This window comes from Coregonus clupeaformis, chromosome 1 (genome assembly GCF_020615455.1).
Source record: "Coregonus clupeaformis isolate EN_2021a chromosome 1, ASM2061545v1, whole genome shotgun sequence".
Taxonomy (NCBI): Eukaryota; Metazoa; Chordata; class Actinopteri; order Salmoniformes; family Salmonidae; genus Coregonus; species Coregonus clupeaformis.
The window spans coordinates 21,534,796-21,647,140 of NC_059192.1; the positions used below are offsets into that span (position 1 = coordinate 21,534,796).

The 112,345-nt window shown below is 44.2% G+C and overlaps 5 protein-coding genes across 7 annotated transcripts in view; 4 read left to right on the plus strand and 1 right to left on the minus strand.

The window, feature by feature from the left end:
• The first annotated feature begins 808 nt into the window (after positions 1-808).
• Positions 809-4,824, plus strand: LOC121581543. Its single transcript, XM_041897042.2, has 4 exons — positions 809-3,124; positions 4,036-4,153; positions 4,464-4,717; positions 4,771-4,824. Exons 1-4 carry the CDS (start codon positions 809-811, stop codon positions 4,822-4,824), a joined length of 2,742 nt encoding a protein of 913 aa, XP_041752976.2.
• An 85-nt stretch (positions 4,825-4,909) lies between these two features.
• On the plus strand, positions 4,910-16,316 carry LOC121542515 (PH and SEC7 domain-containing protein 1-like). Its single transcript, XM_041851942.1, has 2 exons — positions 4,910-4,980; positions 14,956-16,316. The coding sequence occupies exons 1-2, from the start codon at positions 4,922-4,924 to the stop codon at positions 15,512-15,514; spliced, it is 618 nt and encodes a 205-aa protein (XP_041707876.1). The 5' UTR covers positions 4,910-4,921; the 3' UTR covers positions 15,515-16,316.
• A 3,689-nt stretch (positions 16,317-20,005) lies between these two features.
• LOC121581552 (PH and SEC7 domain-containing protein 1-like) lies at positions 20,006-75,046 on the plus strand (the record flags this gene model as incomplete). The annotated part of the gene is made up of 13 exons (XM_045223776.1): positions 20,006-20,187; positions 27,098-27,286; positions 32,849-32,929; positions 33,309-33,421; positions 33,521-33,579; positions 35,259-35,348; positions 56,659-56,702; positions 65,532-65,725; positions 69,438-69,508; positions 71,210-71,367; positions 72,847-72,991; positions 73,277-73,420; positions 73,659-75,046. Coding segments are annotated over 13 exons (1,737 nt in total), but the record flags the coding sequence as incomplete, so codon positions are not given.
• Positions 75,047-82,724: 7,678 nt separating this feature from the next.
• On the plus strand, positions 82,725-99,708 carry LOC121542592 (inhibitor of nuclear factor kappa-B kinase subunit alpha-like). Of its 2 annotated transcripts, none has more exons than XM_041852053.2 (22): positions 82,725-82,811; positions 84,123-84,229; positions 84,612-84,706; positions 84,859-84,976; positions 85,253-85,322; positions 85,401-85,489; positions 85,675-85,764; positions 85,886-86,010; positions 86,167-86,274; positions 88,347-88,482; positions 88,683-88,877; positions 89,440-89,542; positions 89,780-89,903; positions 90,611-90,762; positions 90,963-91,024; positions 94,694-94,803; positions 95,474-95,523; positions 95,682-95,787; positions 96,039-96,186; positions 96,380-96,516; positions 96,627-96,726; positions 98,264-99,708. In XM_041852053.2, exons 1-22 carry the CDS (start codon positions 82,799-82,801, stop codon positions 98,318-98,320), a joined length of 2,295 nt encoding a protein of 764 aa, XP_041707987.2. In that variant the 5' UTR covers positions 82,725-82,798; the 3' UTR covers positions 98,321-99,708. The 2 variants fall into 2 exon arrangements, with proteins under 2 accessions (XP_041707987.2, XP_041708070.2); XM_041852136.2 differs by lacking the exon at positions 82,725-82,811 and adding an exon at positions 83,497-83,930.
• A 6,049-nt stretch (positions 99,709-105,757) lies between these two features.
• LOC121542713 (disintegrin and metalloproteinase domain-containing protein 8) overlaps positions 105,758-112,345 on the minus strand; it is an 8,147-nt gene continuing 1,559 nt past the window's right edge. The window contains exons 6-23 of one of the 2 annotated variants that reach the window (XM_041852258.2): positions 111,793-111,991; positions 111,568-111,633; positions 111,410-111,472; positions 111,051-111,220; positions 110,594-110,818; positions 110,297-110,474; positions 109,944-110,033; positions 109,071-109,266; positions 108,691-108,793; positions 108,319-108,490; positions 108,116-108,196; positions 107,938-108,022; positions 107,684-107,804; positions 107,394-107,568; positions 107,062-107,109; positions 106,900-106,950; positions 106,662-106,763; positions 105,758-106,450 (exon numbers count right to left, since the gene is read on the minus strand). In XM_041852258.2, the coding sequence (XP_041708192.1) occupies positions 106,391-106,450; positions 106,662-106,763; positions 106,900-106,950; positions 107,062-107,109; positions 107,394-107,568; positions 107,684-107,804; positions 107,938-108,022; positions 108,116-108,196; positions 108,319-108,490; positions 108,691-108,793; positions 109,071-109,266; positions 109,944-110,033; positions 110,297-110,474; positions 110,594-110,818; positions 111,051-111,220; positions 111,410-111,472; positions 111,568-111,633; positions 111,793-111,991 (2,185 nt within the window). In that variant the 3' untranslated portion in view covers positions 105,758-106,390. The remainder of the gene's footprint in view (positions 106,451-106,661; positions 106,764-106,899; positions 106,951-107,061; positions 107,110-107,393; positions 107,569-107,683; positions 107,805-107,937; positions 108,023-108,115; positions 108,197-108,318; positions 108,491-108,690; positions 108,794-109,070; positions 109,267-109,943; positions 110,034-110,296; positions 110,475-110,593; positions 110,819-111,050; positions 111,221-111,409; positions 111,473-111,567; positions 111,634-111,792; positions 111,992-112,345) is intronic. The other variant, XM_041852335.2, reaches the window with a different exon arrangement.

The following is a 112,345-nucleotide window of genomic DNA, read 5'->3' on the forward strand; positions in this document are numbered from 1 at the left end:
GAAATGGATTCCTCTAAAGAAAACCAAGCCTTCCTTTCCTACAGCTTAAAGCTTCCTAAACTGAGTCTCCTTGAAGTGTCTTTTCAGAATAGATGGTAATTCTAACAGCCAATCAGGATAAAATGTCATTCTCAATCACTAGGGCACCTAACACACTGTGTTAAACCGATAGAGAGCCAGAAGGGTGGCATTTAGTCATCAGGGAAAGCAGCTTTCCTTTGTTGTTGATTAAGACAATTATCTCAAAGCTGTAAAGTCTAGATTGGATGATTGGAAGTGATTGTGTGTAGTACACCTCTATGTCTGCAGAAGTGTACAGTATTCTATAGGGATTATAGATTACCTATGTTATCTGAGGCAAAGCTGTTCACCCTTTATTGTACTACTGCTACTGCCACTCATTCACCTCCTTACTACCTCATTCAGCCATTCACTACCTCACTGCTGCACTCTTATACTTAATCCAGTCATTGCTTCATTCATTCAACAACAGCTGTTCTCCATGTGTAACACACATGATCAGAAAAGTATGACTTATCTCTCTCTCTCTCTCTCTCTCTCTCTCTCTCTCCCTCTCTCACAGGTATGGTGACTAGAGATCTGCTGGAGGCGTCCTACGGGTCTGTTTGTCCATAATGTCCTTAGTCTTACTGAGTAGGAAGGAAAATGTCCTCAAAATACACTGACACCCCCATCAACAGATAAACAAACAAAACCCTAGTAAAAGGAGAGGAGGCCAGTCTCTGTCTTCTTTATCACTCTCTCTCTCTCTCTCTTCCTTGCCTCGTGATGTGCAGAGTGTGAGGTCATGTCCCAGTCTGGAAAAGTCCTTCATCTGTACGTGGAGGTAAGGTCAGCCCCGGAGCAGGATGGGAGGGGGGGCTCGGGCGGAGGAGTGGAGGGGCCTGAGACTGGGAGTAACTCAGCCTCAGCACAGGATGGGCCGGCTGGGCTTTTGTCCCAGCTAGCCGGCCAGACAAAATGCCAGACTCCTACCAAAGCTCCAACGCACCGCCTAGCCCATAACTTCACCCACACCCAGTCTCCCTCCAGACATACAGTGAGCTTCCAGCTCCACCAAGGCAATGGCAACCAGTCACCTAGCATCTCCAAGCGGCAGAGTTTACCAGCAGCACTGACCCACTCCCCAGCCTTTTCCGGAAATGGGAGGACCACCACCCCCCACACACCCCCCTCCAAAGGGCAGGGGGTGGGGGGAAATGCCAAACGCTCGGTGGTCACCTTCAGCTACATTGAGAAGGCTAACGTCAAGACAGTGGAGAGCCCACAGAACTCTGCCTGTCAGAGGAGGTCTAGGGAGGAGAGGTCATCCCCACCTTCCCACCCCCGGAAGAGACTCAGCGATCCCATCTGGTTGGGTAGTCCTGGCTCCTCCTGCAGCTCCAGTCCCAAACTAGCGTTTCGTCCCCCAGGGTGTATCCAGCAGCAGCAACAGCAGCAACTGTCAGTCTCCCCCAGCCACCGCCACCCCGTCTTGGATCCCGTCGGCAGGGCAGCCACCCAGCGTGCCCTGGAAGAGTTTGGGTTTGGTTCCCCCCTGCTCAGGAGTAAGATCATCCATGGGCTCGAGCAGAGTCCCAGGGGCTCCCGCCACAACCAGCAGGCCCGTTGTCTGTCCTGGGCAGGTGGCTCTCCTGTCCAACGCCACAGCGCCTGCAATAATCTCCCCAATAATCACGCCATGGACGCAGATAGAAACCGGGCCGTTTGCGGGCCATTACCCAGGAGCCCAGCCTCCGACCAGCTTTCGTCCCATGCTAGGCAGGCCGCTCTGTGTATGTCTCCTAACTCGAGACCCAGGTTGTGCATGGGGCCCCAGGCCCAGAGCCCACACCACTGGGCAGGTCAGGACAAAGTTATCACAGGAAGTCCAGCCACCCAGAGACAAGTACACAAGCCCTGTAACAGCAGTTCCTCCCCTCAAGGGACCATTCTCCAACTTAGCAATAAACTAGGGGTGGGAACTGTACTGAACCAGCTAAGTGGTAGCAAACCCTCCTCCTCAGCCAACAGCCCTGAAGTGGCCCGGAAGCTAGCCGAGGAGGCTACTAAAGTATCCTCTATTTTAACAGAGGTAAGAAGGAACTCATTGACATTGCACAGCACTTTAGACGAAGTAGAGAGCCCCAACTCTGGATGTATGTCCGGAGAAGCCAACAGTTCTGTCCCAAAAGCACAACGGCAACATTTGCAGCATCAGAAAGTTAAGATGAACATCCCTTTACACGGCCTACACACACCAGCATTGAACGACACTGACTCTCACCAGGCTGGAAACTCTTTACCATCGTCACGCACACAGGACACAAACTCTCCAACACTAACCAATCATGGGACACAGCACGGAGGAGGGCGGGCTCTGGTTCAGAGCTCCATCCTATCAGACGCAGTAGTGGGTGGAGGAGTGTCCCCAGCCCTGCCTTCACGCTTCCTCCATCCCTTTCTTCCCCCAGCCGAGACCAGCTCCCCTCTGAGGGACCCCAGGCTGCTGAGAGCCCAGGTCAGAGTCACCGAGAGCCCCACGCTGCACCGCTGTCAGCCCCCGCAATACACTGGAGATTTCTGGTCCTTGGAGCCGGACAGGAGAGCCGACTTGTCCTGCTTCGACAGGGGGGACAGTGCCGAGCTGGCCCGTAGGCTCTACATACGCCAGAGTGTGGAAGAAGCGCCTGTCAGCTGGACTTCCAGGCAGCCCTGGAGCCACCTGGCAGGGGAGGAGAGCAGCAGCTCCAGTTCCAGCCCCAGACATGGACCTGGACCCGGTCAGCAGCCCTTGAGCACGGCCCAGCAGAAGAGGGCCGAGCAGAGGAGGAGGGAAGTTCTGCTGCTGGGCCCTGTGGTGCTGGACTCCCCAGAGGAGGACGAGGGCCTGGATGGGGATGGGGAGGAGGATGAGGAGGAGGTTTACGGACCAGGGCAGCAGCCAGGCCTGCTGAGGGTGGAGGAGCCTCGAGAAGGGGAGCAAATTGGGGTAGCGGGGTCCTCGTCACGCAGCTCCAGCGGGGTGACGGGCAGCCTAGGTGAAAGGGAATATGTGTCCCCAGAGTCCAGTCAGTCCAGCCACCAGAGCAACGAGACAGGAGCTGCCACCTCAGGGATACAGGTGAGACATTCCTCTTCTTACACTCCCCTACATATTTATTTGGACAGTGAAGCTAAAACTTTTAATTTGGCTCTATACTCCAGCATTTTGGATTTGAGATCAAATGTGTAATATGAAGGGACAGTACAGATTGTTACCTTTTATTTGAGGGTATTTTCATACATATCTGTTTTACCATGTAGAATGTCATTTTCATGTATCAACTCCCTCCATTTAAAGGAGTCATAAGAATTTGGACAAATTCACTTACACTCCCCTACATATTTATTTGGACAGTGTAGCTAAAACTTCAAATTTGGTTCTATTCTCAAGCATTTTGGATTTGTCATTTTGGATGACTACTTTAAAACACATATACAGTGGGGAGAACAAGTATTTGATACACTGCAGATTTTGCAGGTTTTCCTACTTACAAAGCATGTAGAGGTCTGTAATTTGTATCATAGGTACACTTCAACTGTGAGAGACGGAATCTAAAACAAAAATCCAGAAAATCACATTGTATGATTTTTAAGTAATTAATTGTTGAAGTGTACCTATGATATAAATTACAGACCTCTACATGCTTTGTAAGTAGGAAAACCTGCAAAATCGGCAGTGTATCAAATACTTGTTCTCCCCACTGTAAGTGAATTTGTCCAAATACTTCTAAATGGTAAAACAGATATGTATGAAAATAACCTCAAATAAAAGGTGACATTCTGTGCTGTCGCCTCATATGAAACATTTGATCTCAAATCCAAAATGCTGGAGTATAGAGCCAAATTAAAAGTTGTAGCTTCACTATCCAAATAAATACGTAGGGGAGTGTATATGCATTAAAATATTAATTAAAATATATAAATGTTAACTAAATGTATCTTGTTATTTATTAATTTTGCCATGTGTACATGTCTGGATGTGTGTTCCAGACGGACAGTGGCGCTGCAGTCCCAGGCCCCTCCCTCCACTCCCAGAGGATAGCTCGTGCCAAGTGGGAGTTCCTATTTGGGACACCCGCTGAGGAGGCTGCCAGCAGGGGGGAGAAAAGTGAGAGCTCTGCATATTTACCACCCATAATCATTACCCATAGAGATAGATACAGTATTAGCTATATATAGTATTTATCTCTATGACTATGTCGATGTCGATGACCCTTTAACTGTTCCAACAGGATAGACACTATACTGTACATGTGATTCAAGTGATACATGAAACGTATCATAGCACGTGTTCAAAACACGCACATAGGTCAGTGTTCAGCAACCTATAACAACAACATTAACATTAGAATGGTAGAGCAGAATTTTTCTGTACTTTTTCAGTGATATCAACTGCTTCCTCTGTTCCATCATGTCAGATACCATCGAGGCCTCCACAGCTCCTCCTAGTGGCCAGTCCAGTGAATCCCCCACCCCCACGCCCCCCACCTCCATCCCCATCATTTCAGCCAATCACGAGGTGCAGCACGTGGAGGTGGAGCTGGTGACTCCTCCCCCAGCGGCGGCGGGGGCGTCGCCCAAGACAGGCATCATCCGGAGGACCCTCAAGTACTCGGAGACGGACCTGGACGCCGTGCCCCTGCGCTGCTACCGCGAGACCGACATCGATGAGGTGCTATTGGCTGAGCAGGAGGATGCCGACTCAGCATTTGGGAGTAACCGTAGCGTGAAAAGCACGTCGGGTACAGGCAGCAGCCCCCTCGGTGTCTGTCCCTATAAGAGAACAAGTGGGGAGGAGGAGGAGGAGGTGGAAGGAGAGGAGGAAGAGGAGGAGGAGGAGGAGGAGGAGGAGGTGGTGAGCTGGGTCTCAGTGAGGATGCAGGGGGACATTAAGAGGCAGCAACAGCAGCAGGTGATCAGTCAGCTGCTGAAGAGGTGAGATGGACACACACATAGACACGTAGAAACACACACGCACAAATGCATACACAAACTCCTTTTTTTTTCTTTTTTTTTTACAAATATGCTTACACACATATACATACACACATACACACACACTCATGCAGATACACAGAAACACACATTTCAAGTTTGACAGGATTTTGACCAATTTATGCATCATCACATACAGTGGGGGAAAAAAGTATTTAGTCAGCCACCAATTGTGGAAGTTCTCCCACTTAAAAAGATAAGAGAGGCCTGTAATTTTCATCATAGGTACACGTCAACTATGACAGACAAAATGAGAGAAAGAAAATCCAGAAAATCACATTGTAGGATTTTTTATGAATTTATTTGCAAATTATGGTGGAAAATAAGTATTTGGTCAATAACAAAAGTTTCTCAATACTTTGTTATATACCCTTTGTTGGCAATGACACAGGTCAAACGTTTTCTGTAAGTCTTCACAAGGTTTTCACACACTGTTGCTGGTATTTTGGCCCATTCCTCCATGCAGATCTCCTCTAGAGCAATGATGTTTTGGGGCTGTCGCTGGGCAACAATCAATCAATCAATCAATCAATTTTATTTTATATAGCCCTTCTTACATCAGCTAATATCTCGAAGTGCTGTACAGAAACCCAGCCTAAAACCCCAAACAGCTAGTAATGCAGGTGTAGAAGCACGGTGGCTAGGAAAAACTCCCTAGAAAGGCAAAACCTAGGAAGAAACCTAGAGAGGAACCAGGCTATGAGGGGTGGCCAGTCCTCTTCTGGCTGTGCCGGGTGGAGGTTATAACAGAACCATGCCAAGATGTTCAAAAATGTTCATAAGTGACAAGCATGGTCAAATAATAATCAGGAATAAATCTCAGTTGGCTTTTCATAGCCGATCATTAGAGTTTAAAACAGCAGGTCTGGGACAGGTAGGGGGTTCCATAACCGCAGGCAGAACAGTTTAAACTGGAATAGCAGCAAGGCCAGGCGGACTGGGGACAGCAAGGAGTCACCACGGCCGGTAGTCCCGACGTATGGTCCTAGGGCTCAGGTCTCTCAGTTGGCTTTTCATAGCCGATCATTTAGAGTTGAAAACAGCAGGTCTGGGACAGGTAGGGGTTTCGTAGCCGCAGGCAGAACAGTTGAAACTGGAATAGCAGCAAGGCCAGGCGGACTGGGGACAGCAAGGTGTCATCATGCCCGGTAGTCCTGACGTATGGTCCTAGGGCTCAGGTTCTCAGAGAGAAAGAGAGAACAAGAGAATTAGAGAGAGCATACTTAAATTCACACAGGACACTGGATAAGACAGGAGAAGTACTCCAGGTATAACCAACTAACCCCAGCCCCCCGACACATAAACTACTGCAGCATAAATACTGGAGGCTGAGACAGGAGCGGTCCGGAGACACTGTGGCCCCATCCGAAGAAACCCCGGACAGGGCCAAACAGGAAGGATATAACCCCACCCACTCCGCCAAAGCACAGCCCCCCGCACCACTAGAGGGATATCCCCAACCACCAACTTACAATCCTGAGACAAGGCCGAGTATAGCCCACAGAGGTCTCCACCACAGCACAAACCAAGGGGGGGCGCCAACCCAGACAGGAAGATCACGTCAGTAACTCAACCCCACTCAAGTGACGCACCCCTCCCAGGGACGGCATGAAAGAGCACCAGCAAGCCAGTGACTCAGCCCCTGCAACAGGGTTAGAGGCAGAGAACCCCAGTGGAGAGGGGAACCGGCCCGGCAGAGACAGCAAGGGCTGTTCGTTGCTCCAGCCTTTCCGTTCACCTTCACACTCCTGGGCCAGACTACACTCAATCATATGACCTACTGAAGAGATAAGTCTTCAGTAAAGACTTAAAGGTTGAGACCGAGTCTGCGTCTCTCACATGGGTAGGCAGACTGTTCCATAAAAATGGAGATCTATAGGAGAAAGCCCTGCCTCCCGCTGTTTGCTTAGAAATTCTAGGGACAATTAGGAGGCCTGCGTCTTGTGACCGTAGCGTACGTATTGGTATGTACGGCAGGACCAACTCGGAAAGATAGGTAGGAGCAAGCCCATGTAACGCTTTATAGGTTAACAGTAAAACCTTGAAATCAGCCCTTGCCTTAACAGGAAGCCAGTGTAGGGAAGCTAGCACTGGAGTAATATGATCAAATTTCTTGGTTCTAGTCAGGATTCTAGCAGCCGTATTTAGCACTAACTGAAGTTTATTTAGTGCTTTATCCGGGTAGCCGGAAAATAGAGCATTGCAGTAGTCTAATCTAGAAGTAACAAATGCATGGACTTTCAACTCCCTCCAAAGATTTTCTATGGGGTTGAGATCTGGAGACTGGCTAGGCCACTCCAGGACCTTGAAATGCTTCGTACGAAGCCACTCCTTCGTTGCCCGGGCGGTGTGTTTGGGATCATTGTCATGCTGAAAGACCCAGCCACGTTTCATCTTCAATGCCCTTGCTGATGGAAGGAGGTTTTCACTCAAAATCTCACGATACATGGCCCCATTCATTCTTTCCTTACACGGATCAGTCGTCCTGGTCCCTTTGCAGAAAAACAGCCCCAAAGCATGATGTTTCCACCCCCATGCTTCACAGTAGGTATGGTGTTCTTTGGATGCAACTCAGCATTCTTTGTCCTCCAAACACGACGAGTTGAGTTTTTACCAAAAAGTTATATTTTGGTTTCATCTGACCATATGACATTCTCCCAATCCTCTTCTGGATCATCCAAATGCACTCTAGCAAACTTCAGACGGGCCTGGACATGCACTGCAGGATTTGAATCCCTGGCGGCGTAGTGTGTTACTGATGGTAGGCTTTGTTACTTTGGTCCCAGCTCTCTGCAGGTCATTCACTAGGTCCCCCTGTGTGGTTCTGGGATTTATGCTCACCGTTCTTGTGATCATTTTGACCCCACGGGGTGAGATCTTGCGTGGAGCCCCAGATTGAGGGAGATTATCAGTGGTCTTGTATGTCTTCCATTTCCTAATAATTGCTCCCACAGTTGATTTCTTCAAACCAAGCTGCTTACCTATTGCAGATTCAGTCTTCCCAGCCTGGTGCAGGTCTACAATTTTGTTTCTAGTGTCCTTTGACAGCTCTTTGGTCTTGGCCATAGTGGAGTTTGGAGTGTGACTGTTTGAGGTTGTGGACAGGTGTCTTTTATACTGATAACAAGTTCAAACATGGCCATTAATACAGGTAACGAGTGGAGGACAGAGGAGCCTCTTAAAGAAGAAGTTACAGGTCTGTGAGAGCCAGAAATCTTGCTTGTTTGTAGGTGACCAAACACTTATTTTCCACCATAATTTGCAAATAAATTCATTAAATATCCTACAATGTGATTTTCTGTATTTCTTTTCTCAATTTGTCTGTCATAGTTGACGTGTACCTATGATGAAAATTACAGGCCTCTCTCATCTTTTTAAGTGGGAGAACTTGCACAATTGGTGGCTGACTAAATACTTTTTTCCCCCACTGTATTCATAAGTGCTATCTATTTCTAGCATCTTGTGAATAGAACAAAGGTGCTAATGTTTTTAGTTTGTGTCATATTTTTTTCTCCCACAAGAACACTGATTAAGCAGGATCTGGCAAGAACTACAGTACAATGGTATGAATGTGTGTCTCGTTCTGCTACCCCATGTTGAGATCTTCCTAGTAACCTACTTATCAATAGACCTCTCAAACCAGTTTGATTACATTGTTTTTCTTTAGCACTCACAGTTTTCTATTGTCAAACAGTTACAGTGTACAGTGTACCATAGTCAGTCACTAGACTACAGTTTATGTTATCGCTTTGGTGCAATTTTCACAAGTATGTGGTATATTTTCACAACTCTTAGTACAAAACACTAAACAGATCATCAAAAAGGCAGTTGTTTCAAAACTCTAAGCACATTTTCAATTGAATAAGTACTTCACACAAAATCATAGTCACCTTTTCAGCAAACTTAATCAGTTTCATCTAGAAATACATGTTTCATATTGCAATACATGCTCATATAAAGTAATTGCTTTTTACAATGCAATGCTCACATTACTTTTGATATGATTCTCTTGTCTTTTGTTAAAAGACATTTTACTATTTATTAATCTGACTGCTCTCAATTGACGATTAATTAAACGTTTGGTAAACCTATAGATTTGACATGTAAAGTGTTTTTTTTTTACAGATTTGAGAACTACATAATGAAAATGTATGCCTGTAAAGTAGAAACATAAAAAGTATGATATATACTCGAATGTACTACTATAATGATGACTATTGTGTAACAAATAAAATCTAAGTGTATTGGTTGCATACACAGATAAGCAGATGTTACAGCAGGTGTAGCCAAATGCTTGTGCTTCTTGCTCTTACAGTGCAGTAATTCAATATCAATACAATACCAATATCAAATAATCCAGAAAGTCCAAAACAATAAAGAAATGCATCCGCTACAGAGTAAACATGTATCCAAAATGAAGTTGCTGGGGTCTTTTATGGGAGGGGGATCACACTGCTTTACTAAAATTGCATTGGTCAATACAGTACTGTAATACCGTAATATATGCCATTTACGTAGCAGACACTTTTATCCAAAGTGACAACAGTCCACACATTTTTGGTATGTGACCCCAGTGGGAATCGAACCCACAACTCTGGTGTTGTTAGTGCCATGCTCTTATGAACTGAGCAACGTACAGGACCACTGCAATACATAAGTACAATACAATACTGAAAAATACAATACATGATTACAATACAGGTGGAAGTTGTATGATTGCCATCCCCATGAGCGTGCCACCCTCCTTCAGGCCATGGATGAGGCATGCAGTGACATCAATCCAGGTTTGGATTCGACATGCCAAAAGGTTTTTCCACAGGTGCATGAGCAATGAGGTTATTTACTGCGATTTCGATGAGAACGTATGGCCAAATGCTCAAGACAGGCTTGATGCAAACTAATGCCTGCTAAACTTGATGTTTCTTTCATTTATTTCGATTACATTATGAATGAAGTCTTCAATGATCACACCTTAGATCACACAGAGATAGAAATTATGGAAATGTAATGTTCAGTCAATTTTAATGGGTAGTGCAAGGGTATTGCCTAATGTGAAAACAGTGTAATGTACTATAATTTACAGTACTGTAGCATACTACATTCAAAGGGCAATTTTGAAACGTATCTTATGTTGCGTTTTGGTGATTAAACCAATGTACTCATTATGTTTCACAGTAAACACATTAGTTGTGTGGTGAAAGATGTCCACAAACAAAATTATTGCACAATAAAAAAACGATTTAATGAAAATTGGCTACGTTACAATAGTTACCAATTTGAAGTCTTGTACTAAGAGTTTAGAAAATTCACCACATACTTGTGAAAATAGTACCAAAGCGATTTAAAAAACTGTAATAGTGGGAATGACTTCTTTCAACTGAGATCATTTCCAGGGTGACTCACTGGTCTCACCTTCAAATAAATTCATTTGAGATTAATTCTTTCGGAATATTAGACAGTACTAAGAGACCAAGTAGAACAGGGGTGTCAAACATACGGCCGCAGGACGGAAGGGGTCCAATCCAGTCCGCGAGTGGTTTGAGTAAAATAATAATAATAATAATAAATATATATACAGTACCAGTCAAAGGGGTTTTCTTTGTTTTTACTATTTTCTACATTGTAGAATAATAGTGAAGACATTAAAACTATGAAATAACACATATGGAATCATGTAGTAACCAAAAAAGTGTTAAACAAATCAAAATATATTTTATATTTGAGATTCTTCAAATAGCCACCCTTTGCCTTGATGACAGCTTTGCACACTCTTGGCATTCTCTCAACCAGCTTCACCTGGAATGCTTTTCCAACAGTCTTATAGGAGTTCCCACATATGCTGAGCACTTGTTGGCTGCTTTTCCTTCACTCTGCGGTCCGACCCAAACCATCTCAATTGGGTTGATGTCGTGGGATTGTGGAGGCCAGGTCATCTGATGCAGCACTCCATCACTCTCTTTCTTGGTAAAATAGCCCTTACACAGCCTGGAGGTGTGTTGGGTCATTGTCCTGTTGACTCTGCGGTCAAAACATCTCAATTCGGTTGAGGTCAGGGGATTGTGGATTGTCCTGTTGAAAAACAAATGATAGTCCCACTAAGCCCAAACCAGATGGAATGGCGTATCGCTGCAGAATGCTGTGGTAGCCATGCTGGTTAAGTGTGCCTTGAATTCTAAATAAATCACAGACAGTGTCACCAGCAAAGCACCCCCACACCATCACACCTCCTCCTCCATGCTTCACGGTGGGAACTACACATGCGGAGATCATCCGTTCACCCACACCGCTTCTCACAAAGCCACGGCGGTTGGAACCAAAAATCTCAAATTTCGACTCCAGACCAATTGAAAAATGTCCACCAGTCTAATGTCCATTGCTCGGGTTTCTTGGCCCAAGCAGGTCTCTTCTTCTTATTGGTGTCCTTTAGTAGTGGTTTCTTTGCAGCAATTCGATCATGAAGGCCTGATTCACACAGTCCCCTCTGAACAGTTGATGCTGAGATGTGTCTGTGACTTGAACTCTGTGAAGCATTTATTTGGGCTGCAATTTCTGATGCTGGTAACTCTAACGAACGTATCCTCTGCAGCAGAGGTAACTCTGGGTGTTCCATTCCTGTGGCGGTCCTCATGAGAGCCAGTTTCATCATAGCGCTTGATGGTTTTTGCGACTGCACTTTAAGAAACTTTAAAAGTTATTGAAATGTTCCGTATTGACTGACCTTCATGTGTTAAAGTAATGATGGACTGTTGTTCTCTTTGCTTATTTGAGCTGTTCTTGCCATAATATGGACTTGGTCTTTTACCAAATAGGGCTATCTTCTGTATACCCCCCTACCTTGTCACAACACAACTGATTGGCTGAAACGCATTAAGAAGGAAAGAAATGTAAAACAATTGTAAAAATAAAGAAAAATCCTTGAATGAGTAGGTGTGTCCAAACATTTAACTGGTAGTGTATATAGGGTTGCAAAGGGACGGTACCAGAATTTTGGTGTCTTTCAAGGATTTATGTCATACATCACTGTGACGAGTACTGAGGATACGAAGAGGCAGGACGCAGACGCAGGAATTAACAAGGTCAAGGTTTACTCAAACAATGATGAAGAGAATAAACAAAGAGAGAGTACATGACATGAAGCAAAAACAATCACACACAACATATTACAGAACAGTCCAGGGCTAAATAGGGGTGGTGATGAGATGATGAGATGCAGGTGTGCTGGAGGTGATTAGGGTGCGTTGGGTTTCCATTCCAGTGTTGCCGAGGTGGTGCGCTCAGACCGGTGGCTCAGTAGACCGGCGAATCAGAGTGCCAGAGGGGAGCAACTGGAGGAGATGTGACAGTACCGGATCAGGTTGTAGGCACTCCTCAGGTCCAACTTGGTAAAGTACCGGGCCCCTTGTAGCTGTTCGATGGCCGACGGAACCAGAGGGAGGGGGTACCGGTACTTGGTGGTGACTGCGTTCAGCCCCCTGTAGTCAATGCATGGTCTCAGTCCTCTGTCTTTTTTGGACACAAGCGTCTAATGAACCCCTGTGTCAGGGTCTCCGCCACATACTTCTCCATGGCCTCAGTCTCCGCCATGGAAAGGGGGTAAATGCGACTCTTCGGGGGGTGTTGTCCCTCCAGCAGGTCAATGGTGCAGTCCCAGGACCTGTGAGGGGGGAGACACGTAGCCTTAGATGAAGAGAAGACATCGGAGAGATCTGCATACTCACGTGGAATGTTGGGCTGGAGGGCGGACTCCGGACTCTCCACTGACGTGGAACAACAAACCACCGGCAGGCAGGTCTTCCGGCATGAGGTAGACCAGTTGTGATCCTCTTGGTGATCCAATTGAGGGTGGGGTTGTGTAGTCTGAGCCAGGGCAATCCCAAGACGATCCGGTGTGACGTGACGACGTGGAATGACAGCTCCTCGTGGTGCTCCAGTAGTATGGGAATGGTGATGGTGATGGGGAGAGTGACGTGCGTAATGGTGCCTGACCCAAGGGGTTGATTGTCCAATGAGGTGACGTGTAGCGGAGATGGTAGTGGCACGGTGGGCAACCCCCATTCAGAAACCAGCTCCCTAGCTATAAGGTTCCCCGCTGATCCGGAATCTATCATTGCAGTAGAAATGGAAGATAAGGAATAACCAGTAACCGTTATGGGAACTAAAAACAATGTTTTTGTGATAGGAGATGATGTCACACTCATGGAGCGGCGACGGGAGTCATACCGCCTACATAGGGAGCCGCCAGGAGATCTGTGTGCCGCGGTGGTGTAGGGGGTGCTGCCCACCTCCATGGGTGAGGACTCGGAATCAGGGCGGCTTCCATAGCTTAGATGGGGTGAGCGTCGAAGCTCCGGGAGGTGTTGGGAACGCCGTCTCTCTCGCAACATTTCGTCAAGACGGATGGACGTGGTGATAAGGGTATCAAGGTCCATCTCATCGTCCCGACATGCGAGTTCCGTCTTGATGTCCTCCCGTAAGCCTCTCCTGAAGGCTGTGCGCAGAGCACGCTCATTCTAGCCGGAAGATGCCGCCATCGTGCGAAACCTCAGAGCATACTCGGACGCGGGCCCCTCTCCCTGTTGTAGATGGAGGAGACGCTCACCCCTGTCCTTTCCCTCCATGGGATGATCAAACACCGCCCTGAACCGAGCGAGGAAGATGGGGTAGGGTAGTGCCACTGCCTCCTCTCCTTCCCAGACTGCCGTGGCCCAATCCAGCGCCTTCCCCTTAAGAAGCGAAATCACCAGCGCTATCCTGGCTTGATCAGATGGATATGCCCCAGGCTGACGCGCCAGATAAAGTGACACTTGTAGCAGGAAGCTTCTACATTTAGTAGTTTTACCGTCAAAGCGTTCCGGTAGGGCGAGGGTTCCCGCAGAAATGGGTGATAGCCCGGGGACAGGTGGATTGGAGGCACTCGCCGCTCCCTGAGGTAAAACTGGAGCACTGGGCAGATTATGCAGAGTTTGGAGTACTTCCTGCATGGCGACGTTCAACTGGGCAAGCTGCTGCTGGTGCTGGTCGAGGCACTGGGAAACTCCTGCTGCATCCATTTTCGTTTGGTGTGTGATTCTGTGACGAGTACTGAGGATACGAAGAGGCATGACGCAGACGCAGGAATTAACAAGGTCAAGGTTTAATCAAACAATGACAAAGAGAATAAACAAAGTACATGACACGAAGCAAAAACAATCACACACAACATATTACAGAACAGTCCAGGGCTAAATAGGAGTGGTGATGAGATGATGAGATGCAGGTGCGCTGGAGGTGATTAGGGTGCGTTGGGTTTCCATTCCAGTGTTGCTGCGGTGGTGCGCTCAGACCGGTGGCTCAGCAGACTGGCGAATCAGAGCGCCGGAGGGGAGCAACGGGAGGAGACGTGACAATCACAGGATATCTAGTGGCCCTTTTGGGTACCCTCTGTGTGGCCTTGGTAAAATATATGAAATAATTAAATAAGATGATTTTAAAATAAAAAATAGAAGGACAAAGCTGTAAAACGTTATCCTAAATATAAACCATCAATTTAGTGAACACCATTGGTGTTTAATATGAGGGTTTCAGCATGAAATATCATTTTTATATATTTATTTTACCCACTTTATTTTAATATGTCAATATGTATTTGCTGTCAGTGTTTTGCCATCAAACTGGTGGCAGTTGTGAAAAAAGTTAATAGTTGGAAGAGTTGCAGAGTTAATTGAAAATATAGCCATTGTTGATTAGATGCTTTTTTCATTAATTAGTTTATTTTCTCTAGAAGCATGTGGTCTATCTACTAGAAACTCATGGACAATATGGACACAGATATACTAAATTAATATATATGAATACCCGGGGCAAAATGAGTTTGACACCCCTGAAGTAGAGCCTTCCTGTGTCTCACTCTTTCCCTATTTCTATCTTTCCATCTAGGCCGTTGGACAGTTTCTTCGACAACCTTCCGGCCCTCAAGTCGCCCATCCTGGTTTCGGGGCCTCGTCTGGCAGGCACCACTGAGGACACCTTCAGCCGCCATTTTGAGAGCATCATGGAGTCGCATCGCGCCAAGGGCACATCCTACTGCAGCCTGGACAGCGAGGAGCTGCTGACCTCCAGCACCCAGACCGTCCTGACCTTTGACCTTCCCACACTGACCCCAGAGATCCAGGGGGGTCAGATGATCTGTCAGAGCGCCCGGCACATTGTTAAGCTTAGCTTCGCCCCATTGGCCCACTGCGAGAGGGGAACAAGCTTATCAGATTCCATCGTCACGGTGACAGGTGACTCGGACGCCACGCGCGCCCCCTCCAGCGAAAGGCTGAGCAGTGGCTCGGAGGACACATCCCCGCGAGGGGGAGGGGGCGGGGCACGGATGCTGGGGAGCAGTTGGTACAGCAACCCCACATTCTCCTTCCCTAGGTCAGTGATGTCATACAGCAGCAACCCCTCCCTCTCCTTCCACAGGTCAGTGATGTCATCACTACTGCTCTGATGTAGTACTGTATGAAAGGCCAGACCCAATAGGCTGCTGACATAAAGTACCCACTGGGCACAGACGTCAGTTTAACATCTAGTTTTGAATTACATTTGGTTGACTTGTCAACTAACGTGAATTCAATGTGAAATAAACCAAAAATGTCACTCTGTAATTGAATTTAGGTTAAAAGTTGGGTGATAAAAGACTAAATTCCTTTACAATGATGACTTTTTGCAAATCCAATCAGTAATCCACGTTTATTCAACTTCATCACATTTAATTATTAGGTTGAAATGACTCATTGATTCAACCAGTACTTGCCCAGTGGGTAGGAGGTTATTCTCATTGACTAAGTAAAGCCAAGGTAGGCTTCTATTCAGAACATACAGTATGGTATAATCTAAGATTAAATAAAAAACAGTAGGAGGTTATTCTCATAGACTAAGTAAAGCCAAGGTAGGTTTCTATTCAGAACATACATTATGGTATAATCTAAGAGTAAATAAAAAACAGTAGGAGGTTATTCTCATAGACTAAGTAAAGCCAAGGTAGGCTTCTATTCAGAACATACATTATGGTATAATCTAAGATTAAATAAAAACAGTAGGAGGTTATTCTCATAGACTAAGTAAAGCCAAGGTAGGCTTCTATTCAGAACATACATTATGGTATGATCTAAGATTAAATAAAAAACAATAAATCACTATATTATACTATATTGTCCATGTACAGTATTAGAGGAGAACGTGATAACTGATGATCATAATGTGCATATGTTATGTACTGTATACAGTGCATTCAGAAAGTATTCAGAACCCTTGACTTTTTCCACATTTTGTTACATTACAGCCTTATTCTAAAATGGATGAAACTGTTTCCCCCCCGCCCCTCTACAATCTACACACAATTCCCATAATGACAAAGCAAAAAAACTGAAATATCACATTTACATAAGTATTCAGACCCTTTACTCAGTACTTTGTTGAAGCACCTCTGGCAGCGATTACGGCCTCGTGTCATCTTGGGTATGACGCTACAAGCTTGTCACACCTGTATTTGAAGAGTTTCTCCTATTATTTTCTGCAGATCCTCTCAAGCTCTGTCAGGTTGGATGGGGAGCGTCACTGCACAGCTATTTTCAGGACTCTCCAGAGATGTTTGATCGGGTTCAAGTGCGGGCTCTGGCTGGGCCACTCAAGGACATTCAGAGACTTGTCCCGAAGCCACTCCTGCGTTGTCTTGGCTGTGTGCTTAGGGTTGTTGTCCTGTTGGAAGGTGAACAGTCTGAGGTCCTGAGCGCTCTGGAGCAGTTTTCATCAAGGATCTCTCTGTACTTTGCTCCGTTCATCTTTCCCTTGATCCTGACTAGTCTCCCAGTCCCTGCCGCTGAAAAACATCCCCACAGCATGATGCTGCCACCACCATGCTTCACCGTAGGGATGGTGCCAGGTTTCCTCCAGACGTGACGCTTGGCATTCAGGCCAAAGAATTCAATCTTGGTTTCATCTGGACTCCAATCAAGTTGTAGAAACATCTCAAGGATGATCAATGGAAACAGGATGCACCTGAGCTCAATTTCGAGTCTCATAGCAAAGGGTCTGAAAACGTATGTAAATAAGTTATTTCTGTTTTTTTATGTTTAATACATTTGCAAACATTTCAAAAAAACTGTTTTCGCATTGTCATTATGGGGTATTGTGTGTAGATTGATGAGGGGAAAAAATAATTTAATCAATTTTAGAATACGTCTGTAATGTAACAAAATGTGGAAAAAGTCAAGGGGTCTCAATACTTTCCGAATGCACTGTATATACTTTTTTAGCGTCATCTCCAAACAATGTCAGTTTCCAAAAACACCAGTCCCAGGCTTGTCTGCTGGGACACAGCACCTGCTGCAGTGCGATTTTGGAGCAGAGCTGTTAGTGAAGGTCGCTAGGAGGCTGCCTGCCTCACCGTACCGCTGGTTTCCATGACGGCATGCGGTGTGTGTGTGTATGTGTGTCTTTGTCTGTGTGTGTGTTATGCTGGAGCAGGTGACTGGTACTGACAGGGGCAGATGGCTGTGGCAGTACAGCTCTCACCTTCAACCATCCGCTCCTTAAACATCTCAACTACTGATAATATTAAAGTGATTAAGCTAGCTTTGCTATTATGTCAATAACAGCATAGCTGGAACGCACTCTTTACCAATCAGATTGCATGGCCAGATCTATCCATTATATATTTATTAAGATGATGCAAATATTGTAATTTCAGGTAGAGAATATTCTTATTTCTCATGTGGTCAATATACACTTCTGCTTAATCAACATTTATCATTTTCATCAACACCAATAACACAGAATGATCTGCTAGGGGTTTGCAGCCCAGCACCATCTGGTGGGTTTTGTGGTTAGTGTAGAGAGGAACTGCGGTGCTGATGAGGGAGAGAGGAAGAGTGTCTCTGTAATTGTGTTTGGCAGCACTGCAGTGGCGCTGGGACACTGTCCCCTTGCAGTACAGACCACTAGATGTTGCTAAAGGACCATGTTGTAGGTTGTGGATTGATACTGTCTGAACATATGGATAATATGCCAACGGGTTTTTATAGCTAAATGTGTGGACCACTTGTTGTGTCTACTGTAAGTGATATTTGTTGGAGAAAACAGCATAACATTTGCAGTCTTCAGTGATCATACTGTTAACATGACAGACATATAGGCTTCAGTATGTATGTTTACCATTGATACTGGGCCACCACTGTTGGTCCTGGTCTGTAGGGCCGTAGGACTGGTGACAGCAAAATGTGGTGACATCCGTCCATTTCCAGTAGGCTGTTCAGCTGCAGCCTGCCACGACACCAGAAGAACAGAACAGAACAGGACAGAACAGTGGCTGGATTGTGTATGACCAGAAAAGCCCTGAAAGCCCATTGACACAGAAAGAGGGAAACCTAATCCACTCTAAAGTCCAAAGTGTTTCCCGGAAGACATCCAATGACCAGTACAAAACCAAACCAAAATAGGATATAGTGGCTTAAAAAGTTCAACTCTGTCGTATTTGACCAAGTTCCCTCTGGGAAGAACAAAGTTATTCTATTCTATTCTATTTGTCTGGTAAATAATGACATTGTGCTGGTATTGTTACCACAGTTACTGTACTGACTGACCCACCTATCTCAGTCCTGTAAGAAAGGAATCCAGGAAGAGGACACCAGGAAAAATATTTCAGAGGGCTTGTCCACTCCATACTTTGATAACAGTCCCCCTCGGCCCCCCCTTCCCTCACATCTCCCTTTTGAGATGGTTTGAGCCATTAGACAGAGGCCCATTGTGTAGAACTATCCATCTAGACAGACCGAGGGGGACCAATTATGTGGCGATGGACCGTTGAAGCGGAGGCTGACGATAGTGGGAATTCTCTTATGGCCTCTGAGCAGCATTGTGATAGCTGTTCAATTAGTTCTAACTGCTGTAACGTGTTATGGTGATTGTCGCCTGCGAGTTTCATACTGTAAACAGGCACCTCAACAAAGACTGGTGCTCACAATAGGCCTCTCTATTCCATGTATGTATTCCATGTATGTTTCTAAACCATTGTTCAAGCCCAGCTCTAACACACCTGATGGAAATACTGTAATCAAAGGCTTGATGATACAGTACGTTTACTAGTTGAGTCAAGTGTGTGTGTACAGGGCTGGAACAAAAAGTTTCCCCCCTTTGGGTCTGGAGTTGAGGAATAAAACCTAATTCCTTTCCCTGGATACTAAGTCATTGTTGTGGAGAGAGAGAACAATAATATTTGTTCAAATTTGTTAATAATATAATCATATTCATATTATAGCACACACTTATAGGGTTTATCAATGGGAGTTTTCCCTGGCACTATCCCACTTTGTGTTCCTTTGTGTGCTTATAGCTCCATTAAGAGTCAAGGTGGACAGCATGTATACCTCATCCACAGGATGTACCTACTGACTATGAGTAATTGGAGCTTGTGAGAGAGGAGGCAGGAGGGAGGGTGGGAGAGAGAGAAAGAGCGATAGAGGGAGGGAGAGATTTTGAGTGAAAGGCGGCCAAGTTCCGTGTCGTGCTTAGTGCCCAAGGTCGGCAGGGGACGTTGCAAAAGTTTACATAGCGAGAGAGGGGGGTGAGAGAGAGAGAGAGAGAGAGAGAGAGAGAGAGAGAGAGAGAGAGAGAGAGAGAGAGAGAGAGAGGGCGGAGTGAACAGAAACAAACAGAGAGAGAGAGAAGAGAAAGAGGCGCTGCTGGAAAAAACGTATCTAGCTTGGGAAACTTGCTGTTAGGAGAGAGGGAAAAGAAAGCGACTAGAAAAATAAAAGAACAACCCAGACTTACCAAGTGCCGTCATATAACTGTGTGTGTTAGCTTAAGCTGACTTGCTAGCTGAGTCTTAGGGCTTATGGAGTTAGAATCCAGGTGATGTACTGCACTCGGACTAGCTAGCAAACTGACCGGATAAGACACTGAGGAAAACAGAGAGGTAGACGGGTGAGGGGTGAGGGGGGATGAGATCAGGCCGGGGCGCCAGGACAGGGGAGGGGAGTACGGGGGGGTCAGTAGGGTGACCAGTTTGAGACACTCATACAGGGAGGGGACAGGTACGACAAGGAAGGCCCGCTCTGTGTTCTGTTGGAATGGCTCACTCGGCGAGGATAGGTACCTTCCTACTCGCCGCTCAAGGCGGAGGTAAGAGCTCTACTCCTTCTCTTCTCTTCTCTTCTCTTCTCTTCTCTTCTCTTCTCTTCTCTTCTCTCTATTAGGCTGGGGTGGGGGACTCAGGTGCAGAGACGGACACACGGACAAAGAGGGTGAATTATGATGTAGTTTATTCAGCGTGTTTTGGTAGAGAGAAGCAGTTCAGGGTGGAGTAGCTTCAGGCCGGGGTAGGAGCTGAGTAGGGTGGAGAGCCAGTAGTCCTGAGAGCTGGATGACGAGGATATCAGACAACAGAGCAGGTTGCGGCGTGGGAATGGCAGGCAGGCAGGCAGCAGGAACAGACGAGATCTAATCGAAGGAGAGACAGGTTACAAACGTGGCAGAAACAACTATAATACTGAGAGAGTACAACTAAACTGAGATTGCTGTACGGGGCCAAGTTACCACAGGTAGTGTAGGAACGAACTGGCGCTGGAGAGGTGTCCAGCCCGGGTAGATAACTGCTGGTTGATTGGTGACAATGAGCTGCAGCTGGATGTAACTGATCTTGTGAGAGAATGGCCACGCCCCCTGACCTAGATCCTCTGACTGGGCTGCACAGCAGGGGGAGACAGACACAAACAACACACACAGGGGAAAAAAGGGAAAGGAAAACCAGCAGGAACAGGACCAACAGTGCCGGACCGTAACAGTACCCCCCCCTCAACGGGCGCCACCCGGCGACCCACCCGGCTTGTCAGGGTGGTCCCTATGGAAGTCAGCCACCAGCTGCGGATCCAGTATAAATCGTCGGGGAATCCAGGACCTCTCCTCGGGACCGTATCCCTCCCAGTCCACCAGGTACTGAAGCCCTCTACCACGCCTCCGGACGTCCAGCAGTCTCCGCACCGTGTAGGCTGGATGGTGTCCCAATATCGCGGTGGCGGAGGGGGATCCACAGGCGGACACAAAGGGCTGGAGGAGACCAGCTTCAGCTGGGACACGTGAAATGTAGGATGGACTCTCATGGCCTGGGGAAGCTTCAACCGAACAGCCGAAGGGTTGATGATGGAGTCGATCTCGAAAGGACCCAAATACCGGGCGACAGCTTACGGGAGTCAGTGCGCAGGGGAATGTTGCTGGAGGAGAGCCAGACTCGCTGACCAGGCTGGAACTGGGGGAGCGACTACCCTGTGCCTGTCCGCCACCCTCTTGTTACGCTCTGCTGTCCGTAGAAGGGCCTCACGGGTGTCCACCCACACCTTGCGGCAGCGACGAAGGTTATCCTGAACTGACGGGACGGCTAACTCCCTTTCCTGAGACGGGAACAATGGCGGTTGGTACCCCAAAGCCGCCTCAAATGGTGAGAGGCCGGTGGCAGATGAGGTGAGGAATTGTGGGCATATTCGACCCACGGGAGATGTTTGGCCCAGGTGGACGGGTTCTGGGATGTCACACAGCGTAGAGCAGCCTCCAGGTCCTGATTGGTCCTCTCAGTCTGGCCATTGGACTGGGGATGGAAACCTGATGAGAGACTGACAGAGGCACCCAGAGCCGAACAAAACTCCTTCCATACCCGAGAAATGAACTGTGGGCCTCTATCGGACACTATGTCCACAGGTATTCCATGGGGACGGAATACATGTAGGACAAAGAGGTCGGCTGTCTCACTGGCAGATGGTAATTTTGGTAATGCAACAAAATTGGCAGATTTAGAGAATCTGTCCACGATGGTGAGTATGGTGTCATTACCCTCAGACATAGGAAGTCCAGTGACGAAGTCCAAGCCCACGTGAGACCAAGGACGACTCGGGACTGGGAGAGGCCGCAGCAGGCCCGAAGGAGCCCTGTGGGAAGCCTTATTTTGGGCACAGATGGAACAGGCCGCCACGTACTCCCGGACGTCAGCCTCGGCGGATGGCCACCAAAAGTGCCTCTTCAGTAGCGACAGTGTACGGTTCATACCAGGGTGGCAGGAGAAGCGTGAGGTGTGGATCCAGTTGAGCACTTGCGGCCGCACGGCTGCGGGAACATAGAGAAGGTCGGGGGCCATCGGCCGGTCCAGGTTCCAACTCTTGTGCCGATCGGACGAGGGACTCGATTTCCCAGTGAACAGCCGCCACCAAACAGGAAGCGGGCAGAACAGATTCAGGATTGCTGGAGTCTTCATTGTCTGTAAACTGGCGAGAGAGAGCATCAGGCTTGACATTACGTGTGCCAGGACGATATGTTAAAATAAACTTGAACCTGCTGAAGAACAGAGCCCATCTGGCCTGGACGGGAGTTCAGCCTCTTGGACGACTGGATGTAAGCCAGGTTCTTGTGGTCTGTCCAGACTATGAAGGGTTGCTCTGCTCCGTCTAGCCAGTGCCTCCACTCCTCCAACGCCAACTTGACAGCAAGCAACTCCCGGTTACCCACGTCGTAGTTCTTCTCAGCAGGGGTCAATCTCCTGGAGAAAAAGGCCACAGGATGGAGCTTCTGGTCCGTGGGGGAACGTTGTGACAGGACAGCCCCCACCCCCCGAATCAGAGGCGTCCACTTCCACAATAAACTGCAAACTAGTGTCTGGATGAATAAGAACAGGTGAGGTGGTGAACAGTTCCTTCAATGTACTCACGGCTGACTCGGCCTCAGGCGTCCACAGGAATGGCACCTTAGGGGAGGTGAGCTTGGTCAGGGGGCAACCACTCGGCTGAAACCCCTGATGAAGCGGCGGTAGAAGTTGGCGAAGCCCAGGAAGCGTTGCAGCTGCTTCCGAGACGTGGGTGTGGGCCACTCCACAACCGCTCTGATCTTGTCAGGGTCTGGTGACACTTGTCCCCGCTCGATAATAAAGCCCAAAAAGGGGACGGACTGCCGGTGGAACTCACATTTTTCTGCTTTCACATACAGTTTGTTTTCCATGAGGCGTTGGAGAACCAGACGGACGTGGGAGACGTGTTCATCCTGTGACTTAGAGAATATTAGAATGTCATCCAAATAGACAAACACAAAACGGTGTAGAAAATCCCTCAACACATCGTTAACCATGGCCTGAAACACTGCTGGGGCGTTAGTGAGACCGAATGGCATGACTAGGTATTCAAAGTGTCCGAGAGGGGTATTGAACCCAGTTTTCCATTCGTCTCCCTGCCTGATCCTAACGAGGTGGTAAGCGTTACGTAGGTCGAGTTTGGTAAACACAGTGGCACCATGAAGGGGTTCAAATGCTGAGTTGATGAGAGGCAGGGGGTATGTATTTCTGACTGTGATGTTATTTAGTCCTCTGTAGTCAATGCAGGGGCGTAATGTTTTGTCCTTCTTCTCTACAAAAAAAGAACCCAGCACCAACAGCGGAAGATGAGGGACGAATGATGCCAGAGGTTAGGGAGTCGCCTATGTAGGTTTCCATAGCTTCTCTCTCAGGACGGGACAGATTGAAAAGCCGACTGACGGCAAAGGGGCTCCAGGCAGTAACTCAATAGCGCAATCGTATGGCCTATGAGGTGGTAATGAAAGTGCCTTGGACTTACTGAATACCTCGGCCAGGTCCAGGTACTCCTCAGGGACTGAAGAGAGGTCTGGGGGTTTTGACAGGGGAAGCAGGGGGAGCCGACCGAGGGCGGAATAGCCGACCCAAGGCAAACAGAATGGCAGTGAGTGCTCCAACTGTGTATTTTGTGGTTTTGCCAGTCAATATGGGGGTTGTGAAGGCTAAGCCAAGGGAAACCCGAGGATAAGGGGGAGGCCGAGGAGGAGACTACTTTAAACTGGATGGTTTCTTTGTGATTGCCGGACAGCATGGAGAGAAACGGGGACAGTTTGGTGGGTGATGTTGGCAAACTGATGGCCGTCAATAGCGGTTACTGTTATAGGCTTAGGCAGGGGCTTAACAGGGATCTCAGCCTGAGTGACCAGGTTAACGTCAAGGAAACTATCCTCAGCACCAGAGTCGATGAGAGCAGCTAGTGGGAGAGATAGATTCCTGAACTGGACTGTAGCTGGGATAACTAGACGGGGTGCTGTGGGCATTGAGTCAGGTGTAGCACTCGCAAGTACGCCCACTTTTACCTGCGAGCTTGGTCTTTGGGCGAACCGGACAGTTAACCAGGAAATGAGTGCGGTCCCCACAGTACATGCACTCACCAGCCCGCATGCGCCGTTCCTTTTCGGCAGGGGACAGATGAGCACGGCCCAGCTGCATGGGCTCGTCTAGTTCCGTGGAGGGATCCGCTGAGGTGTGTGGGCGGTGTCCGAGTGGTGGTGTAGCTCGGGCTGCAGAAAGCGAGGGGGCCCGCCTGCGGTGTGGACCCGACCGCCCCTCTCCTGTCTCCTCTCCCGTAGCCTGTTGTCTATTCGGTAGCAAGGGAAACGAGAACATGAAGGTTAGCAGGCTCATCACGAACAGCTAGTTCATTCTTAATCGTGTCACTTAGACCGTTAACAAACGCTCCCTGAAGAGCCGTCATTCCACTTGGAATCGGCTGCCAAGGTCCAAAAATCAATGGCGTATTCAGCCACGCTACCCGTGCCCTGTCGTAGCTTCAATAGTCTCTTTGTGGCGGTCCCGGCATGGTCCGGGTGATCAAACACAACTTTCAATTGAGAGGAAAAATCGTCAAACGACAGGCTGGCAATCTGCTGAGTAGAACAAGCCGCTTCTGCCCAAATCAAAGCTTTGCCCCTCATTAACCCAGTGCGTAATGTACCTTTGAGGATTCCGTGGAGAAAGACAGGGGCTTCTGTTGGAACACCAAGCGGCACTGAAGCAGGAAACCACGGCATTTGTTCAGGTCCCCGGTGAAAGGTTCGGGTGAGGTTGTAGGGGGTTCCCGAAGGGCAGGAGCGGAAGCCGAGCCTGGAGCCACTGTAGGAGGAACAGGCGGGGGAGAAGCAGAGGGAGGAAGGGTAGTGAGTGTTACCAGGTTAGCTACCTGAGAGGTGAGATGAGATACTTGATCCAACAACTGCTGGTTGTTATCCAATAGAGTCCGGATGAGTTGGTCGTGTTGTCCCAATAGCATTCCCTGTGAATGGAGGGCGCGTTGTACGCCATCACCCGTTGTTTCATGTGGCATCTCTGCTGAGTCCATGTTTGGCCAGTTCGTTCTATTAGGCTGGGGTGGGGGACTCCAGGTGCAGAGACGGACACACGGACAAAGAGGGTGAATTATGATGTAGTTTATTCAGCGTGTTTTGGTAGAGAGAGAAGCAGTTCAGGGTGGAGTAGCTTCAGGCCGGGGTAGGAGCTGAGTAGGGTGGAGAGCCAGTAGTCCTGAGAGCTGGATGACGAGGATATCAGACAACAGAGCAGGTTGCGGCGTGGGAATGGCAGGCAGGCAGGCAGCAGGAACAGACGAGATCTAATCGAAGGAGAGACAGGTTACAAACGTGGCAGAAACAACTATAATACTGAGAGAGTACAACTAAACTGAGATTGCTGTACAGGGGCCAAGTTACCACAGGTAGTGTAGGAACGAACTGGCGCTGGAGAGGTGTCCAGCCCGGGTAGATAACTGCTGGTTGATTGGTGACAATGAGCTGCAGCTGGATGTAACTGATCTTGTGAGAGAATGGCCACGCCCCCTGACCTAGATCCTCTGACTGGGCTGCACAGCAGGGGGAGACAGACACAAACAACACACACAGGGAAAAAGGGAAAGGAAAACCAGCAGGAACAGGACCAACAGTGCCGGACCGTAACACTCTTCTCTTCTCTTCTCTTCTCTTCTCTTCTCTTCTCTTCTCTTCTCTTCTCTTCTCTTCTCTTCTCTTCTCTTCTCTTCTCTTCTCTTCTCTTCTCTTCTCTTCTCTTCTCTTCTCTTCTCTTCTCTTCTCCTCTCAGACTAGGTAGTGTGGAAGGTTGGGACTACAGCCCGCAGCTCCCACTGTTTGACTTACTGTGAATTTACTCTGATTGAAAACTTTTATTGCAATGCTTTGTGCTTTTCAGTTACAGTAGGTGCTGTCCAGAAAGTACACCATAGTACACCAAAACGTTTAATAACTGACCTGCTTCAAATAATACCACAAATATATCTGCCTTCTAATCCTCTCACTACCTCTGTAGGCTCCATATGAAACAAGGAAACGGGGGTGTCTGGTGATCAGTCATTGCTCAGTAATGAAGCCATTCATTCAGATAATAGAATGGCCTGTTTGCTCTGTGGAGGTGTGTATGACACAGTGATAATAAGGAAGTCTGAATGTGCTGTGCTGTAGTCCTGGTAGTCTGGGTAAAGTGTGTTTCTGCCATACTTTAAATACTGTTCCCAAGCCTGTATTCGTGGGTGGATATATTATGGCTGAAGCCTAGACTTGTAGTTCTATAGTAGTCCTCCTCTATCATTTGAAACCATGTATTATCAACAGATAGAACTCACATGTCTTAATCTTCTGCTTTTTCTAAGCGAAAAGTTCTGTGCTTGTTCCAAGGTGACATAACATGCTTAAACTATTATCACAGTATAATTGAGATATAGTATGGCCTGCACTCCTGAACCCTCTACTACATTAAAGGGGGCTTAATGAGTGGGTGATATAGAGAGAGTTACAGGAAAGGATAGATTTAAAGAAGGAGGTTGTAAAATGTGTCATCCTGTTATAGTGGCCTATTTATGCTTAACATGTTACACATTTGAACGTAAGGTAATGAATTATCATTGTGTCACACCAGAAGAAAGCATTGGCCTACAATAGTAAAGGATCCAGGACAATTATTTTCAGTAGACCTGACCAGAGACTTACAGTGTTGCTGTAAGCTTTACAGTGCTGCTGAGAAGAAATGACAGCAAAGTTGTGGGTTACATTCTCATTCACCCACCCCTCCCTTCACACTTTCTCTTTGTCCCCCGCTCCCTCTCTTTCTCCCTCAATCCCCCTCCCTCTCTCTCTCTCTTTCTCTCTCAACTAATTTCTCCCTCTCTTCCCCCCTACTTCTTCAACCTCTTACTTTTTCTCTCCCTCTCCCCCCCTCCAGGGAGAAGGCTCGTCTGGCGACAGACTTGGAGCTGGATCAGGACCTCAGTGAGCGGCTGGGACTGGGGAGCAGTGACACCCTCACCAACGGTAACCGTGCTGACGGGGAGGCCGCCAAGCGCCTGGCCAAGCGCCTCTTCACCCTGGACGGCTTCAGGAAGTCCGCCGTGGCCCGCCACCTCAGCAAGAAGTGAGCACCTGGCATCTAGCCTTTTCGTGTTATTAATCCCTCTCTTTACTATGTGCTGCTATACGTTGTCTATGCTATATATAGCGCATATACTGCTGATGACAACAAATCGTATGGATGTGGTGTCGTGACTTGACTTTTGACATTAATCTGAAGACTGTTTTATCTAATTAACTAACTATGTTTAATTGTTACCCGATTATATGAATCATGTAACAATTAACTCATTAGGATCTGGGGCACCACGAGATAAGTTCTTTAAAGAGTTACCACCTCCCGAATTAAACTCTAAAAGGTCTTTACATCTATAAACAGTCAACTTTTTGATCATAACCTCGTATCATATCATTATTCTGAACAGTCGTAACCTCCTTGCATTTGCAAAAACCAGAGCCTTACTTATGATTCAGTACTACACAAATTGGTTTAATTATTTATTTACTAGCTAATTAAATGGGAACACAGGATAAACATACACACTCTGCACCGGTTATTGACTGGAGAAATCAGGTCCCTAGCGGAATGACAACAACATGGCTGCTTGTTAAAGAGATGGAGTGGGAGAGAGAGAGGGACAGAGACACTTAACTTTGATACATTCAGAAACTACGCTCACCTACAGTACCCATATACTTTGCACACAAACCCCCGCCCGCTTTGAGTAAGAAATCATTAATGTATTTACGTGAAATGCCTTGGTTCGCCGGGAATCTCTCTGTGAACCGGACCGCCTCGGAAGGGGGGTGGGCCTTTTCACGGCACGCTTGTAAGTCTCTTATTGTCCGAAATGGTTCCAACAGTCTTCTATTGTTGTCTTTCTTCGTAGTTGTCCGGTCTCCGATCATTTGTCATGTAGTCCTGAACAGAACTACAGAATAGATTTTCCTTCCATTCGCTCTTGAAGTTACTTCTTTGAAGGTAGGCTAGCCAGCCGTATTGATGGTTTCCCAGTGGGGTGATGAGAGTAGCGTAATACGATGGTTTGAGCAGAGTAGCAGATGGTCCTACTTAAATTCACTTTCGAAGATACCTTACTTAGGACAGCTTATCAGCCGTACTAGTGATTGTCCGGGAGGTGAGTTTATTTTCTTCACCTCGTGTTGAGATTCAAAGTTCCAACCATTTTAAACGTGTAGCTGCCGCCTCACACTTTTCTGTTCTAATGTGTTAATTCGTAACCCATCATTTATACATTCTGTAAGAAAGGGGCGGTTCTGGCAGTCTGGCACGCTTTCTGACCTCACTTTGGGGCGCCAATTACTCACGGTTCAAAGTTATGAAAAACAATTATCTCTTATAACTTCTCAAATCACATCCCTCTCTTAACAAAAACCCTTTCATCACTGTTCATATTACATGCACAACGCATAGTATGGCAAGGTCAAATATGTAGTGGGTATACTGTCCAGGTTACTGTATTTCCTTTATAACATTTTTGATGGCATCACAAAATAACAAACAAAATAACATTAGTGTTCTATAGACCGCCTCTGACCATTCCCCAATTTCTAAGCTCGAAATATTGTTCCAGTATTCGTTTTGAACGTGTTGGAGTTTCAGCTGGAAAAGGCCTGTTGAAACAAAGACATTCCTTTGGTGAATCTTGGAGAGGGAGAGAGAGATCTTCTTCCCTTAATTTACAACAGGGTGTGAGTTGTTAACCCCCCCTAGTTCTTTCCTTTTTTTTTTTTTCACCTTTATTTAACCAGGTAAGCCAGTTGAGAACAAGTTCTCATTTACAACTGCGACCTGGCCAAGATAAAGCAAAGCAGTGCAATAAAAACAACACAGAGTTACATATGGGGTAAACAAAACATAAAGTCAAAAATACAAACAGAAAATATATATACAGTGTGTACGAATGTAGTAAGTTATGGAGGTAAGGCAATAAATAGGCCATAGTGCAAAATAGTTACAATTTCGTATTAACACTGGAATGATAGATGTGCAAAAGATGATGTGCAAATAGAGATACTGGGGTGCAAATTAGCAAAATAAATAACAATATGGGGATGAGGTAGTTGGGTGGGCTAATTTCAGAATGGCTGTGTACAGGTGCAGTGATCGGTAAGCTGCTCTGACAACTGATGCTTAAAGTTAGTGAGGGAGATAAGAGTCTCCAGCTTCAGAGAGTTTTGCAGTTTGTTCCAGTCATTGGCAGCAGAGAACTGGAAGGAATGGCGGCCAAAGGAGGTGTTGGCTTTGGGGATGACCAGTGAGATATACCTGCTGGAGCGCAGACTACGGGTGGATGTTGCTATGGTGACCAGTGAGCTAAGGTAAGATGGGGATTTGCCTAGCAGTGATTTATAAATGACCTGGACCAGTGGGTTTGGCGACGAATATGTAGTGAGGACCAGCCAACAAGAGCATACAGGTCACAGTGGTGGGTAGTATATGGAGCTTTGGTGACAAAACGGATGGCACTGTGATAGACTACATTCAATTTGCTGAGTAGAGTGTTGGAGGCTATTTTGTAAATGACATCGCCGAAGTCAAGGATCGGTAGGATAGTCAGTTTTACGAGAGTATGTTTGGCAGCATGAGTGAAGGAGGCTTTGTTGCGAAATAGGAAGCCGATTCTAGATCTAACTTTTGATTGGAGATGCTTAATGTGAGTCTGGAAGGAGAGTTTACAGTCTAACCAGACACCTAGGTATTTGTAGTTGTCCACATACTCTAGGTCAGACCCGCCGAGAGTAGTGATTCTAGTCGGGTGGGCGGGTGCAAGCAGCGTTCGGTTGAAGAGCATGCATTTAGTTTTACTAGTGTTTAAGAGCAGTTGGAGGCTACGGAAGGAGTGTTGTATGGCGTTGAAGCTTGTTTGGAGGTTTGTTAACACAGTGTCCAATAAAGGGCCAGATGTATACAAAATGGTGTCGTCCACATAGAGGTGGATCCGAGCTTCACCAGCAGCAAGAGCAACATCATTGATATACACAGAGAATAGAGTCGGCCCGAGAATTGAACCCTGTGGCACCCCCATAGAGATGGCCAGAGGTCCAGACAACAGGCCCTCCGATTTGACACATTGAACTCTATCTGAGAAGTAGTTGGTGAACCATGTGAGGCAGTCATTAGAGAAACCAAGGCTATTTAGTCTGCCAATAAGAATGTGGTGGTTGACAGAGTCGAAAGCCTTGGCCAGGTCGATGAAGACGGCTGCGCAGTACTGTCTTTTATCGATCGCGGTTATAATATCGTTTAGGACCTTGAGCGTTGCTGAGGTGCACCCATGACCAGCTCGGAAACCGGATTGCATAGCGGAGAAGGTACGGTGGGATTCGAAATGGTCGGTGATCTGTTTGTTAACTTGGCTTTCAAATACTTTCGAAAGGCAGGGCAGGATGGATATAGGTCTGTAACAGTTTGGATCTAGAGTGTCACCCCCTTTGAAGAGGGGGATGACCGCGGCAGCTTTCCAATCTCTGGGGATCTCAGACGTTACGAAAGAGAGGTTGAACAGGCTAGAAATAGGGGTTGCGACAATTTCGGCGGCTAAGTTTAGAAAGAAAGGGTCCAGATTGTGTAGCCCAGCAGATTTGTAGGGGTCCAGATTTTTCAGCTCTTTCAGAACATCAGCTGTCTGAATTTGTGTGAAGGAGAAGCGGGGGGCGGCATGGGCAAGTTGCAGCGGAGGGTGCAGAGCTGGTGGCCGGGGTAGTGGTAGCCAGGTGGAAAATGCTTGTTTGCATGGCCAGCCGTATATCGCGGGGGCTGTTCGATGCTAATGCAGTACGCCACAGGATGTTTTTGTGCTGGTCAAGGGCAGTCAAGTCTGAGGAGAACCAGGGGCTTTATCTGTTCTTAGTGCTGAATTTTTTGAATGGGGCATGCTTATTTAAGATTGAGAGGAAAGCACTTTTAAAGAACAACCAGGCATCCTCTACTGACGGAATGAGGTCAATATCCATCCAGGATACCCGGGCCAGGTCAATTAGAAAGGCCTGCTCGCTAAAGTGTTTTAGGGAGCGTTTGACAGTGATGAGGGGTGGTCGTTTGACCGCGGACCCTTACAGACGCAGGCAATAAGGCAGTGATCGCTGAGATCCTGGTTGAAGACAGCGGAGGTGTATTTAGAGGGTACATTTGTCAGGATGATATCTATGAGGGTGCCCATGTTTACAGATTTAGGGTTGTACCTGGTAGGTTCGTTGATAATTTGTATGAGATTGAGGGCATTTAGTTTAGATTGTAGGTTGGCCAGGGTGTTAAGCATATCCCAGTTTAGGTCACCAAGCAGTACGAACTCTGAGGATAGATGGGGGGCAATCAGTTCACATATGGTGTCCAGGGCACAGCTGGGGGCTGAGGGGGGTCTGTAGCAAGCGGCAACAGTGAGAGATTTATTTCTGGAAATGTGGATTTTTAGAAGTAGAAGCTCAAACTGTTTGGGCACAGACCTGGATAGTACGATAGAGCTCTCTGCAGTAGATTGCAACCCCACCCCCTTTGGCAGTTCTATCGAGACGGAAAATGTTGTAGTTGGGGATGGACATTTCTGAATTTTTGGTGGCCTTCCTAAGCCAGGATTCAGACACTGCTAGGACATCAGAGTTGGCGGAGTGTGCTAACGCAGTGAATAACTCCAACTTAGGGAGGAGGCTTCGGATGTTAACGTGCAAGAAACCAATGCTTTTACGGTTACAGAAGTTAACAAATGATAACGCCTGGGGAGTAGGAGTGATACTGGGGGCTACAGTGCCTGGGTTAACCTCTACATCACCAGAGGAACAGAGGAGGAGTATAATAAGGATACTGCTAAAGGCTTTAAGAACTGGTCTTCTAGTGCGTTGGGTACAGAGAAAAAAAGGGCCAGGTTTCGGGGCGTTGTACGGGTGATTGAAGTTATTCATTGCAAACCTGATCTGATCTATTTGGATTCTCGTGGACAGTCATGACAGTGGATAACATTTACAAAATCTCGCTGTCTCTCTCTCTCTGCTATACTAACTCTAGTCTGGACCTTGTCTGACCCCTCGGTCTTCCTACACGACTGTGCTCTTGGATTGTTTGACTGTCTGTCTCTCCGTCTGTCTGTACCTTCATCCGTCTGTCCATCTGGTGAAAAGGAATTTAGGATGAGAAGAGCTTCTTCCTGTCTGACAGATCCACCCTGGGAAAAACAGTTTCAAACTGAGTGTTATTATAGGGGAATTAGTCCAAAGATGTCACGTTCGGCGCATCTTAAACTCTCACAATTATCATTCCCAATGAAAAGCTGTCTGTCTGTCTGTTTATCTGTCTGTCCTTCTGTCTATCTGCACGTCCATATTCATGGACATCTGTCTGTCTGTCTGATGAAAAGGAATTTAGGATGAAAAGAGCTTCCTCCTCTCTGACAGATGCACCCTGGGAATCACAGTTTTTGGCCCTAAGTCTTTGTCTCAAGGTCTCAAACCAACTGGCAGTGACTGACAGGCTGAATGGCCTTGTGTGTTTGAGCTGGGAAAGCCAGCATCTGATTAACATGTTGCTCTCTCTCTCTCTCTTTCTCCTTCTCCCTCTCTCTCTCTCTCTTCCTCTCTCTCTCTTTTTCTCTCTTTCTCTCTCTATCCCCAGCAATGACTTTAGTCGTAAGGTTGCAGAGGAGTATCTACACTTCTTTAACTTCACAGGTCTTACTGTGGACCAGGCTCTGAGGTGAGGGGTTCAGACTGACTGACTTGTTCAACTAAAAAACAAACACACGTTTTAGTTTTTCCATAAATTGGTTCTTGACACCAATGACTGGATTTCTAGACATTACGAACATTGTTTTGGACGTTGCCTTAAATGGGAATACTGCCCTCTGGTGACAGGCTGAGGGAAGGTAGCCTAATATGCAACAGTAGTGTTTCTAACCCAGAAATAACACTCCTGATTCAATTAATCAAGGGCTTGGTGATTAATTAAGTCGTTGAATGACATGGGCAGGTGCGTAATGAGGTGCGTTACCGCTGGGCTGGAACCAACATTTGCCACCCTTTAGGATACTGGAAACACTGTGCTTCTGCTCAATGTGTGTATCTGTGTGTTCCAGAGCCTTCCTCAAACAGTTTGCCCTGATGGGGGAGACTCAGGAGAGGGAGCGGGTGCTGTCTCACTTCTCCAGGAGATACCTGCACTGTAACCCCAAACTCATACCCTCTGAGGGTAAGAGGACGGCACTGTCTAATGTCTACTATAGCTACTATAGGAGTATCACAGCTCAGTCGTCATGTTAATAGATTGATATGTTTCCTCCTTATCCAGATGGTGTCCATACCTTGACCTGTGCCCTGATGCTGCTAAACACAGACCTGCATGGCCATGTAAGTAGAGTTATCTGTGTGTGTGTGTCTGTGTGTCTGTGTGTGTGTGAGAGAGAGTATGTGTGTGTGTTAGGGGATACAAATTTAATTGAGTTCAGCGTAGAGTTCAGAGTAGAGAAATTTTTCAGAGATCCATTCTCCCCCAGGCTCCACTGACTCAGTATAGCGGTAGCTTTGGGAAATAAGCCCCAGACTTATCGAAAGCTGATCTGGGACCAGCCTCCTGATTACAATGTGCTCTACACTCTATCATAAAATCCAGTCCATATCAAACTGTAGACTGATTCCAGTATAACTCTAAAATCTAGGCCATCTATTGCTGCATGCATGGTGTGATGTGCAGCCTCTGCAGATGACTACAGGTAGTTTAGTCAAAACCATTTATATAATATATGGAAATATTCAGCTCTGGTTGAAGGGGCTAGAGCTGGCTGGATGAGAAACCCACTCTCTCAGGGGAAGGGGGGATTGATAGATGCCTGGCAGGTATAACTCTGTGCTTCATCATCATAATCACCATCATCATCATCATCATTCATCATCGTCACCAATGTCATCATCTTCTTCTTCAAAATCATCATCGTCATCAATGGCGTCATCCTGATCATCATCATCATCATCAAAAAAATAAATAAAAAAATTAATAGTCCCCGCATCTTCTTCATCTTTGTCTTCACTCACTATCGCTTTTCATCAATATTTTCAGCATGCAATAGTAGCAGATTGGGATCTGTGAAACTCACTCCTCAGTCTGAAGTGTTCCCCTTGCGCTGCCGAATAGCTAGCTTTTCGGTGGTGCGACTGAGTAAGACGCTTCAGGAGGGCGGTCATGTTTGTTTGTGAGGCAGAGGTCATGCGTTCGAGCCTCAGTGTGAGCCCAATCAGGAGAAAGCGGTACTCGCTAAGCAAGCAGTGTGACGTCCTTTAAATAATCTCCCTCTGAACACTCAGCTCATCAGCTAGATTAAATCAATTGGATGAGGTCCCTGAAAGTCATTTCTCCCCATAACATCCTTCAGAGATGAATTCTAATATAGCAGTTTGTCAGAGAGCTGCAGAAGGACAGATGAATTAGACAATCTGTGCCTCGAATATTTTAGATGACTGATGTTGGTGAGGCTTTTAAAGATTATATTTATTTATAGCATAGTAGTCTCGGAAATCCCAGAGATAGGGTAACAGCACTAGGTCTAACAAATCACAAGTTTGGCTAGGAGGGGCTTAAAAATAATCCCCTCGGAAACATGACAGAGGCGGACACACAATGCAGACGCAGATAGCTAGGCAGATTTTAGCCACAGCCATTCAGTATGTTTTAGGCTTGTAAAGCTAATGTCATGGCGCATGCAAACTACTCACTTGCGAAATACACTCATTGAAAATATCTAGCTAGCTAGCTACCGGAAATGTATATGGCAGGGCTCTGGACGGATTTTCTGGCACCCAACTCCGCCCTTTCCTCTCTGCCAAACTGACGTTGGTTTGAGGACAGACATGTATGCTGGAACTTTGGCACATTGTGGGAGGCAACCCGTCTGTCTAGAGCAGGGATGGACAACTGGTGGTATTCTACTATGAGAGTTAGAATAGTAGAATACACAAGGTGCAATTTCTAAATTTGGTTGTGCATCTAGAGAGACTAATAGCATAGAGTAAATTATGTGTGTCATATTTTTCAGAACATTGGCAAAAGGATGTCCTGCACACAGTTCATTGACAACCTGGAGGGTCTGAATGAGGGACAAGACTTTCCCAAAGACCTGCTGAAGGTGAGTCACTGTACTGTACATTGCTATAAAAACACACATACACACACTATTTGTTGTGTTGTCTAGCAGACCAGGAGAAGACGTACTGTACCTTCCCTCTGGGGCATCTGCGCTCGAGATCGGACAATATTAGATTATGCTATTAGCTTCTCCCTGTTGTGGGCAGCGTAATGGGGTTAGGCCCATCTGGGGCCATTCATTTAGAGCCCACAGGCACACCAGTGGATGCCAGATGAGATAAATCAGTGGGGTTGCCTGCCGTTGACGTGGCTAATGATGATGCGTTTGAGTCGTTTTGTCTGCAAAGCGTTCCCTCAACGCGTAAGTCAACAAGTTGTAATGGTGTATCTAAAATTCATGAGCGAGAGGGAGAGGGGGGAAGAGGGAACCAGGGAATATTTTTCACCCATAAATGAAGGGGTAGGAATTCTAAAATGACAGGCTTTGCTGTTATTAAGTCAGGATAGCATCAGCCCCCTGCCGTGGTACAGCTTTAAGCTGAGAGAGAAAGAGAGAGAGAATGAGAGAGAGAGCGAGAGAGAGAGAGAGAGAGAGGGTTGTGGGGTGGGGGGAGCACAGGAATAAGCCCATTGATTTAGGGTAGCTGTTTTATTAATGCACTGTATATATCCAGGAATAATCTTTTAAGTCATGCTCTCCTCCCACTCCCTTTTTCTCCCTCTCCTTCTCTACCTCTCCACTTTCTATCTCGTTTTCTCTCGTTCTCTCCCACTCCTTGTTCTCCTCTCTGCCCCATTCCCCTTCTAGCTTATCCCGCCATCATTTCCTTCAGACTAAATGACTGTCATGTCGTTCCCGATTATCTGCTTCATATCCTTCATTTCCTTCCCTCCTTTTCCTGCTTTCCCATTTCCCCTCCATCTCTGGTGTGTATTCCCTGGTCAGCAGCAGAGTATCCATTATCATAATAATGTTCCATTACATACAGACACACACACACACACACACACACACACACACACACACGTGGGCGCACACGCATATACACACACTGGTCTGTGTCTCATACTTGGGACAACCTGAGCCTGGCATCCGCACTAAAGGACTTAAAGTAGGGGCTATCTTTCCCTTTCTCCCTTTCTCCCATTCTCTCTCTCTCTCTCGCTCACACACACACACACACACACACACGCATGCATGCATGCATTTTCTGGACTTTTTGGGGAGTAAATATTTATTTCCTCAATTCAAAATCCTATTTTCCCTAACCCCTAACTCCTAACCCTAAACCTTAACCCTAACCTTAACCCCAAACCCTAACTCCTGTGTATCCAAGATGGCGTAGCAGTGCGGTCGTGTTCTCTGTTGTGTCCATGTAAATAGCTTGTTTTTTGTATGTTATTTTGTATTTTACGTATATATTTCCCTATCACACTTTTCATCCTTCTACTAAATATACTTTCCTGCAACCCGCCTCACTCAATGTGGAACGGATTCTATTATTTACTCACCTTTATCTAGAATCTCCAGTTGAAACTAGCTAGCCAACTAACTAGCTACTTACTATTAGCCACCGTTAGCGGTTTTCACCCAACAATCAGATTTTCTGCCGGAATAACTGAATCACTGGACCTTAACACCGGATCGCAACTAGCTAGCCGCAACCAAATGGATGTTGCTGTAGGCTAATTACCACTGCCCTCGAAGCTAGCACCAGTTAGCCTTGAGCTAGCCTCGAGCCAGGCCCATATCCCGGCTATCTACCTCTTTGTTTACCGGACGGGAGTAGCCAGCTAACTAGCTACTTGCTATTAGCCACCATTAGCGTTTTTTCACCATTGTCCGTGGCCTGCACTACCTACCAGCCAGCTCTAGCCTGGACTATTATCGGCCAGTCTGCACTGTCTGCACAGCGCGTTATCGACCCAGAACATATCGGATTTTCTGCCAGAATCACTAAATCACTGGACCTTTAACACCGGATCATCGCTACTAGCTAGCTGCAACCAAATGGATATTGTTGTTGGCTAATCAGCCTTGAGCTAGCCTTGAGCTAGCCTCGAGTCAGGCACATCTCCCGGCTATCTACCTCTCTGTCAACCGGACGGGACCTCCTAGAGTCGACACGGAGCCCCCGCCGATCCATCACGACTGGTCTGCCGACGTAATCGTCTGTGGTTTCAACAGGCTTCCCATTGCGACGACCACAAAGATCCATCTGCTAGCCCCAGCCCGCTAGCACACGCAAACAACAGCCGTGCTTCCTGCTCGCTGTGCTGTAGCACCAATTCGAACTGCTCTCGGACTCACATATTACTGTTCACTGGACCTTATGATCACTCAGCTGCACAGCTGATGCCTGCTGGACTGTTCCTTTACACGGTACCCTGTCCTGTTTATCTGTTTAGCCTCAGCCAAAACTTTCATCGCCATTACCAGTTGTTGTCTTAGCTCTCTCTAATTTTTTACATTTTAGTCACTTAGCAGACGCTCTTATCCAGAGCGACTTACAGTTAGTGAATACAATTTTTTTTTTTTATATATATATTTTTTATACTGGCCCCCCATGGGAATCGAACCCACAACCCTGGCGTTGCAAACGCCATGCTCTATCAACTGAGCTACATCCCTGCCGGCCATTCCCTCCCCTACCCTGGACGACGCTGGTCCAGTTGTGCGCCACCCATGAGTCTCCCGGTCGCGGCCGGCTGCGACAGAGCCTGGATTCGAACCAGGATCTCTAGTGGCACAGTTAGCACTGCGATGCAGTGCCTTAGACCACTGCGCCACTCAGGAGACATAACACCTAATAATAACACCTGTGATTGCTTTATGCCTCTCTCCCATGTCAATATGCCTTGCCTATTGCTGTTCCAGTTAGTTCTTATTATACAATTTCAATATAGAACCCCAAGTTATTCTCAAACTGCCTCAAATAGCTCCTTTGTTCCACCCCCCATACACGCCGAGACCGGATCAATCGGTGCCTCCAGTGATGCTATCTCTTTCATTGTTACCCAACGCTTAGGTTTACTTCCACTGTACTCATATCCTTCCATATCCTTGTCTGTACATAATGCCCTGAATCTATTCTACAACGCCCGGAAATCTGCCCCCTTTATTCTCTGTACCCAACGCACTAGAAGACCAGTTCTTAAAGCCTTTAGCCATATCCTTATTCTAGTCCTCCTCTGTTCCTCTGGTGATGTAGAGGCTAACCCAGGCCCTGTATTCCCCAGTATCACTCCTACTCCCCAGGAGCTATCATTTGTTGACTTCTGTAACCGTAAAAGCCTTGGTTTTCTGCACGTTAACATCAGAAGCCTCCTTCCTAAGTTTGAGTTATTCACTGCATTAGTGTCTGAATCCTGGCTTAGGAAGGCCACCAAAAATGTCCATCCCCAACTACAACATTTTCAGTCTAGATAGAACTGCCAAAGGGAGTGGTGTTGCAATCTACTGTAGAGATAGCCTGCAGAGCTCTATCATACTATCCAGGTCTGTGCCCAAACAGGTTGAGCTCCTACTTCTAAAAATCCACCTTTCCAGAAATAAGTCTCTCACTGTTGCCGCTTGCTACAGACCCCCCTCAGCCCCCAGCTGTGCCCTGGACACCATATGTGAATTGATTGCCCCCCATCTATCCTCAGAGTTCGTACTGCTTGGTGACCTAAACTGGGATATGCTTAACACCCCGGTCATCCTACAATCCAAACTAGATGCCCTCAATCTCACACAAATTATCAAGGAACCTACCAGGTACAACCCTAAATCCGTAAACATGGGCACCCTCATAGATATCATCCTGACTAACTTACCCTCTAAATACACCTCAGCTGTCTTCAACCAGGATCTCAGCGATCACTGCCTTATTGCCTGCGTCCGTAACGGGTCCGCGGTCAAACGACCACCCCTCATCACTGTCAAACGCTCCCTAAAACACTTTAGCGAGCAGGCCTTCCTAATTGACCTGGCACAGGTATCCTGGATGGATATCGATCTCATTCCGTCAGTAGAGGATGCCTGGTTGTTCTTTAAAAGTGCTTTCCTCTCAATCTTAAATAAGCATGCCCCATTCAAAAAATTCAGAACTAAGAACAGATATAGCCCCTGGTTCTCCTCAGACTTGACTACCCTTGACCAGCACAAAAACATCCTGTGGCGTACTGCATTAGCATCGAAAAGCCCCCGCGATATGCAACTTTTCAGGGAAGTCAGGAACCAATATACACAAGCAGTTAGGAAAGCAAAGGCTAGCTTTTTCAAACAGAAATTTGCATCCTGTAGCACTAACTCCAAAAGGTTTTGGAACACTGTAAAGTCCACGGAGAATAAGAGCACCTCCTCCCAGCTGCCCACTGCACTGAGGCTAGGAAACACTATCACCACCGATAAATCTACAATAATCGAGAATTTCAACAAGCATTTTGCTACGGCTGGCCATGCTTTCCACCTGGCTACCACTACCCTGGCCACCAGTTCTGCACCCTTCGCTGCAACTTGCCCATGCCCCCCCCGCTTCTCCTTCACACAAATTCAGACAGCTCTAAATCTGGACCCCTACAAATCATCTGGACCCTTTCTTTCTAAAAATAGCCGCCGAAATTGTCGCAACCCCTATTACTAGCCTGTTCAACCTCTCTTTCGTAACGTCTGAGATCCCCAGAGATTGGAAAGCTGCCACGGTCATCCCCCTCTTCAAAGGGGTGACACTCTAGATCCAAACTGTTACAGACCTATATCCATCCTGCCCTGCCTTTCGAAAGTTTTTGAAAGCCAAGTTAACAAACAGATCACCGACCATTTCGAATCCCACCATACCTTCTCCGCTATGCAATCCGGTTTCCGAGCTGGTCATGGGTGCACCTCAGCCACGCTCAAGGTCCTAAATGATATTATAACCGCGATCAATAATAGTCAGTACTGTGCAGCCGTCTTCATCGACCTGGCCAAGGCTTTCGACTCTGTCAACCACCGCATTCTTATTGGCAGACTAAATAGCCTTGGTTTCTCAAATTACTGCCTCGCCTGGTTCACCAACTACTTCTCAGATAGAGTTCAGTGTATCAAATCGGAGGGCCTGTTGTCTGGACCTATGGCAGTCTCTATGGGGGTGCCACAGGGTTCAATTCTTGGGCCGACTTTTTTCTCCATGTATATCAATGATGTCGCTCTTGCTGCTGGTGACTCTCAGATCCACCTCTACGCAGACGACACCATTTTGTATACATCTGGCCCTTCATTAGACACTGTGTTAACAAACCTCCAAACAAGCTTCAACGCCATACAACACTCCTTCCGTAGCCTCCAACTGCTCTTAAACACTAGTAAAACTAAATGCATGCTCTTCAATCGAACGCTGCTGGCACCCGCCCACCCGACTAGAATCACTACTCTCGACGGGTCTGACCTAGAGTATGTGGACAACTACAAATACCTAGGTGTCTGTTTAGACTGTAAACTCTCCTTCCAGACTCACATTAAGCATCTCCAATCCAAAGTTAAATCTAGAATCAGCTTCCTATTTCGCAACATAGCCTCCTTCACTCATATTGCCAAACATGCCCTCGTAAAACTGACTATCCTACCGATCCTTGACTTCGGCGATGTCATTTACAAAATAGCCTCCAACACTCTTCTAAGCACCATATACTACCCACCACTGTGACCTGTACGCTCTTGTTGGCTGGTCCTCACTACATATTCGTCGCCAAACCCACTGGCTCCAGGCCATCTATAAATCACTGCTAGGCAAATCTCCGTCTTATCTTAGCTCATTGGTCAACATAGCAACACCCACCCGTAGTATGCGCTCCAGCAGGTATATCTCACTGGTCATCCCCAAAGCCAACACCTCCTTTGGCCGCCATTCCTTCCAGTTCTCTGCTGCCAATGACTGGAATGAACTGAAAAAATCTCTGAAGCTGGAGACTCTTATCTCCCTCACTAACTTTAAGCATCAGTTGTCAGAGCACCTTACCGATCACTGCACCTGTACACAGCCCTTCTGAAATTAGCCCACTCAACTACCTCATCCCCATATTGTTATTTATTTTGCTCATTTGCACCCCAGTATCTCTATTTGCACATCATCTCTTGCACATCTATCATTCCAGTGTTAATACTAATTGTAATTATTTTGCACTATGGCCTATTTATTGCCTTACCTCCATAACTTGCTACATTTGCACACACTGTATAGATATTTTCTGTTGTATTTTTGACTTTACCCCATATGTAACTCTGTGTTGTTGTTTTTATCGCACTGCTTTGCTTTATCTTGGCCAGGTCGCAGTTGTAAATGAGAACTTGTTCTCAACTGGCTTACCTGGTTAAATAAAGGTGAAATAAAATTTTTTTTATAAAATAAAAAACTCTGAACCTTAACCCTAACCCTTAACCTTTAAAGTGGAACTGACAGCATTTTAGTTAATTAAATGTTATTAAAATCTGATCATATACACCCCCAGGAATAATTGTACACCTTTTTTTTCTTCTGTCAAGCGAGCACTTGTGACATATGGTCATTTTCATGTTTTCATAAATTCATGGAAGGTTTGGGAATTACATATAGTAAGGCATTTGTGAAAATTCTATAGCAATATAGAGTGGGAAAGCGGCTGTATGTTTGGACAATTAGTAGACACTGCAGTAAATAAAACCTAATAAAAACATGTCTTGTCCAGGAATGGAGTCTACGCAGACCGGTGCGCCATAGCCAATCAGAGCTGCAGTAGGCCTATATGCCTATGTGCCATTTGCCACATGGGCCTGCCATCATTGACTTTGAACTGGACTGTGTGTTTACAGGCAGTAGTAACAGCACGACTTTAGATCATTAAAACGCATTCGCCAAAAGCCACAAAATAGACCTGAATGCAAATACCATGGGAGTCCTCTTACATTTGGGAACTTCAGTCCTATTGATTAAACAACCATGAAAAGGTAGGCTATCTCTCCCTCAGTTGCCTATGCACATCAACAAGATCAACAACTAGCTAATGCTAGCCAGAACAAAATGAGCTAAAATCTAACAAGGGAACATTAGATTAACCCTGTCAAACCTTTTCAGCTAGTTGAAATTGCACTAATAAAATATGTGGAATAGTAGCCTGCCATCCTTCTGCAGCACGCCTGCCAATGCATGCTTGTCCCAACCCACGTTTTGACAACTGAATGGGAACTTGCCTGACCCATTTGATCGATGCCAAATACATTTGATTGACAACTAAGAGATATGCTAACTTTGGATAACAGTCGTTCAAGTTCAACAAAGCGTTTCATATTTCTTGCTAGCTAACCAAATGACACCTGCATCTTTAGCTGTAGCCACTAAAAAACGATACGAGGGGGAAAAGTCTGTAATTCACCCACTCCTCCAATGACATGACATCCTCCTAACAGCTAGCTAGCTAGCTAACGTTAGGCGCCGTGTTTTTAGCTTGCTAAATAAATAATAAATGCTGCATTGCTGTATGGTGCACTCAAAATGTCTTGTAGTAAAGTAGCTAGCCTAGGCTACTGCTCAAATGTTGATGTAATAGGCCTACATGTTTCTCCTTTGCATGGTGTTTTGTTGCAAGTTTAGTTTATTGATTATTCATTGTCAAGCTTTAAAAACCGAAGCCAGACTGCAACATTTTAGTAGCCTAGGTAGGACTGTGGCATGTCTGTACACTTTCCCTCCGCTGCGCACTCTAAACGGGACACACGAAAGAAGTTGAATTCACGATGCCAGCTCACTGTAGACTCATTTACCCTCGCTTGTGTGTGCTATTGTCCTTTAGTAATAATTTATACCCGCGTGTGAATCCTATATCTTATAACTTTTTGACAACCAAGATGAAATGTTCTGTAGGCTACTGCAATGACCTGTTGGAACCTAAACTTGGCATGGACATTTAGCCTACAACACGTTTAAACTTTCGGTCGGGTAGAAGATTCGTTCAGTGATGATGGGCTTGCTCCTGCGTTGGTCAGGGAGGAGGGTTGTGTGAGTGCAGTGTTGCCAACTCCTCAGTAAGGAAAGTAGCTATTGGCTGTCCTAAAAGTAGCTAGAAGTCGCTAAATGACGTCATCACCTAATTTGCATAATTTGCCATGTGCATGTAATTGTGATGGATGCTGTAGGAGAGAGGAATAACGTTGTGGGAGAGACAAAAAGTGAGTAAAAAACACCCTACATTTACATCCCGCCCTGAATGTAAGCCAGGGCGGGATCAGCCAGCGGCAGCTTCCCGCATGCGTGATTCATTTGCAGTCTGGACGCAGAGGGGTGAACATCTCCTGCTTTGACTGCAGCTGGGAGGGACTGCTGCGAGAGGACTGGGCCCCCTGTGAGTGCTTTGGGACGGGGGTGGGGCCCACGGCGGGTCGGGGGTGGGGCCCACCGCAGCACCTGCTGCTCGTTGAGAAGAGTAAGAACGATACGTGCTTTCACGTCAGAGTCTCCAAAAGTCTCCAATAATACCAGAAAAAGTTGCTAGATTTGTCGCTAGTCGCTTTTTAAAAAATGTGTAGCTAGAGGGGTCTGAAAACTCGCTAAATATAGCGACAAAGTCGCTAAGTTGGCAACACTGTGTGAGTGGTGATGCACTGCCGTTTGGTGTGCAGCACGTTCTTCTTCTTCTTCGATGAGGTTTAACGGCAGTTGGTATCCAATGTTAATGGTGCATTAATGCCACCAGCTGGACTGTGTATTGAATAAGAAACAAAAAAAACATTATGGGAAAGGGGGAAAACGACATCATACAAAATAAAACACGTCAACTAAGAAAACCCATCCCACTTCTTCAATCACAGTCCACTCCAAAATACATCCCTACGCAGGCTCAGGGGTCTGTGATGGCGGTACATTCACTGACAGGATTTCTTGCACGGCCTCAGCTGTGAAATCACAAAGACACAAAAAACGTTCAGCAGCATTCACAATGATTCCAATTTTCTTAGACTTCTTCTCCGCTTGTACTGTACAGTTTATGACCATTACAATAAATAATACAAAGTCCACCTTTTTAACATGTAGCATTTCACTATCCCTCGGTTGATGAGAACCCTTCACTGGTCGTGGTGGCTCTACTACCATTGTTTCTTCCCCGCCACTCGTTCCTTCCAATCTAATCACCGCCTCCAGATAGGAGACACGCTGGACACTCCTTACCCTTGCCACCTCATTCTCCTTCACCCTAACAGGGCACTCCAGTAATTCAGGCGCATGTTCACCTCCACAGTTGCAGCATTTCACTTCATCTGGCATACGATACTCTTCCCTTCTGCACACACTTGACACGATACTCTTCCCTTCTGCACACACTTGACACATGACCAAATCTTTTACATTTATGACACTGAAGAGGCTTGTGCACAAAAGCTCCTACAGGGTATCTCATGAATCCTAACTTTATATGAGAAGGGAGAAACTCTTCTTTAAAGAACAGTAGCATGGATGAAGTGAATTTATTTTCTCCATCCACCATACAGGTCAGTCGACCTGCACCAACCACTCCATCGATGTCTTCAGTAATATCCTCTGCCTTTATATCTTGCGCCACCCCAGAAATAACCCCCTTGGTAGGCGCCCTGCTACAAAAATTAATACAGGAAACATTCCACTCCAATATCTTTTTGAGTCTTAAAACACACTTATTCTGCTCCGCAGACACACCACAAATCGAAATAAGACCACTTCTTGTGACTCTCACCGACTCCACACTTTCCTCCAACACATTACAGATTTTTCTCGAGACGTTAAACGGATTTCCCAAGTAGCATTGATCCAAAACCCTCACTCCGACTAAAAACGAGTCTAGTGGTTTCCTATTTTCCACCACAGCTTTACTTCTCTTGTTTCCCTTTTTCTTCGCCATGGTAACCCACTCATTCTCACTTTCTGTACTATTAGCTTCACTTGACTCACTAGCAGTTTCAAACAAAACCTCAGTTTCTGACATTTTCTCCACGATCAACATCACCCAAATCGCACCTTTGCGGCCGGTATGGTAGCAGGTCAAAATGAATTGACAACCCAAATCATTACGTGGCCAGATAGAAATGTGTAACGCCTTGTGTTTGACACGTGACACATGTGCACTAGCCTATTACCCACGATATGACTGGCGTGTGATCATTGCCCTTGCTAGTTTGATTGTGTTAACATTCCCAGCCTTAATTACAGTCGTTTTTGTTCAAAATATTGAGTCATTGAAACTGAAACAGTGCATCCCGAATTGCTGGAGGCAGCAAACAATGTATCTGGACTGCTTTTATTTACAACCTGACAGAAAATATTTTTTGGACTATCAAGACATTGTATTGTTGAATTATATTAATCATGCATTGAACTGCATCCATCTATTCTGCCAACAATGCCAAAGTGTACATCATGGAATTTTGAGTAAAATATAACCTATTTTTAAAACCTCTTATAAAGTTGGTTTTGTAGCATAAACTGGGAGTTTGATATTTTTGACTGATCTTATGATTGTTTGTTTCATATCTACAAAGTAGGTACAACGCTGTCAGTTCCACTTGAAGCCTAAAATAGCATTTTAACAAATTCAGGACATTAAAAAAGTCCTGACTTATTTCTTGTTTTCCTACCCTGTCAGGACATTCTGGTGACTTGTCAGGACATTGTGTTCCTGATAAGGTAGGAAAACATGTACACATACACACACAGACTAACACACACCCACACCCACACAGTCTCACTCCATTCCTCCAAATTGTACATTTCTCTATTATGGTCTCTCTCTCTCTCTCTCTCTCTCTCTCTCTCTCTCTCTCTCTCTCTCTCTCTCTCTCTCTCGGTTTCTGTTTTCAGTGTAGCACCACAGCACCCCCACCATGCCACCCTCTCACTCTTTGTCTGCTCTCTTTCACCTCCTCCCTCTCCTCTCCTCCCTCCCTCCCTTTTTCTTGAGGTTCAAAGTGTTTTATTTTCAGCGGTATGAAATAGCAGTGCCCCCGGAGGAGGCAAACCTGTGTGCTGCTCTTCTCTTCAATCTCGATCTCTAACAACACACACACTCTCTCTCTCTCTCTCTCTCTCTCTCTCTCTCCAACACTTCCAATCCTCAACTTCCTTTCCCCCCCTTTCCTTATTATTTTTCTGCACCCCCCCTTATTTTATCAAGTGCCATATGTAGTACAGTATTTGAATGTACAATAGAGCATTGAGAATACCCTTTGCATCCAAAATACTGGAAAAACACAAAGGGAACATATTCAGTTATACAGATTATACATTTACATTTACGTCATTTAGCAAACGCTCTTATCCAGAGCGACTTACAAATTATAGACAAGTGTGAGGTGATATTTTGGGGGATTTCAACCTGTGCCATATGTTTAGGGATGGCTGGGAGGGACAGGGTAGACAGAGGGGTACTAAACTGAACCCTCCAGCTACAGCTGAAATCAGGAACCAGGCGGTCTGTAAAATAATGAGTAGGCTGAGCACCCCCACGGTACCCGTTTCACTGTCTCTCATTCTTTCCCTATGTACTTCTTCCTCTCTCTTTAACTCTTTAACTCTCTTCCTCCTTCTCTTTCTCTCTCCTCTCTTCCTCCCTCTCTTTCTCTCTCTCTCTCTCTCGCCGCTGCAGCTTTTTCAGATTAAACCCAGTGATATGTTTCCCATTAACACTACAATAGAGGGACAGAATGGAGCTATCTCCTGTACTGTGCAGATAGCTGGCTGTGGCGTCACACTTATCTCTCAGCCTTCTCAACACAATATTAGGCCTACATAGCAGGAGTTTAGCATATTTTCTTGGTTCCAGGCTATTCCTTCTTAATAATATAATAATTATTAAGCTAATTATTATAGGGGGTTAGAGGGCATTCTTTTTCAATTACTTTGTTCAACAATGCTGTTGTAGGTTTTGGAGTGATAGTTTTGTTAGGTTTCATCAGTAGATTAATACATTGGAAGAATTATATGATTATAATGCTTGTAATAAGTACATATCCACCCTTAAAATTCCACAAAGGGGAATAGATGGTCAACTCTGCTAGTAGATAACCAATGGTATAAAGGATTACTGCTTTAAGAGTTCCTTAATATATGTAACCCACATGTCTGATGTTTCATGTCCCCTTTTCTGCGTTTCCTCTCAAAGTGTAACCTAGTTCAGTGCATCATTAGCTGCTTCTAGGAGATCATATTACTGTAACATGTGCACGTGTGCTTTCGGGAGCTCACACACTCTATCAAGCTATTTATACATCTATAAGTCTGTGTCTGTGTGTACCCAATTGGCACCATGGACACTGTAAACTATCCAGATGTGCACTAGGGGCCACTGTCCTGTCCCAGAGTCCCACATGCTATCGTTCAGCAGAAATATGTCACACAGAGAGATGTCTGCACACTAGTCATAGTCAACCACCCTCAAGGATTCAGTGTTCAATCACATAACTAGACAGCCAGAACTTTCCCATCACCAATTATAGGAAAGGATTAGGATTTGGGGCCCTTGTGTAGCACATAGTTGAGATTTTCACTTTGAGCCCAAACCCCTTAAAACCCCTCTTTTTAATTTGTTGGCTGTTAGCCCAAGCCAGTGAGTCGCTGTGCAGAGGTCAAGGGCCAGCAGGGCCAGGTATCTACTGTAAGCTTGCTCTCTCATTCTCTAGTCTACAGTTGCTGTAGCTCAGGGGTTCTAGAAGCAGCTAACGATGCACTGAACTAGGTTACACTTAGAGAGGAAATGCAGAAAAGGGGACATGAAACATCAGACATGTGGGTTACATATGTTAAGGAGCTCTTAAAGCAGTAATAATTTATACCATTGGTTATCTACTGTGCCTTCGGAAAGTATTCAGACCCATTGAATTTTTCTACATTTTGTTACGTTACAGTCTTATATTAAAATGGATTAAATAAAACATTTCCTCAGCAATCTACACACAATACCCCATAATGACAAAGCGAAAACAGGCTTTTAGAAAATAAAAAACAGATATACCTTAATTACATAAGTATTCAGACCCATTGCTATGAGACTCGAAATTGAGCTCAGGTCCATCCTGTTTCCATTGATCATCCTTGAGATGTTTCTACAGCTTGGTTGGAGTCCACCTGTGGTAAATTCAATTGATTGGACATGATTAGGAAAGGCACACACCTGTCTATATAAGGCCCCACAGTTGACAGTGCATGTCAGAGCAAAAACCAAGCCATGAGGTAGAAGGAATTGTCCGTAGAGCTCCGAGACAGGATTGTGTCGAGCCACAGATCTGGGGAAGGGTACCAAAAAAATTCTGTATCATTGAAGGTCCCCAAGAACACAGTGGCCTCCATCATTCTTAAATGGAAGAAGGTTGGAACCACCAAGACTCTTACTAGAGCTGGCCGCCCGGCCAAACTGAGCAATCGGGGGAGAAGGGCCTTGGTCAGGGAGGTGACCAAGAACCCGATGGTCACTCTGACAGAGCTCCAGAGTTCCTCTGTGGAGATGGGAGAACCTTCCGGAAGGACAACCATCTATGCAGCACTCCACCAATCTGGCCTTTATGGTAGAGTGGCCAGACGGAAGCCACTCCTCAGTAAAAGGCACATGATAGCCCGCTTGGAGTTTGCCAAAAGGCACCTAAAGACTCTCAGACCATGAGAAACAAAATTCTCTGGTCTGATGAAACCAAGATTGAACTCTTTGATCTGAATGCCAAGCGTCACGACTGGAAGAAACCGCCACCCTCCCTACGGTGAAGCATGGTGGTGGCAGCATCATGCTGTGGGGATGTTTTTCAGTGGCAATGACTGGGATACTAGTCAGGATCAAGGCAAAGATGAACGGAGCAAAGTACAGAGAGATCCTTGATGAAAACCTGCTCCAGAGCGCTCAGGACCTCAGACTGGGGCGAAGGTTCACCTTCCAACAGGACAACAACCCTAAGCACACAGCCAAGACAATGCAGCAGTGGCTTAGGGACAAGTCTTTGAATGTCCTTGAGTGGCCCAGCCAGAGCCTGGACTTGAACCCGATTGAACATGTCTGGAGAGACCTGAAAATAGCTGTGCAGCAACGCTCCCCATCCAACCTGACAGAGCTTGATAGGATCTGCAGAGAGGAATGGAAAAAACTCCCCAAATACAGGTGTGCCAAGCTTGTAGCATCATACCCAAGAAGACTGGAGGCTGTAATCGCTGACAAATGATGCTGAGTAAAGGGTCTGAATACTTATGTAAATGTAATATATATTTTTTTTATACATGTGCAAATTTTTTATAAAAACCTGTTTTTGCTTGTCATTATGGGGTATTGTGTGCAGATTGATGAGGGGGGAAAAAACAATTTAATCAATTTTTGAATAAGGCTGTAACGTAACAAAATGTGGAAAAAGTCAAGGGGTCTGAATACTTTCCGAATGCACTGTACTAGCAGAGTTTACCATCTTTTCACCTCTGTGGAATTTTTAGGGTGGACTGTGCTTTTGCTTCTACATTTGGCTGTGTGTCTGTCCCCAAAAGCTCTGGGAGACATTCACTCAGGCCAGCATATCTTATGCCATGCTGCTGGGTACCAGCCTTGCCAGTCTGGGCTGAGGGAAAGAGGCCATGGCTGGTGCTGGCTGGCTGCTTAAATCAGCAGAGACGTGGGGTGTAGAGTGCACCCCACCCGCTCCCCAAGCTGTCTCACAAGTGAACATACGAGAGAGGGAGAGAGTGGGAGAGAGAGAGGGAGAGAATGTGCATGTGGCAGGTTAGCGTTTTTCGTCATGAATCTTGTTTTGGAGGCAGCTCTGCAGAGTGGTCAATAGCTGGCACAGCCACAGCGTCATAACATCTGATAACCTTAACTCTAACCTTAACCACACTGCTAACCCTAATGCCTATCCCTAACCCTAACCTTACATTTTCATGAATTTTTATATTGTAGCCAATTTTGACTTTGCAGTTGGCCTGTCTAGCGGAAATCGCTCAGTTCTGCCTCCAGGACAAGATTCATGACAATAAACGTCAACCTGCATTTGAGATGGACCTTTGATAAGGTCATACAAGGAACTGGCAGGTGTAGTGCATAAATGAATAGATAAGAAAATATGTGTGTTGAACAAAGCATTATCTCGTTGGATCTAAGTTGTTGCCCTGTTCTCTTTGTCCATTCTGCCCCTCCCACTTCCCTATCCCTGTAGTCTATCTTGTCTGTAGTATTTTTTTTACCACTGCTCAGTAGCATACAGAGAATAGCTCTAGCTCCAATGTCTAGTCTCTCGATTATATGTAGAAACTTGAGTTGTTTCAGTCTTGCGGTCCTATCGATGAATCACAAGCTGAATGAGTGACACCCTCATTAAATCTCTTGTCAGCCAGGTGGCTGTAGATAGTGTGATTAATCATGTTCCCTTGTCCCACTTATTGATTCTTAATGTGGCAATCAGCAGTTGAAACAATAACAAAGCTGGCCCCGCCCCTGTTTTGGTAAAAAGCTGAGGGATGAGGCTGAAGAACTGTAACCAATCTCAAATTCATAGACACAGCTATGGATACAAGGACTGACCATCCATGATATCAACATTATAGTTTTAACCATGTTTTGAGGCTATATAGTGTTTGTTTACATTCACTTTGTTTACAAACATTCCAGTAAAACAAGCTTATATTTAGGTTCTGATGGGGTATGACAGTTGAACTAAGCTCATGAGGCATTTCTAAGTGATATTCTACAAGAATCAATGTGTACATATCATTAATTTCTAAGTCCAAAAATTGATGTAGCAACTGCAGATTGCCCCTTTAAGTCAATGATTCTATCTGACAAGTTTTTCTGGAGGCTAGTCCTCCTCCTTCATTGCTCTTCTCATCCCAGGTTGTGCTCATCATTTTTCTCCTCTATCTCCTCTACCATGTTTCTTCTCTGATCATACCTTATATACAAATCATATTTTCTAGCATTGGTGAAAGTGTTTTAGATTTCAGGTGTGTGATTGTAGCTGAGTTGTTCCTGGGGAAGCTTTAGAACTCAAACGTAATCATTCATGCAGCAGGTGAATGCCTTGACTGAAAGAACAGGAGCAAAGCAAATATGCTTTTATAAATGGTGTTACTGCGTTTTGTTTTTGGATGTTTTATTCATCGTTCAATAGCGGTTGTCTTGAATGTTAAACACACGCTTGTTGGTCACGTATGGGCTGGTTTGAGCTTGTTCATTACTGCTTGAAATGAGGGATAACCTTTTCTTGCTCTCTGAATTGTTGGGAAGGGCCCGTAAGTAAGCATTTCACTGTTAGTCTACACCTGTTGTTTACAAAGCACGTGACAAAGGACATTTGATTTGAGAGAAAAAAAGCACACACAAGATATCACACACACGCACAAAATAACACACACACACGTGCATAAACACATTTTCCTGCTGATTCCGACCGCTCTCTCTCCCACCTCACTGAGGAGACAAGCACTGAATGCTAATCACCATTCAAAGAATATTGAGGAGTATGTGTGTGCTGCGCGAGTGAGTATGTGTGTGTGTGTGTGTGACTGGAGGAGGGAGTTGGAAGACTGTGATTCGCTGCCGACAGAGAGAGGGAGGGGAGGGAGGGAGGGATGGAGGGAGGTGCGCATAAAGAGAAGAGAGCACATACACAGTCGCTGTCAGTTCTCTTTCCTCAGTACGATTCCAGCAGCTCTCCGACGCAGACCCAAAAAGAGGAAGGCGGAAAGATAGACGACGGAAAGACAGAGAGAAACAAGAAGGGAAAGACAACAGCAGGAGGACAAGCTTTTCTCTAAACCCCCTCTCCAGAGGGCACAATGGGAAGAGATTTGGAACCGGTGAAAAGAAGGAGTGAGAGAAGGCATGTTGAAGAAGAAGGTGATAAAAGAAGTGAAGGATCAAAGAAGGAGTAGATGCTGACAGGGGACCCGGACAAATGGACGGACGCTGATCTCCTAAAATAGAGGTGTAGTCATCCCTCCATCATTCTGGGTGACAGACAGGGTGTCCATCTTACCTCTTACACTGGGAGCAACAGGATATAATGTAGCCCCCTTTACTTTAATGGGTAGACTGAACCAGGCAGTCTTACGGTACCTTGTTCCCCTCTTCTCTTTTACCTGGACGTTGGTCTAGTTAGACAGTCAGTCGTTCCTTCAATTCTTCTCCTGTTTCTTCATTACTTTTTGTTTGTGGAAGGAGGCCTGTCCTCTGTGGACTCTTTACATTGTGTGTGTGTGTACGTGTATGTGTGTGTTTACATGAGCACAAGGACTTATATGTGTGAGCCTGTCCTTTTTACCTACTCAGTTCTGCCCTTGGCACCCATCTGTTTCATGCTGGCTGTCCTTTCACACCTCTGCAAGTGTTGCGCACCATCTGTGTGTGTGTCAACGTGAGTGTGTGTGTGTGAGTGTGTGTAAGTATCTGTCACCCACAGTTACGCCACTGGTCAAAAGTTGGCCAATTACAATTTTTGGAGGCAAAGCCTGGCATACTGTTTAAGCTGGGCAGAAGGGGGACAGAAGGCCCGCTTAGCCAACACATGTTAAGGGAACAGTTTGAGAGATTCGACTGTCTTCTCCCAATAGGACCGATAGGACTATTATTAAACCTCCTGGAGGATCAATTCAATGAGGATCTAATCCAAGAACAGTGTTAACTGATCGCCTGATACGCCCACCTGTGGATGGTGTCGCTTGGGAATACATTCAATCCAAAACATGCCAGTGTGACATTGAGTGGCAGTGAAGGAATCGTCATATCATGTTTTATAGATGACCTGTCCGATCATCCATTATTTGATCAGATTCCAGATTACCTAATGAGTGTGTGTGTGTGTTAGAGAGTGTGTACTACAGTTTGATTCTCTCTGGCACGCTGTGAGAGTGACAGCAGCTACGCACGGTTTCCTGTGACAGCCGGTCCTCGATGAACTGTCACTCAACTGCTTGGCCCTCAGTCCCTTCACTGTACTTAAGAGCTGCCAACACAGACTTACAGACAGACACCTTTTTCCTCAATTTCTTGGCCATGCCCTACTGTACAACTATCTGAATGAAATAGGACATTTGTGAAGAAAGACAGGACGTTTCTGAACAGAAAGACGACATCTGGGTGTATCTGGAACCATAGCTTGGCTGTGTGCAGTGTGTACCTTTCTCTGTGTCCACACTAATTGACTGCCTACACTGAGGTGATTGGCCTATCTAGTCCTTGGCGCCTGCTGAGTACCATTACCTTCGGGGGCCATGATCGGCATGAACAGCCTGCACTCGGCGGGGCGCCTGCGCTCACGCTCCCTGTGCTCGGTCCGCTATGGCCGAGACTTCCGGATGATTGACCCTTTCCGCTACCCCCGTACCCCCCGCTCGCGCTCCCTGAAGCCCCTTATGTTCCCAGACCTGCTGGGCAAGGCCCAAGACGGACAGAACCACCCGCAGGCCCGCAAGAGGAAGAAGGTACAATGTGCCACCCGGGTAAGACACCAACTAACATAGCACAACCTGATGCGTTTCACTGTTCGACACTTAATTCGACACTTACTATGGTTGTGTTTGCATGTGTTAAAGTGGGGTTGGGTTTCAAGCACTTTCTTATTTCTGATTACATTGTTTATCGCTGTCATGTCAACATACTGTAAAATGCCATGCCTAGTACTGTAGGTGTTTGTAATTTAGGGAAATTCTTGTCTGTCAATCAAAGACAATGCAACCTTGTACATCCACAGATTTATACATTTATATATGAAGTTTATGGACCAAATGAAGTTGTGAATCATTTGTTAGTTGAGTAGATTGCAGATTAGGTGATCACCAGGCTGATAGGCCCTTCCGTAACCTAGGCTACCGTATGTTGTGTGTAGTAACCGGTGGTAACACCAGCCCTCAAGGCTAACTCTCATTCGCTGCCCTGGTGCTGTGTGACGCTGACGGAGCGCGTAGGTGAAGGTGACGAACATCCATCCTGATCTGAATGAGGCCAACTGCTCCGAGTGACACTGATTATGCCTCTACACCCTGTCCTCACCCTCTCTCTCCCCCTCCTCACCCCCACTTCTGGTTCTGACAGGGCCTCCCCATACGTCTCACTTATTCCCCCATTAACTCACCCCCCTCACCCCCACTCCCCCATTACATTAGACCCCCCTCCACTGTCTCCTTGGCAGTCAGGACCAGTGTAACGTGTATATTAACATCTGTCTCTCTCAGCTTGATCTCCTTCCAATGTACTACTACTGTAATTAATTATGTATACTTCCCTAATGAAGATATAGCATTTTAAGGAAAGAGGGCGCATTCTGGACCCTGGGTTTGAGATAATCTATCTAGCTAGCTAATTTAGTTTGGATGTACAGTACTGTATTCTAAAACATACAGAGATATACAGTGGGGTCCATAATTATTGGCACCCTTGATATAGATGAGGGAAAAAGACTGTATAAAATAAATTAATACAAATACTGAGCTATATTGTATGCTCAGAAAAATGGGAACAATATATTATTGTATACTAATCTAAAAAAAATAGGTGTTAAGGTTATTAGCAACCGTGTTTTCAGTATTCCAGTACCCTCCCATTGCGAGGATAACGACATTCAGCCTTTTTATAAAATGTTTGATGAGATTGGAGAACACATTGGGAGGGATCTTAAACCATTCCTCAATACAGAATCTTTCCAGATCCTTCATATCCTTCGTCTGCACTTATGGACCGCCCTCTTCAATTCAAACCACAGGTTTTCAATGGGGTTCAAGTCCGGAGACTGAGATGGCCATTGCAAAATGTTGATTTTGTGGTCAATAACCATTTCTTTGTGGATGTTGATGTGTGCTTGGGGTTATTGTCTTGATGGAAGATCCATCTGGCCGAGGCAACCAGGATTTTGGCAAATATTTCCTGTTTCTTTTTGCTCATATTTAACAAGGGTGCCAATAATTATGTCTGAGATATACAGCTTACTCTCATTTTAAATGTTGTGCTTTGGTTAAGTTTGCATGGTTTTCCAATCAGAGTCAAATATTAACAGGAATTGTAATTACATTTAAGCGTCTACGTGTAGAAACCAATAATTGACTCAAATCTGACCATGAATCTCAAGGTAATGAGATTTTCTCAATGAGCCACTATGGCTACAATTGCTGTTGCTACTAGCAACAGTAGATCAATCCATCTGTTTTTGGGTTCACAAATTCACCCCCAGATTGATGTTGAAGAGTTTTGTGCTACAAAAGAGACTGCATCGAAATTATACTTTGAAATGGGCCAACGCCGGCTTTCCACGAAGACGGCCCTTATCTGCGCTGAATATTAATATTCATGAAGCTTGTAACACAGTTTGAGTCTCGATTTTATACGTCTCCATAGCGAGGAGAAATTTGAGCCCAGAACCTAAAATCCAAATGGTCTAGCTGCTCATTAATATTCAGAAGCTCTGGCTCAAGTATTTCAATTAGTGCAAGTTTAATAGGAAACGTTGGAAATGAGTTTGAATGGATACACTGCATCAAACACATTGTTAATTTCAATGGGTTTGACAGAGAAACCACACCACAATATTATGTCTAGAATAGTCAGTGAAATCCAACACTAACTCGAATGACTTGATCGAATTGAAACTGATTTCAATGGCAGATAAGACCTACTACCCTGGACAGCCATTTGTCCTGTCTCCCTATTAACACACCATTGTACATTTTCCCAGACTTCAGAGGATTTGGGAGGGACATTAATGGTGATGATGTACTTCCTGCTAGAGTCCTCTCCATCACGTCAGCTATCACAGTTGTCCATCAGTCCCGTCCCTTCTAGGCCTTGATCTGAATTTACCATCAGGGGCTGATAGCTCTGCACTCCTCTTCCTCTAAACTCCTTTCACAGAACCTCAGTGCTAAACGGTATATCATATTCCGCTGGCATATCCCATTGTCACTAAAGTGGCTTGATTTGAATAGGAATGTCTAAATCGCTTGGCTGTCACAGGAGATTTATAGGAGAGCAAAGCGAAACGCGGTGACTCTCTAAAAGCCTGTTGTATTTATCAATGAGGGTGCACACAGAAACTGCAGCCTTTTTCTTCAAATCCCATTTTCCCTGCTGTGTTATTCCATAGACTCCCTTTAAAGGGGAAATCAGCTGTAGCTACATACATTTTTGGATTTATACATTAATGATATCTACCCATTGATTCTTGAAGAATAAAACTTAGAAATGGTGCATGAGCTTAGGTCAACTGTCGTGTTTGCCCCAAAGAGGATTGTTGAAAGGAAGGAGGAGGCAAATGATTGATTGGTTAACTGGCTTTCTGACTGAATCATTTATTGATTGATGGACTCAGCCATTAGTTTCTCCCAGGTGAATCTGTGTACTATTTCGTCATTATTATCTAATGGGTTTTTCTTCCACAGGCCCTGTACAACTCAATCAAGAATGAGAAGCTTCAATGGACAATGTGAGTTCCACTTTAATGCCTTGTTATCAACAGTATATACAGTATTTGTGCATTTAAGGGTATTTCCAAGTGTGTGTATGGGTGTGTGTTCTGACACACACACACACAAACAGAGTCCACACACACACAGTTCACCTACAGTCCACACACACGCATAGTATTTGGATAGTGAAGAGTATTGGTAGATTCGATAGCATCCTTATTAATGACGTGCATGCTGTCAGGTTGTGATGGAAACATTTATATGTCAAGGGTTGCTATTCTGGATCTCAGCTCACTGTGCTTCAGAGATGCCAATTAAGTCTCTGGCTTGCCAAGCTTTGTTGCCATAGTTACAGCACCATGGCTACAGCTACATAGCGACCATTCTGCTCTTGCCTCTGTGTTCCAGCGCAAGAACAAACACACACTTCTGACGACACACACTCATGCACACACACACAGACACACCTATCATTCCATTAAAAGGGTCCTCATTGCATCCTGTACAAAGGTGTGACCACAGCCTCCCACTACCTTCCCAAAAATAGCAGCACTCCCGGATCAGCTGACTGAAAAGTGGTCAGAGGAACAGGTCTGGGAACAGATCCACAGAGAGAGGCAATCCAGTTCCAACATCTCCACAGAAACAGACACCCAATTAAAATACATGGCCATGATGCTGGGGACAAGAGGCTGAGGATAGACTAGTCATTTTTAGACACATCCATACAGATACTGTATAGAAAAGGGGAGAGAGAGAGAGAGAGAGAGAGAGAGAGAGAGAGAGAGAGAGAGAGAGAGAGAGAGAGAGAGAGAGAGAGAGAGAGAGAGAGAGAGAGAGAGAGAGAGAGAGAGAGAGAGAGAGAGAGAGAGAGAGAGAGAGAGAGAGAGAGAGAGAGAGAGAGAGAGAGAGAGAGAGAGAGAGAGAGAGAGAGAGAGAGAGAGAGAGAGAGAGAGAGAGAGAGAGAGAGGCCCATCTGCTCTATTATTCCTTCTATTCTGCTAATCTTGCTCTCAACCATTATTGTCTCTAATCATCCTGTCTTCCATTGTCTCCTCTCCTGCTAGCTTCTATCACCTGTTAGAAAAAGGGATAAGAAGAACCCATTTCACTGGCATTACAATATAGACACCACCAGTCCTCTGAAAAACATTATTATAATAATACCAATATACCAGTCCCATTTCAATGATTTATTTATTCATTTATGTATAAGGGGACCATGCAAATAGCACGTAAAGCTACAGACCTCGTTTGCATGATGATTTTCATAGATTTTGGTTACGATAATGATTATTTGGATGACAGTGCATTCTGAAATTATTCAGACTCCTTGATTTTATCCACATTTTGTTAAGTTACAGCCTTATTCAGAGACATTCAGAGACTTGTCCTGAAGCCACTCCTGCATTGTCTTGGCTGTGTGCTTAGGGTCGTTGTCTTGTTGGAAGTTGAACCCAGTCTGAGGTCCTGAGCGCTCTGGAGCAGGTTTTCATCAAGGATCTCTCTGTACTTTGCTCCGTTCATCTTTCCCTCGATCCTGACTAGTCTCCCAGTCCCTGCCGCTGAAAAACATCCCCACAGCATGATGCTGCCACCACCATGCTTCACCGTAGGGATGGTGCCAGGTTTCCTCCAGACGTGACGCTTGGCAGTCAGGCCAAAGAGTTCAATCTTGGTTTCATCAGACCAGAGAATCTTGTTTCTCATGGTCTGAGAGTCTTTAGGTGCCTTTTGGCAAACTCCAAGCGGGCTGTCGTGTGCCTTTTACTGAGGAGTGGCTTCCGTCTGGCCACTCTGCCATAAAGGCCTGATTGGTGTAGTGCTGCAGAGATGGTTGTCCTTCTAGAAGGTTCTCCCATTTTCACAGAGGAACTCTAGATCTCTGTCAGATTGACAATCGGGTTCTTGGTCACCTCCCTGACCAAGGCCCTTCTCCCCCGATTGCTCAGTTTGGCCAGGGGGCCAGCTCTAGGAAGAGTCTGGGTGGTTCCAAACTTCTTCCATTTAAGAATGATGGAGGCTACTGTGTTCTTAGGGACCTTCAATGCTACAGACATATTTTGGTATCCTTCCCCAGATCTGTGCCTCGACACAATCCTGTCTCAGAGGTCTACTGACAATTCCTTCGACCTCATGGCTTGGTTTTTGCTTTGACATGCACTGTCAACAGTGGGACCTTATGTAGACAGGTGTGTGCCTTTCCAAATCATGTCCAATCAATTGAATTTACCACAGGTGGACTCCAATCAAGTTGTAGAAACATTTCAAGGATGATCAATGGAAACAGGATGCACCTGAGCTCAATTTTGAGTATCATAGCAAAGGGTCTGAATACTTATGTAAATAAGGTATTTCTGTTTTTATAAATGTTCGATTTCATCTCACAGGTGTTCGATGGGGTTGAGGTCAGGGCTCTGTGCAGGCCAGTCAAGTTCTTCCACACCAATCTCGACAAACCATTTCTGTATGGACTTCGCTTTGTGCACAGGGGCATTGTCATGCTGAAACAGGAAAGGGCCTTCCCCAAACTGTTGCCACAAAGATGGAAGCACAGAATCGTCTAGAATGTCATTGTATGCTGTAGCGTTAAGATTTCCCTTCACTGGAAATAAGGGGCCTAGCCCGAACCATGAAAAACAGCCCCAGACCATGATTCCTCCTCCACCAAACTTTACAGTTAGCACTATGCATTGGGGCAGGTAGTGTTATCCTGGCATCTGTCAACAACGGGTGTGGCTGAAATAGCCGAATCCACTAATTTGAAGGGGTGTCCACATACTTTATTTATATATACAGTAGTGTATGTTACCGTTAGTTTAACAAACAAAGTGTCTCTCTAAGGACTTAGAAGGCATTCAGAGACGAATCTGTTGCATCATTGGCACTCCCTACAACTCACTCCCATCTCTGGAGAGCAGGCGTGATGAACCCACAGTCAATATATATATATATATATATTTTGTACACTGCAAATTGCCTGCAAGAATCCCCAAACACATAGAGTATAGTATTTGACAAAAACAGAATAATTTCAAACCTTGATTATATTGGGATACGATCACATATGCCTCTCTATCTATGCGTGGGAATACTTGGGAACAGATTGCCTAATTTAAAATAAGATTGAGCAGATTTCATGGTGATTTTACAGTCTTATGTCCAACAACAACAAAAAATTTAATATTTTTTGGTACATTATTATATATGCTATATACTGAACAAAAATATAAACGCAACAATTTCAACAATTTGACTGAGTTACAGTTCATATAAGGAAATCAGTCAATTGAAATAAATTCATTAGGCCCTAATCTATGGACTGCACATGACTGGGCTTTTTACAGACAGAAATACTCCTCAGTTTCATCAGCTGTCCGGGCGGCTGGTCTCAGATGATCCTGCAGGTGAAAAAGACGGATGTGGAGGTCCTGGGCTGGCGTAGTTACACGTGGTCTGCGGTTTTGAGGCCGGATGGACATACTGCCAAATTCTCTAAAACGACCTTTGAGGCGGCATATGGTATTAAATTATCTGGCAACAGCTCTGGTGGACATTGTTGCAGTCAGCATGCCAATTACACACAACTTGAGACATCTGTGGCATTGTGTAGTGTGACAAAACTGCACATTTTTGTTGCCTTTTATTGTCCCCAGCACAAGGTGCACCTGTGTAATGATCATGCTGTTTAATCAGCTTCTTGATATGCCACACCTGTCAGGTGGATGGATTATCTTGGCAAAGGAGAAATGCTCACTAACAGGGATGTAAACAAATTTGTGCACAAAATGTAAGAGAAATAAGCTTTTTGTGCGCATGTAACATTTCTGGAATCTTTTTTTTCAGCTCATGAAACATGTGACCAACACTTTACATGTTGCATTAATATTTTTGTTCAGTGCATTCGGAAAATATTCAGACCACTTCCCTTTTTCCACATTTTGTTACGTTACAGCCTTATTCTAAAATGGAATTTTTTTTTTTATCCTCATCAATCTACACACAATATCCCAGAATGACTAATCGAAAACAGGTTTTTAGAAATGTTAGCAAATGTATTAAAATGAATAAATAGAAAAACTTTATTTACCTAATTAATCAGACACTATGCTATGAGATTCGAAATTGAGCTCAGTTGCATCCTGTTTGCATTGATCATCCTTGAGGTTGTTTCTACAACTTGATTGGAGTCCACCTGTGGGAAACTCAATTGATTGGACATGATTTGAAAAGGCACACACCTGTCTATATAAGGTCCCACAGTTGACAGTGTATGTGAGAGCAAAATCCAAGCCATGAGGTCGAAGGAATTGTCCGTAGAGCTCCGAGACAGGATTGTGTCGAGGCACAGATCTGGGGAAGGGTACCAAAAAAAGTTCTGCAGCATTGAATGTCCCCAAGAACACAGTGGCCTCCATCATCCTTAAATGGAAGAAGTTTGGAACCACCAAGACTCTTCCTAGAGCTGGCCGCCCAGCCAAATTTAGCAATCGGGGGAGAAGGGCCTTGGCCAAGGAGGTGACCAAGAACCCGATTGTCACTCTGACAGAGCTCCAGAGTTCCTCTGTGCAGATGGGAGAATCTTCCAGAAGGACAACCATCTCTGCAGAACTCCATCAATCAGGCCTTTATGGTAGAGTGGCCAGACTAGACTGGTAGAGTGGTAGAGTGGCCACTCCTCAGTAAAAGGCACATGACAGCCCGCTTGGAGTTTGCCTAAAGGCACCTAAAGAACTCAGACTATTAGAAACAAGATTCTCTGGTCTGATGAAACCAAGATTGAACACTTTGGCCTGATTACCAAGCGACACGTCTGGAGGAAACCTGGCACCATCCCTACGGTGAAGCATGGTGGTGGCAGCATCATGCTGTGGGGATGTTTTTCAGCGGCAGGACTAGGATACTAGTCAGGAACGACGGAAAGATGAACGGAGCAAAGTACAGAGAGATCCTTGATGAAAACCTGCTCCATCGGATTCTTGGTCACCTCCCTGACCAAGGCCCTTCTCCCCCGATTGCTCAATTTGGCCGGGAGCCCAGCTCTCAGAAGAGTCTTGGTGGTTCCAAACTTCTTCCATTTAAGAATGATGAAGGCCACTGTGTTCTTGGGGAACTTGTGTTTTATATTATGACATCACATTTTATGTATGTTTCTGCAAGGTGTTCAAGTAAACCTGAACCTACACCTACACCTAATCAACCTGTTCACTCTCTTCCTCCTCCACACCACCACCCCATCCCCTTCTCCTCTCCTCTTTATAATGGCTCCTATTCAGCTTTGTCTTTCTAGGCTTTTGTTTTCTCTCCTCTCTCTATCTCCCTCGCTCCCTCGTTTCCGTCCATCCCCCTCTCTCTCTCTCTCTCTCTCTCTCTCTCTCTCTCTCTCTCTTTCCCTTTTATTTTGACTCAGTGTAGAGTGGGATTCACACAGACCAGCAGTTACCAGGCAACAGGCTAGAAATCTGAGGCACATGCTCATCAGCTCTCACTAGCTATCCATCATGCTCTCTCTCTCTCTCTCTCTCTCTCTCTCTCTCTCTCTCTCTCTCTCGCTCTCTCTCTCGCTCTCTCTATCTCTTGTGTAGAGCTAACTGTTGTTATATATGTCTGGTTACTCATATCATGCTCTTAAAGGGTTACAAGGGAGTCAATTTTGCATGTCTATTTTGAATGTGAACTTTTACACAGGTGACGGTGAGGTAACAAGTGTAGTCCTCATTTAAACTGGGTTTGACTGATATTGGGTGGATTGACTGACTAGTATTGGGAAACATTATAGGAAAGGTTCAGCTCTTAACATTAGTTATCTTAACTGCTGCCTCAGGTCCAGATTATCCCACATGTAAAAAGATGTTAACAACACCCCAACCATGTTTGTAGGATTATCATATCAGTAAAGGGACATGTGGTGAACATGGCTTGTACTAAGTACAGTATCTTCATTTTGAGTGGGACTAGAGTGATCATAATTTGAAACTGCCTCAAAATACGTGCCATCCGGGATCCTTGGGATGTCCCTATCCCATTGAAGTTTACATTTTAAATGGTTAAGGGTAGGGTTAGGTAAAGGCTTATGATTAAGGATAAGGTAAGGGTAGGGATTAAGGTTATGGTTAGGGTTTAGGGTAGGGACATCCCAAGGATTCCAGATAGCACTGACCGTATAGGTATAGCCTATATACAGTGGGGAAAAAAAGTATTTAGTCAGCCACCAATTGTGCAAGTTCTCCCACTTAAAAAGATGAGAGAGGCCTGTAATTTTCATCATAGGTACACGTCAACTATGACAGACAAAATTAGAAAAAAAAATCCAGAAAATCACATTGTAGGATTTTTAATGAATTTATTGGCATATGATGGTGGAAAATAAGTATTTGGTCAATAACAAAAGTTTCTCAATACTTTGTTATATACCCTTTGTTGGCAATGACACAGGTCAAACGTTTTCTGTAAGTCTTCACAAGGTTTTCACACACTGTTGCTGGTATTTTGGCCCATTCCTCCATGCAGATCTCCTCTAGAGCAGTGATGTTTTGGGGCTGTCGCTGGGCAACACAGACTTTCAACTCCCTCCAAATATATTCTATGGGGTTGAGATCTGGAGACTGGCTAGGCCACTCCAGGACCTTGAAATGCTTCTTACGAAGCCACTCCTTCGTTGCCCGGGCGGTGTGTTTGGGATCATTGTCATGCTGAAAGACCCAGCCATGTTTCTCCTTCAATGCCCTTGCTGATGGAAGGAGGTTTTCACTCAAAATCTCACGATACATGGCCCCATTCATTCTTTCCTTTACACGGATCAGTCGTCCTGGCCCCTTTGCAGAAAAACAGCCCCAAAGCATGATGTTTCCAACCCCATGCTTCACAGTAGGTATGGTGTTCTTTGGATGCAACTCAGCATTCTTTGTCCTCCAAACATGACGAGTTGAGTTTTTACCAAAAAGTTATATTTTGGTTTCATCTGACCATATGACATTCTCCCAATCCTCTTCTGGATCATCCAAATGCACTTCAGACGGGCCTGGACATGTACTGGCTTAAGCAGGGGGGCACGTCTCGCACTGCAGGATTTGAGTCCCTGGCGGCGTAGTGTGTTACTGATGGTTGGCTTTGTTACTTTGGTCCCAGCTCTCAGCAGGTCATTCACTAGGTCCCCCCGTGTGGTTCTGGGATTTTTGCTCACCGTTCTTGTGATCATTTTGACCCCACGGGGTGAGATCTTGCATGGAGCCCCAGATCGAGGGAGATTATCAGTGGTCTTGTATGTCTTCCATTTCCTAATAATTGCTCCCACAGTTGATTTCTTCAAACCAAGCTGCTTACCTATTGCAGATTCAGTCTTCCCAGCCTGGTGCAGGTCTACAATTTTGTTTTTGGTGTCCTTTGACAGCTCTTTGGTCTTGGCCATTGTGAAGTTTGGAGTGTGACTGTTTGAGGTTGTGGACAGGTGTCTTTTATACTGATAACAAGTTCAAACAGGTGCCATTAATACAGGTAACGAGTGGAGGACAGAGGAGCCTCTTAAAGAAGAAGTTACAGGTCTGTGAGAGCCAGAAATCTTGCTTGTTTGTAGGTGACCAAATACTTATTTTCCACCATAATTTGCAAATAAATTCATTAAAAATCCTACAATGGGATTTTCTGGATTTTTTTTTCTCAATTTGTCTGTCATAGTTGACGTGTACCTATGATGAAAATTACAGGCCTCTCTCATCTTTTTAAGTGGGAGAACTTGCACAATTGGTGGCTGACTAAATACTTTTTTGCCCCACTGTATAACTACAGTAGGAACAGAGTTTTTCCTTGTCAGGCCATATGATCAGGAAAACCTCCTGGCTCTATGTACAGTAAAGACCAGTAGAGGCTGGTGTCACTTAAATGGAGGACATGCTCTTTGTAATGGCTAAAATGGCATTATTGGAATGATATTAAACACATGGAATGGCATCAAACACATGAAAATCAAATGGAATGGAAACCATTTGTTTGAAGTGTTTGATAACTTTCCAATCATTACATTTTAGCCATTACAATAAGCCACCCTCCCTCCACCAGCCTCCATTGGTATAGGGATTACAATCAACTGTATACTAAGATACAGTTATATTTTCATCATGCACTGATACACACAGACATTTTATTGTTCTGTAATAACACAAATTGTAGCCCATTTATTTGGTTTGTTTGAGGTAGTTACACATTTGGGAAAAGTACAACTTTTCACAGTTCTGGAGCAGTTCCTCTCATGATCAATAGGGAAACACAAAACTGAAAAAGCCAGTGACAAATCTGAAATTAGTCTCAAAAATAGGGAGTCCCTAGTGAAACGGAATGCCCTCGTTTTTCACCTCAAGGCCGCCACGCGATCGATCGTGTCGCTCTTCTGCTGCAGTGTGTTTTGATCTAGGAGAGTGGACTGGTTCTCTGGAGACCAGGAGGGAATCACAACAACATGATCGAGGAAGGAAGGAGCGAGGGATGGAGCGAGGGAAGGAGCGAGGGAAGGGGAAAGACACTGAATTAAGACTTTGAAGAAGAAGAAACACTTTCATTCACTCAGGTTCCCCCTAGGTAGAATTGTGCTTTGTAAATATGTTATATAACCAAGGCTATGCCCACAGAATTCACTTCAGTGTTTTTGGTAGATGACAAAAAGCACAATATAACCAGTGAAGAAGGAGTTTGGCCATTGAAACTACTCTCTCTCATCTCTGTCTTCTAATGGACAGTCACAGAGTGAGATGGCTGGAAAGGGATTGGTTGAACGTGATTGGTTGACCTGTTGCTGATGAGGCATGGTAAAACAGTAATCAGGTTGCTCATCCTTCTGTTTCTTGTCGCCATAGTGATGAGGAGGAGATGCGGAAGTCTTTCTCGGAGCTGGGGGACACCAACCAGGCAGACTCCACCTCTAAACACATGAAGAGCATGGCCAGCGGTGGGAAACCCCTAGTGGCCATGGCCCAGCCCTCGGGAGCTCTGCTGTATAAGAACGGCTTCCTGGTGCGCAAGGTGCACGCCGACTCAGACGGCAAGAGAAGTACGTGTCAAAACCATAGACATATTGTACATTTATAGCTTATTTGTTTAAACCCCCATTGACCCCCCTATAAGTCCTCATAGTATGTGTCATATCCCCTCCCTCTCCTCACCGCTGTTTATTTGTTAAGCCCACCCCTCTCTTTATTCATGTTTAGTTTAGTTTGATGTTTTGTTTTGACTATATAAGTCCCTTTTTTTAAAGTATTATTATTATTATTACTCATTTAGCCCTATGCTGTTATTTTAGCAACGGCTACAGTATACAGTGCAATCGGAAAGTATTCAGGCCCCTTGACTTTTTCACATTTTGTTACGTTACAGCCTTATTCTAAAATGGATTGAATTGATTTTTCCCCCTCATCAATCTACACACAATGCCCCATAATGAGAAAGCAAAAACAGGTTTTTAGAAATGTTTGCTAATTTATTAAAAATAAAAAACTGAAACATCACTTTACATAAGTATTCAGACCCTTTAACTCAGTACTTTGTTGAAGCACCTTTGGCAGCGATTACAGCCTCGAGTCTTCTGGGGTATGACGCTACAAGCTTGGCACACCTGTTTTTGAGGGGTTTCTCCCATTCTTCTCTGTAGATCCTCTCAAGCTCTGTCAGGTTGGATGGGGAGCGTCGCTGCACAGCTATTTTCAGGTCTCTCCAGACATGTTCAATCAGGTTCAAGTCCGGGCTCTGGCTGGGCCACTCAAGGACATTCAAAGACTTGTCCTCAAAGCCACTCCTGCGTTGTCTTGGCTGTGTGCTTAGGGTCGTTGTCCTGTTGGAAGGTGAACCTTCGCCCCAGTCTGAGGTCCTGAGCGCTCTGGAGCAGGTTGTCATCAAGGATCTCTCTGTACTTTGCTCAGTTCATCTTTCCCTCGATCCTGACTAGTCTCCCAGTCCCTGCCGCTGAAAAACATCCCCACATCATGATGCTGCCACCACCATGCTTCACCGTAGGGATGGTGCCAGGTTTCCTCCAGATGTGGCTCTTGGCATTCAGGCCACAGTGTACAATCTTGGTTTCATCAGACCAGAGGATCTTGTTTCTCATGGTCTGAGAGTCCTTTAGGTGCCTTGTGGCAAACTCCAAGCGAGCTGTCATGAGCCTTTTACTGAGGAGTGGCTTCCGTCTGGCCACTCTACCATAAAGGCCTGATTGGTGGAGTGCTGCAGAGATGGTTGTCCTTCTGGAAGGTTCTCCCATCTCCACAGAGGAACTCTGGAGCTCTGTCAGAGTGACCATCGGGTTCTTGGTCACCTCCCTGACCAAGGCCCTTCTCTCTCGATTACAGTTTGGCCGGGCAGCCAGCTCTAGGAAGAGTGTTGGTGTTCCAAACTTCTTCCATTTAATAATTATGGAGGCCACTGTGTTCTTGGGGATCTTCAATGCTGCAGAAATGTTTTGGTACCCTTCCCTAGATCTGTGCCTCGACACAATCCTGTCTCGGAGCTCTACGGATAATTCCTTCGACCACATGGCTTGGTTTTTGCTCTGACATGCACTGTCAACTGTGGGACCTTATATAGACAGGTGTGTGCCTTTCCAAATCATGTCCAATCAATTGAATTTACCACATGTGGACTCCAATCAAGTTGTAGAAACATCTCAAGGATGATCAATGGAAACAGGATGCACCTGAGCTCAATTTCGAGTCTCAGTAATAGGGTCTGAATACTTATGTAAATAAGGTATTTATGTTTTCTATGTTTAATAAATGTGCAAACATTTCTAAAAACCTGTTTTCACTTTGTCATTATGGGGTATTGTGTGTAGATTGATGAGGAAAATGTTTTATTTAATCAATTTTAGAATAAGGCTGTAACGTAACAAAATGTGGAAAAAGTCAAGGGGTCTGAATACTTTCCGAATGCACTGTACTTCTCACGTTCCACATACAGTAAATCATATGATTTTCATTGGAACAATGAGAGTTCTGTGGCTCTGTTCCAACATCTATACTAGCCTAACACTTACAGTTGAAGTCGGAAGTTTACATACACTTAAGTTGGAGTCATTAAAACTCGTTTTTCAACCACTCCACAAATTTCTTGTTAACAAACTATAGTTTTGGCAAGTCGGTTAGGACATCTACTTTGTGCATGACACAATTGATTTTTCCAACAATTGTTTACAGACAGATTATTTCACTTATAATTCACTGTATCACAATTCCAGTGGGTCAGAAGTTTACATACACTAAGTTGACTGTGCCTTAAAATAGCTTGGAAAATTCCAGAAAATGATGTCATAGCTTTAGAATCTTCTGATAGGCTAATTGACATCATTTGAGTCAATTGGAGATGTACCTGTGGATGTATTTCAAGGCCTACCTTCAAACTCAGTGCATCTTTGCTTGACATCCTGGGAAAATCAAAATAAATCCGCCAAGACCTCAGACATTTTTTTGTAGACCTCCACAAGTCTGGTTCATCCTTGGGAGCAATTTCCAAACGCCTGAAGGTACCACGTTCATCTGTACAAACAATAGTACGCAAGTATAAACACCATGGGACCACGCAGCCGTCATACCACTCAGGAAGGAGACGCGTTCTGTCTCCTAGAGATGAACATACTTTGGTGCGAAAAGTACAAATCAATCCCAGAACAACAGCAAAGGACCTTGTGAAGATGCTGGAGGAAACAGGTACAAAAGTATCTATATCCACAGTAAACCAAGTCCTATATCGACATAACCTGAAAGGCCGCTCAGCAAGGAAGAAGCCACTGCTCCAAAACCGCCATAAAAAAGACAGACTATGGTTTGCAACTGCACATGGGGACAAAGATTGTACTTTTTGGAGAAATGTCCTCTGGTCTGATGAAACAAAAATAGAACTGTTTGGCCATAATGACCATCGTTATGTTTGGAGGAAAAAGGGGGTTGCTTGCAAGCCGAAGAACACTGTCCCAACCGTGAAGCACGTGGGTGGCAGCATCATGCTGTGGGGGTGCTTTGCTGCAGGAGGGACTGGTGCACTTCACAAAATAGATGGCATCATGAGGAAGGAAAATTATGTGGATATATTGAAGCAACATCTCAAGACATCAGTCAGGAAGTTAAAGCTTGGTCGCAAATGGGTCTTCCAAATGGACAATGACCCCAAGCATACTTCCAAAGTTGTGGCAAAATGGCTTAAGGACAACAAAGTCAAGGTATTGGAGTGGCCATCACAAAGCCCTGACCTCAATCCTATAGAAGATTTGTGGGCAGAACTGAAAACGTTTGTGCGAGCAAGGAGGCCTACAAACCTGACTCAGTTACACCAGCTCTGTCCGGAGGAATGGGCCAAAATTCACCCAACTTATTGTGGGAAGCTTGTGGAAGGCTACCCGAAACGTTTGACCCAAGTTAAACAATTTAAAGGCAATGCTACCAAATACTAATTGAGTGTATGTAAACTTCTGACCCACTGGGAATGTGATGAAAGAAATACAAGCTGAAATAAATACTTCTCTCTACTATTATTCTGATATTTCACACTCTTAAAATAAAGTGGTGATCCTAACTGACCTAAGACAGGGAATTTTTACTACGATTAAATGTCAGGAATTGTGAAAAACAGAGTTTAAATGTATTTGGCTAAGGTGTATGTAAACTTCCGACTTCAACTGTAGTATGAAGCAATGTATTGGGTATGTATAGGTGTGTTGTTAGTATGGACATTTGAAGGTGACCTGTGTTTTGACCAAACTATTCTCCTGATCTCAGCACCGCGTGGGAAGAGAGGGTGGAAGACGTTCTATGGCATTCTGAAGGGGCTGATTCTCTACCTGCAGAAGGTGAGCAGCTCCTGCCAAGGGGAGCAGGTGTGACAACACTTCTGTCTCACTTTATAAACTCACAACACATTCACTGTTCCGAAATTCTGAAAAGTCTAAAAAAGACTGCTCAGTCAACTCACTTTTTACATACTCTTATTCAGTAACATTATATATATTTTTGCACCAAAGAAAATCCCAAAATGTTCAGAAAATGTACGTCTAAAAAGACTGCTAAGATTATCCTACTTTGTTACGTACTCATATACAATAACATTTGTGATACACTTGTAAGTATACCCATCTTTGATTGACACACACTGAAATACTAAAACTACTCATACAGAGCTCACTGTCCAACCATCCAGATGGCTTTTCATACCCTGTTGAGTGTTGATATTATCAATATGAGGTAATGCATAAAGGTTGAGTCCTTGGTTCAGTGCCTCCAGACTGCCGTCCTCAGACCTGGCACTGCCGTCTATAATCATTTGGACCAGTGGTCCTGGCCTTTGCTACGGGCAGCCCTGCCAGCTTCTTGGGCTTGTGTGTGTAACTCGGCCACTTTGAACGGAAGCGAAGGTCCCATCCAGAGACGTTCCAATGGCAACACAGCTGTGCCAATGATGTAATTAATGTACTGTATAGCTATTGGCAGTGCTCTCTGGTCCAACGGTCATGTTTGAGTTGGGCAGAGTCAAGGCCCCTACTCAGGTGTCAAAAAGACCAATTTCCTTAGGATGGTTTGTTCTGTATTATAAACTGGGTAGTTTGAGCCCTGAATGCTGATTGTGACAGCCGTGGTATATCAGACGGTATACCACGGGTATGACAAAACATGTATTTTTACTGCTCTAATTATGTTGGTAACCAGTTTATAATAGCAATAAGGCACCTCGGAGGTTTGTGATATATGGCCAATATACCATGGCTAAGGGCTGTATCCAGGCACTCCACTTTGCGTCGTGCCTAAGAACAGCCCTTAGCGGTGGTATATTGGCCATATACCACACCCCCGCGTGCCTTATTGCTTAAACATCCCATCAACAAGTCATCCTGCAGAATGAAAGGTCTGGACACAGTTATCTACTAGAGTGTCCTGATTCAATCATCAACGGTTCAGTTAACCTTTTACTGCAGTGGGCTAAATCAGGGTCACACAGAGTGTTTCTTGATAGTCTTAAACAAATCTACTTTGTAAAAAAGTATACCCCTGACAAACATGGTTATGGGCTTAAAAAAAAGAAGACACCTGTACCATGTCAGATATAGAGTTCAAATGTATTCAATTTTGAGTTTGCATCCCAATATGACACTTTATATAAATCACAGAAGACTGAAATATAACAAAACCGTTTGACATGTAAACACCAGATTTTCTGCAGGTTTTTTTAAATAATGTTGATTAATTATGAAATTATAAGAAATATTAATAACATTCCACCCATGAGGCCACTAGAAGACGATTTGGTCATTTGATTGCAGGAAAGGGCTACAATCAATTGCTGTGTTTTATGATTGATGGAATTTCACACCATAACATCCAATGCCAACTTACTGATGCTTGACATTCTCACATTACAACTCAGTTAGATTACCAGTACTCAAATAACCATCTGGCGGTTGAATACACTACCCTGTGGTCAGAACTACTGCGATGGTCAATAATGATATCATGATGTAATCACACTTTATGATGATTGTCATTGTTTGACCATGCAGGGAGAGTACCGGCCAGATAAACAGCTGTCGGACGAGGATCTGAAGAACGCTGTGTCCATCCACCACTCTCTGGCGATGAGGGCTGCTGACTACAGCAAGAGACCCAATGTGTTCTACCTCCGCACTGCTGACTGGAGAGTCTACCTCTTCCAGGCACCGTGAGTCCCATCCCTCGCTTCACTCTTCTTCTCTCATTCCTCTGTAAGATCGAGCCATCCCTTGCTTTCACGAGTTCAGGTTACACACTATAAGTTGAACGTGAGATGGTTCATTATTTGGCTTGGAGCCATAACCTGCAACTGCTCCCTGCACAGCACACATCTACCTCGGTCAATAAACCTGATCTTGACTTTGCAAGGGCACCCTCCTCCTCTTGTCTCCTTGTTTGACCTCTAGATGTCTTGGGCCAGTCTCTCCCCTTCTCACCAGCCAGTCATGGCTGTTGCTACCTCCTGCTGTGTGTGTGTTTTTGGTTTTACTATCCTTGTGAGGACCAGAAGTTCTCACAAGGATAGTAAAACAAGGAAAATTCGAACAAGTGGGGATATTTTGCTGGTCCCCACAAGGTTTTAGGGTTAGAATTAGGGTTAGTGATTAGGTTTAGGGTTAGGTTAGGGTTTGGGGTTAGTGTTAGGTTAAGGGTTAGGGTTAGGTTAAGGGTTAGGGTTAAGTTTAGGGTTAGGGGTTAGGAAAAATAGGATTTTCAATTGTTTGGTCCCCATAAGGATAGTAAAACATTTTGTTAGTCCCTACAAGGTAAAATGCTATTTCTAGTGGGTTTAGGGTAGAGTTAGGGTTAGAATTAGAGTTAGGCGTTAGGGTTAGGTTTAGGGTTAGAGGTTAGGGAAAATAGGATTTAGATTGGTTATAAATTGTGTGTCCCCACAAGGTTATAGTGTGTGTGTATGTGTGTGTGTGTTTGGGAGGAGTAGGGCGGTGAGGGGTGTAAATCAAGGATGCAGAGGCACATGATGTGGCCACATGTTCCAGTCACCCAGGAGGACCGGCTCTGCTCCAGTTGCAGCCTGTCCCAGATACCTTCCCTCTCTCTCTCTCTCTCTCTCTCTCTCTCTCTCTCTCTCTCTCTCTCTCTCTCTCTATCCCTCTCTCTCTCACTTTCCTTCCTTTCTCCTCCTCTCTCTTCCTCTCTCTCTCTCTCTCTCTCTCTCTCTCTCGATCCCTCTCTCTCTCACTTTCCTTCCTTTCTCCCCCTCTCTCTCCCTCTCTATCTCCCTCCTTCCCTCTCTCCATCCCTATCTCTCTGTCCTCTCTCTCTTCCTCTCTCCCTCCCTCCCTCCCTCTCTCTTCCTCTCTCTCATTTCTCAGCCAGTGTCCAGGTAGTTGTGACTCTCTGGGGTCTCTAATGGCCCGTTAGTAGATAACATCTATTTTTCTCATCTATTAATTAGCCCCTCAATTATTTATTTCTCAACAGCAAAGCAGCGTTTTTCAATTCAGCAGCTGTGATGATAATCACTATGATGGCTTAGTTTAGCTCTGTGCAGTAGGGATTGATATGTGTGGGGTGGGGTGTGTGAACGTGTGTGAACGTGTGTGAACCTGTGTGGCATGTGTTTGTACAACAAGATCTCAGAAACTCAGTGTGTGTGTGTGTGTGTGTGTTTTGTCCTCTATAGAAACGCGGAGCAAATGCAGTCGTGGATCACGCGCATCAACACGGTATCAGCGATGTTCTCAGCACCACCCTTCCCTGCAGCCATTGGTTCACAGAAGAAATTTGCCCGACCGCTGCTGCCATGCTCCACCTCCAAACTGTCACAGGTACCCGCCTCCGTACCATGTCCTCATATCACCAATCACATTTACCATACCACATCACTACCATAATTGAAAAAAATCCCTGAAGGCACTCTTCAAAATGAATGAATAAATGCTATTATTTTAAATGTCCACAAGGATGATTAAAGGACAAAACTTGCAATGATGTCAGAAATAAAGTATAGGCCTACAGAGGTCAAACTAGTGACGATCATGTGCTGGGAGAGAATGCATGGCCCTCTGTTGACCTGGGTTTTGAACTCTGACCTTAAGTATCTGTGCTTACAGGAGGAGCAGGTCCAGTCCCATGAGTCTCGGTTCCGGGCCATCTCCACTGAACTGGCTGAGCTGCGCTCGTATCCTCCAGACCGAAAGATCAAAGGCCGCGAGCTGGAGGAGTACCGCCAGCGGGACGAGTACCTAGAGTTTGAGGTGAGCCCAAGGCAACAGTGTGTGAACTTTTCAAAGGCTACAGAAAAGAAAAGAAAGAAATTGGAATCCAGTCAAGCGTTAAGCAATTATGCAGCACTGCATTTCTGTCTCATTCACTTTCTCTGTCCCCTCGCTCCCTTTCTTGCCTTCTCTGACTCTCCCTCTCTCTCTCCCTTCCCTTCTCTCCCTCTTCCTCTGTCCCCCTCTGCATCCCTCCCCTCCCTCTTCTGTAATGTAGAAAACGCGCTACGGTACCTACGCCATGCTACTGCGGGCCAAGATTCGCTGCGGCGAGGATGACCTGTCCGTATTCGAGGCCCAGATCTTGGAGGACAATGGGCTGCAGCGCGCCCACTCCAGCCCCACACTGCAGGACAGCAGCCAGGCCAGCCAGGCCTCCCAGGGCAGCAGCACCAAGGAGCCGGTGGGCTGCAGCGGCATAGGAAAAGGCTCCAAGCGCATCGAGGGCCAGAGATACAGCTACCGCCAGGCCGTCAAGAAGTGAGTCAGGGCGGGGCGCCGGGTGGTGATGACTTGGCAGGCTTGTCTCACTGCACAGGTTATTTGAGATCTGAGTGAGGGGGGGGGTTATAGGAGCTTGAAAAGGAGAGGGGTGAGAGTTTACTGTATACACCACGTCCGTCCCCCCCGTCCCCCATGGCGCCCCCACCCAGCACCCCCGATATCCTCAGCCAGTAGGGGAGGTGCAGAGGTGCAGATCCTATGACTGGCGCGGTCACTGGCCAATGCCAGCGGTGTGTTGGGGCATGAGGGAGGGAGGGAGGAGCGTTGGAGAGGTAATGGAGCTTGGAAAGGAGGTATTCGAGAGAAGGCGTTCTGGATACAGTAATAGACTGTACTATACCGTACGGTAAGACAGAGGGTCCTCACGTAAGCAGTAGCGCCGCCGTACAGGGACTCCCATCCAGCATCCTTTCCTTCTTATTCTTTGAGGGCACCTCTCCCACAAACCCCTCCACCAACCTTTTTTCTGACGATGTTTCTTCTGATTTGGGACCAGACTTGTTTACACATTTGACACCTTAAGTCTCCAATGCCTGTTCTGTTGATTTGAACATGTGTTACAGTACTGTAATACTGTAGTAAGAGGAGCTAGACCCTAGACTCATTGTAAAAACACTAGGGTACTTGTTGCTCCTGAACTTTTCTTTGGGGCAAATATTGTGGCAGCAACGTGGCTCTAGTGGATCCGCAATGGCAGTGCACTATGCATCAGGATCCGCAATGGAGGTTCAGTTGCAGCTCTTCCTCCTGGCCCGAATCAGGGTGAGGGCAGAGGAGAGACTGAGCTCTCATGACTTCAGACCACTCCACTCTCTGCACACTCTCTCTCTTCTCCCCTGTTCTCACACTCTGTCTCAGAGAGGGGGTAACTGTGGCTCCCATCTCTATCCTTTCTCCCAAATGGGTTGTTAAAGTGGTGGATGTCATTTGAGACACATTAGGCTACTACTGTACAGCGACACACAAGTGAGTAAAAATGTAATTGTACTGCATCATCCTCTCAGCAAGAGAGACCCATGGTTTCTTTCCTTTTCCTTAAAGGGGCAATCTGCCATTGATATATACCCATTGATTCTTGAAGAATATAACTTATATATGCCTCATGAGCTTAGTTCAACTGTTGTACCCCATCAGAACCCAAAATATAAACTTGTTTTTAGTCCTTTGTTTGTAAACAGTGTAATTGTAAACAAAAACGGTATCTCCTCAAAACATGGTTAAAACTATAATTCTAATATCATGGATGGTTAGTCCTTGTATCCATAGCTCTGTCCATGAATTTGAGAGGGGTTACATTTTTCCAGCCCATCCCTCAGCTGTTTACCAAATCAGTGGCAGGGTAGCTGCTTTGTTATTGTTGAACTGCAGATTGCCCCTTTAATAACAGTTGTTTTCCTCTTACCTAGCCAGTTGCTTTAGCTTTGTCTTGTGGTGGGCTTCTGTTCTTCTTTCTTAATACTCTGGGCTGAATTTTGCTTTTTCTCAGCATGCCTGCATCGAGCTCAGCTTTTTATTTTATGCATTTTTCTTCTTCTTGGGAAAAAAAGAGAGCAGCAACTGTTTGGGTTGTGTTGTCTTTTTAATCATGCTGTTGTATTGACATGTCCTCCCTGTTACTCCCTGACCTGTCCTCCCTGTTACTCTCTGACCTGTCCTCCCTGTTACTCCCTGACCTGTCATCCCTGTTACTCCCTGACCTGTCCTCCCTGTTACTCCCTGACATGTCCTCCTTGTTACTCCCTGACCTGTCCTCCCTGTTACTCCCTGACCTGTCCTCCATGTTACTCCCTGACCTGTCCTCCATGTTACTCCCTGACCTGTCCTCCCTGTTACTCCCTGACATGTCCTCCTTGTTACTCCCTGACCTGTCCTCCATGTTACTCCCTGACCTGTCCTCACTGTTACTCCCTGACATGTCCTCCCTGTTACTCCCTTAATCTGTGTGTATACGTATAGGGTACTTGTTTATAAGACCTGTTTAACACTCACCAGGCAGACACTGAATGTTCTTGTTTTTTATATATTTTTTTACAGTATTTTACAATAGTCTGTCGGACATGCTCCTTGTCTTCTTGTGTACTGTTGTAAGCGTCATTGTACGATGAAATATCAAGAATATAAGTATTTTATTCATATTTATAGTAAACCTATGGCATACGTTTTATAATAACCTGCCAACTACTATATTATGCTTATATTGTATGATACATTGTACAGTATATGTACTTTTACAATATATCCTGGTGAATATGCATAAAATAAACATACAGAGTTGATATTATACATTCCCTGTATTTAAATGTCCTGAAAGTGTTCTATGATAATCATGTGTTTTTACATAGTATTCTTCAGTATGTAAAGGGGCAACAAAGGCACCAGCACAATCTGAGTATTATCTAAAAGCCTATGTATCTATCAAACAATGATGAGATTGAGAAATTAGATCTAGCAAAATGGGACAATGCCACAATCAATTCCCATCATTATTTCAACTCTCTTGTCTGAAGTATTGGGAAGAGAGTGAGAGAGGCATTATTCTTTAAATTGATAGCGTGATTTACTTTGAAGGTATTTGTTGATCTTGTCAGAGAGTAATGTTTTGCTGTTGTTGCTACATGAAAAATAGACATGGAATAATGTAACAGGTGAATGTGAAACGTGGAATGTGAGTGGATTGCCTTGCAGGCTAATAGACAGGGGGAAGCGGCAAGACATTTACTGACAAAATATGTATGGAAGCATATCCATACCATATCCTCAATCAATGTAAAGAATAATAATCAACATAGCCATTTCATGACATACCTTCAGTTTCAAACATTCAGTGGAGAATGTCATATTGTTGCATAATATGTTTGAAGGATAGCCATTTTCTACTCAGGCCTTCAAATGTCGCCTTGAACAGCTGTGATGCCAGCATCCTACCAGCAGAGAGAGCTGTTTAGCAGGACATTCAGTTACCTTTCAGCCATAACATTGCTGCCCCCGCACTGCACAAGCTTTTTAGGGTGGGCCATTCACAGTCTCTGGCAAGGGAGTACTGAGGATCTATCTGTGATCGGTGACAGATATTTATTTGTGTGTATGTGTGTTGTGTGTGTGTATGTGTTTAACTATATTTGTGGGGACCAGAAGTCCCCACAAGAATAGTAAACGAACAAAGATTTGACAAGCCTAGGGGGTTTAGGGTTAAGGTAGAATTAGTGTTAGGGTAAAATTAAGATTAGGGTTAGCAGTTAGGGTTAGTTTTAGGGTTAAGGTTAGGGGTTAGGGAAAATAGGATTTTGAATGGTTATAAATTGTGTATCCCCACAAGATTAGTTAAACAAGAGTGTGCGTGTGTGTGTGTGCGTTTGAGCGTGTGTGTGTGTGTGTGCGTGTGTGCGTGCGTGCATAATGTGTGTGTGTGTGTGTACATCTGAGGAGATGTGTTTCTGTTCTGCTGTAAGTTTGTGAATGTCATTGAATGCAGTATGCTGCGACCTGGCTGACCTGCTGTTCTACTAAGGAGCCTATTTATGGAATGTGGCTGAGGAGAATATTCTAGCCGGCAGATTCATGTAATGTTTTGAAGCAGGAATGCTTTATCCAGCTGTGTCCATCGCATGTAGTTACCTTGCTGGGGGAAAAAAATGTGTACAATTTTAGTACAGACAATTGAATGTTAGGTCTAAGTTTAGCATGGTGTATTTTGTCTCTTGTCTTTTCCTATCTCACCTCAGTGATTTTCGCATTTTTCACCTTCCTTTTCAATGATCTCATTCCCCTCCAATCTCACACTCTCTTTCACTCTCTATTTTCCCCTTCACTCCTCCTCCTCTTTCGCATCACTTCATTTCCCCTGTGTCAGATTGCTCTGCCCTCTGTCTCGGTCATCATTTCACTGCTATCACATTCCTACACAATCTTTTGGGAAGCTTCCTTTCATCACTTAACTGCTTGTGTATATTGTTACTATAACTGCTGACATATACCTTTAATTGTATTGTAACTTGATGTTACAGCTGTGATATTACTGCTTGGTACTTGTATTTATTGATAGTGTTTCACACTTGTGCATATGTGGCCAGGTTAGTCTATCACAGAATGCTATGTCACCTCGGGACATTGGAGAGTACAAGGACTGAGGTCCCTTTGAAAATCTCATCTTTCACACACTGTTTGTTCATATCTTGGGGTCTATGCAGTACATGCCCTGTTCCCTGTGTCCCGGGCACTAACCATGAGGAAGAGAGGTACAAACAATTTGATACGGTATACTGTCTGTTGTACAGCAGTATGATAGTCAGGACTAGCTTCAGCTTCAAGTTCAGCAAGCTCTCTATGCCCACCCTGCCACCCCACCCCCTCTGACATCATCACAGAGCAGCTGCAGGGTCTCCATGGCACTGGTTTGCATGGAAACCGCTAGTTCCCTCCAAGTATGTAAAATGTGCCTATTTGATTGTGAAAATTTCTGAATAAAATCTAAATGTTGGCTCCGTGATACTGACATGAAAGCCTAGGTGTTACTGTATGTTTGACCCTTTCCCAGCCAGCACTTCTGAATGTGACATGTGTGTATATATACAGCATGAGATAATATTATTATGGTCTGCTTTCCTTTGTATTATGTTTAGAGTATTTAATGAAAGGTTAATATATAGAACAACATTTTTGTCCTTCAGTTCATTGTCATGTTTTTTTTTTTATTATAAAGCTGAATGAAGGAAAAGTTGTTGTATTTATGCTGTTTTATGCTAATCTGTTGTAAACACCACACCACGCCACCAATGCATTAAAAACTGTGATATAGTGTACTACAGTGGGGTTCTGACTGATTTCAGTCAGAAATGCCAATGAGAGACATTTGAAATGTTTTTACTTGGGTTGTTTTACTCATTTTAGCTGTACACGTGTCGGCTGCCTGTTAAAACCTCACTTCTTTAAGGAAACATTGTTTGTATATGAGCTCTTCTGGGGAGGCATAGCAGAAAAATAAAAGTGTTTCAAAAAGGGACTGTTTGTGCATTATTTTATTTTGTCAAATATTAAAGTCAAACTACATAAAATAATATACCACCACACATGGGGCCAGTACGGAACTCCAGAGAGGATATATGAATTTTAAAAAAAATCCCTCGTTATGTCGAGATCACGACTTACATTTTATGGCCAAGAGTATGTGGACATCCCTTCAAATTAGTGGATTCTGCTATTTCAGCCACACCTGTTGCTGACAGGTGTATACAATTAAGCACATGGCCATGCAATCTCCATAGACAAACATTGGCAGAAAAATTGCCTTACTGAAGAGCTCAGTGACTTTCAATGTGGCACCGTCATAGGATGCCACCTTTCCAACAAGTCAGTTCGTCAAATTCCTGCCCAGCTAGAGATGCCCCAGCCAACTGTAAGTGCTGTTATTGTGAAGTGGAAATGTCTAGGAGCAACAACGGCTCAGCCGTGAAGTGGTAGGCCTCACAGAATGGGACCACCGAGTGCTGAAGTGTGTAGCGTGTAAAAATTGTCTGTCCTCGGTTGCAACACTCACTACCGAGTTCCAAACTGCCTCTGGAAGTAACGTCGGCACAAGAACTGTTTGTCGGGAGCTTCATGAAATGGGTTTCCATGGCCGAGCATCCGGACACAAGCCTAAGATCACCATGCGCAATGCCATGCGTTGGCTGAAGTGGTGTAAAGCTCGCCGCCATTGGACTCCGGAGAAGTGGAAACGCGTACTCTGGAGTGATGAATCACGCTTCACCATCTGGCAGTCTGACAAACGAATCTGGGTTTGGCGGATGCCAGAAGAACGCTACCTGCCCCAATGCATGGTGCCAACTGTAAAGTTTGGTGAAGGAGGAATAATGGTCTGGGGCTGTTTTTCATGGTTCGGGCTAGGCCCCTTAGTTCCAATGAAGGGAAATCTTAACTCTACAGCATTCAATGACATTCTAGACAATTCTGTGCTTCCAACTTTGTGGCAACAGTTTGGGGAAGGCCCTTTCCTGTTTCAGCATGACAATGCCCCTGTGCACAAAGCAAGGTCCATATAGAATTGGTTTGTCGAGATTGGTGTGAAAGAACTTGACTGGCCTGCACAGGGCCCTGACCTCAACCCCATAAAACACCTTTGGGATGAATTTGAACACCGATTGTGAGCCAGGCTTAATCACCCGACATCAGTGCCCAACCTCACTAATGTCCCTGCAGCAATGTTCCAACATCTAGTGGAAAGCCTTCCCAGAAGAGTGGAGGCTGTTATACCAGCAAAGGGGGACCAACTCCATATTAATGCCCATGATTTTAGAATGAGATGTTCGATGAGCATGTGTCCACATACTTTTGGCCATGTAGTGTATTTATTTCATGATCACAACATAACACAAGTTGTTTTGTCAAGATCACAAGATAATTTTCTTGTGATCATTTTCTCGTGATCACGACATAACAAAAGTTGTTTTGTCGAGATCACAAGATAATTTCCTCGTGATCACAACATAACAGAAGTTATTTAGTCAAGATCACAAGATAAACCCTAAATAGGAGTGGACATATTGATTATAGATGGATAGCAATGTCAGTGCACCAGAGGCAGAAAGACTCTACAAAGATCTAAGACCTTCGAGTAGAGCATATCTGTTGTAAGTAGCCATGTGCTAATGTATAGGCCTTCTTATCAAAGCTCCAGCAATAAAAGGCAAACAATGGTAAACTGAGGATTTACACATTCCAAACAAACGGCAGGTGTTACAGTATGTGTCTAGTCAGTGAGATGATTTGTATGACTGGAGGAGCTGTCCTTCAGCACCACAACATTTTGCCCACCATTTGTGGCTGTAATGACAAATAGACTGTAGCCTACGTTAAATGTTGGAGTATTTAGAAACCCCAACGTGATTCACTTCGCCTGTTTTACTATTAAAAATGTTCTGTACTACTTTTTAATTGTTATTTGTGACTGTTTTTTTTCTATTGAGAGGCCAACCTCCCTGTTAAAACTACTAAAGAGATTTAAATAAACTTTTATTGGTAGTCTGGTAAACTTTCATTGGTAGTCTGCAACCACAGACCTCAATGTTAACTTTTCTTGCACTGAACATTCTACATTCAATCCATTTAAAATAGAAGTGCAACCACACTTTTACATGCCTTTAAAATTTGATTGTAATGGAGCAAAAACTGGAAGCCATCTATAACTGACAGATATAATGCAATTTTTGCCTGGGTTAATCACTGATCAAAATAAAAACGGAAGCGCTGATCCACCATGTGCGCTGCAGCCTCAGCCATACTGTCAATCTATCATCAATAAATCCAATCCTATTTATAGAGTTTATCACCTGACAACTTTTGTTATGTCTTGATAACGAAAAAATTATCTTGTGATCTCGACAAAACGAGGGTATATATTTTTTTATTTATATGTCCTCTCTGGACTGTCATAGGCCAGAGCGTTTGCACCTGTCTTTTCAAAAGGGAAATAAGCATTGAGTATGGAAGAAGAAGATAAGAAAACTGTGTGTGTCAGTCACATACTTTCACATTCATAACTTTTTAATCACTTAACATCATGGTGTTCGAGGTCTTTGACATGATGTCACACTTTGCACCATCTTTTGTCGGACACACCATATGTGGCTAGATGGTATACAGCTACGGACGGAAGTGACGCATAAACCGTCAAAATCATATTGTTTTGTAGTTTCGGGGAGAATTGTAACTAACCCTAAAACGAACTATTGTCCTAACCTTAATCTAACTATCCTAACCTGCTACGTTAATTATCTTAACCTGCTGCGTATGTTCTCCTAACATGCTATGAAAAATCAATGTTCTTAGCTGTATACTATCTAGTCCTCACCAGGGGGCTCAATTATAACCGTTGCGTAAATTTAACACTAAATATCTGCTTGTGCCATTTCTGAAAAGACTGCACACGCACAAAAACTAAATGATGTAAATGTAAATGTAAAAAACATTTAGATGTATTAACTTGGCCCATGCCATACATACGCATGTTTCGCGTAATAAATCAGACCTGTCATGAAACTGTGCACGCGTGAACGAGCATTATAACTCCTGATGAAAAACACCCATCATTCATATTTTATGGTGACAATAACGCCCTTATTTGCTGTACTTTGGAAGTATTGGAATTAGGTCGACACAGTATCTAAGGAAATAGCAGTGCATGGCAAACTTGATCAAATGTCTTTAATATTGGAGGGGTTGGAGGGGTTGGCAGAATGTTTTCTTTTGCAGTGACATTTGCTGTGTCTGAAAGACAAAAACAATTGCACATTGTTGTGGACCTGTAAACAGATCATTTGAATTCAGTAATGTTTTTCATTTACTTTTTCCCGAACTGAAATGCTGCACTGCCCGCCAATTCGGAAACATTGTCTACTCTAAAACTAGCCTACAGTAGGCCTAATTACAGTGGTAGCCTATACGCTTCAATGCAAAATATAAACTGTCTGTTCACCTGTTAAATTCTACATTTACATTTACGTCATTTAGCAGACGCTCTTATCCAGAGCGACTTACAGTTAGTGAGTGCATACAATTATTATATATATTTTTGTATACTGGCCCCCCGTGGGAATCAAACCCACAACCCTGGCGTTGCAAACGCCATGCTCTACCAACTGAGCTACATCCTGCCGGCCATTCCCTCCCCTACCCTGGACAACGCTGGGCCAATTGTGCGCCGCCCCATGGGTCTCCCGGTCGCGGCCGGCTACGACAGAGCCTGGACTACTATAGGTTATAAACCGCGTTCCCTTTCTGATTATAGTATCTAATAGGTACAATGAGAGATGTGCATGGTCATTTGTTGTATGGCTACTTCGGGAATATGAACTCATCATGGCCAGCAAAGGTGAGGAATTTATTCTGCAATGGTTATAATAATGTATACTGTATGTATAATGTTTATAAATGAAATATTGTCTACTCAAGAAATGTGACATTACAGTATCCATCCATATGCGGTAGCCTACAAACGTCAATGGAAAAGGTGAACCGTCTGTTCTACCGTTAAACTGTGCTTCATATCGGGTCAAATAGAGCAAAATACTTGAAATAGCTTATCTATTTGCTACTGTGAAGGGGGTCCAATTAAATGAGAGATGGGACGAATGGTAGCCTATCCTAACTTGTTGCAGGCCTATAGGCTATTTCGCGAATATGAAACAATCACTACGAAAAGGTGAGGATTTTTGCTGTTCTCACTAACAGCAAATTATTACATATTTCTATTATATTTAGCTGCCTGTTTTTTTATTATGAATAAGAGTGTCATCATATATTCCTGCACAAGGCTACTACTAGGCTACTTCTGTCTTTTTGCAATGCATTACTTCAACCACTAGAAACTGTGCATACTCATGGTCTAAAGTTTGCGGGAGGATAAGCACATTATCACGTCAAGTTCAGTTTTTATAAATTCCAAGTTTTGCGTGAAAACTGTCGCACGCAAATTTTGGGGCATATTTTATTCTTATGCCGCATTAATAAATGAGGCCCCAGACCCCCGGTTTAATTTTTTTTATTCAGAAAAGCTGCGGGTTTTGTTGGTGACGTCACATCTAGGAAAGCGCACATTCCTGTCAAGGTGCATTGGTCAGACACAAGAGGATAATCTTTATTTTTCTGGAAAAAAACGGGCGATGACTCTCGTATGAAATAGCAAAGTAACGTAATAATTGGCTTAGATTATAGTATTACTCCAATATTTATCAAATAACCAGCTACATTCGTATTTTCCCAGCGTTGATAGCCAGCAGCGTTAGCTAGCTAGCTAACGGTAGCTATGTTTACTTCGTCTACGAGCTTCGTTGAACAGTTACGGGTACAACCCTGCAAGGAAAATATGGGCGATTGTAAAGTTTAAACGTCTATCTTCATATTGGCTATTGATCAATTTTGTTTACGGACATCATCTGACGGTGGAGCTAAGTTGATAGTTAGCTACGCTAGCTAGCTAACACTAACAAAGGTACTAGTAAGGCAAACTTGAAAGTTGTTTAGTTAGCTAGCACCACTAACGTTAGCTGTTATAAGTAACGTAGATATCAAGTTAACAGTTAGCTAGTAAATGCTTGATTTACAGCATAGTTGGCTAACTATAAATGTTGCCAATTTGCATAGCCAAATGTAACATTAATCGTTCTTATTGTTAACGTTACAGAAATGGATAAGCCTCCTTTCAGACAAAACCAAAACTGTGGAGACTGGGAATTCAAAGAGAGATTAGGCATGGGCGGTTTTGCCCATGTCTACCTGTATCAACATCATGTAAGTATTCAACTAGCTAGCTAATGTTAGCAACATTTCCATATTTAACCCTAGTTGTTCCAGACTTGAATCAAGGTAGCTACACATCCGGCTGCCAAATCAGACAAGTGTTGGAATTTGAGATATGTACAAGTAAGTGAAAGGGTGTCAACCACTTCCTAGATGTAAACATAGGCCTGACTGGGTGATAGATACTGTATCATAGGTCAAATGGTCACCAGTTGAGAGAAACACTGTGAAGCCTAATATTAGCTTTTGGAATACCTTACTGTTTTGTATTTTTCTCTCTGTGAATTCATAAGTACACATCTGTTGAATTGACCAGCTGTTCAACAGGTTCAATCATGATAATAGATTATACTTTTTTTTTCTCGTTTCCAAGGACACATCGGAAAAAATAGCAGTGAAAATGTGTCGCCTGGAGTTAATACCAAGAAACAAAGACAGATGGAGCAGAGAGATCCAGATCATGAAAAAGTTAGTCTTCAATGTATTATCCTTTTGTACATCATTGAAAGCCACACATATTTGAACTGTGTGACTTGTACCTTTTCATTGATACATATAGATCTGCATTTGCTTCTTGTTAGTATCAAGTACAATGTTTTTCTTGTCTCTTTCATATTCAGGTTGAATAATCTCAATGTAGTGACAGCGAGAGATGTGCCAGAGGAGATGAAGCACATTGCCTTAAACGACCTTCCACTGCTGGCCATGGAGTACTGCTCCAAGGGAGACCTCAGAAAGGTGGACAGCAGAGGATTAATACATAATTGTTAATTTTCCCTAAAGTCCACGAAAACATGTAATTTTGATTTTAAACCCCTCGGCACCTACATACTCTCCTGAGGGGTTAGAAGCACAGGGTTAGCCACTGCGCAGTGCACCTGAAGTAGTTAAGCGGTAAATGCCTTGCAGAAGGGCACAATGACAAAATATTGTTCTGTCATGAGGTCTGAAGTATAACAATTTTCATATTAGCAGGCATTTGTCTAACAATGTGTTTATGGTTGAATTTGACAGATGCTGAGCAAACCAGAAAATTGCTGTGGACTGAAAGAAAGTGAAGTGCTTTCCCTACTTAATGACGTTGGTATGTACTGTACCACACCATTGTATTGTGTATAAATCGTTGCTCTGCATAGAGCTGATTTCTGAATGGTCTTAACAGGTTCAGGCATCCAGTATTTACATGAAAACAAGATCATACACAGAGACCTTAAACCAGAAAACGTAGTGCTGCAGGATGTCAACGGAAAGGTAACCCAATATTTATGGACCAGCACACAGAATGTCACCATGCTCTGTTGTTTAAAACTGTCTACATTTTTGTGCTATTGGTGTTGTAAAGTGTGACATTGGCTATGGTGACATTGTCTGTTATTTTGAAAGATTACTGTTCATCTTGCAATGTTACTATTTCTCATAATGTTTTCCTTGTTCAGTTGGTTCACAAAATCATAGACTTGGGCTATGCCAAAGACTTGGACCAGGGGAGTCTGTGTACCTCTTTTGTGGGAACACTGCAGTACCTGGTGAGCATATTATCTATCCCCTGCAAGCACTCCTAGATTCCTATTGATTCAACGCTACACCACTGTCTTTGTTTGTTAAAACCGGACTTACATATTGATACATTGCATATATTTTCCCCAGGCACCTGAGCTATTTGAGAATAAGCCTTACACTGTCACAGTGGACTACTGGAGTTTTGGCACAATGATATTTGAATGCAGCTGTGGATTCCGTCCGTTTCTGCACAATCTTCAGCCTGTCCAATGGTAGTTGTCCCTCTGCATTTGATTGTGTGTCCAACCCTAAAGGAGTAACATTAAAACAGTAACACAGTTTTCAGGTGCTAGTTTTAATTCGAAGTTATCCTCCAAGGGGCACTAGGTAACCATCCTAAATTCCATTTCAATGTTGTTATTTTTCAGGGCCAGCAAAGTGCGGAACAAAGGCCCCAAAGACATCATGGCTGTGGAGGAATTGAATGGGGAAGTCAGATTCTCCACACATCTACCATACCCCAACAATCTAAGCAGGTCCGACGCCATCACACACTTCATTCTGATGGCATTATTAACTACCTGTCGACTAACTTGTCTATGTGCAGTTGAAGTCTGAAGTTTACATACACTTAGGTTGGAGTCATTAAAACTTGTTTTTCAACCACTCCACAAATTTCTTGTTAACAAACTATAGTTTTGGCAAGTCGGTTAGGACATCTACTTTGTGCATGACACAAGTAATTTTTCCAACAATTGTTTACAGACAGATTATTTCACTTATAATTCACTGTATCGCAATTCCAGTGGGTCAGAAGTTTACATACACAAAGTTAACTGTGCCTTTAAAGAGCTTGGAAAATTCCAGAAAATGATGTCATGGCTTTAGAAGCTTTTGATAGGCTAATTGACATCATTTGAGTCAATTGGAGGTGTACCTGTGGATGTATTTCAAGGCCTACCTTCAAACTCAGTGCCTCTTTGCTTGACATCACGGGAAAATCTAAAGAAATCAGCCAAGACCTCAGAAAAAATTTGTAGACCTCCACAAGTCTGGTTCATCCTTGGGAGCAATTTCCAAACGCCTGAAGGTACCATGTTCATCTGTACAAACAATAGTACGCAAGTATAAACACCATGGAACCACGCAGCCGTCATACCACTCAGGAAGGAGACGCATTCTGTCTCCTAGAGATTAACGTACTTTGGTGCGAAAAGTGCAAATCAATCCCAGAACAACAGCAAAGGACCTTGTGAAGATGCTGGAGGAAATGGGTACAAAAGTATCTATATCCACAGTAAAACGAGTCCTATATCAACATAACCTGAAAGGCCGCTCAGCAAGGAAGAAGCCACTGCTCCAAAACCGCCATAAAAAAGCCAGACTAAGGTTTGCAACTGCACATGGGGACAAATATCGTACTTTTTGGAGAAATATCCTCTGGTCTGATGAAACAAAAATAGAACTGTTTGGCCATTATGACCATCGTTATGTTTGGAAGAAAAAGGGGGTTGCTTGCAAGCCGAAGAACACCATCACAACCGTGAAGCACGGGGGTGGCAGCATCATGCTGTGGGGGTGCTTTGCTGCAGGAGGGACTGGTGCACTTCACAAAATAGATGGCATCATGAGGAAGGAAAATTATGTGGATATATTGAAGCAACATCTCAAGACATCAGTCAGGAAGTTAAAGCTTGGTCGCAGATGGGTCTTCCAAATGGACAATGACCCCAAGCATACTTCCAAAGTTGTGGCAAAATGGCTTAAGGACAACAAAGTCAAGGTATTTGAGTGGCCATCACAAAGCCCTGATCTCAATCCTATAGAAAATTTGTGGGCAGAACTAAAAAAGAGTGTGCGAGCAAGGAGGCCTACAAACCTGACTCAGTTACACCAGCTCTGTCAGGAGGAATGGGCCAAAATTCACCCAACTTATTGTGGGAAGCTTGTGGAAGGCTACCCGAAACGTTTGACCCAAGTTAAACAATTTAAAGGCAATGCTACCAAATACTAATTGAGTGTATGTAAACTTCTGACCCACTGGGAATGTGATGAAAGAAATAAAAGCTGAAATAAATCATTTTCTCTACTATTATTCTGATATTTCACATTCTTAAAATAGTGGTGATCCTAACTGACCTAAGACAGGGAATTTTTACTCTAATTAAATGTCAGGAATTGTGAAAACTGAGTTTAAATGTAGTTGGCTAAGGTGTATGTAAACTTCCGACTTCAACTATACAGCTCTGGTCCTCGAAGGATGTGTATGCTGGTTTTCATCATAACCTTTAGCCACAGACTTTCTACCTGGGGAAACTAGGGGCCTGCTCAGTAGGGTGCCATGTAACAGAACATTGATATATATATATATATAGTACATTTTTATTTTATTTTTCACAGATATGATTGTCTGTCATGTAGAACAGTGAATCGTGTCAGCTCAATTTATGACAACATTCTGAATGTTTCACCTCATTGCGTAGCATAACTTGAAAATCAAAAAGCAGGACTCTGTAACTGGAGAGAAACGACCCTTGACCTGTATAGAGTGGACCTATTTGTTTCCCCTCCACCAGGGGGGAAGTTCATTTATGTTGTGCTCATTCAGGACACTGCTGGAGCCCATGGAGATGCTGCTTCAACTGATGCTGAAATGGGATCCTGTCCAGAGGGGAGGCAAGACCAACGCTGACAGCAAGAAACCCCAGTGCTTTGAAGTGCTGGAACAAATATTATGCATGAAGGTTAGTTCTGTAATGTATCATACTGTATCTCTTGAGCTGACCTTAGTCTTTCAGATTCTCTGTCAAGGCTGGCCTCATTTATGTGGTTTGGTCTCATAGGCAAAATTGTTGGCCTGTTAGTGCTTGATATTTTGGATTGACTCAATCTGCTAGCCAATCGGCTTCCTTTATTTTACCCATATATTCTCTCCCATTTGCAGGTTGTCCACATCCTGAACATGACCACGGCCCAGGTCCACTCCTTCCAACTGGCCCCAGACGAGAGCCTCCATAGCCTGCAGCGCCGCATCGAGACAGAGACCAAGATTGAGCTGGTCAACCAGGAGCTTTTGCAGGAGACAGGGGTGTCGCTGGACCCCAGGAAGGCTGCAGCCCAGTGTGTCCTTGACGGGGTGGTAAGACTCCTTTTGGTTCCACTCTGCTACTTTGGTGGTGTAATGTTATTTGTTAGAATGTAGTTTTGATTGCCTGGATACCCAAACTCCTTGCTCTGGCCAAATGCTACGCCATGCCCATGGACGTTAGTTTCTTCTCCGCAGTGAGTCTGGATCTGAGTACCTCCCTGACAATTTCTAGAATGGAAATCCGTTCTGGACCATCTGATTGGTCCCAGAAACCGATAGGTTGGGCCAGAGCCAAAACACATGTGGGTAAAGCGACGTTTTGAAAATTCGTCATTGGCATTGATACTCTGATTGGTTAGAGATGATCCAATCACTGATAACTTTGTTTTGTACAACACCCCTTATTTTGACGTCACCACAAACGACTTCAATGACGGCAGTCTCAGACTGAAGTATGTAATGAACGATAGAGCAGCGGAATAATTCATTTTGAGTCGTCAGTCAAGTTTCGATACAACACATTGGAAATCTTAGTCACCTCTTTAGCATTAAAATGTTTAGCATTTGACCTCCATGTAAAGTGGTTGTGTGTGTGTTTTTGTGTGTTGTTCAGCGAGGCTGGGACAGTTACATCATCTATTTGTTTGACAAGAGCCTCACCAAGTACTCTGGTCCCTTCAGTGCTAGACAGCTGCCTGATAAAGTCAACACTATTGGTGAGTCCTGCCTTCTCTGCCCGCTGATAAATATTTTGAGACGTTAAGCCGATTGGATCAAAATACAAGCTCATGCAATTAGAGGTAGTGCTTTGTTTTAGTTTTTTGGGCAAAAACTGAATTGAGCATTCGGTTAAACTAGTGCTTCTTCCATCGTTTGGTTCAAAGATGTCTTCAGTTTGTTCTTCCGTCATATGTACCAAGACTTATGTAGAAGCTTGTCATCCTTTTTCCCAGTACGGGAGGCTAAGTCCCAGCTGCCCCTGGTGGTGCTGAAGAAAGTGTGGGGCGAGGCGGTGAGTTACATCTGTGGACTGAAGGACGACTACAGCAGATTGTTCCAGGGCCAGAGGGCTGCCATGTGAGTAAGCCAGCCTGCTGTACGAGAATAAAACAAATCTGAAAGGAAGTGAGGTTCTTTATGTTGAGACATTACCATATTCCCAAACCGAAATGGCTAAAAGAAGTTCCCAGACTTGCTTATGAAGAATCAGCCATTTGCTTTTTCATCTGTGGCGTGTGAGTCAATGTTCTGAGCTTTGCAGTCGCAGCCGTGCAGCTCCTTCACAGCTACCACACAGAAGCTTTCCAGCCCGCGCAGAGAAGCACGAGATTGAACTCCAAGGAACTTCACTAGAGTTGCCTCATTAGTTTACACTAGCTTTCAGATAAACTTTTCTTTCTGATGTGGGAATTGTGGTCGAATTAACATAATATCACCCCCTTTAAATGCAGCAAACCTAACTTTGCAAGATTGAGTCAGTGATTTTGTTGTAGGCAAGAAGTTGGAGTAGAATTTGTGCATTTTGACAGGCACGAGTGAGTGGTCTTTCAATTACCCGCGGGCGCGAGTAGATGCTCTTAAAACTGGTACAGCCTCACTGTTCAAAGTAAAAGCGTTCCAGAAATCGCACAGAAGGCTCACAATGTTCACCTTTCCGCTCACGAGCCCTGAAATTTGTTCGACACTGACATTTTTTGGAGGGGAAATTGGTGTGATTCTGTGTTATCTTGATGTACATTACTGTCTTTGAACAGACAGTTATTCTATTCTGTGTGTTTGTCCAGGCTGAGCCTCCTGCGCTACAACACCAACCTGACCCGGTGCAAGAACGGCATGTTTGCCTTTTCCCAGCAGCTGAAGGCCAAGCTGGACTTCTTCAAGAGCAGCATTCAATACGACCTGGAGAAGTACAGCGACCAGATGCATTATGGGATCTGTGAGTGTCTGCTGGCTAATGATTGGTAGTGCCAAGAATAGTCACCCACATGGCCCTGTGTCTGAAATGGTACCATTTTCCTTATATAGTGCGCTGCTTTTGGATCAGGGCCCATAGTAGGGAATAGAGTGCCAGTTCAGAAGCAACAATGGTTTTGTATTGTGAAAAGATGGAGTTTTGTGTTTTTTTCTATCCTACAGCCTCAGAGAAGATGCTGAAAGCCTGGCAGGAGAATGAGGAGAAGGCTGCTGCGTATGCACAGGTACCAGCAGGGATGGGGACAAACTTAGGAATCTTGTTGTATGCATTCCAGGTGTAAAATATATTCTCATGTACAATGGGTTTTATTCATTCCAAATTGATTTTTGGTATCGAACACAACTGCCCTTGTTTCGGTAAAAGGCTGAGGAATGGGACTGGAGAAATGTAACCACTCAAATTCATAGACCGAGCTATGGATGCAAGGACTGACCATCCATGATATCAAAATTTATAGTTTTGACCATGTTTTGAGGCTATAAACTGTTTGTTTAGAATTACTTTGTTTACAAATATTGGACTAAAACAAGCTTATATTTGGGGTTCTGATGGGGTATGACAGTTGAACTAAGCTCATGAGGCATTAATACGTTACAGTGCCTTCGGAAAGTACATTTTTATAAATCCTCAGCATTCTACACACAATACCCCAGAATGACAAAGCAAAAACAGTTTTTTTTAAATATTCATACCCTTCGCTATTAGACTCGAAATTGAGCTCAGGTGCATCCTGTTTCCATTGATCGTCCTTGAGATGTTTCTACAACTTGATTGGAGTCCACCTGTGGTAAATGCAATTAATTGGACATGATTTGGAAAGGCACACAAGTATTTGAAAGGAGAACAAGTATTTGATACACTGCCGATTTTGCAGGTTTTCCTACTTACAAAGCATGTAGAGGTCTGTAATTTTTTATCATAGGTACACTTCAACTGTGAGAGACGGAATCTAAAACAAAAATCCTGAAAATCACATTGTATGATTTTTAAGTAATTAATTTGCATTTTATTGCATGACATAAGTATTTGATACATCAGAAAAGCAGAACTTAATATTTGGTACAGAAACCTTTGTTTGCAATTACAGAGATAATATGTTTGTGGTAGGTATTGACCAGGTTTGCACACACTGCAGCAGGGATTTTGGCCCACTCCTCCATACAGACCTTCTCCAGATCCTTCATGTTTCGGGGCTGTTGCTGGGCAATACGGACTTTCAGCTCCCTCCAAAGATTTTCTATTGGGTTCAGGTCTGGAGACTGGCTAGGCCACTCCAGGACCTTGAGATGCTTCTTACGGAGCCACTCCTTAGTTGCCTTGGCTGTGTGTTTCGGGTCATTGTCATGCTGGAAGACCCAGCCACGACCCATCTTCAATGCTCTTACTGAGGGAAGGAGGTTGTTGGCCAAGATCTCGCGATACATGGCCCCATCCATCCTCCCCTCAATACGGTGCAGTCGTCCTGTCCCCTTTGCAGAAAAGCATCCCCAAAGAATGATGTTCCCACCTCCATGCTTCACGGTTGGGATGGTGTTCTTGGGGTTATACTCATCCTTCTTCTTCCTCCAAACACGGCGAGTGGAGTTTAGACCAAAAAGCTCTATTTTTGTCTCATCAGATCACATGACCTTCTCCCATTCCTCCTCTGGTCATTGGCAAACTTCAGACGGGCCTGGACATGCGCTGGCTTGAGCAGGGGGACCTTGCGTGCGCTGCAGGATTTTAATCCATGACGGCGTAGTGTGTTACTAATGGTTTTCTTTGAGACTGTGGTCCCAGCTCTCTTCAGGTCATTGACCAGGTCCTGCCGTGTAGTTCTGGGCTGATCCCTCACCTTCCTCATGATCATTGATGCCCCACGAGGTGAGATCTTGCATGGAGCCCCCAAGGGTGATTGACCGTCATCTTGAACTTCTTCCATTTTCTAATAATTGCGCCAACAGTTGTTGCCTTCTCACCAAGCTGCTTGCCTATTGTCCTGTAGCCCATCCCAGCCTTATGAGGTCTACAATTTTATCCCTGATGTCCTTACACAGCTCTCTGGTCTTGGCCATTGTGGAGAGGTTGGAGTCTGTTTGTTTGAGTGTGTGGACAGGTGTCTTTTATACAGGTAACGAGTTCAAACAGGTGCAGTTAATACAGGTAATGAGTGGAGAACAGGAGGGCTTCTTAAAGAAAAACGAACAGGTCTGTGAGAGCCGGAATTCTTACTGGTTGGTAGGTGATCAAATACTTATGTCATGCAATAAAATGCAAATTAATTACTTAAAAATCATACAATGTGATTTTCTGGATTTTTTAGATTCCGTCTCTCACAGTTGAAGTTTGAATTACAGACCTCTACATGCCTTGTAAGTAGGAAAACCTGCTAAATTGGCAGTGTATCAAATACTTGTTCTCCCCACTGTAAGGTCCCACAGTTGACAGTGCATGTCAGAGCAAAAACCAAGCCATGAGGTAGAAGAAATTGTCCATAGAGCTCTGAGACAGGATTGTGTCAAGGCACAGATTTAGGGAAGGGTACCAAAAAATGTCTGCAGCATAGAAGGTCCCCAAGAACACAGTGGCCTCCATCATTCTTAAATGGAAGAAGTTTGGAACCACCAAGACTCTTCCTAGAGCTGGCCACCCGGCCAAACTGAGCAATCGGAGGAGAAGGGCCTTGGTCTGGGAGGTGACCAAGAACCCGATGTTCACTCTGACAGAGCTCTAGAGTTCTTCTGTGGAGATGGGAGCCTTCCAGATGGACAACCATCTCTGCCTCACTCCACCAATCAGGCCTTTATAGTAGAGTGGCCAGACAGAAGCCACTCCTCAGTGAAAGGCACATGATAACCCGCTTGGAGTTTGCCAAAAGGCACCTAAAGACTCTGACCATGAGAAACAAGATTCTCTGGTCTGATGAAATCAAGATTGAACTCTTTGGCCTGAATGTAAAGTGTCACGTCTGGAGGAAACCTGGCACCATCCCTACGGTGAACCATGGTGGTGGCAGAATCATGCTGTGGGGATGTTTTTCAGCGGCAGGGACTGGGAGACTAGTCAGGATCGAGGGAAAGATTAATGGAGCAAAGTGCAGAGAGATCCTTGATGAAAACCTGCTCCAGAGTGCTCAGGACCTCAGACTGGGGCGAAGGTTCACCTTCCAACAGGACAACGACCCTAAGGACACAGCCAAGACAACGCAGGAGTGACTTTGGGACAAGTCTCTGAATGTCCTTGAGTGGCCCAGCCAGAGCCCGGACTTGAACCTGATCGAACATCTCTGGAGAGACCTGAAAATAGCTGTGCAGCAACTCTCCCCATCCAACCTGACAGAACTTGAGAGGATCTGCAGAGAAGAATGTGAGAAACTCCCCAAATACAGGTGTGCCAAGCTTGTAGCGTCATACCCAAGAAGACTCGAGGCTGTAATCGCTGCCAAAGGTGCTTTAACAAAGTACTGAGTAAAGGGTCTGAATACTTATGTAAATGTGATATTTCAGTTTTTTATTCTTAATAAATTAGAAAACATTTCTAAACTGTTTTTGCTTTGTCATTATGGGCTATTGTGTGTAGATTGATGATGAGGGGGGGGGGGACTACTTAATCCAGTTTAGAATAAGGCTGTAACGCAACAAAATGTGGAAAAAAAGTCAAGGGGTCTGAATACTTTCAGAATGCACAGTATATTCTTCAAGAATCAATGGGTACATATCATTAATTTATATGTCCAAAAAATTGATGTAGCAACTGAAGATTGCCCATTTAACCACAGATCTAGAATCAGATTACCCCACCAATCCTAACTGTAATCATCAGGTTAATAAAAGTATGACCCTCTATCAGTGCTTAGGGACAACCTCTACCTATTACCATTGAAAGACCATGTGTAATGTGTCTTGTCCACTAGGTGGCGGAGGTGAGCCACCTGGATGAGGAAATCATGTCTTTACACTCAGAGATTGTGGAGCTGCAGCGGAGTCCCTACGCCCGTCGCCAAGGAGACGTCATGGAGCAGCTGTGAGTGTTCTATGCTAGGCATGAATTACATGCTCTGTCTCTACTCAATGAAACGCATCAAGGGTCTATCTAAGTGTCGGAGCGATGTTCTATCGATTCCTGGGGTCATTTCATGTTGTCATGTGTATCTGAACTATACGCCGTTCAAGCAGGCAGAAATATAGCCGGTATGACGCAAAACTTGTCATACCGGCTGTATTTCTGCCTGCTTGAACGCGAATCGATAGAACATCACTCAGAGATGCACAAATACAATATAACATTAAAAACGGGTGACTCTTTCCTTTTAAGTAGAAGTGGATGGAGCCTTATTGAGATGTTTGGTTTCTGTGTCAGGCTAAAGCTAGTAGGTGACCTGACAGCTAACCTAATGTTTTTGTTTGTTTTTATTTGCATTGCCAGAGAAGTGTTTCCCAACCCTGGTCCTCCAGTACCCCCAACAGTACAGTTTCGTTATAGCCCTTGACAAACACACCTCATTCAACTCATTGATGGCTTGATGATTAGTTGACAAGTTGAGTCAGGTGTGCTTGTCCAGGGTTACAATAAAAATGGGTACTGTTGGGGGTACTCGAGGACCAGGGTTGGGAAACACTGATCTAGAGTACTCAAATGCAAACTTTTAAGAAGAAAAGGTCAACTCTGCTGTATAAAATTCATGTGATTTCAGAGAGAAGGCGGCGATTGAACTCTACAAACAACTGAAGATTAAATGCAGAAGTAAGCCACTTTTGTCCAATAAACAGTCACTGCATTGCAGCTGTCGTAAATTTCCATAAGACGGTAGTACTTTTGGATATTGAATAGAATCTGTAATCGTACGACTGTAGTTCTAAACAATACCACCTTCTGACACCAGTGTGCTGTTCTTCCCTCAGCGCCTGACCCTGATGTGAGCAGCGACAGCTCCGAGATGGTTAAAGCCATCATCCAGACTGTCCAGAACCAGGACAAGGTCCTCCGAGACCTCTACACACACCTCAGGTAGACAGGGTCTGGCACTGTTCAGTGGACTGTCATATCACCTGGGTCACCAACTGAACGTTGCAGATAGAAATATAATTCATAGAGCTGACATGATTCTATACTCTACATGTCAGAGAGGCATGTCTGTTCTATGCAATATATTTATCTCGAATTCTGAACGTTCCGCAACAATGTGGTGATATGGCTGCCTAGTTGGATTTTGTCCTCTTTGCTATTCCTGAGGTTTTACCGTCTGTCCCCCCATGCAGTAAGATCTTACTGAGCAAGCAGAAGATCATTGACCTGTTCCCGCGCATTGAGAAGACGCTGGAGAACATCAAGGATGCCGACAACACCGTGATGCAGATGCAGATCAAGAGACAGAGAGAGTTCTGGCACCTACTGAAGATTGCCTGTGTGAGTGATGGAGAGGTTTTATCTATAGAACCAGAGTTAAGTTAGTCATAAGATCATGAACTCATGTGATTTACTCTAAGATGGCATTGGGTTATTTTAAGTTGTGCAATTTTCTATAGAACTCACTTAGCTAGCTAGGTCATAATATGTGAACATGTGTTCAATGTAAGTAATGGCATTTGTCTTCTCCCAGGCTCAGAACTCTGCAAGGAACTCGATAGCAGCCAGCCCAGAGTTGTCCAACCCCCTGCAGGTGTCCCAGTGGGCCCAGTCTGCCCAGCCCATCAGCAACCCTCACCCCCTCACCTCCCTACCTGGACCCAACGATAGGTACTGGGCTATACAGTAGACAGACAGGAGGGGTTGATGTGTTATGTAGCAGACTGAAAAGGAATGTCCTTAGTACAGTTGGTGACTTGTCTCTCTATCTTTCCCTCCAGTGATGCTGCCCCACGTCTGCTTCAGGAGAACCAGAAGTACCTCAGTCAGCTGACCAGCCTGATGCAGGAAGCTGCTGACGAGCAGTCCAAAAGCATAGTGGTGAGTTGGGCCATTTTCTCTCAGCTGGCAAGACTTGTAATGGAAGCCTGGTATTCTGTCAATGCAGTGGCTTATATTTCACTGTTGCACGTCACCACATTTTCTGCAGTGTGTTAAGTCACACACATCTATACTGAACAAAAATATAAACTCAACATGCAAAAATGTCAACAAATGTACGAAGTTACAGTTCATATAAGGAAATCAGTTAAATAAATTCCTTAGGCCTTAATCTATGGATTTCACATGACTGGGCAGGGGCGCAGCCATAGGGTGCCTGGGAGGGCACAGGCCCACCCACTTGGGAGCCAGGCTTAACCACGGGGCAGCCATGCCCAGCCAATCAGATTGAGTTTTCCCCACAAAAGGGCTTTATTACAGACAGAAATACTCCTCAGTTTCATCAGCTGAACGGGTGGCTGGTCTCAGATGATCCCGCCGGTGAAGAAGCCTGATGTGGAGGTCCCAGACTGGCGTGGTTACACGTGGTCTGCGGTTGTGAGGCCGGTTGGACGTACTGCCAAATTCTCTAAAATGACGTTGGAGGTGGCTTATGGTAGAGAAATGTACATTTAATTCTCTGGCAACAGTTCTGGTGGACATTCCTGCAGTCAGCATGCCAATTGCACGCTCCCTCAAAACTTGAGACATCTGTGGCATTGTGTTGTGTGACAAAACTGTACATTTTAGTGGCCTTTTATTGTCCTCAGCACAAGGTGCACCTGTGTAATGATCATGCTGTTTAATCAGCTTCTTGATATGCCACACCTGTCAGGTGGATGGATTATCTTGGCAATGGAGAAATGCTCACTAACTGGGATGCAAACCAAATTTGAGAGAAATAAGCTTTTTGTGCGTATGGAAATTTTCTGGGATCTTTTAGTTCAGCTGATGAAACATGGGACCAACACTTTTCATGTTGCGTTTATATTTTTGTTCAGTATATTTATAACATGTAATTGAAACCTGAAACATGTAGGTACTTGTTAAATTGGCACCACTGGTGTGCTTCATTTACCAGTCACACTCTTATGTAAGTCCACTCCCTATCAGGGTGGGATTCGGTGTCCCAGGTCAGGAGGGTGATGAGGTTCCCTCTCAATCTCTTTTATCCAACCTTGTGTTGTATTAAGTGTGCTTAAACATTTCCTTAAGGCTAACTGGCTAATCTCATCCATTCAAAACATGTCTGGGGAGGTTGGCTGCCTTTGCTGGAGGGCACTGAGCTTGATACTGTGTCTAAACCACAACCCAAACACCATGGTCGTCACTAGTTACCACAGCCACAAAGTCAAACCCCATCTATTTCTACAATTTGTCTTCTTCAAATGTGATTTTAAACCTTAACCACAACCACACTGCTAACCTTATGCCTAGGCTTAAATTAAAAACAAAAACCACATTTTTGTTTTCATAATTTTTTTACGATATAGCCAATTTTGACTTTGTGGCCACTCCACAGTTAACCCTTTGTTTGTTACAGCGACAGCCTTAAAGCTACATTGAGGTCAAGTGTTATGTCATAATCTCTTTGTAGGACCAAGATTGGAGCTGGACTAAATACGAAACGTTGTCTACGAAACTGCAAAAATGAAATGTGTGAATACATGTCAACAACAAACAAAGCACCGTCCAGCTCATCCCTGCCTGCCCTCCAACCAAGTAACACTAAGGACTGAATTTTGTTAACATAATGGAGTCACGGTGGTTTATGTAGCTGTACATTTTGATGTGTGGATTTGGTCATTCACTTTAACGGCTAACTTGAGCTTCTAAAAACAAAAAGGCAGATAACAAAATACACATGCTCAATGGTTTTCTCTTCTCCATTTTCTCATCTATTTGGTGGGACAGGTGGATGATGTATCATTGTTTTTATATGAACAAAAAAACTATCTGAACACAGAAGACAAATGTCACCTTTTGCCTCCCAGATCATTGTGAAAATCTAAGTACCACTATTCATCAAAGTCCATATTTTACTATTATTATCTTATTCAAGTATCAGAATAACTTAAATCAGGTGAACTGTAGCATCTGATTGTGAGTCAAAGTTTTGGAATTATGGAGTATAGCTAGAAAGTGTTTGGGCTAAGGAAATGGGACTGATAAGAAAGCTTTATATGCATGCACGTTTGTATTGAGCCCCATCATCATGTATCATGTGATGTGACACAGCACAAGGAAAAGAGAGAGGGGGAAGGAAATTACAATCAAGCAACAGCACTTTGACATTCCCAAGTATCCTCATTGAAGTAGTCAGACATCATGGGTCCTAGATTCCCCCTAGAACCCTGTTGCTGAGTCTGTGCCCTTGTGACACACCTCTTGTTACAATCACCCAATGGGACAGGAAATGTATAAACTGTATTTAAAATCAAGTCCTGCATCGATCAAGGGGAAAGTGTTTTGACCGTATGTAAATCGTATTTTGATTTAATAAAAGTATTCTATCATGACTAAACACACTTTACATGGAAGGGGGAAAGATGGACATCCTATAGTTACTTTGTGACGTTTGTGACCAAGGATGCTGGTATGTTTTTCCTTTTGTTGATATGTTTAAACCTAAAAAAATAGAATACCACAAGTTCAATTCAATTTGTCAGGTGTGCTTTAGTGTGCTTTCTTTTCACTGGATGCTCAATGTATGGATAAATATTGCGGGCCATGATAAATGATTGAATGTACTGTAGTTACAAACCCCAGAGGTGTAACTTAAGTGTTGAGTGTAACCAAGATAAAGCGCACACTTTGCTCCAGAAAGAGATGTACGTTAAATCTATAAGTTGTATTTATGTAGTTTAAATGCAATGGATAACATTTATTTGTATTTAAGTGACATGCTATGTCAGTTTCCCGCTTCAAGGTTTGTCTCCGTCTGATGGTTTTAACATGTCTAAATGTTTACTTTTTAGCAATTGTATTGTATAGATATCAAACATTGACTTGGTATTACAATAAAAACGGACTTGGCATGAATTTGAATTGCTTATGTTAGTTCTAATAGTTCTAAGAAGCTAATGTTTGTGGTACACCCTGTTTCTGCCAGTGGTGACCACTGTCCATATTTTCTGCTCTACCAAATTCCAAAGGTGGATTTTAACTGAGGCTTGCTGAAGACTGCGGCATCTTTGTGAAAGAGAGAAAAGGTTTTATGAAGGAGTTGTTCAAAGAATGTTTTGATAATTCTAAACGATCAATCCATAAATAACGGTGTCTCTTGCGCTTTTGGCAATGATTTCACGAGGCCTATTTCACATGATATGCCTAAATACTTATAACCACAAGGCTTATAAATAAACACTTATTTTGATTATTTAATTACCTACATGTGATTTCAAGTTATCCATTTGGAGCGCAACATCACATTGTTAAAAAGGATGTCTAAATTGGGCATGCCAATAAATTGTGAAATTGAAGGCATCTAGGGCTTATGTTAACTTTGATTGTGTTTGATGAAAATGTTAGAACTTTCAAATGTATGCCTACTGTGCCAAAGTGATTTAGAGTTGTTAAACAGGAGTGAGGAGTGTGTTGAAATAATGGTAATTATTGTCAAAATTCCACTTTTAACAACCATCAGAATTGGTTGAAAAAAAGTTATCCGTGCCAACATACAGTGGGGAAAAAAAGTATTTAGTCAGCCACCAATTGTGCAAGTTCTCCCACTTAAAAAGATGAGAGAGGCCTGTAATTTTCATCATAGGTACACGTCAACTATGATAGACAAAATGAGGAAAAGAAATCCAGAAAATCACATTGTAGGATTTTTTATGAATTTATTTGCAAATTATATGGTGGAAAATAAGTATTTGGTCAATAACAAAAGTTTCTCAATACTTTGTTATATACCCTTTGTTGGCAATGACACAGGTCAAATGTTTTCTGTAAGTCTTCACAAGGTTTTCACACACTGTTGCTGGTATTTTGGCCCATTCCTCCATGCAGATCTCCTCTAGAGCAGTGATGTTTTGGGGCTGTCGCTGGGCAACACGGACTTTCAACTCCCTCCAAAGATTTTCTATGGGGTTGAGATCTGGAGACTGGCTAGGCCACTCCAGGACCTTGAAATGCTTCTTACGAAGCCACTCCTTCGTTGCCTGGGCGGTGTGTTTGGGATCATTGCCATGCTGAAAGACCCAGCCACGTTTCATCTTCAATGCCCTTGCTGATGGAAGGAGGTTTTCACTCAAAATCTCACGATACATGGCCCCATTCATTCTTTCCTTTACACGGATCAGTCGTCCTGGTCCCTTTGCAGAAAAGCCCCAAAGCATGATGTTTCCACCCCCATGCTTCACAGTAGGTATGGTGTTCTTTGGATGCAACTCAGCATTCTTTGTCCTCCAAACACGACGAGTTGAGTTTTTACCAAAAAGTTCTATTTTGGTTTCATCTGACCATATGACATTCTCCCAATCCTCTTCTGGATCATCCAAATGCACTCTAGCAAACTTCAGACGGGCCTGGACATGTACTGGCTTAAGCAGGGGGACACGTCTGGCACTGCAGGATTTGAGTCCCTGGCGGCGTAGTGTGTTACTGATGGTAGGCTTTGTTACTTTGGTCCCAGCTCTCTGCAGGTCATTCACTAGGTCCCCCCGTGTGGTTCTGGGTTTTTTGCTCACCGTTCTTGTGATCATTTTGACCCCACGGGGTGAGATCTTGCGTGGAGCCCCAGATCAAGGGAGATTATCAGTGGTCTTGTATGTCTTCCATTTCCTAATAATTGCTCCCACAGTTGATTTCTTCAAACCAAGCTGCTTACCTATTGCAGATTCAGTCTTCCCAGCCTGGTGCAGGTCTACAATTTTGTTTCTGGTGTCCTTTGAAAGCTCTTTGGTCTTGGCCATAGTGGAGTTTGGAGTGTGACTGTTTTAGGTTGTGGACAGGTGTCTTTTATACTGATAACAAGTTCAAACAGGTGCCATTAATACAGATAACGAGTGGAGGACAGAGGAGCCTCTTAAAGAAGAAGTTACAGGTCTGTGAGAGCCAGAAATCTTGCTTGTTTGTAGGTGACCAAATACTTATTTTCCACCATAATTAGCAAATAAATTCATTAAAAATCCTACAATGTGATTTTCGGGATTTTTTTCCCTGAATTTGTCTGTCATAGTTGACGTGTACCTATGATGAAAATTACAGGCCTCTCATCTTTTTAAGTGGGAGAACTTGCACAATTGGTGGCTGACTAAATACTTTTTCCCCCCACTGTATTAGGCCATAATTAAGAGTAGGTAAACTGATTGTGTCAGGCGAAAATTATACCAAACATTTTACCATTGCAACATTTGATGCGTTCACATTCACCGTGGTTGTCTGAAGCGACGTGTGCTATAGAGTTCACAGCTGGCGATGCCTCATCGGAATTGGTTATTCCCAATTTGCAACAACGTCAATGAGCGTCATCACTATCTTTCCTTTGCGGTACCTCAAACTGTCTTGATTACCAGCTGAGATAAACTTGAATGAGTTCATTTTACTCCTGGCTCACAGTTTGTCTGGGTAGTGTCTTAACATCATCATAAAACCTACTCTGAGCTGAATGTTTTTTGTTGTCTTAAAACAGGTTTTAACAGGATCCCTAAGCCCTTTTCTGAGATGCTTTGTAGATATGGGCCCAGTTCTGTTCCTGCACACTAAAGCTGCGTTTACACAGGCAGCCCAATTCTGATCTTTTTTTAAACTGATGTATCTTTTGATCAATGACATCAGCTCTGAAAAAGATCTGATGTGATTGGTCAAAAGACCAATTAGTGTAAAAAATATCCGAATTGGGCTGCCTGTGTAAATGCAGCCTAAGAGTCAGTCACTGATTCAATACATGAGTCACTGACCACTGAAGCATGTGCAGGATATACTGGTCTCCTTGCACTTTCCCCACCCTGTCATTATTACCCATATTCCTTTGTTTCCGTCCAAAAGAGTCACTCTCAGCTGGCCATTTGACATTAGTTTTACTGCAGATGTCAGGAAATGATTTAGGAGCCGTGAGGGTGATTGCCTGTGGAGCTGGACAGGTCGTGTCCGGCAGGGAAATGTAGCCGCCTCCCCTTAGATAATTGTATTAAATGGAATAGTAGGTGTTTTTGTCCTCTCTCCAGACGTGATCGTAGTGTTTGTCAAATGATAATGTTTGCATTCCCTTCTTCAAGAGGCAGTTGGTCCTCTCTTCACCTAGTATTTGAGCTTTAGTTGCTTGTTGTTTGTGCTTCTTTTGTGCTCCAAAAAGAGGAAGAAGATGATATCGTCATCATCATCTATGGTTCTGTGGAATATTTCTTTGCTCACACGGCATCATTTAAATATAGGCCATTAGTCAGTCATGCTCTGTGAGTGTCATCACGCCTTAAGAATCTGAGCTAAGTAGTTTCTACTTTGCAGTGATGGATGAGGAAAATGAATAAAGCTATTCAGCATTTGCTGTGGCCTGGCAAACTGCACTAAAATAGCAACTGCTTGTAAGTAACAATTGCCACTGTAGAAGTGTATAAAAATAAACTTGTGGTCTGGTTGCCTTAAAGCCGAGTCTAGGACTCTAGGTTTCACGAGGCAAAGTGGTTTTGTCTGGTGGTTTTCATTTAGCATTTTACAATACGAACATTCCTTAATACAAGACCACAATAACTGCTGTAAGCTTTGATCCATGTTGTTAATGTACTATCTTCTAATAATACAACTTATTCTTTGTCATCCTTCCAACCCAGTAACCACTGTTGAAATCTTGAGTGAACAACAAGCGCATGCACACAAATGTCATTGTTTCGTTGTTAGTTAACTCCTAAATAGAAAACAAGACACAGCTCCTTGTTTCAATGTTAGTGAACCAAGTACTAAACAATTAAAACAAGCACAGACACAGTCATCCCAACCCCCATTCTAATAAAAACCAGCAGTCATTTAATACATTGATACTCAGTGAATCAGACTGAATCATCGGAGGCCTCAGCATGCCGGAGACCAACCCCTACTTAATGCTACATTCCTGAGCCTATATTCATAAAGCATCTGAGTGCTGATCTAGGATCAGGTCAACCCTGTCCATGTTATTGTGTTCATTGGGGTCTAAAAGGCCAAACTGATCCTAGATCAGGATTCCTGCTCTGCTCCTCAGTCCGAGCTGACACAGATCAGGGGAGTCACTCCATGCTTCCCAAGCCATTGCCTTAGTCACCCACGAAACTGCCCAGGAGGCTACCCATAAATCTGGGAGCTGTTCTGAGTCAGTCTGTAAGCAATAGGCTATGTGGTCTATAGGCCTATGGCTCCTGGCTGGCAACACCATCATCTCTTGTGGAAAGATTCTGCATGTAAACTTAGAGAATCGGTCGGGACTGAAAGGGATCCCTAGGATAAGAGTAGCAGTAGTTCCTTTGTTTGGGTTTTTCGTCTCTGGTTATTTGGACAAATCAAGATTTCACAGGAGTTAGCATCTTTCGAATTTCGGAAGGGGAGGGGACATTCGGCCCGTAACTTGCAAAGAGAGAGGGTGGAGCTCATCTTTTTGGTTTCGCTCCTCATTCTAGCATTTCTTGATCTCGTCATGTATGGACCCAGAACCTAATCGAGCAGCTGACCAATTACGTGAGACTTTAGTTGTGGGTTAACCCGAGATTAGCAACACCACGATTGTGAGTTTGAATCCCTCATGGGACATATACAGACTATAACATTTGCTAATTTTGGATAGTAACCCATGAAACTGCACAGGAAGACCATAAATCTGGGAACTATTCTCTAAGTCAGTCTGTATCAACACTTGACAATATACAGTACACAGTGTGGTCTCCTGTATATGGCTCAGCTGGTTAGGGCATGGTCCTGGCAAGTTTGAATCCATAGGCTACACAGATATAACTTTGGGTGGCTTTGGATGAAAGCGTCTGGGAAAGTACATTATCATATGATATATTACACTTGAAATGATGGTCCATCAATGCCTTCGATTGTTCTTTCATTGGATGAGTGTTCCCATCATGACCCTAACCCCCCCACACACACACACACACACTACCAGGATGAATGGGGGATATTTTAGGAGTGGTTTCAGGCTATTAACACCAGAGATATCGAGGGAGATAAAATGAGTAATTGAAGACTGACATTGTATAAAGGAAGGGACCAGGAAATCTAGTAACAATGCAGACACAGTGGACAGATATGTATTTGTGGACACCATGTGTAGACACATATCAGAATGTGGACAAGATCAGGAGCAAGGATGCATGTTAGCGCCAGGTATAAATGGGGCTTAAGTCCAGAAATCTTACTGATTGTGGCTTTAATGCAGCATTTCCCTTTGGTACTTTTGCCATCGAATTAGACATTGACAGAATCTAAACTGAATTTGTCACTGAGCTGTTTTTGTTCTCCTAGATGTAGCGATTGTGCAATCGATCATGCAATATATAGATTTCATCATACTCAGGTCTAGCTTCTTCCTGGAGCAACTGAGGGCATTTCATGTGCTGTTGGTTGCAACAAACACAACCTGTTAGTGAATACAGTATTGTTCTAGTGAGATACATACTATATTGTCAACCTCCAGGCCACTGACTGTGATGACTGATTCACTATTCATTAAGCATGTATGAAATCCTGTGTGCTCCTCAGCTTGTTTCCCACAGACGCGTGCACCCCATGACTGCTGTGCTTGACACAGAGCGGTGCTGCAGCATGTTAACAAAAACAAGGGCCTAACGGCAAGCGATATTATGAAACCATGAAGTACTGTGGAACTAATGCTCTTAGCTATTGAGACTTTTCTGCTTTTGGCTTATCGTGCAATTAACTAGATGACTCCTTGGTGAATTCTGTCTGAGTAAAACTATTCAGTTCCAGTCCAGCATTAGCTTATCACAAAAAATGAATGATGTTACTGTCAGATGAAGGAATGCAATGAATGAATATGTAAACATTTCTGTTTGCTTTTATTTAATATAAACAGTAGCCTCCCGTTTTTCTCTGGCCTACTACTGGGCTGAGATGAATGGTGTCTGATAAAACTAAGACAAACAACTATGGATTTGTTTAGGCACATTTTTATTTGTATTACAATCAACAGTTTCCTAGGCCATTTAAAGAGCAAGGATGCATTGCACTGGATTATTGCACATATCACAATAAGCAGGTATAATACAGTACAGTATTTCATTTCAGTAAGCCTGTCTCTTACTTGTACCATTCATTAGTAATATCTTTAAAAAAGAAGTAATTTCAATGTAATAAATACATTTTCGTTTTTTTTTTTAAAGGCACACAACGGCTTGAGCACATGACAAACTTAAAATTAACATTCATATGTACAATTCCATGAAGGCAGCATTAGGCTCTCCCCCTCATAAAAATGTTTGAGGCAACCTATAAAAACAACTGCAACTGCTAGGTTTATTTATTTATTTAAAAGGGAATGGTCTACCGTATATACAATAATTGTCCCCCCCAAAAATTATCTGTTCCTGCATTTTCCAAACCACTTTTCCACAGTGGTTGAGGAGGACATTTTGAGAGACCACCATGTTGATGTTGAGTCTTCAAAGACATTCTCCACAGTTGACTTTAGGCTCGGTCATCCAGGACCTCCTAGAGCCTGAAACAAGGACTAGGCTCCTCCTCAAAGTCTTCCTATGAGTCACCATACTGCTCCATGCAGCAGTCATCATCGACGTGGCATGGGGGGAGGCTTCAATGCAATCTTGTGGCTTGCTCCTCCTGAGGTCTGTTGAACACACAGGGATCGATTAGACGGCCATCTTGAAACGTGCCCTTCAATTCTGGTTTCGTAAAGAATTACCAACACAAAATTGCACATTTTCTTTTTTTTTTACTTTCCTGCTATGCAATGGTTTCAGGAGATACTTTTTAAAATCTAACTGCTATGAAGAATTTGCAAGACATGACTACGATAAGTGTGTTAGACAAACAATTACTTGTGGGTATTTGCTGGGTACCTTTGGTGCTGTGGGCTTGACTGGAGGCACTGGGTAAGGACTGGGCTTGACTGGTGGCACTGGGACGACAGGCTTGATTTTCTAATAGAACAATATAAAACAATTGATAATGAGTTCATGATTAGACTGTGTGTGGAGACCATGTAGTTACTTGTTATAACAGTTGTTCTACCATGTTGTCAACATGTTATTCATTGTAATGGCTGGAATGACTCACCGGTTTGCTACTCAGAGTAGGCAAAGGCTTTGATGGAGGTAGAGGTTTAGTCTAATGATCAAATAAAGATGTTTGTATGAGTTTGGTACTTCAGTATACATTTCTAAGATTCCAGAGTTTATTAATATGATATGTTTAGGTATTTCCATTGGCATAGCTCACCGGTTTAATGAAAGACTGTGGCTGCACTGCAGGCAACCTCTTTGGTGGCTGCAAGACAACATTTTCTCATAAATATTTATCTCCATTTAGTTGGCATTTATTTTTCTTTACAAATATCCTTAGTCTATACAAAACATACCCACTTTACTTTAGGCAGGCTATCTTTACAAGTTCAGCAGCTGTTTCACTTCTTGTTGCTATCAATATATTTTACATAGGAACTACATACAACATGTAGATAATACTAGTAACTCCACATAATAGGCCTTCATCAATCAGCCTGGAGTAGTGATACTTTTGAGATAATGTTAACTTGTGGTATTGTAGCTCACCTGTGGAGGGGGCCTGGAAGGGACCACAGTGACAAACAGAGGGGTGCAGGCTTGTGTTGCAGATGACTCCATGAAGGTGGGTTGGCTAATTTGGGGGGGCTTGCTCAGAGGCTTGCCCTTCGCACCCCCCTCCCGGAACATTGGGTTCAACTGGCCAGGGGTAGAGTGGACTTTCCTGCACATCACACATCAATATGTTGATTGTGTACCAAATCATTTGATATGACAACTGTAAAGTGGCATTAACAATTCATTTTTTTTTTAAAGTGTACGTTGGTGAAGAAACTCACCTTTTGGAGGTATAGTTTTCTCTCTTGTTCTTCTTGCAACACATCAGTCCTGCAACCAGGAAAGTAAGCAGCAACAACCCAGCTATCACTGCTGAGACGCCAGCTACCACACCAAACTGGTCTGCAAAGCAAAACATAACCAATCATTAAGATGTTCATTTTCATCCACTGTTCAGGTTTAACTTTACAAAATGTAACACACATAAAAATACCTGAACAACAATGCATGTCACAACAGAGTGAATGAGGCATACCTTGAGGCAAGTCTGAATACTTGACATCACAGTAGGGTGGAGCCCAGTCTGGGTTACAGTGGCACTGTCCCTTGTTGTTGCACACCTAACAAAAGAGTGTACAGAGTGTGATGATTGGGTCCATACAATTCTAGCTAAGTTTTACTAACGACTCGAAATCGACAGTCAATGCACTCACCCCATTGTTGTGACATTTGGATGAACAGTCCTCCGTTTGACCATAGACTTTGACATCTTGGCATTTGTGATCATAGCAAACCTGTGGAAACAAAGAAGAATTGTTCACTTCATTTGCCCTCTCATATGAACCCCATGAATTTGTGTCCATGAATTCCTATAGGCCCTCCCGAGGGGTGATTTGGAATTCATACACAGTCTTACCTTATTCATGCCACATTTGGTTCCTGTTGGAACCATGTCCAGAGATCTTATTTTATCCTGGTCCACTGCTATGTTGCATGTCCCCCCTCCCTGCATCTTGTAGAAGGCCTTCTGCCCAGTGATGGGATACTCATCTCCTCCAAAGCAAAATAGTGTTCCACATTTCATATTCCTAGGAGAAGAAAACAAATTGACTTAGTATTTTACGTCAAAATATGGCAACACGTTTCTTAACAGCACAAGCTTATGGAAGTCTTGTAATATCTGTTTTCTACTATTTGTAAATTGCCTCGGAGAGTGACATTGTGTGGTTACATTCGATGGGAAACAGGAAATGTCAGAACACAGGAAGTCAGATGGGAGGGGACATACTGTGGTGTGCAGCGCACAAAGCCATTTTTGGTCCTTCCGCAGTGGGCTCCTTCATTGTCACCCAGATTTAGATTAAAGCAGGAATCTGTGCCTACTTGCGCCGCTAGAAAATAAGAGAGAGATATTACACTTTTGACCTTTGGGTTCCACAGGATATGACAGGAATCCTTACTGTAGATTATCATCATTGAACAATTCACAATATGACGTTCAACCTGCACTGACCGAATGAGATTATATCTAGGCCTAGTTTTTTTCTGGAAGGGTTCTGCTTTGCGTTAATGAAATAACGTCATACGGTTTTGGATGGTTACACTGTGTCATAACAAGTGTAGTGTAAATTATTGGCTATGTACTTAAAACAGTAAAGACAGAAGTACCTGGTCCCCACAGTCTATTGCAGTGTTGCTGAAGTGTTGGGCATCGGCCATTGTAGCAGTAGCCCTGACCATAGCTACAAGGTTTCCCATTCATCTGAAAGGTATCTTCTGGGCAATGCTCTGAAGTTCCAGTGCAGTACTCTGCCAAGTCACAATCACTGGAAGCTCTTCTACACAAACTGGCCGCCTGTTTGAGCTGAAGATTGAGAACAAATAGTTTAGTGGTTGAGTAACTTCATAACTAATAAATCTGTGTGATTACTTTATTTGTACAGTGCTTTTCAAACATTATGCTCAAAGTGCTAACTTTAAAAACAAATCTGATACTACTACTACAGCAAAGTGTATGATTCTTGGTTAGATGCCAAGTTTGGATCATACAATACATATTTTATTTGATGACTGACTACGCCTGCCGAAACGTCTGTGTACGCTATCCCTGATGCACTGAAAAGAATACAACAAATCGAATAATAAAGTCAGCTTTATGCTAAATCTTTTTGAGTGCGGATACATTACACCTTTTTATTTGTCTCGCTCTTACAGTCCCCTGACTGTCATATTGAGGAAGGATGTGGGCAGTACAGTACAAGGAAACACATGTGCATCATTCTGTTTCCTGGTATTACTGCTGCCATTTCAACCCTGGGGTCTCCGAACCCTACTTCTCTTGTGGCTATGTTCTTTTTTTTTTTATTGCTGGTGATTTATTAGTTGTAGTTGGTTGGGTGTGTCTGTCTGAGTGGTGATGAGCAGAGAGAGATCAGAGAAAGCTGTTACCAGCTGGTCTGACTCATTCAATCATACGTTTAATAAAGCACCCAGATTTCCCAGGATTTTACATATGACCAAAAATGCACAAAATGCACGTACCTGGCAGTTTTCACAGCATGCTCCATGAGCACAGCTGGATCCCTCAGTGAGGCGACAGGTAGTGGGGTCACAGCAGGGATTCTTACACTCCTGGGAGGGACAAAAATCACACCAATCAGGAACAAAAGACAAAATAACTATTTAATCTAACCAAATGTATCGTTTAGTCAGTCATCCAGAAAGTATAATTTACAGTGCAAACAAAGCAGTCATGCGTGTATTTTTATCTCTCCCTTTTATAAGCTTTTGAAAAGTTTTGTCATCCTTACAACAAAGCTAAACCTTGGATTGAGTCAGTGGAATAGTGTAAGACGATATAATCAATGCCAGTGCACCTTGTGAGCCTGACTTACCTCCACAGTTCCACAGTCACACTCCTCTCCAGGGTCCAGGAAGGCATTGCCACAGGCAGGCCCCACATACAGCCTATCAGAGCCAGGCGTGTCCAACAGACATCTGGGATTGGCTCTCTCCAGGAAGTCACTCAACTGCTCCTGACTGCAGCCACTAAACAGCTCTGGGTACTCTGATCTAAAGGTGTGGGAATGATGGCTCACTTTAGAATGGCTAACATAATAACAAACATAGGAAATTCCTCACTGTGTCAATGTGTGAGTGAGTGTGTAATGTGTTAGTGTTTTTGTATTTACCTGACCCGATCTGCCATGACACAGTTGTCTTTGTACAGCGATGTCCCACATGTGCAGCCTAAGGTATCATGAGACATGCCCAGGTTGTGGCCCATCTCATGAGCGATGGTCGAGGCAACGCCAATAGGGTTTTTGTTGTGGTCCTGGTTGACTGCACCTGAACTTCCAGTGCACATGGCAAGTTTATTTGCCAGTCCTACAGTATCGCCCAAGAAATCTTTACCACTGTTGAAAACCAAATGTTGTGGAAAAGCTTTAGAACTGTCATTAGCTTTGCAAACCACACGAAAGAAGACATTTGGCCATCGTTTCAATACTATTCATTAAAAAAAGCATTTTATATTGATATTTTTTACAGGATATAATATCAAACAATAGAATAATGGAAAAAGTATTGTGATTAATTGCGATCCATTTCCTTTCACAAAACATAAAGAAGATAAGGCTAATTACTCACGTGACAAACTGGGCATTGTCATGCTGTGCCCTCTTCAGAAGGTCGTCTTGGCGCCACTGGAGAAACCTAATCAGGGTGTTCTCAGGACTGGGCGTGACGTCAATGTGATCCCTAGTAGTCCATATCTCCAACCCCACCAGCATGACCCGGATGTTCAATGGCCGATACAACTAGGAAGCAAAGACAGAGGTCTTTTCAATAACTCCTAAGGCCCTCATTATAACAGTAGGCTATTCAATATAGCATCCTAAGTACCTATAACGAGAGCCTGGACCAGTTCAGGAAAAACTCCTCGCCCTAACAATGCTCATGCAGCCATTCACATACAAACACACAAAATGACTTCCTTGAAATGGTACCTTATCAACATGATTGGCAATTTGCAGCATTCGACCTTGGGTTTTGCTTCCAAACAGTTTGTACTGAAAAAACAACAAACATAGGTTAGCCTCCAACAAAGGCTGTCAGGAAACAAGAAAGAAACCATACATCTATATTGATACATAGCATAACATACCTCTGTATAGTCAGCCACCAGATACATCTCCACAAATCTTTGAGGCCCAGCGATGGGTTTACTTTTCTAAAATAATTTTTAAAAAAGAGAGAGATAAGAAAACATTGGACTCTACTTACAAGATAAATACAACTGGTAGAAAACATACATAACCTCTGAACACTATATATTTGGATGTGTATTGTGTAAGTAACCAAAAGGAAGCAGTAGCAAGTAACTGCTTACCCAGCCTTTGGACTTGAAGAGGCCTAAGAGTCTGGGGGCCGGTCCCTGGTCATGGTCATAGACCGTGCTGTCGTTGGAGTGACCACAGCTGGTCTTGTTGGCTCTGAGGTGCTCCTGTCTGTACAGAGCATGCTCCCCATCGGTAGAGTCTCCTAAAGGCTCAATCAGGTAGACTTTTTGCTCAGCCCTCACAAAGCCACTGGAAAGACACATCAGAGAGCGGTTTTCTAAGTGTTGCATTGAAAAGCACGGACAATCAGTTTCTCCCCAATTAATATAGCATTGTTCCTCCAAACTATATAGTATGAATAATCAACATCAAAAGGCAGTAAGCTATTTAGTATAGCATTGTCTTGGAGGTGAAATGGCACTAGAGCCAACGTCATAAAAGACAGGTACATTTCTAAATGTGTAAGACCGCTTTCAAAATGATTTCAACCCCAAATGTTTCTGTCATTTGTATTACACATCTGTGGAAATGTAGCAATGTTGAATTTCTCAAACGAGAAGTTTGATTTCCAGAGAAATGTATTGATTGCAAACTAGTTGCCAA

Excerpts from the sequence above, each read along its gene's own strand:
- LOC121542515 (XM_041851942.1), top strand. The coding sequence starts at position 4,922 with ATGCAGGGGGACATTAAGAGGCAGCAACAGCAGCAGGTGATCAGTCAG. Across the intron at positions 4,981-14,955 it reads ATCAGTCAGCTGCTGAAGAG|GCCGTTGGACAGTTTCTTCG; the intron begins GTGAGATGGACA and ends CTTTCCATCTAG.
- LOC121542592 (XM_041852053.2), top strand. Across the intron at positions 86,011-86,166 it reads AATCTTCAGCCTGTCCAATG|GGCCAGCAAAGTGCGGAACA; the intron begins GTAGTTGTCCCT and ends GTTATTTTTCAG. Across the intron at positions 88,878-89,439 it reads AGTGTGTCCTTGACGGGGTG|CGAGGCTGGGACAGTTACAT; the intron begins GTAAGACTCCTT and ends TGTGTTGTTCAG.
- LOC121581543 (XM_041897042.2), top strand. The coding sequence starts at position 809 with ATGTCCCAGTCTGGAAAAGTCCTTCATCTGTACGTGGAGGTAAGGTCA. Across the intron at positions 4,154-4,463 it reads TGCCAGCAGGGGGGAGAAAA|ATACCATCGAGGCCTCCACA; the intron begins GTGAGAGCTCTG and ends CCATCATGTCAG. Across the intron at positions 4,718-4,770 it reads GCGAGACCGACATCGATGAG|CGTGAAAAGCACGTCGGGTA; the intron begins GTGCTATTGGCT and ends GAGTAACCGTAG.